Genomic DNA, 110075 nt, shown 5'->3' with positions numbered 1-110075 from the left:
CTCTCTACCCTGATATGATACAGGACCTTACATCAGTGCCTCTGTCAAACACCTTAATAAACAGTTGTTTCACTTTCCTATGATGCAGATCTCCAGGAATCCAGTCTCTAGATTTCTCACACACATGCATTGTCCTGTGAAGTATATCTCACTCTGTTTAAATGATGACTAGTCTGTTCTTGGAAGTCTTATGCCCACTGTGCAGCCGTATTCATCGACCTGGCCAAGGCTTTTGACTCTGTCAATCACCACATTCTTATCGGCAGACTCAACAGCCTTGGTTTCTCAAATGATTCCCTCGCCTGGTTCACCAACTGCTTCTCTGATAGAGTTCAGTGTATCAAATCGGAGGGCCTGTTGTCCGGACCTCTGGCAGTCTCTATGGGGGTACCACAGGGTTCAATTCTCAGGCTGACTATTTTCTCTGTATATATCAATGATGTCGCTCTTGCTGCAGGTGATTCCCTGATCCACCTCTACGCAGACACCATTCTGTATACATCTGGCCCTTCTTCGGACACTGTGTTAACTAACCTCCAGACGGGCTTCAATGCCATACAACTCTCCTTCCGTGGCCTCCAACTGCTCTTGAATGCAAGTAAAACTAAATGCATGCTCTTCAACCGATCGCTGCCCGCACCTGCCCGCCCGGCCAGCAACACTACTCTGGACGGTTCTCATTTAGAATATGTGGACAACTACAAATACCTAGGTGTCTGGTTAGACTGTAAACTCTCCTTCCAGACTCACATTAAGCATCTCCAATCCAAAATTAAATCTAGAATTGGCTTCCTATTTCGCAACAAAGCATCCTTCACTCATGCTGCCAAACATACCCTCGTAAAACTGACCATCCTACCGATCCTCGACTTTGGCGATGTCATCTATAAAATAGCCTCCAACACTCTACTCAACAAATTGGATGCAGTCTACCACAGTGACATCCGTTTTGTCACCTGACGCGCTCGTTGGCTGGCCCTCGCTTCATACTCGTCGCCAAACCCACTGGCTCCAGGTCATCTACAAATCTCCAGACCTTATCTCAGCTCACTGGTCACCATAGCAGCACCCACCCATAGCACGCGCTCCAGCAGGTATATTTCACTGGTCACCCCCAAAGCCAATTATTCCTTTGGCTGCCTTTCCTTCCAGTTCTCTGCTGCTAATGACTGGAACAAACTGCAAAAATCACTGAAGCTGGAGACTCACATCTCCCTCACTAGCTTTATGCACCAGCTGTCAGAGCAGCTCACAGATCACTGCACCTGTACATAACCCATCTGTAAATAGCCCATCCAACTACCTCATCCCCATACCTTATTTATTTATCTTGCTCCTTTACACCCCAGTATCTCTACTTGCACATTTATTTATATATAATATATAGATTCTGCACATCTACCATTCCAGTGTTTAATTGCTATATTGTAATTACTTCGCCACCATGGCCTATTTACTGCCTTATCTCCCTTATCGTACCTCATTTGCACACACAGTATATAGACTTTTTCTACTGTATTATTGACTGTATGTTTGTTTATTTCATGTGTGTTCTGTGTTGTTGTATGTGTCGAACTACTTTGCTTTATCTTGGCAAGGTTGCAGTTGCAAATGAGAACTTGTTCTCAACTAGACTACCTGGTGAAATAAATAAAATAAAAATGTATGAGAGGAGAAGTAGTTTAAATGAGTTCCATGTGAAGTTTAAGGAACTGTCACTGAAATAGTGCTCTACAATCACATCCCATTCCCACAAGCTCTTAACACACGTACACACTCTTTCACAGTCTAAGACGTCCAGGGAACTTGACCACTCCTGATGTAGAGGAGGCTGCAGGGGGAGGGCATGGAGGAACTAGGAAGGAAAATAGGAGCTTTGTCTTCAATACGTCATCATGGCTCATACAGTTAGTCACTATTGTGCAATTTGTTGCATTGAGTCTCTGTTCCATGCCTATTACCAAGAAACATCTGACTTTGTACTCACGCACACACACTCAAGCCAGACCCACCTCCACAGAGCAGCTCTCTCTGCATCTGCTCCCCATCAGTGTGGTATGTGCTAGAGAGCTTTTGATCTCCCTGCTTTGTGTGTGTGTATGTTTGGTGGTGGGGGGGTTATTGAAAGGGAGTCTCATGGTGCTCTTTTAAACAGACAATACCCTCTCTATGAAATGGGGGGACAAAGACTGTCTCACACAAAAGGGCTGTAAATAGTTATTATACCCCAGGCTGTTAAGACTAGCCTGAGAGGAAGAACGTTGGGGTATATAGCACAAGCAGCTAGACAGACTAGAGTTTTATCTGTAGTAACAGTAGTATTAATGGAATGATATGGAGAACCATGAACGTAACCAACAAATGCCATGGTTTAAAGTGGGTTGCTGTATTACTTACAGATGGATAGACAGGATTAGTACATCAAAAATAACATCAAGTTGTCAGAACTCTTTTTGGTGATGCATTACACCGCCGTGGTTTCCCCTCACTACCTTTTTGTTTTTGTGTTAACTGTTATTGCACTTTTAAACTGAACACCACCTCAAACAGGTTGTAATAGCAGAGTGGAGCACACCACTGAAGGGGGGCTCAATGCACTATTTACAATGGAGAGTTAGGAGGAATGGGGCACTTAGCCAAGCAGAGCCTTGTGAAAACAACCGAGACAGCCATGTATTGATGAGGGTGGTAGACAGAAGTGTAGAAGTGGCACATTCATCAGAAAGGTGTGACAACGACTGGACATATAGGATAGGGGAACCGGAGGGACTTCCTAGTTGGAAATGTGAGATTAATTTAACATTGGTTTGGCTGCTGCCACTTTTAGCTCAGTAAGACTGACAGTGAATGGCATTTCACCATTGGGTAACAGCGAATCACATTGAAGTGAGGCTAGATGCTTGCTGGAAGGTGCAAGTCAGAGATATTCACTCCTGGAGGTAACAGGGTACTTTGCCCCAGCTCCCCCCATTATAAATAGCCAACCAATTGCAGCCTTGGACTGGGTGTCTAATGTATATTTTAGTGAGCATGCAGTTTCTGTGTTATTCACTTGAGGCAGAACTGCTGACTTTGTCTTTGACCAGAGAGAGAATGGTCTGATTTGGCCCGTCAGCACTGTGGCCCCCCCATAGTTTGTCACAGCAGACAACAGTATTTACATTTTCATCACTCGCAACACAAAACCGAGAGGATATAATTTGGGTCTGCTCAGTTTCACACTGCATTAAAAATAAGTTGTCATAATATGTTTAGAAAGCCAGTCAGAGGGTTTGCGCTCAGGCTAGAATGAAAAGCGGATGGTGCGTGAGAGAGTGAGAAAAGTACTAGCACTCAAAACCATGAAAAGGAATAACCTAAGGAGGCTTAATTTAATCCATGCTCAAAATAATACAAAAAGTGAAAGCGCAAGGTGCTAATAAAAAAAAAGGAACAGAGCATTTGTTTCAGCCTTACATGCACGCATGTTGATTTTGTCCAACCACACCAGACACGATCAGGACACGCGTGTTGAAATATCAAAATGAACTCTGAACCAACTATATTAATTTGGGGACAGGTCGAAAAGCATTAAACATTCATGGCAATTTAGCCAGCTATCTTGCTGTTGCTAGCTAATTTGTCCTGGGATATAAACACTGAGTTGTTACTTTACCTATTCTGACAATTAATCCACAGATAAAAGGGTAAACCGAGTTAGTTTCTAGTGATCTCTCCTCCTTCAGGCTTCTTCTTCTTCTTTGGACTTTATATGGTGGTTGGCAACCAACTTTAAGGTGCATTACCACCACCAACTGGACTGGAGTGTGGACCTCAGTTCATCTTTCAATCACCCACGTGGGTATATGTTCCAAAAAAACAACGAGGAGATGGCACGTGGGTATATGCTCCAAAAAAACAATGAGGAGATGGGAGAGGCGGGACTTGCAGTTCTTCAAGCATCACAAATAGAACTAAGTTCTATTTTAGCGGCTGGCTACACAGACGTTTGTTGACGCGAGCGAGCAGTGTGGGTGCAATGATTGACATGTATGTGTACATTTATTTTGCAACACCCAAGTGCGCCACGCGAGCGGTGTGGTCAGCATGTTACATCTCTTTCCAATGATATGTGTTCAGAATGTTATGCCTTCATCAGTGCTGTACAAACAACAAACAAATTAAGAAGACTGTGTGCGTAACAGGCCCAACAGGTGCAAGCAGATAGTGGATTACAGACTGGCGAATAGGGAATCAATTAACAAGGAACATGTAGAAGTGCATAAAAAATAGACAATTCATATGTCACATATAATTGAGGAGACACCATAAGGGGACACTGAAGCTGGGGATGTTTGGCTCAGGGCTCTGCTCCCTACTACCTACCTACATTGTACTGTTGTATGAAATGTAATATCTTTATTTTTCTATCTTTTGTATAGTTAAAACAAAAAATAATAATGAGTACTTGTCTACTTGTTCATTGTGTAAGGTTGTTAGTTTACAGCTGTTTGTATTTTTTTATAGTGTAATGCAACTGCATTGAGAACTATCAGTGGGGTGGATGGGTAATAGTAATATTCATTTGCACCAGGACACTTCTGGAGGGATTCTGGCAAAACACCGGCAGTGTCGGCTTAGTTCTGGCTTACTCTGGGCAGTCATTCAATATGATGTCAGTCCGAGCCCGGCATCCGGATTCGGGCCGATTAAATCAGTCCCGGCGCGCCGGAATAGGGTCGCGTCGTCATTGCTAGCTGGGTCCCCTTACAGACACATCCAGGCACGCCTGCGAGCCTAAAAGAATCATACTGCACCCTGAAAGCTATATTAACATAGGAATCCACCTGGACCCCCTGCCTAGAATTGGACAGGTTTCATCTGTCGGTGAGTTTCGAACGTTCTGTTCTTTCAAAATGATGTGGAAAGTGGAAGCTATGATCCCTTTATGAATTTCCAGATTGTACTCTTTGTTTACATAATAGAAGGTGCCGCCTCATATCTAGCCATGCCCATCATGCGATGTAGACAAACAAGGGAAATCTGTTGTCATTTGTAGAATTTCGTTGACAAAAAAAATATGATTGAAATCAAATGATGAACAAAACGATATCAAATCAAGATATCAGTATACATCGATAGTGTTTGATCAATAAATGTTTTTTTTAAAGTGTGGAATGTGTCTAAAGAACCCCACCCCTATATAAAGTAAAGGACAACTGAATGGTATGGTCCACCCTCTGCTCCTGGTTGTTTTTGGATCTGCTTTTAAAGCGGATTGAACCACCGAGTTGCGTTAACCACGACTCCCTTACAAAACAACGTTTTTATTCCATTAATTTAAAAGGGAAAACTGCTCTATATAGTCGTAAAAACGTATGCAACGAGATATACAGTGAAATGGCAGTTGCGTACACTCTTTGTAGGGAATCCCTTGTGTTCTTTTCCCTCTGAATTTGAGAGAGTGCATTGAGACCGAGAGGTGCCTGCTGTCCATTGAAGCAAGAAGCCTCATGTTTTCACCAAGCCAGGAGGAGCAGTGCGCCCCTACAAAAGACCCCATAAAATACGGGGAGTTGGTAGTATTAGGGTAAGTTGAAGAAAAGCTTACGTTTAGTAAGTTACAAAAGTGTTGGTATTTTAGAAAGTCAACAAGTTAGCTAGCTAACAATTTGTAGGCTAGTTGGAGAAGTCGAGGCTATGTTTGACTGATTTAACTTTTTGTTCCAGCACTGAAAACACAGACCGGAGTTGGCTATCTTCGCCGTGAATAAAATTAACGCTTTAGTTACTTCGATTGAGATGGTATAGGAGACGTTTGTTTACATAGGTACACTGCTATCGTTAGAGGCCACAGAGAACTTGACTCGCCCATGTTATCAGAAATGTGTAACGGTATAGTAGCGATCTGTTTTCATCTACTTTTTTGGAAACGGTATAAACGTTCTATTTATTTACAACGTAACCCACAATGCATTTGTAGATTGTGGTGGAAGGAGGATTTGAGATAATAGTACATGAGTAAATCACAGAATTCCGAACCTTGCAACAGTGTTCTTTTAGCGCCTGTGTTGTATATTTTTGTTCCAATAAAAGTTGCTCACAAGTAATGACTGGATTCAGGGCGGATGAGGAATTCGGAAGTGGCGATTTCCCCCATCCCCCAATCCTCACTTTTTTCCTAACATGTTGCTTTGCTTACGTGATAAAGTCATCTCTCATAGCATCAGAGTATGCTAGTGTTTCCACGCGACTTTAATGAAGGCTCAGGCTTAGGCTAATGTAGGCCTGCTTCTACGTCCCCAATTTTAACCCGCTTTTTATTTTTTATTATTGGTAACATTTTTCATGTAAACTGATGAAGCGACAATATAGTCTTTGCAATGTTTTAGTGCTCACAACCTTTTTTTGAACTGACAGGAGCACTACCCACAGAAAAAAAAGTAATCAACTATGTTCTCAATCAATACAAATGCCATTTAGGGAATTTAAGACTCCTTGATTAATCTCTTACTGACATGTTTTCGGAACATCCAAAACACAAGTGGACATGTTTGTTCTGTTTATACATTAAATGCTATACAGTAAGTAGTTTTACCATTCATAGATGCTAAAACTTCCTTTAGCACCTATTGATGATCGCAGGGATGCCACTTTGGGTGTAGAAGTGGGTGGGGGGCCATAAAGTGGCGTGGGTCTGGGGGTCCTCCCCCAGAATGGTTTTGTGCATCCAAAGTTGGTTTCCTGCATTTTACACAATCCAATATGTCGTCTCTATTTAGAACAAAAAGTCAGCAAAAATGCCCACAGTCATTAAGCTAGCTAAGATATAATTATTACATATGTTTGTGATTAACAAGACGGAGCTAAATCAAAGGTAAGTCAATAATAAATACCTTTAACCAATTGCCTAACAAATGAACCTTATATTTTTGTTTGACATGTTTTGTGTCATTGGGAAAAGCCTCTATCAACCCTTGATACAGTTTGGAAATCAACTTTGGAGGTTTGTTGTTTTAAAATAGCAACTGGCTTGTCCAGTGTCTGCTGCACAGAGAGAACAAAGTGTTGTATCTGAATAAAACACCTCACCTCAATCAGACTGGTGTTCCCTGGCTGCCTGACCCTGCTGAGATCCCTGTCACCATCTGATCCTCTTAAAATGAGGCATGACAAAGAATTCCCTTGGTGTACATTTATACATTGATTCTATTATTGGACAATATAATGGTTCCATAATTGAAATTACCATTATTCCCAGATCCCAGACTGTGGATTTAAGCTGCTGTCCTGTTGCTACTGTAGGTCTACCCATCACTTCAAAATAGAATTGTTAATATACAGTGCATTCGGAAAGTATTTAGACCCCTTGACCTTTTCCACATTTTGTTACGTTACAGCCTTATTCTAAAATTGATTAAATACATGTTTTCACTCAATCTACACACAATAGCCCGTAATGACAAAGCAAAAAATGTTTTTAAAAGTTTTTGCACATGTAATAAAAATAACAAATGGCTTCTTTATTTAAGTATTCAGACCCTTTGCTATGAGACTCGAAATTGAGCTACACACAATATCCCATAATGACAACGCAAAAACAGGTTTTTACAAAAACATATATTTTTTTACATTTATTACAAATAAAAAACATACCTTATTTACATAAGTATTCAGACCCTTGCTATGACACACGAAACTGAGCCCAGGTGCATCCTGTTTCCATTGATCATCCTTGAGATATTTCTCCAACTTGATTGGAGTCCACCTGTGGTAAATTGTGGTAAATTAAATTGATTGGACATTATTTGGAAATGCACACACTTGCATGTCAGAGCAAAAACCAAGCCGTGAGGTCGAAGGAATTGTCCGTAGAGCTCCAAGACAGGATTGTGTCAAAGCACAGATCTTGGGAAGGGTACCAAAAAAATTCTGCAGCGTTGAAAGTCCCCAAGAACACCGTGGCCTTCATTCTTAAATGGAAGAAGTTTGGAACCACCAAGGCTCTTCCTAGAGCTGTCTGCCTGGCCAAACTGAGCAATTGGGGGAGAAGGGCCTTGGTCAGAGAGGTCACCAAGAACCCGATTGTCACTCTGACAGAGCTCTAGAGTTTCTCTGTGGAGATGGAACCTTCCAGAAGGACAATCTCTGCAGCACTCCTCCAATCAGGCCTTTATGGTACAGTGACCAGACGGAAGGCTCTCCTCAGTAAAAGGCACATGACAGCCTGCTTGGAGTTTGCCAAAAGGCACCTAAAAGACTCTCTTAGACCATGAAATATAAGATTCTTTGGTCTGATAAAACCAGTGGTGGAAAAAGTACTCAATTGTCATACTTGAGTAAAAGTAAAGATACATTTTTAATAGAAAACTACTCAAAAGTCACCCAGTAAAATTCAACTTGAGTAAAAGTATTTGGTTTAAAATATACTTACAGTGAGGGAAAAAAGTTTTGGATCCCCTGCTGATTTTGTATGTTTGCCCACTGACAAAGAAATTATCAGTCTATAATTTTAATGGTAGGTTTATTTGAACAGTGAGAGAATAACAACAAAAATCCAGAAAAATGCATGTCAAAAATGTTATATATTGATTTGCATTTTAATGAGGGAAATAAGAATTTGACCCCCTCAATCAGAAAGATTTCTGGCTCCCAGGTGTCTTTTATACAGGTAACGAGCTGAGATTAGGAGCACACTCTTAAAGGGAGTGCTCCTAATCTCAGTTTGTTACCTGTATAAAAGACACCTGTCCACAGAATCAATCAATCAGATTCTAAACTCTCCACCATGGCCAACACCAAAGAGCTCTCCAAGGATGTCAGGGACAAGATTGTAGACCTACACAAGGCTGGAATGGGCTACAAGACCATCGCCAAGCAGCTTGGTGAGAAGGTGACAACAGTTGGTGCAATTATTCGCAAATGGAATAAACACAAAAGAACTGTCAATCTCCCTCGGCCTGGGGCTCCATGCAAAATCTCACCTCGTGGAGTTGCAATGATCATGAGAACGGTGAGGAATCAGCCCAGAACTACACGGGAGGATCTTGTCAATGATCTCAAGGCAGCTGGGACCATGGTCACCAAGTAAACAATTGGAAACACACTACGCCATGAAGGACTGAAATCCTGCAGCGCCCACAAGGTCCCCTTGCTCAAGAAAGCACATATACATGCCCGTCTGAAGTTTGCCAATGAACATCTGAATGATTCAGAGGACAACTGGTGAAAGTGTTGTGGTCAGATGAGAGACAAATAGAGCTCTTTGGCATCAACTCAACTCGCTGTGTTTGGAGGAGGAGGAATGGTGCCTATGACCCCAAGAACACCATCCCCACCGTCAAACATGGAGGTGGAAACATTATGCTTTGGGGGTGTTTTTCTGCTAAGGGGACAGGAGAACTTCACCGCATCAAAGGGACGGTGGACGGGGCCATGTACCGTCAAATATTGGGTGAGAACCTCCTTCCCTCAGCCAGGGCAATGAAAATGGGTCGTAGATGGGTATTCCAGCATGACAATGACCCAAAACACACGGCCATGGCAACAAAGGAGTGGCTCAAGAAGAAGCACATTAAGGTCCTGGAGTGGCCTAGCCAGTCTCCAGACCTTAATCCCATAGAAAATCTGTGGAGGGAGCTGAAGGTTCGAGTTGCCAAACGTCTGCCTCAAAACCTTAATGACTTGGAGAAGATCTGCAAAGAGGAGTGGGACAAAACCTATCCTGAGATGTGTGCAAACCTGGTGGCCAACTACAAGAAACGTCTGACCTCTGTGATTGCCAGCAAGGGTTTTGCCACCAAGTACTAAGTCATGTTTTGCAGAGGGGTCAAATACTTATTTCCCTCATTAAAATGCAAATCAATTTATAACATTTTTGACATGCGCTTTTCTGGATTTTGGTTGTTGTTCTCTCACTCACTGTTCAAATAAGCCTACCATTAAAATTATAGACAGATCATTTCTTTGTTAGTGGGCAAATGTACAAAATCAGCAGGGGATCAAATACTTTTTTCCCTCACTGTAAGTATGAAAAGTACATGTAATTACCAAAATTCCTTAAATGAAGCTAACCAGACGGCACCATTTAAAAAATATGTATTTATTTATTTACGGATAACAAGAGGCACATTAAAACATTCCAACATAATTTACAAAGGAAGCATGTGCGTTTTGTGAGTCCACCAGATCTGAGGCAGTAGGGATGACCAGGGATGTTCTGTTTATAAGTGCATGAATTGGACCACTTTCCTGTCCTACTTAGCCTTCAAAATATAACAAATACTTTTGGGTGTCAAGGAAAATGTATGGAGTAAAAAGTACATTATTTTCTTTAGGAATGTAGGAAAGTAAAAGTAGGCAAAAATATAAATGGTAAAGTACAGATACCCCCAAAAACTACTTAAGTAGTACTTTAAAGTATTTTTACTTAAATACTTTACACCACTGGATAAAACCAATATTAAACTCTTTGACCTGAATCCCTACGGTGAAGCATGGTGGTGGCAGCATCATGTTGTGGGAATGTTTTTCAGTGGCAGGGACTGGGAGACTAGTCAGGATTGAGGGAAAGATGAACGGTACAAAGTAGAGCATACAAGACCTGTTTTTTTAATAGCCATTCTCACACGGGTTTGTCTTAAACTGGTGGTGGCATAGATGCTTTGCCTGGCAGCGGGCCGGCTGGGTGAGTGGGTCTTAGGGAATGAAAATAGGGATGGATCAGGATACAGCCTCTGCCTCTCCTCAGTCCCCTCTCTGTCTATTCATTGTGCCTGTGGGACTGAAGCTATTGACTGCATTGTGTGAGTCTCCTAGGAACGGCTCTGTGAGGGAAGCTTGTATTCGACTGGGACTTCTCCGGGTAGGTGGAGCACAGACCTCCAAACCACCAATACGGGAGGGCGGTGACTAACTGTAGATGATGTCTGCTGTTGAGGATGAACCAGAAATGTTGTTGTACATTGTAACAGTTTGGACTGGTTGTGACCTAAAGCCCCCCCCAACTCTGTCACATGGCCACAGTGACTAGGGGACTCTTTCCTGTGAATGTCAAGGCTGGTGGACTGGGATGCTCAGTCTCTAGTCTAATCCCTGCTATTATCCAAAGGCAAAATCCACTATCTGTCTGGCCCAGGTCAAAAGGGAAAAGGATTACAATAGCTACAGCACAGATGCTGTCCCAGCTAATGCAATGATGAAGATGGCTCCAGGTGACATTGCACACTTCACTTCCTGTCCTTAAAGATTGATAATGGGCTTGTATTTATGTACAGTCTTCCCATCTGACCTCAAACGGCTTAACTGGAGTGGGGGAGAGATGTTATGGCCCAGTAGCATCAAGCTAGCGAGAGATCAACTTTTATGTCACATGCTTAGTCTACACCTGTTTACGAACAGTGAAATGCCTATCCCAACAATGTTGAGAAATAGAAGACAACCCAAGGAATACATACACAATAGGTAACGATAACTTGGCTGTATTCATAGGGTACCGAGTCGATGTGGGGTATGAAGTAATTGAGATAGATACATATGTACATATGGGTAAAGTGACTGGGCAACAGTAGCAGCAGCGTATGTGATGAGTCCAAGAATAATTCATGCAAAGGCTGGTCAATGCACATACAGTGAACTCCAAAATTATTGGGACAGTGACAATTTGTACTCTAGCACTTTGGATTTGAAATTCAGCTTTCATTTTAGGGTATTTTTTTTTTATCCATATCAGGTGAAACATTTAGAAATTATAGCACTTGTTGTACATAGTCCAAAAGTAAGACATGCTAACCTCTCACCAATACAATAACCGGGGAGATTAGCATTTTGGGGGTATGATATTTGTGCGTCTAACTTTCTGACTCATCATTATTCACTATTCATTCATGATTATCCCTAATCATGGTAGCACCTAGGCTTTGGTGGTATACCGTATATCAGGGTATTTGAAAATAGCGTCAATACATTTAGAAACTATACATTTTTATATTATTAGCTACTTTTTAAGTAAATACCTGCAGTCAATTTGTATAATATGTTAGGAGTTGAAGATTTCGTTCTTCATTTCACCTGTCATATTATGAAGCTTACTCTAGTTCCCCAGAACCAGTCATTTGTTTGTTTGTAGATAGCACAACTGGAGAAAGTGGGAGTAGGTGAGTCCAGTTGTGTATTGACAGGGGTCACATTTTGTATCGATAGTGATCAGGGTGTGTATCGATAGTGATCAGCAACTATAGTTTTCTTTCACAGATGTGCAACGCTATTTGGCTGGCAGCCACACATGTAGGCTAAGTGAACTTACACTTACATACATTTAAAAAACTATGCATGGCCATCTTATTTCTGTTTATCATAGAACGAATGCATTTCTTAAAGTTAATCTTGCATTTTACTGGAGAACATTTGTATTTTTTATTTGACCCTTTCTTAACTGACTTGCCTAGTTAAATACAAATTCTTATTTTCAATGATGGCCTAGGAACAGTGGGTTGGAACTGCCTTGTTCAGGGGCAGAACGACAGATTTGTACCTTGTCAGCTCGGGGATTCGAACTTGCAACTTTTCGGTTACTAGTCCAACGCTCTAACCACTAGGCTATGCTGGCGTATGTAGTCTGGCTACACATCAGTCAGAGCGCTGTCTGCTGATAGAATACCTGTTCCTGTATTCTCATCCAAGTGGAGAAGTGCAACTGAACCACAAATTGAGTCTGATGCCAAGCAGAAATTACAAAACGCAGCAAGATCTTTCTTATGTGTTGTATATTATTTCCTGTGTGAAAAACACTAATTCTGCTTTAACGTGACCCCGAAGTTTAACTTATTAATTCAGCCACATACTTAGATTAGGTGACAGGGCATCGTATTGTGTTGGCTTTCTGTCGTGTTTGAGAAGTCAAAGCTCTTTGAATGAGTTATCTGTACAGCTGCCACTGCTATCTTTTGATTTCCTTGTTTTTTTTCCCCCCTCTCTGTTCTCGGCCCGTCTGCTCCTCCCCATCTTCTTACTTATTTTCCACCATAATTTGCAAATAAATTCCTTAAAAATCCTACAATGTGATTTGGGTTTTTTTCTCTCTCATTTTCTCTGTCATAGTTGAAGTGTACCTATGATGAAAATTACAGGCCTCATCTTTTTAAGTGGGAGAACTTGCACAATTGTTGGCTGACAAAATACTTTTTTGCCCCACTGTATATGTATAACTTTATGAGCTGGACTGCATGTCTTTGCTATTAAAAAAAGTTTTTTATTTACCTAGCAGCCTCCATGAACATTTGCTATTACTTGTGCAACTTTTGTTAGCATTCTGCTAATAGATGCCCAATGGGCTTTTATGCATTTTGTTGGCGCCCCCTTGTGTACTAAACCGGTAATAACGTAAAACCTGGGATAAGAGGACAGGACGATATGAACATCTGGATACTGCCCAAACCCTACTAGCGTCTACATAATGTAGAAGTGTTTAGAAACATTCTTATTTAAAATAAAAGTGACTCCAAATGACACTACAATATTTAACATTTATTTTTGTGTACAAAATAATCTGAAACGGCAACATGTATGGATGCAAATAACCTCAAAGTAAAGCTGACACTCTGCACTTGAACATCATAGTCCGTTATTTACTTTCAAATCTAAAGTGTTGGAGAACAGAGCCAAAACAACAAAAATGTGTCACTGTCCCAATACATTTTGGATCTCACTGTAGTCTGGGTAGCTACTTAACATTATAGCCATCTTATTGCTTGGGGGTAGAAGCTGTTCAGTGTCCTGTTGGTTCCAGACATGGTGCACCGGTCCTGCTTGCCGTGCGGTAGTAGAGAACCGTCTATGATTTGGGTGGCTGGAATCTTTGGAGTTTTTAGGGCCTTTCTCTGACATCGCCTGGTACAAAGGCAATGGTAAAAACTGGTACCAAGGACAATAACTGCTTTAGAGACAGGTGGCTGCCGAAGGCAAACAGAAGAGTGCAATTGATCCTGCCTGATTGTGGGCTGATCACTGCGGTTGTGACTTGTTTCATATTGATCGTACTCGTGTGCAGTCAGTCAGTGATGGCAGAGATAACATATTCCCCTGTGAGAGGGTTGTGTAGAGCAGACCAGCTCTAACCTGTTCTGACTGAGGCCATGTGGTTGCCTGGCTGTGGGGACAGGTGGCCTGGGCAGGACAGAGGAGTATGGGGGGGTGGTAGTCGCTTGCTGCTGTTGCATCAGTGTTGTATTAAGGGGGCTTTGGGGATTACAGTGTAGTGGTTTGTTGTTTAGCCCATTCACTAATTAAAATAAAGGTGATTGACTTATTTACTTAGTGAACATAATTCATTCTGAAATACTGTGATCTCAGTCTACGTGTCAGTCTGAACTCTCTTATTTGGAAGATCATTGTGGGTGGGTGATAGGCCTGTGTTGGATGGGAGGAGAGCATGGTGTTTCCCAGCTGTAGGGGCCAGCTGGTGGAAGTAATTGTTTTGGAAGGGGCGTCTCCATTCACCAGGCAGACCAGGCTTGTAGTAACAGCAGACTGAGAGAGACTGGGCATCACAAGGGTGCACCAAGATGGAATTGTGAACCACACAATTGTTATGATGAAGCCATTTTTGTCCTGTGTTTTTAAGAGTCAGCCATTTCAGGTTCCAAGTTATTGTGACTAATACGGTAGAGCTATTACGCTGTTGAACCTTCATGTGAGTCAGAGAGCCTCACCAGTCTGGACAGTCCTGTAAAGGGCAGCAGGAGACCTGACGCACATTCAAAGCTCTGCTACAGGCTAGTGTAAATCAACAGCTCGAGCTACATCGTGGCTAGCTTAGACAGTGAAAGCATTTAAAGTGCGTTATGTAATAATCCAAGGTGATGCTTATATCACAAATAAAATGAATGTGATTTCTGGTGGTGGATTAATGAAAGTGGATACAAATGGCCCTTCTCTAAAACCCCAACAACACATTTTATTATTCATCGCACATTCCACATTTCCAGACATGCGTGTTCTGTAACATTTTCTCTTAAGACCTTTTCTCTCCTGGAAGCAAATGTTTACCCACACTTTGTGGACAATTAATTCCCCTTGTCTCAAATGTTGAAAACTCACATCTTTCTCCTCTTCTTTCTGACAGGTACAATGGCTCCCTCCCGAACGGAGACCGGGGCAGAAGGAAAAGCCGCTTTGCCCTGTACAAGAGAAGCAAAGCCAACGGTGTTAAACCCAGCACCGTCCATATCCTCAACACACCACAGGCCAGCAAGGTAAACCAGGAACCTAGCCTACTCATGTAGGCTATTCATGAATGAACTAAGTGATTGGTTGGATTAATACTTCATTAGTTCTCATGAATATGTTATGACCCCACTTATCAAGTTGATAGTCTTTTAAAAAAAAAAAAAAAGTTTTTTTATTTTTACACACAAATAAGATTTTTCATGTGTCTACGTTGGAATCCCAGTCAAGAAAATATTGCTGCTCTATTGATAGATCTGTAACATTTATTACACAAAAGCTGCAGACAGTAAACTGCCCAATTCTGTATATGTCTGCCCTCTTGCAATTGGTCTCCTAGATAAATCAAGCACACATTTCGGAGCACTTCTCCTTTTTGAAGTTTGCGTCTTCTGGCTTCAGGCCCGAGTCTGGGTTGGTCTCCCACCCTGTAGCCTGACTGTGAAGTCTGCTGGCTGGTTGCTCTTACTGGGAGAAGGTGATGCGTTAGCTGATAAAGGCTGTGTAATCTCTGACGGCCTGTTTACTTTACTGTACTGTGCTCTTGTCTGTGCTGTTTCATGAGGGCTGACCCCATTTAGTCGATTGTTTGGTCGATAGGCTGTTGGTCGACCAAGATTTCTTTAGTCGAGCAGTTGCAAAAAAAGAACGGTGTACCAGACACCTGTCTGATTCGTTTCTGTCTGAGTGGACTAATCCATTGTGGAGGCCATGGGGAGGGCACAGTCCATCACTCTTAAGACATGTCCTACTGTATTTGTATATGGTTAAGGACAATGGTGCAACACTAAAAATAATATTATTTTATAACAAATGTGCTTTCTAACGTTTGATAGCGGTCGCTGTCTGCGGTTCAGAAAAATCAGTGCGGTGTTGAATTAGTGCCTTTTACCTGACCATGTTGCAATGTGGATAATAGCAAAGTTAACCGGCATATTGATGTTGAGAACAATGCGGCAGAGGCAGCAGTGGAGTAAGAAAACGAGAAAACAGCCCTTGCCTTAATTGTCTAGGAAAATTGAGGAGAGGAAACCCCAACTTAATTTGGTCTATAATAAATAGTCTTAACTGTTGAATGTGCCTGGCTTTTTAAATTATACATATATATATATATATATATATATATATATACACAGAGTATGTGCACACACCTTCAAATTAGTAGAGTTGCTATTTCAGCAACACTTGTTGCTGACAGTTGTATTAAATGGAGCACACAGCCATGCAATCTCATAGACAAACATTGGCAGTAAAAGGACCTTACAGAAGAGCTCAGTGACTTTCAATGTGGCACTGTCATAGCATGTCAGTTTGTCAAATTTCTGCCCCGCTAGAGATGCCCTTGTCAACTGTAAACATCTAGGGGCAACAACGGCTCAACCGCGAAGTGGTAGGCCACACAAACTCACAGAACGGGACCACTGAAGCAAATTGTCTGTCCTCGGTTGCAACTCTCGCTACCGAGTTCCAAACTGCCTCTGAAAGCAACATCAAAACAAGAACTGTTCGTCGGGAGCTTCATGAAATGGGTTTTCATGCCCCAATGCATAATGCATGCCCCGAATGCCCCAATGCATAATGCCAACTGTGAAGTTTGGTGGAGGAATAATGGTCTGAGACTGTTTTTCATGGTTCAAGCTAGGCCCCTTAGCTCCAGTGAAGGGAAATCTTAAAGCTACAGCATACAATGGCATTCCAGATGATTCTGTGCTTCCAACGTTGTGGCAACAGTTTGGGGATTGCCCTAGCCTGTTTCGGCAGGACAATGTCCCTGTGTACAAAGCATGGTCCAGACAGAAATGGCTTATCGAGATCGGTGTGGAAGAACTAGACTGTCCTGCACAGAGCCCTGACCTCAACCCCATCGAACACCTTTGGGATGAATTGGAACGCCGACTGCGAGCCAGGCCTAATCGCCCAACATCTGTGCCCAAACTCACTAATGCTCTTGTGGCTGAGTGGAAGCAAGTCCCCACAACAATGTTTCAACATCTAGTGGAAAACCTTCCCAGGAGAGTGGAGGCTGTTATAGCAGTAAAGGGGGGAATGAATATGGAGTTGATCCTCATGATTTTGGAATAAGATGATGAGCAAGTGTCCACATACTTTTGGTCATGTAGTGTGTCTACAGAAATAAGACAGATCTTGCTAGTATTGGCAGTTTGAATGTTTGTTTAATAGTCTACTGATTCAGTGAGCATCAAGCCTCACAAAATTGATAACACTTTTTTTTTTATTAAACCAGGCTCTCTGGTGTTATTTATTTGGTGTTTACACTTTCAAATTGTCTAATTCTATTAACAATAATAACCCTCCTTGTTGTTATCATTACTATTATGATCATTATAAGAAGCAATATCATTAGTAGGCTTAGTATAGCAGCCTAGTATAACCACCGCAGGCCTTAGAGCACGTGCTGTTTATTCTTAGTCCCGTAATTTACGTAGGCCTATATTTCAATACTTATTTTTAAATAAAATAAGTAAAACCAAATGCTTGCTTTTCAAATGTCGCTGCCCGCACCCGCCTGCTCGACTAGCATCACTACTCTGGACTGTTCTGGAATATGTGGACAACTACAAATACATAGGTGTCTGGCTAGACTGTAAACTCTCCTTCCAGACTCATATTAAACATCTCCAATCCAAAATCAAATCTAGAATTGACTTTCTATTTCGCAACAAAGCCTCCTTCACTCATCTACACAATAGCTTCCAATACTCTACTCAGCAAATTGGATGCAGTCTTTCAGTGCCATCTGTTTTTTTACCAAAGCCCCTTATACCACCCACCACTGCGACCTGTATGCTCTAGTCGGCTGGCCCTCGCTACATATTTGTCGCCAGACCCACTGGCTCCAGGTCATCTATAAGTCTATGCTAGGTAAAGCCCTGCCTTATCTCAGCTCACTGGTCACGATAACAACACCCACTCGTAGCAATCGCTCCAGCAGGTATATCACACTGGTCATCCCCAAAGCTAACACCTCCTTTGGCCGCCTTTCCTTCCAGTTCTCTGCTGCCAGTGACTGGAATGAATTGCAAAAATCGCTGAAGCTGGAGACTTACATTTCCCTCACTAACTTTAAACATCAGCTAACTGATCGCTGCAGCTGTACACAGTTAATCTGTAAATAGCCCACCCAATCTACCTACCTCGTCCCCACATTGTTTTTATTTACTTGTCTGCTCTTTTGCACACCAGTATCTCTACTTGCACATCATCATCTGCTCATTTATCACTCCAGTGTTAATCTGCTAAATTGTAATTACTTCGCTACAATGGCCTATTTATTGCCTTACCACCTCATGCCATTTGCACACACTGTATATAGACTTTCTTTTTTTCTATTGTGTTATTGACTGTGCGCTTGTTTATCCCATGTGTAACTCTGTTTGTGTCGCACTGCTTTGCTTTATCTTGGCCAGATCACAGTTGTAAATGAGAACTTGTTCTCAACTAGCCTACCTGGTTAAATAAAGAATGCATGAGTCTGTTTTTAGTCTTTGCTGTAATAGTCTTAAACAACAGACTTTCTGGTACGCTTTTAATTTAGTTCGTGTTTACATTGTTCCAAATGGTCAGAAAAAATGATATTGTAATCTATAATATGCATGCAGTGCTTGTTTCTTGCCTTCTTTGTCTTGATCTCCAGTATTTTCCACAACTAGTCAAATTTATTCCACAGAGCAACCAGTGAACGTTCTCCCATTTCGAGTTTATTTGTAACGTCCTCTTCATGTGTTCGGCGTTTGTTATAACCTATTTATTGATATGCTGTAAGTCAGACCTTATTGGTCATGTGCATGTGATGCATACTTGTCATGTGAAGAGAGCAAGGGTTGAGGGAATAGAATGTTTTTCCTAAGCAAATGAGGGATTTCAGTAACAACTTTTCAGTCAAATGGCTGTAATTATGTTGCAGCTTCAGCAACAGCGTGACAAACACTTGATGTTCTGTGGTGGTCGCTGCAGCAGGGAGGAGAGACTGATAACGGGTGCTAGTCACAGTCATTTTTATTTTTTTACTCAGCGCAGCAAGTCTGGGCCTGGCATAATCAAATTAATTACGGTCGGGCTCCCTCTAGTCATTTGTGTGTCATTATTTCATCAAGCATAGCGCTTAAAGAATCAGACGAGCTCAGTGCATATAGTTGATTTTATTAAAACACACAGGATGTGTCTCTGGAAAAATGCATGTTTTAAAATTTCTCATTTGACAAAGTTTTGAGTTGGAGACAGCCCTACATGACACACCACATTAGAACAAGTTAGGCTTATGTAGGAGGTCATGTACTGTCTGTTTTAAATTGATGGGGCTTTATTACCCCCCCCAGCACCTTTACCCCCCCCCCCCCCTTTCCCTCTGCTATCACCCTGGTATCAGGGCCTGTATTAAGCTTGGTTTAGCGAGTGAAGTGAGGAGGAAGTGGTTGCAGTTGGCTGACCTTCCGCTCACAGCTGTAAACAGAGATGAAATGGCTGTTCTTTCTGGCAGGCAAGAAAGGGAACCTTGTTTTGAAATTCTCCTTTTTGTGGCCCTCCGTAGCCTACCACTGGTGTCAGTGAATGAGTTCAACATACCTATCGTCCTTGAGCCAGCACAGAGTTCTATTTGAGAGGGCAACTATTATGGATATCCGTGTGTGTCCCCCGATGCCTCCTCTCACTCAGCAGGAATGTGTTTTTCACTCAAGACACACACGCCATGTGAACATAATGAGAAAGCTGACTGACTGAGTGAGTGGGGCTATGCACACTCTAGTAGATAATGAGGATCTCTGCCATTGCCAGACTCCTATTCAAATCCTGCCCTGCTTTCTAATCTGCCCACTTGATCTCAATTAGAGGGGTCTGTCTGTGTGTGTGTGTGGTGTTCCTTTGGGTGTTCCCTAACATACGGTTTAGGCTACTTCGTTCTCCAGATCTCATTTGGTTGCGTGGGACTTTAGCACTGGATATGCGGAAATCCAAAAGGAGAACCAAATGTTCTGTTGAAAATGTTAACTCTATCATGGTTTCTTACTCCTGCAGACCCCCGTAGCGTGGCTCGTATGTAGACCGTGCCTAGCGTAGTGGGAGGGTTGTGACTGAGAGTATAAACTGTATCTGAGCCCAGACAGACACCGGTGGATGGATGTTAGCAGTGTGCTTTGTGTTAAGACAAGCCCCTGTGTGTCTCGCTACAGGATCTTTTTTTTTTTTTTTTTACTTTAAAAAAATAATAAAAAATTCTGCAGCTGCACAATACAGCAATCGTGAGTGACCCACTTATCTCTCCCTTGCTCACGTGATGGAGCTGTTAGGGGAAATGGAATTTAGATTCCGATTTAGAGTGGATGGGCTGGGTGGCGGCAGGGCTGGGTTGCTTGAAATGAATCCCCCTTCATGAAGCTCAGCTGATAGCCTGGCCTTTGTTGACTGAGCCTAGAGGCCTGTTCATGGTCACTGTAATGGAAGTGTTAAATCACAGGAACACTGATCCCTACTGTTCCGTTCTGAGTATTACTGTCCCGACTCCTATTTGTTTTTGTCTTCTACCCCCTGTTAAGACTAATCAAATGGTTACCTAACCAAATGGCTAATCAAATGGCTACCTGGACTATTTGCATTGACCCTCCCCCCTTTGTTTTTACGCTGCTGCTACTCGCTGTTTATTATCTATGCATAGTCACTTTACCCCTACCTACATGTGCATATTACTTCGACTAACCTGTACCCCCGCACATTGACTTGCTACTGTTACCCCCTGTATATAGCCTTGTTATTTTGTTGCTCTTTTATTGTTTACTTTAGTTAATTTCGTAAATATTTTTCTTAACTGCATTGTTGGTTAAGGGCTTGTAAGTAAGCATTTCATGATAAGGTTTACACCTGTTGTATTTGGCGCATGTGACAAAACATTTGATTTGATCACCTTTTATAGCACTGAAGAAGCCCTTTGTTTCAATAGGTTTGTATGATTTCATTAGTAAGGATCTCATACATTATTGTCATTTGCAAATGACTTAATATCCTATTAAGAATTTCAATGTAAGATAACTGTCGCTATCAGTCCATTATATGCATGTGTAGAATGCATCTTTTGATCTTCTGCTGTTGTTTCAGGCGGTGAACTGCAAAGGGCAGCACAGTATTTCCTACACTCTGTCCAGGAACCAGACAGTAGTGGTGGAATACTGCCATGACAAAGACACAGACATGTTTCAGGTAAGTCCACCTGTTTCAATATTCCAGATCCATTGGTCTAAATTTATCAGATGATGTACACTTCATTGTCCATTTTACTGAAAACCCTCAAACCACAAGTTTATAAGGCAATCTGCTTAGTAATATACATTTCATGTTAATGCATTTTTAACCAAACTCTGGCCTGTTTTATTTAAATGTTTAATGAAGTCTCTGTCTTCCTCATGGAATTGTTTGCTACGAAGCTGGGCAGTGTTTCTATAGCACTGTGGTCTCTCTGTGACCGTCTGTCCCACTTTCTCTTCTCCCCACTCTCCTTCCCTCAAGTGAACACATGTTCTGTTCTGCACGCTGTTCTCCCCCTAGCGTTAATCTAGAGCACAGAGACCGCTCCACTCCCACCAGGGAGACGTTCTACTGCTGCAGACGCGCTTTACATTCTAACCTTTATTGTGTCTGCAAATGGCAGTAAGTTTAAAAAAAAAAAGCCATACCCAGCAGAGAGCTGTTTAAAATCCCCTCAGGGACAAACGTTGGCCTACTAAAACAACGTTTGACACTTCAGACAGTTTGATCTTCAACTCTACAAACTGAAAATCGTATTAGTAAATCGCGATACCAAAATGATGAACATGGAAAGAAATTCGGGATAATGTTAGCACACCAGCTGTGTCAGAGAACCGCGAATCAAACCATACCGGAGATAATTGACAAACTGGGTAAGAGATGTATCGTACATTTAGAGATTAGTTCATGCTTTCTTAACTTTCACTCACAATTATACATTTTGGAATTCGCTGGTAACGCTACCTTATTCAAGACTTTCTTTTAGAACTTAGATATTCCCACAGTTGAACTTGAGATACTGTAGCTGCTGAATTGGAAGAACATTTCTCTGTAGAAGAGATTATGTTGGCAATTAAATCTATGCAGTGTGATAAATCCTCTGGGCCCGGTGGATTTCTTAACAAATTTTCTCAGGTCAACTTTTTCCTCTCTTGCGTTCCATATTTGAGGATTCATTCTCCTCATAATTTTTACCCGGCAGGTAGCCTAGTGGTTAGAGCGTTGGGCCAGTAACTGAGGTTGCAAGGTCGAATCCCCGAGCTGACAAGGCAAATAAAAATCTGTTGATCTGCTCCTGAACAAGGCAGTTCCTAGGCAATCATTGCAAATAAGAATTTGTTCTTAACTGACTTGCCTAGTTACATAATAATTAAAAAACAATGAGACAGGCATGTATTTCAATTTTCTATTATAAAAAATATATTGTATGTTTCCTATAGGCCAATTTCTTTATTAAAATGTGACGTTATAGATGCTTGCCCACCGTTTTGAATCAGTCCTTCCCTCCATTATCTCTACAGATCAAACTCGGGGTGGCAGGTAGCCTAGTGGTTAGAGCGTTGGACTAGTAACCAAAAGGTTGCAAGGTCGAATCCCTGAGCTGACAAGGTAAAAATCTATCGTTCTGCACCTGAGCAAGGCAGTTAACTCACTTTTTTCCTAGGCAGACATTGAAAATAAGAATTTGTTCTTAACTGACTTGCCTATTTAAATAAAGGTGAAATAAAAACTGGCTTCATTTTAAAATCCTCTTTTTTTTTTCAACATTGAACGTCTTTATAATATACTTTATAATCCCGATTCATCTGACGCTCCAGAGATATTTGATTAGGTGGAATGGGCTTATCTTTTTTATACTCTCAAACAATTTGGATTTGATCCAAATGTTTTATCCTGGATCAAAGTCCTTTACTCCTATGGCTGCATTACGCACAAATAATAACCTTTCATCCTATCTTCAACGTGGGACAAGACCGGGTTCGTCAGCTGTTTGCCATCGCAAACAAGCCTTTAGCCATAGCAATACGTTATAACGCCACTATCAAAAGTTTTCCAAGAGGGGGCTTAGAGAATAAACTCTCACTCTGTGGATGACATGCTATTTTATATATATAGATATAATAGCATGTCATCCGCATAGAGTGAGACTTTATTCTCTAAGCCCTCTCTTAGAAAACCTTTGATAAATAGGATAAGTTATAACGCCACTATCTGATAATTTTGCAGGTCTCTTAATTTTTTCCTGGAAAAAATTGAGACCTGCAAAATGATCAGTTTCTCTGGTTTTACTATTTTATAGGTACGTGTTTATTCTATAAACTACTGACATTTCTCCCAAATTCCAAATATAGATATAGTCATTTAGAGCATTTAAAATGCAAATGAATTACTTAAAAATCATACAATGTGATTTTCTGGATTTTTGTTTTAGATTCCGTCTCTCACAGTTGAAGTGTTCCTATGATAAAAATTACAGACCTCCACATGCTTTGTAAGTAGGAAAACCTGCAAAATTGGCAGTGAATCAAATACTTGTTCTCCCCACTGTATCTGTTTGGGCTTCTTGCAGTCAATTTGCAGTTATGCTCTGCATCCCCGACCATCCGCTCCAGAAAAAATTGGCCCGTGGCTGAATCTAGTTGATGATCTATACGTTATTAAACTTGTATACTCTGGAATCCCTGGACTCTCTTAATAACCAAAGGGACGAGGATTTACGTGAACAACTTTCATATGAGTGTGCTTCAAAGAATCCATTCTTCACCTATATGTCTAAGACATGCTGTAATTCAATTTAAAATAGTTAATTGTCTGCATTGGTCAAAGGATATCCTAGATTAGACCAGAAATACATCCCACTTGTGACCGACGTAAGCAGGCTTCTGCTACTTTATTGCCGTGTTTTGGAAATGCCCAAAATCGACAGATTTCTGGATAACAATATGAGACATTTTCTAAGATACTGGAGAGACCTATAGTGCATTCTGCAGCATTGATGGTCCCGAATAACACAGTGGCCTCCATCATTCTTAAATGTAATAAGTTTAGAACCACCAATACTCTTCCTAGAGCTGGCGGCTCAGCCCAACAAGACTCGAGGCTGTAATCGCTGCCAAAGGTGCTTCAACAAAGTGCTGAGTAAAGGGTCTGAATACTTATGTAAATGTGATATTTCAATTAGCAACATTTTCTCAAAGTTGTTTTGCTTCATCATTATGTGGTATTGTGTGTAGATTGATGAAAAGGTAATTATTCGAAGTGGCACCATAGTAGGCCCCCTCTGAACAGTTCTATGGACAACATGCTGGTAATTTACTACTCTTCTAGGTAGACGTCTTATGCTATTTAAGTGGAAGGATCGGTTTCCTCGTACTTTTAACGATTGGATAAAGGAAGGCAAGCAACATCTCAAGCTATAGAAAATGCGCTGCTCCGTTAGGGGATCTGCAATTACATTTTATAATATCTGGCTACCTTACATATCCTTTGAAGAAGACATGGACCAGCTAATTTCACAACTCCATAAACCAACCCTAATTTAAAATTTGTATCACTATTTTTACTCTACTTACTCACTAAAAAAATATTACTGAAATTCTTTATCATGCCTGCTTTAAGTCTGGTTTTAGGGTGGGGCTTTGTTGGAGCATGTGGGGGGGTTGGTTTGGGTTTGATCTGGGAGGAGATCCGTGTGTGTTTTTCCCTCTACTTGTTCTGTCTGTATAATCATCATTAAAAATGCCACAAAAAAAGAAAAGACATTTTTAAACAAGGACAAACGTTGAAACAAAATGAAAGACGTATCTTATTGTATTACAATGCATACAAATTCTATTGGTTTGTGACCTTGTTTGATTAAACATAGCATCCTTAGCTAGCTGATGGAGGACTACATGTTGAGAAATTCACTGTTCATCCTGGCTATGGAGCATTCATTGACATCCTCTCATTCATTATTATTATTTTATTTTATTGTGCGATCTCTGGTGCTGGCAGCATCTGAGCCTACTGTTTTTACTATTTATTAAGGAAATAGAACGCAGGCACTGCCCTAAAAACAAACACTTTCTAAACCACCTTTTACAAATGGATGTTCAGACCCTAATGGTGCAGGTGTCTGTTGTAACCTGGGCTGACTATATTGTCCTGCAGATTGGCCGCTCCACAGAGAGTCCCATAGACTTTGTGGTGACGGACACTGTGTCTGGGGGTCAGGAGGGAGAGGAGACGCCCATCACCCAGAGCACCATCTCGCGCTTCGCCTGTCGTGTCGTCTGTGAGAGGGTCCTGCCCTACACCGCCCGCATCTATGCTGCTGGCTTTGACTCCTCCAAGAACATCTTCCTGGGGGTAAGACTGGGCTCACGGGGGGCTGTCCCAGGGTTAGGAATGTCCCCTGGGTTGATTGGTATTCAGATTTTCTTTATTAGCATTTTATGACAATAATGCACAATGGAACACTTCTAGCATGTTTTTACTTTCTCTTGTTTTCCTCCTAAGAATCTAAGCCTGGTTCGCAAGTGCTTGTCTAGCGTTCCAGACAAAATAAACTAGATTAGCACACAATTTATACTAGCACCAGTGTTATGTAAGCCCACTACTGTTTGACTTTCCCCTTGTCTTATCCTCAGGAAAAAGCCGCCAAGTGGAAGAACCCGGATGGTCACATGGACGGGCTGACAACCAATGGAGTGCTGGTGATGCACCCCAGGGGTGGGTTCACAGAGGAGTCCAAGCCGGGTGTATGGAGGGAGATCTCTGTGTGTGGGGATGTTTACACCCTGAGAGAGACCCGTTCTGCTCAGACCCGCGGCAAACTGGTCAGTAACACGGATGATGCTCCACCATTACCCTAATTTGAAATCTGTTATCAGTCATTTAGATCAAATAAAGAACCATTAAAAAAATATCAGAGCATTCAACATCATACTCTTAAAAACGTAGTTTCCATAGACTTAGTGCTCTAACCCAGCTGTCAGTGTTGAGCCCAGTGTAACCTAATGGAGCTGTGTGTGCTGCGTTGCCCCCTGCAGGTGGAGTGTGAGAGCAACGTGCTGCAGGACGGTTCCCTGGTAGACCTATGTGGCGCCACCCTGCTGTGGCGCACAGCTGATGGCCTCTTCCACACACCCACCCAGAAGCACCTGGAGGCCCTGCGGCAGGAGATCAACGCAGCGCGCCCTCAGTGCCCTGTGGGCCTCAACACCCTGGCTTTCCCCAGCATGCAGCGTAGCCGCGCCCTCTCCTCCCTGGAGGACAAGCAGCCCTGGGTCTACCTGGCCTGTGGCCACGTGCACGGCTACCACAACTGGGGCCACCGCTCGGAACAGGAGCCCACCGCCCAGCGGGAGTGCCCCATGTGCCGGACCGTGGGCCCCTACGTGCCGCTGTGGCTGGGCTGTGAGCCCGCCTTCTACGTGGATGTGGGCGCCCCCACACACGCCTTTGTGCCGTGCGGACACGTGTGCTCAGAGAAGTCGGCAAAGTACTGGGCGGAGATCCCTCTGCCCCATGGCACCCACGCCTTCCACGCCGCCTGCCCATTCTGTGCCACCCAGCTCTGCCTCACCCAGGGCTGTGCCAAGCTCATCTTCCAGGGCCCCATTGACTGAGCTGCAAGGCCCTGGGGTGGGGCCAACATGCTGTGAAACTCTTCAGACTATTTAGTGCTTTGTTTTTTATCACCGATTGTAAAGAGGAGGAACGCTTCACAAGGTTGATGGTGTACTACAACAGTGCGTTCCACGTTTCTGTGGAGATAGGCCTGAAGGCAGTGGTCCATTACACAGTGTTTGGTTTGGGCTTCTGGTCCTCTCGATGGCCGCTGGCGTAGTGTACACACAGCGATGTGGACCTAAGGCACAACCACAGAAACCATCCTACTCTTTAGCTGCCAGCCATCAGCTTTCAACTCAACTGAGCTAACTCTGTGGACTGTGCAAGCTAAAATGGCTGCTCATTTCAAGTAGAAGGGCTACAAAACGTGTTTATCGATCATAAACTCCAAACGGATTACAGAGAGTAGGTTTAGTTAGGGTATGTGGGAGTTGGGTGGGGTTCATGGTGGGCCTGAGGTGCATGATTTTCACAGAGCCAGACAGCTGGACTGTTGGCTGGGAGGAGGACCGAGCGAGCCAGCAAGGTTCATGGGTAACTAGTTAAGTGCTCCCCATTGGCTCCTCAGCTCTTATCTGGTTTTTAATGGTATCCAGAACATTTAGCCTTTCCAGAGGTGAGCTGAACTCTGTTCTGTTCAGAGAACAGGTCCTTAAAAGAAAACAAGTGTTTTTCTCTCCTCTTGTACAGAGATATATTCCAGTGCCTGGGGCTCCCAGTAAAACCCTGGGAATATTTTTACTAAATGAAAAAAGCTATTTTGTTGAGGGAGGAGAGAGTTTTACATAAAGTATAAATAAATTTAACCCACAGAATATTTTCCATCTTTTTTATTCTTTGTTAAGAAGTATTTTACTACACTGAGGTGTACAGTTTTTTTTTTTTTTAATGAAAATGTTAATATATTTTTCTCTTGTGTAACTATCATGTGCATGTAGGTTGGATCCACATGGGTGTGCTTGAATGTGCCAACACCGGCTCATACGGAGACATTAGTCCCTTAACGTAACCACCAAAAGGCAACAACAGGCCACTGGCATCAACCTTGTGGGTCATGACAAAGAATCTATTAAAATACCTATTTTCCTCACCATTGGCACGTTAGCCTAAATTATGCAATTGCTTCGCTGAATAGCTAGGTCTGTTCCTTCTTAATATACTGTAAAACGCGGGTGTCTCGTGATATCAGTAAGGCCTTTGTCAACTCTTGTGAAATAGATTAACTTTTGGAAGTGTAACTCACTCACACATCAACACACACCTGTGAGCTTTCTTTGGTCTTGTCCCATACTCAGTGTGCACTGTTGAATGTGTAGCTTTATCTCATGCTGGGTTTTATCCAATGATTTGTATGCTCCCAAACCTGGGCACAGTCACTGCAGCATTGATGGATTATACCAAATATAAAATAAGTGTTTTCTCTCTGATGCAACAACTGCTTCCTGCAACGCAAAGTGTTACTGTACGCAAATTAAAAACCTAACTGCTATTGTAGAATACAAATCTAGTTCAGGATGACTGTCAAAGCTATTTGTTTGTACTCATTATCACAAGGATAATAAGGATATTATCATGTGCCAACGCCAAATGTATCAAATCCAATTGTGGAGATGGATCAAGTGGGCCAAATGCATATGAATGGATAAGAAATTATGTTGTAGTTGGGCTGTGCGGTGGAAATTAGTTGAAACTAAAGAATTTGAATCTCATCAAATGCACTCTTTGTCGATGCTTGCTAGTTTGACTACCCATGTATGTAGAGTGTAGCTCAACATAGTACCGTTCAAAAGTTTGGACACCTACTCATTCAAAGACATCAAAAAATATTTAAATAACACTTATGGAATCCTGTAGAAACCAAAAAAGTATTAAAGAAATCTAAATATATTTTAGATTCTTCAAAGTAGCCACACTTTGCCTTGATGACAGCTTTGCACACTTTTGGCATTCTTTCAACCAGCTTAACCTGGAATGCTTTTCCAACAGGCTTGAAGGAGTTCCCACATATTCTGAGCACTTGTTGGCTGATTTCCTTCACTCTGCGGTCCAACTCATCCCAAACCATCTCAATTGGGTTGAGGTCGGGGAATTGTGTAGGTCATCTGATGCAGCACTCCATCACTCTCCTTCTTGATCAAATAATAGACCCACTAAGCGCAAACCAGATGGGATGGCGTATCGCTGCAGAATGCTGTGGTAGCCATGTTGGTTAAGTGTGCCTTGAATTCAAAATAAATCAGACAGTGTCACCAGCTAAGCACCATCACACCTCCTCCATGCTTCATGGTGGGAACCACACATGCGGAGATCATCTGTTCACCTACTCTGCGTCTCACAAAGACACGGAGGTTAGAGCCAAAAATCTCATATTTGAACTCGTCAGACCAAAGGACAGATTTCCACCGGTCTAATGTCCATTGCTCGTATTTCTTGGCCCAAGCAAGTCTCTTCTTATTGGTGTCCTTTAGTAGTGGTTTCTTTGCAGCAATTTGACCATGAATGTCTGATTCACGCAGTCTCCTCAACAGTTGATATTGAGATGTGTCTGTTACTTGAACTCTGTGAAGCATTTATTTGGGCTGCAATCTGAGGCTGGTAACTCTAATGGACTTGTCCTCTGCAGCAGAGGTACCTCTGGATCTTTCTTTCTCTGGCGTTTCTCATGAGAGCCAGTTTCATCATAGCGCTTGATGGTTTTTGCGACTGTCCTTGAAGGAAACGTTCAAGGCTCTTAATTTTCTGCATTGACTTACCTTCATGTCTTAAAGTAATGATGGACTGTTGTTTCTCTTTTGCTTATTTGAGCTGTTCTCGCCATAATATGGGGCGGCAGGGTAACCTTGTGGTTGGACTAGTAACCGGAAGGTTGCAAGTTCAAATCCCCGAGCTGACAAGGTACAAATCTGTCGTTCTGCCCCTGAACAGGCAGTTAACCCACTGTTTCTAGGCCGTCATTGAAAATAAGAATTTGTTCTTAATTGACTTGCCTAGTTAAATAAAGGTTAAAACAAGATATACAAAAATAAAAAATATGGACTTGGTCAACTGATTGGCTCAAACTCATTAAGAAGTTAAATAGTGGAATTACTTTCCAAGGCACACATGTTAATTGAAATGCATTCCAGGTAACTACCTCATGAAGCTGGTTGAGAGAATGCTAAGAGTTTGCAAAGCTGTCATCAAGACAAAGGGTGGCTGCTTTGAAGAATCTCAAATAAAAAATAACACTTTTGGTTACATGATTCCATGTGTTCTTTCATAGTTTTGATTTCTTTACTATTCTACCATATAGAAAATACAGTGCCTTGCGAAAGTATTCGGCCCCCTTGAACTTTGCGACCTTTTGCCACATTTCAGGCTTCAAACATAAAGATATAAAACTGTTTTTTTGTGTGAAGAATCAACAACAAGTGGGACACAATCATGAAGTGGAACGACATTTATTGGATATTTCAAACTTTTTTAACAAATCAAAAACTGAAATATTGGGCGTGCAAAATTATTCAGCACCCTTAAGTTAATACTTTGTAGCGCCACCTTTTGCTGCGATTACAGCTGTAAGTCGCTTGGGGTATGTCTCTATCAGTTTTGCACATCGAGAGACTGAATTTTTTTCCCATTCCTCCTTGCAAAACAGCTCGAGCTCAGTGAGGTTGGATGGAGAGCATTTGTGAACAGCAGTTTTCAGTTCTTTCCACAGATTCTCGATTGGATTCAGGTCTGGACTTTGACTTCGCCATTCTAACACCTGGATATGTTTATTTTTGAACCATTCCATTGTAGATTTTGCTTTATGTTTTGGATCATTGTCTTGTTGGAAGACAAATCTCCGTCCCAGTCTCAGGTCCTGTATTTGGCTCCATCCATCTTCCCATCAATTTTAACCATCTTCCCTGTCCCTGCTGAAGAAAAGCAGGCCCAAACCATGATGCTGCCACCACCATGTTTGACAATGGGGATGGTGTGTTCAGCTGTGTTGCTTTTACGCCAAACATAACGTTTTGCATTGTTGCAAAAAAGTTCAATTTTGGTTTCATCTGACCAGAGCACCTTCTTCCACATGTTTGGTGTGTCTCCCAGGTGGCTTGTGGCAAACTTTAAACGACACTTTTTATGGATATCTTTAAGAAATGGCTTTCTTCTTGCCACTATTCCATAAAGGCCAGATTTGTGCAATATACGACTGATTGTTGTCCTATGGACAGTCTCCCACCTCAGCTGTAGATCTCTGCAGTTCATCCAGAGTGATCATGGGCCTCTTGGCAGCATCTCTGATCAGTCTTCTCCTTGTATGAGCTGAAAGTTTAGAGGGACGGCCAGGTCTTGGTAGATTTGCAGTGGTCTGATACTCCTTCCATTTCAATATTATCGCTTGCACAGTGCTCCTTGGGATGTTTAAAGCTTGGGAAATCTTTTTGTATCCAAATCCTGCTTTAAACTTCTTCACAACAGTATCTCGGACCTGCCTGGTGTGTTCCTTGTTCTTCATGATGCTATTCTTTTCAGCTACACTGAGAAGCCAAATAATATAGTGACATGTCACGTGTGTCTCTACAATGCACATGGGCTCAGATACAGTACAGAAGTGGTGTGTCCTCTCCTTTGGTGGACTGCAGCGGTTCCCCCTCCAGAGGGTAAAGACATGACCTTGGTAGTATGAAGCTAACAGTAGGACAGATGTGGTGACATAACAGGTGCTGAGTAGCAGTGTAAAGGAAGGGTATCTTACACTAGTATTCCCCCCACGGTGCCCAGTTAGTGCTGACAGTACGCAGATAAAGACCCTGCTCTGGAACAGCTGTAATGTAGCACAAACATTCCTCCCTGAATACTTGGGAGGCATAGCTGTGGGAAGTAAGGGTGCTGAGGGTGCTGTAGCACCCCCTGAAAAATCAGAATGCAACAAAAAACTAACAAAATGTCTCACTAAAGTAGTGCACTGGGCCTTTACCAGTCCTGTGATAGTGGACCGATGTAGCACCCCATCCCCAAACATCTTCCTGCTGCAATGGTGGAGGGGTCCTGTTGTTCACTCTACGACCTGTTCAGTGCATTTTGTCTCTGAACTCTGTAACCAGGTCATAGCCTGCACTGATGCTCCCAAAGCCTACTTTCAAAAATAAAACATTTGTTTAAAACAATGTTGCTTGTCTTTGTTTGGTTTCAGTTCTGTGTAGGATCTCACTACACTCTAGTCTTTCTGTTCTCCAGGGGAGAGCTCAGCCCCCTTCTAGTCTGGCTGACACCAAACTCAAAAACTTCCTTTGCTGTGTACCACATGAGTTGCATCAGCCAAACTAGACGCAAGCAGTCCCCAACTACCACAAATTATGCAGTCGCGATTCCCACATTTGGGAAATTCGCAGGGGGGCCTGCATTGTAGGAAGGCAATGGCCGAGCCTCATTGGATCTCCCCTGCCAGGTAAGTATACATTAGTATTCCTACAACAGTATGAGCCAACTGATAATCATGTGTAAAGGTTATTAGATGCCCATTGCCTATATCTATGATCAAAATCACTTCAATTGTAAAAGGTAAGGCTCACATTTAGGCTACTAAAGCCTTTTTGAAAGATAATACTCAGGAACACATGTAAGTTAAGACAGGCTTTGCAGAACGGTGACCATGTTAAAACACTGTGGGAAGAAGATTCCAGTCCTGGTTGACAGCAGTCCCAAGCAGGCTGGGATTCTCTGGCTCCCCCACAGGATAACAGGCATTACTGCATCTCACGGAGGCTTTCTTCATAGTTGCTGACATGTTGCATCATTCCCAATCTTCATACAAGCATATGTAAATAAAGTTGGCTCTATAAAATTTACAATTTTAGATAAGATGGAGAAAAGATTGCAGCTTTCTTTGTACATGTCATATCTCATCAGCGACAGCCCACTCTTTATTTTACCATACAGAACACATCAGCAACATTTCTTGATACTATCGTTGTTTCAAAATGGTTATAGCAAGTTAGTGTAGGCCTGAATAATAGGAACATTTCCTGACCCTTTGTTTCCTGTTTGTGCAGGTCACCTTACCAACCACTAGAGGACACTGTTCCCTCAACTATGGACATGGCGCTACCCAGTGTCATGTAAGGAGCGAATTATGTCCAAGGGAACTATTGGACCCACAACTCATTGCAGCAGTGGATGACACAGATAGAAGAGAATAAATACATTACAACAAATGATGAATAATATTTATGACAGACGGCACATCAAGATTGTATATAGATGTCATGCTTTTTCCTAAATTGACGATATTAATATGTGAAAAGTACAGAGTCACATGGGCGGGGAAGATAATGTATAATTCCTTGGCATTCCTCATGTTGCAATTTATAGAAGCTAGCTATACCAGTGCAAATCATGGATCCAAGTCATGTCATTGAGTTTTCTTGACATTGTAGAATAATTGTATTCATGTAGAAACATTGTACAATGACGGTGACATTTTCCCTCAAACACATTTAACTTGCTCCCCTCTAAACTAAGGGCGCATGAAAGGATTTAAATACATAACATGTCATTTAGTCAGTTTGAGGAGGAGGATAGAGCAGTGGGATGCCATGCCTCCTAATTAACATTACTCCTGTGGATGTGAGGGGGTTCGTGTGTTTGCACCCTCGCCTGTTTTTCTGAATGACAGAGGAGACACTGAAGGTGACAGAATGCTAATTTGGGAGATCACTGGTTGGCTTTCCTGCTTTAAGCGGGGCAGGGTTATGCAAATGAACGAGACTTAAACAGTGACAGTTTCTAAATGTGAATGAGCTGTTTTATATAGACTTTATTACACATTTGCTATTGGTAAAATTTTATCAGCCCTTGACATAGGAAAGAAAATATGTCGAAAACGAGCAGTGAATTAGAACTGCCCTTAATTCATATAGTCCATTTTAACAATAACTTCATGAATTCAAGTGCATATTAACATTATAGATTAAAGCAGCACATTGAAGGGATCAGGCATGACTAAAGCATGAAATTAGCTTCCAGTTTTTTTGCCATTTGCCAAGGAAGTATTCCTTTTTTGTGTACACTAAATGTCTCTACCATGTATCCACCTAAACAGTATTGCTTTAGTCTTAAGCTAGTAACACAGCAGAAGTTTGGGTGGGAGTGATGATACAATGTTGAAGCATTAACTATCAAGATGGACATAACCCATTAGTAGACTGACAGCCGCTTTGGTCTCTGGAAGTGTGGAGCTTAGTGCCTCTGTGCTGTAGAGGCTTCGCAGTTTGTGTGGTGTTGCTGAGCGGTACGTCAAGAGTACACCACAAACAGAAAGGTAGACCAATACAATGTGTGTGATTATTTCAGCCCACTGACAGACTCAGTCAGGATGCCTGTCTTCACAAGAGGCCCGTACCTGCAGGATCAAAGACGGAGGCAGGATATGTCACATCCTATCAGCCAGAGATTCAGGCACCCACAAAAGGAGAGATGCAGGCACCCAAGGAAGCAGATTGAAACCAGAACAGACAACCGAGTCTGTGTCCTCTCCCTTCTGATAACCTTGACTACATCACTCCTCCCTTTCATGTTGTACTAAAGCATCTTTTGAAGTGATCAGGTGAACAGTGTTTGATGAGTAGGGATACATGTGTGTTTTAACAGCTGTTAGACAGGTGCTTAGATGGGAAGCTGGCAGTGGGTGAGGATGGTGGGGCAGTTTTAAGAGGAGATCAGAAGATGTCAACCTCTGAATGGTGGATAAATTATATTGGGAAGACAGCCTGGTCTTATGGACTAAACGTAACATTAGTAAATGTAATTCCGAGACACTCAAATTTGCAGGATATGTTACGTTTGGTATGGTTACATTAGACAGAAGGTTACTAAAGGCAAAAATGAAAGTAGGGTGGGATGTCGGGGTGGAGGTGTTGGCGTATAACGTGAACGTGGAACGTCTAGCATAACCAAAGGTTGCTGGTTCAAATCTCATCATGGACAACTTTGCAACTACTTACTACTTTTTAGCTACCTTGCTACTACTTAGCATGTTAGCTAAACGTATGCCTAAACTTAACCTCTAGCCTAGCTAATGTTAGCCACTTAGCTAACGTTGGTGTTAGCTACCTAGCAACCTAGCTAACGTTAGACACAACCAATTGGAATCCATAACAGACGGTACAATTCAAAGGTTTGGACACATACATTGTAGAATAATAGTGAAGACATCAAAACTATGAAATTACACATATGGATTCATGTAGTAACCAAAAAAGTGTTAAACAAATCAAAATATATTTTATATTTGAGATTCTTCAAAGTAGCCACCCTTTGCCTTGATGACAGCTTGTACACTCTTGGCATTATGTCAACCAGCTTCATGAATGCGTTTCAATTAACAGGTGTGCCTGGTTGAAAGTTAATTTGTGGAATTACTTTCCTTCTTAATGTGTTTGACTCAATCAGTTGTTGTGAGGGGTTAGGGTTAGGGGTTAGGGGTGTTATACAGAAGATAGCCCTATTTGGTAAATACCAAGTCTATATTATGGCAAGAATAGCTCAAATAAGCAAAGAGAAACAACAGTCCAACAACTTAAGACATGAAGGTCAGTCAATCTGGAAAATGTCAAGAACTTTGAAAGTTTCTTCAAGTGCCGGCGCAAAAACTATCAAGCACTATGATGAAACTGGCTCTCATGAGGACCGCCACAGGAAAGGAAGACCCAGAGTTACCTCTGCTGCAGAGGATAAGTTCATTAGAGTGAACTGCACCTCAGAGCGCAGCCCAAATAAATGTTTCACATAGTTCAAGTAACAGACACATCTCAACATCAACTGTTCAGAGGAGACTACGTGAATCAGGCCTTCATGGTCGAATTGCTGCAAAAAAACCACTACTAAAGGACACCAATAATAAGAAGAGACTTGCTTGGGCCAAGAAATATGAGCAATGGACATTAGACCGGTGGAAATCTGTCCTTTGGTCTGATGAGTCCAAATTGAATGAGTAGGTTTGTCCAAACTTTTGACTGGTACTGTATATGTTTTGCAAATGTTGTACAAATTGCAAGTCGTAACATACTATTCAAACTGTAATTTGTAACGTATAATAAATGGATGATGGACAGTCACAAATTAATACACACCATATCAAACTTAAATTATCACACTAATTGGGAGTGTCCTGGATTTACATTTACTATGTTACATCTACCCCTGAGTCCAGGTTGGGGAAGAGAGTGTCCTGGATTTACATTTACTATGTTACATCTACCCCTGAGTCCAGGTTGGGGAAGAGAGTGTCCTGGATTTACATTTACTATGTTACATCTACCCCTGAGTCCAGGTTGGGGAAGAGAGTGTCCTGGATTTACATTTACTATGTTACATCTACCCCTGAGTCCAGGTTGGGGAAGAGAGTGGGGATATCATGAATTATCATTTGCAGTCCATTACAAAACCACAAAAATTAAATCATTATACATCTTACAGAAAGTGTGAGTCTAAATAAAATGTCTGTTGATGCCACATAGGCCTACATATTTAGATAAGTAAAAAATATAAAAGAATAAGATGATAATGGTGGATAATAATCAAATAGTAGGGGAGAGTGTTATAAATGCTAGGCCTTAGTCTACTTGAAAACGGTTTAGATTAGATGGCCATGGGGTATGTATGGTGAGCAGCAGAGTATAATGCAATGTCGCCATGCAGCTATGTTGTCTTGTAAACCTTATTATCCTTGCTGGAGACGCCATCTCACTTGCTGTGTCTGAATGGTGTAACCACCCTCATGTCTCTTTGTCTCCTGATCTATTTTCTGTCCAAGACCCGGTGAACTGGCATGCGAAATGCCACAGGTGGCTAGAGGCTGCACGCCAAGCTATCAATAGGACACCTTAGCCAGCGAGTTGGAGGCTGTGATATTTACCTCTCCCAGCATGCTGCCGAGGCAAATGATATGCAGATCATCGTCTGTAAATAAGAGATAGGGTTCTCCCCCCTCGCTTAAAAAAAATGAAGTAACAACACACGCACACCAACTCACGCACAAACACAACAAGACGAACGTTTGTTTCCCTGCTTTTTAATTGAGTAAATTTGGCAGTCGTTTTAATCTCCTGGCAAATTGAACCGGTAGGGGATCGTGGCAAGCGTTGGATGAATGCTATTAATTCTTCGCTATATCCGTGTTGCGCAATTAGTCACTGTTTGCTGCGGAAAACGTCTCATTAATTATCAACACCCGGTATTCAACCAAAGTTATATTTACCTCGAAATACGCACCAGTCAGCAGCCAGTCAGCCCAGCAGCCGTCCACGCTTCCCGGGGCCCCTTGGTTGAGCACCTCTGCAAATAAGAGAGGGGTAGAAAAGGTATTTGAATGTTTTTTTTTTAAATTCCTGAACTCCCAACCTCTATTTTCCTTGATATATGTAACAGTAGGATCCCAGCGTCTCAAAAAAATATGCATAGCCTACTCTAGGTCTAGTTTGAATATTACATATGACATTATTGCTCTAGGATTGTAGTGGTTTTTAATAAACTATATGTTTTTAATACACTATATGTGACCCGTTACTGGGTGATTTTTACTTCTGTCATTTTCTATTAAGGTATCTTTATTCAAGTATGAGAATTTAGTACTTTTTCCAACACTGGATGTGGATGGGGGTTACAGCATTTCTTTCACATAGTGGTCATCAATTTAGACAAGTGTGTCTGGGTAAGAGTCATCAAATATTTTTATCTGGACACTTTCTGTTTACCTGGAATTTTTCCTTATTGTAGACTACTGCCTCTTTTAGTCTTAATCGATACTACATTACTCAGTGTTTAGCACATGACCTCACATGTGAATCCTTAAAGAGATGGGTGGGGCTGGCTTAAGAGGGTGTGAACAATGCCGAATGGGTGTAGACAAATGAGAGCTCTCCAGTGGCTACCAAAACATTCAAAGGCCCTTTTCTCAAAATTAAGTTTACAAGTTGATCAACTTTCAAAGCAGAATTACTTTCCCATTTTTCCTCAAATGCAGTGCATGATATACCATTTTGTAGCTCTGAGTCTCAACCTTCTACCAATTAAAAAAAAAAAAAAGATTTCAAATTGTCCTACATAAGACTGAATCCAGGTGGGGAGTCACATATAAAAAAGTATGTGGACACCCCTTGATATTAGTGGATTCGGCTATTTCAGCCACACCCATGCTGACAGGCATATAAATCGAGCACACAGCCATGCAATCTCCATAGACACACATTGGCAGTAGAATGGGGCTTACTGAAGAGTTCAGTGACTTTCAACGTGGCACTGTCAATAGGATGCCACCTTTCCAACAACTCCATTCATCAAATGTCTGCCCTGCTAGAGCTGCGCTGGTCAACTAAGTGCTGGTATTGTGAAGTGGAAACGTCTAAGAGCAACAACGGCTCAGCCACTAAGTGGTAGGCCACACAAGCACAAAGAACGAGACTGCTGAGTGCTGAAGCGTGTAGCGCGTAAAAATCATCTGTCCTCTGTTGCAACACATAGTCTGGGGCTGTTTTTCATGGTTCGGGCTAGGCCCCTTAGTTCCAGTGAAGAGACATCTTAACACTAGAGCATACAATGTTGGAAGCACAGACTCATATAGAATGTCTATATGATTCTGTGCTTCCAACTTTGTGGCAATAGTTTGGGTAAGGCCCTTTCCTGTTTCAGCATGACAATGCCCGTGTGCACAAAGCAAGATCCATGCAGAAATGGTTTGTTGAGATCAATGTGTAAGAACTTGTCTGTCGTGCACAGAGCCCTGACCTCAACCCCATCGAAGACATTTGGGATGAATTGGAACACCGACTGCGAGCCAGGTCTAATCGGCCAACATCCGTGCCCAACCTCACTAATGCTCTTGTGGCTGAATGGAAGCAAGTCCCCACAGCAATGCTCCAACATCTAGTGGAAAGCCTTCCCGGAAGAGTGGAGGCTATTATAGCAAAGGGTGGACCAATTCTGTATTAATGACCATGATTTTGGAATGAGATGTTTTGGTCATGTAGTGTAGGGCTCCCGAGTGGCACAGCTGTCTAAGGCACTGCATCTCAGTGCTAGAGGTGTCACTACAGACACCCTGGTTTGATTCCAGGCTGTATCACAACCGGCCGTGATTGGGAGTCCCATAGGGCGGAGCACAATTGGCTCAGTGTCGTCCGGGTTTGGCCTGTGTTGTAAATAATAATTTGTTCTCAACTGACTTGCCTCGTTAAATAAATAACATTTGTCATTAAAATTGTCTCCACTCTCCCCTATACAGCATATGCCTATTGGAAGGCAAAACAGACCCAACCTCATTAAAAAGACCTTGACTATGACTGTAACAGCAGTTTGAAGAAGTGGACCAAAGTCAAATCAAATCAAATTTATTTGTCACATACACATGGTTAGCAGATGTTAATGCGAGTGTAGCGAAATGCTTGTGCTTCTAGTTCCGACAATGCAGTAATAACCAACGAGTAATCTAACCGAACAATTCCAAAACTACTACCTTATACACAAGTGTAAAGGGATAAAGAATATGTACATAAAGATATGAATGAATGATGGTACAGAACGGCATAGGCAAGATGCAGTAGATTGTATCGAGTACAGTATATACATATGAGATGAGTAATGTAGGGTATGTAAACATTATATTAAGTAGTATTGTATAAAGGGACTAGTGATATTTTACATCAATTCCCATTATTAAAGTGGCTGGAGTTGAGTCAGTGTGTTGGCAGCAGCCACTCAATGTTAGTGGTGGCTGTGTAACAGTCTGATGGCCTTGAGATAGAAGCTTTTTCAGTCTCTCGGTCCCTGCTTTGATGCACCTGTACTGACCTCGCCTTCTGGATGATAGCGGGGTGAACAGGCAGTGGCTCGGGTGGTTGTTGTCCTTGATGATCTTTATGGCCTTCCTGTGACATCGGGTGGTGTAGGTGTCCTGGAGGGCAGGTAGTTTGCCCCCGGTGATTCGTTGTGCAGACCTCACTACCCTCTGGAGAGCCTTACGGTTGTGGGCGGAGCAGTGGCCGTACCAGGCTGTGATACAGCCCGACAGGATGCTCTCGATTGTACATCTGTAGAAGTTTGTGAATGCTTTTGGTGACAAGCCGAATTTCTTCAGCCTCCAGAGGTTGAAGAGGCGCTGCTGCGCCTTCTTCACGATGCTGTCTGTGTGGGTGGACCAATTCAGTTTGTCTGTGATGTGTACGCCGAGGAACTTAAAACTTACTACCCTCTCCACTACTGTCCCATCGATGTGGATAGGGGGGTGCTCCCTCAGCTGTTTCCTGAAGTCCACAATCATCTCCTTTGTTTTGTTGACGTTGAGTGTGAGGTTATTTTCCTGACACCACACTCCAAGGGCCCTCACCTCCTCCCTGTAGGCCGTCTCGTCGCTGTTGGTAATCAAGCCTACCACTGTAGTGTCGTCCGCAAACTTGATGATTGAGTTGGAGGCGTGCGTGGCCACGCAGTCGTGAGCGAACAGGGAGTACAGGAGAGGGCTCAGAACGCACCCTTGTGGGTCCCCAGTGTTGAGGATCAGCGGGGTGGAGATGTTGTTACCTACCCTCACCACCTGGGGGTGGCCCGTCAGGAAGTCCAGTACCCAGTTGCACAGGGCGGGGTCGAGACCCAGGGTCTCGAGCTTGATGACAAGTTTGGAGGGTACTATGGTGTTAAATGCTGAGCTGTAGTCGATGAACAGCATTCTCACGTAGGTATTCCTCTTGTCCAGATGGGTTAGGGCAGTGTGCAGTGTGGTAAGTGTTCATGATTTATTAATAGAACACTGAATAACAAAGAGAACGAACAAAACCAAAAAAGTTCTGTCTGGTGCAGACACAAAAACAGAAAACTACCCACAAAACACAGGTGGGAAAAGGCTACCTAAGTATGGTTCTCAATCAGAGACAACGATAGACAGCTGCCTCAGATTGAGAACCACACCCGGCAAAACACACAGAAATAGAAAACACAAAACATAGAATGCCCACCCCAACTCACGCCCTGACCAAACCAAAATAGACATAAAAAGGATCTCTAAGGTCAGGGCATAACATTACACCCCCCCTCCCCCCAAAGGTGCGGACTCCGGCCGCAAAACCTAAACCTATAGGGAAGGGTCTGGGTGTGCATCTATCCGCGGTGTCGGCTCTGGTGCGGGACGTGGACCCCGCTCCACCTTAGGCTTGGCCCACTTAGGTGGCGCCTCTGGAGCGGGGACCCTCGCCGCCAACCCCTGACTGGGGACCCTCGCAGCGGGCCCCAGACAGGAGGGAGACTCTGGCAGCTCCGGACAGGAGGGAGACTCTGGCAGCTCCAGACAGGCACAGGACTCACCAGGCTGGGGAGACATACAGGCGGCCTCCTCCTTGGCCGAGACACCGGACACACTGGGCCGTGGAGGCGCACTGGCGGTCTCAAGCGCAGAGCCGGCCCCACCCGTTCTGGCTAGATGCCAGCTTCCACCCGGCAAATGCGGGACGCTGGCACCGAGAACACCGGCCTGTGAATGCTCGGCCGAGACAGTGCGCATCACCCCATAGCACAGGGTCTGACCAGTCACATGTTCGCCCTGGTAAGCACAGGGAGTGGGCTCAGGTCTCCAACCTGACTCCGCCACACTCCCCGTGTGCCCCCTCCCAAAAAAACATTTTTGGGGCTACCTCTCTGGCTTCCTTGTCAGCCGTGTTCCCTCATACCGCTGGTTCCTTTCTCCTGGCTGCCTCCACCTGTTCCCATGGGAGGCGATCCCTTCCAGCCAGGATCTCCTCCCATGTGTAGGATCTCTTGCCGTCCAGAATGTCCTCCCATGTCCAGTCCTCTCTTCCACGCTGCTTGGTCCTTTGGTTGTGGGTAGTTCTGTAACGGCTGTTTGAAGAAGTGGACCAAAGCGCAGCGTGGTAATTGTTCATGATTTATTAATAGAACTGAACACTGAATAACAAAGAGAACGAACAAAAAACGAAACAGTTCTGTCTGGTGCAGACACAAAAACAGAAAACAACTACCCACAAAACACAGGTGGGAAAAGGCTACCTAAGTATGGTTCTCAATCAGAGACAACGATAGACAGTTGCTACTGATTTGAGAACCACACCCGGCCAAACACACAGAAATAGAAAACATAGAACACAAAACATAGAATGCCCACCCCAACTCACGCCCTGACCAAACCAAAATAGACATAAACATAAAAAGGATCTCTAAGGTCAGGGCGTGACAATTACCTTTTCGCTGTTATTTTGCATAGGCCTACTCTGAATGTGCATTTTTGTCATCAACTCAATTTGTTTGGGGGCAGATGGCCTTTATTCTTCTGATTTCACCCCCCCACACCCCCCACCCCCACCCTTCTTTCTTTTCTCTGTCACTCCCACCTTCTTCAATTTCCTATTTTGTGGCAGCTGTGGCACATAGTCTACTCATCCCAACAAGGGGACAAATTACTTTAATTACATAGCAATTGCAGAGTTGTGTGTTAATTAAATCTTTATCAGTTTAAGTAAGTGGATTGCTCCCACATGGAAGTCATGCTGTGACGTTCAGTCTCTCTCTCCCTCCTGTTATTTCTAAATTCTCCACACCACAGTCCTAGACTATCTTATTTCCTTTATTCTCATACTCTCAGCCCTGTTCTCTCTCTCTCTCTCTCTCCTCACCCTTCTCTCCCTCTCCCTGTCTAAATGCATTGTGTAGTAGGATTAGTGCCATTTTGGAGGGGTAGTTTGGACCAACTCTGTCAGTAGCCAGCTGCTTTTCTGAAATGCCACAACAAACATGATAGAAACCAAAGTAAGGGAGTGGCCTTCACTGCAAACTGAGATACAAGATTTATCTTCAGGTTCCTGTTGTTTTGCAAAATTGAATCCTCACATTTTAATTGGTCTCCATTAAGTGTACTGCTTTGGGCGATTGGAACAAGGGCTCACTTTGTTGTCCTCTGTTCTCCCAACCCCATTGTGTTCCATTGTGCAAAATGATGATTATCATTTGTCTAATCCTTTCCATCTTGCGGTCTAGTTTAGAAACATTTTGTAAACCACATGGTGCAAAGGTAAAACAGCTAGCTTTAGTTTACAACATCCTTGTCATTCAGTTGATACACAAGGATGTTGGAACCCGTGTGTATTTGTGACCCCTGTCAACAGACTTAGATTGAGAGTGGTACCTAATTTGCCTTTTGGAATCACAACAGGATCTGTGAGAATACTTACATCTGAAATGGCTTTGCCACCTGCAGTGTTTAGACCACCTACCAGAACGCACAAAGACCACCTACCAGAACGCACAAAGAAAGACTCAGTATACAGTAGACCTGGGCCTAACTATCACCTCTGGACATAGAAGATGAGTTTCTCTGGTGTAGCGATACATCCCTGTGCAGCTTTTGTATGAGGCCGACTTTCTGCTTGTTTGCATTTGATCTCCATGGATAAACACCGTGTCTGAATCCTGGCAGTATATGAATCTCTGGATCTCTATGGATATACACCTTGTCTGAATCCTGGCAGTATATGAATCTCTGGATCTATATGGATAAACACCGTGTCTGAATCCTGGCAGTATATGAATCTCTGGATCTCTATGGATATACACCGTGTCTGAATCCTGGCAGTATATGAATCTCTGGATCTCTATGGATATACACTGTGTCTGAATCCTGGCAGCATATGGATCTCTATGGATATACACTGTGTCTGAATCCTGGCAGTATATGAATCTCTGGATCTCTATGGATATACACCGTGTCTGAATCCTGGCAGTATATGAATCTCTGGACCTCTATGGATATACACCGTGTCTGAATCCTGGCAGTATATGAATCTCTGGATCTCTATGGATATACACCGTGCCTGAATCCTGGCAGTATATGAATCTCTGGATCTATATGGATAAACACCGTGTCTGAATCCTGGCAGTATATGAATCTCTGGATCTCTATGGATATACACCGTGTCTGAATCCTGGCAGTATATGAATCTCTGGATCTCTATGGATATACACTGTGTCTGAATCCTGGCAGCATATGGATCTCTATGGATATACACTGTGTCTGAATCCTGGCAGCATATGGATCTATATGGATATACACTGTGTCTGAATCCTGGCAGTATATGAATCTCTGGATCTCTATGGATATACACTGTGACTGAATCCTGGTAGCATATGGATCTCTATGGATATACACTGTGTCTGAATCCTGGTAGCATATGGATCTCTATGGATATACACTGTGTCTGAATCCTGGCAGTATATGAATCTCTGGATCTCTATGGATATACACTGTGACTGAATCCTGGTAGCATATGGATCTCTATGGATATACACTGTGTCTGAATCCTGGCAGTATATGAATCTCTGGATCTCTGTGGATATACACTGTGTCTGAATCCTGGCAGCATATGGATCTCTATGGATATACACTGTGTCTGAATCCTGGCAGTATATGAATCTCTGGATCTATATGGATATACACTGTGTCTGAATCCTGGCAGTAAATGAATCTCTGGATCTCTATGGATATACACCGTGTCTGAATCCTGGCAGTATATGAATCTCTGGATCTATATGGATATACACTGTGTCTGAATCCTGGCAGTATATGAATCTCTGGATCTCTATGGATATACACCGTGTCTGAATCCTGGCAGTATATGAATCTCTGGATCTCTATGGATATACACTGTGTCTGAATCCTGGCAGTATATGAATCTCTGGATCTATATGGATATACACTGTGTCTGAATCCTGGCAGTATATGAATCTCTGGATCTCTATGGATATACACCGTGTCTGAATCCTGGCAGTATATGAATCTCTGGATCTCTATGGATATACACTGTGACTGAATCCTGGCAGTATATGAATCTCTGGATCTCTATGGATATACACCGTGTCTGAATCCTGGCAGTATATGAATCTCTGGATCTCTATGGATATACACTGTGTCTGAATCCTGGCAGCATATGGATCTCTATGGATATACACTGTGTCTGAATCCTGGCAGTATATGAATCTCTGGATCTCTATGGATATACACCGTGTCTGAATCCTGGCAGTATATGAATCTCTGGACCTCTATGGATATACACCGTGTCTGAATCCTGGCAGTATATGAATCTCTGGATCTCTATGGATATACACCGTGCCTGAATCCTGGCAGTATATGAATCTCTGGATCTATATGGATAAACACCGTGTCTGAATCCTGGCAGTATATGAATCTCTGGATCTCTATGGATATACACCGTGTCTGAATCCTGGCAGTATATGAATCTCTGGATCTCTATGGATATACACTGTGTCTGAATCCTGGCAGCATATGGATCTCTATGGATATACACTGTGTCTGAATCCTGGCAGCATATGGATCTATATGGATATACACTGTGTCTGAATCCTGGCAGTATATGAATCTCTGGATCTCTATGGATATACACTGTGACTGAATCCTGGTAGCATATGGATCTCTATGGATATACACTGTGTCTGAATCCTGGCAGTATATGAATCTCTGGATCTCTATGGATATACACTGTGTCTGAATCCTGGCAGCATATGGATCTCTATGGATATACACTGTGTCTGAATCCTGTCAGTATATGAATCTCTGGATCTATATGGATATACACTGTGTCTGAATCCTGGCAGTAAATGAATCTCTGGATCTCTATGGATATACACCGTGTCTGAATCCTGGCAGTATATGAATCTCTGGATCTATATGGATATACACTGTGTCTGAATCCTGGCAGTATATGAATCTCTGGATCTCTATGGATATACACCGTGTCTGAATCCTGGCAGTATATGAATCTCTGGATCTCTATGGATATACACTGTGTCTGAATCCTGGCAGTATATGAATCTCTGGATCTATATGGATATACACTGTGTCTGAATCCTGGCAGTATATGAATCTCTGGATCTCTATGGATATACACCGTGTCTGAATCCTGGCAGTATATGAATCTCTGGATCTCTATGGATATACACTGTGACTGAATCCTGGCAGTATATGAATCTCTGGATCTCTATGGATATACACCGTGTCTGAATCCTGGCAGTATATGAATCTCTGGATCTATATGGATATACACTGTGTCTGAATCCTGGTAGCATATGAATCTCTGGATCTCTATGGATATACACTGTGACTGAATCCTGGTAGCATATGAATCTCTGGATCTCTATGGATATACACTATGTCTGAATCCTGGCAGTAGGCGAGTACTTGTAGACAGTATCACTTAGTCTGTGTGTGCAACTGTTTGGTGGGAGGATGAACAATTTTATTAGGACTGTGAAGCATATTTCACAGAGGCTTTAGTGGATTACACAGGGTTTGCAGGATGCTTAAGGTAAGATTAAAACAGATGTATAGTAAATCACAGTAAGAGGAGGGAAGTCTGATCAAATAGATCTCTTTGAGTAGCCATTTGTCTGCATTGGTGTGTAGTATATAAGCTCTGTATGGGTATTTGACAATGTAAGACATATACACTACCGTTCAAAAGTTTGGGGTCACTTAGAAATGTCCTTGTTTTTAAAAGAAAAGCTTTTTTGGTCCATTAAAATAACATAAAATTGATCATAAATGCAGTGTAGTGTCCCGATCATCTGAATGAATGGACCAAGGCGCAGTGTACTCCACATGTTTAATAAATATAAAACTCACCAAAAACAATACAGAAGAAAACGAAATGTGACGTTCTGGGCTGCTCACAGGCAGCTACACAAAAACAAGATCACACAAAAAAACAGTGGGAAAAGGCTGCCAAATATGATCCCCAATCAGAGACAACGATAGAGAGCTGCCTCTGATTGGGAACCATACCAGGCCAACATAGAAATTGAAAAAACTAGACTACCCACACTAGTCACACCCTGACCTAACCAAAATAGAGAATTAAAAAGGATCTCTAAGGTCAGGGCGTGACATGTAGACATTGTAAATGTTGTAAATGACTATTGTAGCTGGAAACGGCATATATTTTATGGAATATCTACATAGGCGTACAGAGGCCCATTATCAGCAACCATCACTCCTGTGTTCCAATGGCACGTTGTGTTTAGCTAATCCAAGTTTATCATTTTAAAGGCTAATTTGATCATTAGAAAACCCTTTGCAATTATGTTAGCACAGCTGAAAACTGTGCCTTCTTTAGACTAGTTTAGTATCTGGAGCATCAGCATTGGTGGGTTCGATTATAGGCTCAAAATGGCCGGAAACAAAGAACTCTCTTTTGAAACTTGTCAGTCTATTCTTGTTCTGGGAAATGAAGGCTATTCCATGCGAGAAATTTCCAAGAAACTGAAGATCTCGTACAATGCTGTGTACTACTCCCTTCACAGAACAGCAGAAACGGTCCCTAACCAGAATAGAAAGAGGAGTGGGAGGCCCCGTTGCACAACTGAGCAAGAGGACAAGTACATTAGAGTGTCTAACTTGAGAAACAGACTCCTCAAGTCCTCAACTGGCAGCTTCATTAAATAGTACCTGCAAAACACCAGTCTCAATGTCAACAGTGAAGAGGCGACTCCGGGATGCTGGCTTTATAGGAAGAGTTGCAAAGAAAAAGCCATATCTCAGACTGGCCAATAAAAAGAAAAAACTAAGATGGGCAAAAGAACACAGACACTGGACAGAGGAACTCTGCCTAGAAGGCCAGCATCCTGGAGTCGCCTCTTCGGTGTTGACGTTGAGACTGATGTTTTGCGGGTACTATTTAATGAAGCTGCCTTTTGAGGACTTGTGAGGCGTCTGTTTCTCAAACAAGACACTCTGATATACTTTTCTTTCAAAAACAAGGACATTTCTAAGTGACCCCAAACTTTTGAACAGTAGTGTACATTGTGGATATTAATGATGGGCTGCACTCTGACAAGGGCGGGGAGAGCACCAGTGTCATCAGATTGTCCTGAATGCTTACCTTTGCATAGAAAATATTCCTCCAAGAATTGGAAAAACAACATGACCAAGTACTCATGCAATACTATCGAGTGCTCTTTCCCATTTTCAACATATGGGTCTTTGTCACATAGAGGTCATTGATTATTCCTTCCTAGTGAGACTTTAGCGCAGCTTACAATGTGCCCAATGAACATACTGTACAGGAGAACAGTGCTATAACAAGTTAGACAAAAAAAAACAGAATTATAGTTCAGATGCCAGGCACTAACCCACAAGCGCTAGCCTACTCTATCTAGGACCCGTAACCACCACTACCATTTAAAGTGGATGCCCTTACCCTATCACTGCACTTGACAAATTCCCCTTGCTAACACATGAACTCTCTCTACACCCACATACAACAATAATGAATGTAATACCACAGCCATTACAGAGTAGCAATATTTTGCTAATATGGAACCAGGGCATCTTTGGACAAGCTGTCAATAAAAATGTATTGTATTTTCAGCAAGTGTTGGGGATGCGGGGGAGTTCTCTATGTCACTAATGTGGCCTGCCAGCCTGCCACATACTGTACAGACATGCCTCTGTACTTTGTACACACAGTCGAATTTGTAGCTACACTAACAGCCTAGCATGGTCTGTATACAAAATATCATAAATGCAACATGAGACAAATAGAGGTGAATAGTTGTGGTGTGGTGGGCAAATTTGGATTTCCTAGCCAAGAGAGACATTTCAAATAACGAATGAAACATGTTTCAAGCTAGAAATTGGGAAAATACAGAGTAGCAGCAGTTCTGTATTGTCCAACGATCCCCTTGGAGAATTCCTCTGTTGACAACCCTGTTGTTTGGAAGATCACTGGAATCTGTGTGTATTTTAATTACACCACCATTCATCTGTGCATCTATACAGTCTGCCGTAAATCCCCCTTTTCTATGTGCTGGGATTTGTGAGGGTAATGAAACGGGGAGTTTAGAAGGAATGCTTCCTGGTGTGCCTGAACGAAGCCCCCCCCCCACCCTCTCTCATATCCCTCTGCCAGCGCTGCAGCCCAGCGGATAACCAAGCGTGGATTAAGAGTGACATCACATTGAAGAGATAGCTGAGCTGAGAGTGAAGAAGTGTGTGTGTGTGTGTGTGTGTGTGTGTGTGTGTGTGTGTAAGACTGATTAGACAGAACCATCTCTGAGTTCTTTAGGTGCTGACACCACTCCACCTCGCCAAGGGCTCAATTTACTGAGGGATCAGACTCATTTATGATAGTCATGGGATTATTAGCAGTTCAATAGGGCAATTTATTTATTAGGGTAACCCTTCAGCTTTGGAAGGCGGACACTTGTGAGACATTTAAGGATGCATGGACACCTAATTCCAGAATCATTGAAAGGTACAGTATATTATTGCGCAGTAGCCCACATTTGAACCTATACATAGATGTAGCTGGACATATAGAACAAGGGATCTAGCTATAAAATATTGGGAAAGTACAGTATGTAATTTACTCCCTAGAATTATGTGGCTACACTTCCCTCACAACCATGTTTTAATGCCATTAAATACTTGACTATTTTAGTCAATTTTATGAACAGATTTGTAGAACTGTTCAAATGAATCTGCACCATCTACATTCTACACAAATGAACATATGATTTGATCTGAGAAGATGCTGACCAATTATCATCGGCTGTATGTTACACTGTGCATATATTAGTGGAGATGCTAATCTCTTCTCTCTCCGCCTTTTTCAGCTTGATTGACTGTATCAACAACCCCGTTAGGGAAACCAAGACAAATAAAGCTTAGTTCAGTCATTCTTTAAACACCTCACCAGGTTTAAAGGGGGCTCGGATGACCGTGGCGTATAGCTTCTTTCAAAAGGCTCTAAATCCGATAAGGCGGTCGGCTATGTTTGACTTTAGGTTTACCTGGTTTGTCAACATTCTTAAGCTGGCCCGGTGTATGGGCTCCCTTGTAATGCATTGTGCTTCCTCCTCTGACTTGCACAGAGTAGTCCATCATTGATTACAAGCTCAAAATCAGGTTAGAAGATACAAAAAAAGACAGGGAGTAATGGTCCCCATTCTCAGCATGTTGAGCAAACTACAGGACAACCTCGTCTTGCTCTACCCTTTCTAACTCAATTTCCCTAAACACCTCTGTTATAAACATCTTCCATCTTCACATTTTATGGATCCTTATGATTATCACAAGGAAAATTACTTTGACCACACAGAAAGAACATACCTAAATGTAGGTTAAAATAACTTCTTACCTTCAGTCATACATGGCAACCAAAGTGGCTTTATCCAAATACGAAAGCCACTAATCACTCTGCAGGGACTGAGGGTGGTAACTAAGGGTGGTGGTGGGTGATTGGTGTCTGTATTTTTAGTAAAGAGTATCTATGCTATAAATGGATGTGGTTTGGTGGATATGGTTTGTTTGTTTCACATAAAGACAATAAATAAATGTTTTGCTCTAGGCTACTTTTGGTTTGTTTCCTATGATCAATAAAATGTTGATTCCACATGAGGCTTGCCTGGACTCGATCATCAACAGGTGACAACGACCAACTGACTGACTGTATGTGGTTTCCTTAACGGTGGCAAATTACGATCATCAACAGCTGATTGTGCGTAACGACAGAGACAAAGACGCGATAGAAATCTGCTTTGACGTTTGATGAAGCGCTAACAGACTGACATGCCTGTCTAATTAGCCAGTTTATCCTATTGATGCTTTTAAAGGTTGGGCCTTTACACATGTAGATCAGCAACGGCAACAGCCAAAAACAACGCCCCTGCACTCAAGGCTAGTGGTCAGTCAATGAAACTTCTCTTTTGCCCAAATATACGGTTGAATTCGGATGTTTACATACACCTTAGCCAAATACATTTAAACTCAGTTTCTCACAATTTCTAAAATGTAATCCTCGTAAAAATTCCCTGTCTTAGGTCAGTTAGGATCACCACTTTATTTTAAGAATGTGAAATATCAGAATAATAGTAGAGAGAATTATTTATTTATTTCAGCTTTTATTTCTTTCATCACATTCCCAGTGGGTCAGAAGTTTACCTACACTCAATTAGTACATACTTTTCCTCCCTCATGATGTAATTTATTTAATGAAGTCCCTCCTGCAGCAAAGCACCCCCACAACATGATGCTGCCATCCCGTGCTTCACGGTTGGGATGGTGTTCTTCAGCTTGCAAGCATCCCCCTTTCCCTCCAAACATAACAATGGTCATTATGGCCAAACAGTTTTATTTTTGTTTCATCAGATCAGAGGACATTTCTCCAAAAAGTACAATCTTTGTCCCCATGTGCAGCTGCAAACTGTAGTCTAGCTTTTTTTTATGGCGGTTTTGGAGCAGTGGCTTCTTCCTTGCTGAGCAGCCTTTCAGGTTATGTCGGTACAGGACTCGTTTTTACTGTGGATATAGATACTTTTGTACCTGTTTCCTCCAGCATCTTCACAAGGTCCTTTGCTGTTGTTCTGGGATTGATTTTCACTTTTCGCACCAAAGTACGTTCATCTCTAGGAGACAGAACGCGTCTCCTTCCTGAGCAGTATGATGGCTGCATGGTTCCATGGTGTTTATACTTGCATACTATTATTTGTACAGATGAACGTGGTACCTTCAGGCATTTTGAAATTGCTCACAAGGATGAACCAGACTTGTGGAGGTCTTGGCTGATTTCTTTTGATATTCCCATGATGTCAAGCAAAGAGGCACTGAGTTTGAAGGTAGGCCTTGAAATACATCCACAGGTACACCTCCAATTGACTCAAATTATGTCAATTAGCCTATCAGAAGCTTCTAAAGCCATGACATCATTTTCTGGAATTTTTCAAGCTGTTTACAGGCACAGTCAACTTAGTGCATGTAAACTTCTGACCCACTGGAATTGTGATACAGTGAAATAATCTGTTTGGAAACAATTGTTGGAAAAATGACTTGCGTCATGCACAAAGTAGATGTCCTAACCGACTTGCCAAAACTATGTATTGTTAAGAAATGTGTGGAGTGGTTGTAAAACAAGTTTTATTGACTTCAGCCTAAGTGTATGTAAACTTCAGACTTCCAACTGTAAATATAATTTGTTACCTCAGGTAAATGGGGCAATGGGCTCCCATCTGTGTGACTCAGTTCGGTGATTCAATAGGCGATAGGCCTCATTGATGTATCAGGTAGGCCTATCCCAGAGATGGGAAACTTTGATGGTGGTGGGGGTCACAAAAAATCTGAACTCCTCATGAGGGGCAGCAGTTATGAGCAGATCTGCACACACAAATCCATACCCACACCTAGCCTTTTGGGGGCCCTAACTGAAATTATGTTGCTTACCTTGTGAGCAAAACATTCTAACGGCCACCCTCTTGACAGCAGAGATTTTTTGTTGTTTTAAGGTTAATTTCCTGCAATTTTGCCTTGGGGCGTAGAGGAAATGTTGCAGTTTTAAAGCAGGTTTGATGCAATTCTACACATTTTGCCAAGGGCGGACTGAAGATTTGGGGATTTTATAGCTTATTTCATGCAATTCTACTAATTTAGCCATAGTGTGGGGAGAAATATTTGACGTTTTGAATATGTTATCTGAATGATAGTGACTAACGAAATCAGTGTTGGCCACCCGGCAGTGATGTAAAGTACTTAAGTAGTACTTTAAATAATTTTTACTTACAGTGCATTCGGAAAGATTTCAGACCCCTTGACTTTTTCCACATTTTGTTACCTTACAGCCTTATTTTAAAATGGATGAAATCGTTTTTTTCCCCTCATCAATCTACACACTGTACTCCATAATGACAAAGAAAAAAATGGTTTTTAGACATTTTTGCAAATGTATCAGGTATTTCAGTTTTTTATTTTTAATACATTTGCAAAACATTTCTAAAACCCTGGTTTTGCTTTGTCATTATGGGGTAGTTTAAAAAAATATATATATATATATGTGCATTTTAGAATAAGGCTGTAACGTAACAAAATTTGGAAAAAGTCAAGGGGTCTGAATTCTTTCCGAATGCACTGTAAATAATGTTTTGGAGGTATCTATCTGTACGTTACTTTATTATTTATTATTTTTGACAACTTTTACTTAACTATATAACTGAAGAAAATAATATAGTTTTTACTCCGTCCATTTTCCCTGACACCCAAAAGGACTCATTACATTTTGAATGCTAAACAGGAAAGAAAATGGTCCAATTCACGTACGCACTTCTCAAGAGAACATCCCTGGGCCTCTATGTCACAGAGTGCTTGTGTTAGCAGAGACTGCTACAACTCAGCAATGTTCGTGTGTGCTCGCCAAATGTTTACATTTTAGCCGGATTGCCGAGTTGCAGCAGTCTCTGGAAACACGTTAGTGATCACGCAAGCACTCTTATCTCCTCTTGGATGTGACATAGGCTAACCCTGACCCACTTTTTATCCCAAAATCTCTATCCGTCAAACTGCAGTGCTACTCCAATTTCCTCTGGTTGTCCCAATGTCCATTGGAGAATGCTGCTGATAGGGCAGACCAGGAAGGGAAATCAGCAGTGTGACTATTATGAGGAATAACCTGTCGTGGACCGTGCAAGTACTTTTTGGAAGCTAGCTGTTTATGTTTTTCTTACAGTAAGACATTTGATCAAAAATACTTAATAAGCACGCGTAGGTCTGGGGTACAGGTATGTCAATGAATAGGCTAGCTAGCTCACATAGTTGGCTGGGCAACGTTAGCTAGGCTGTGTTTTAAAGATTAAAATAGCTACTTTGGCAACAAAAAATATATATTTGTAAATAGAGTTCTGGGTGTTAGCATTGACCTAAAGCTAGCTAGCGATCTACTAATTGTTTCAGTGATAGCCAGCTAGCTTAGCTTTCCGGTTAATTGTGCAAGCTAGTTAACAATTCGTGTTTGTTTTCGCTATCTGACTAGCCATGGTGGTGGAGCGGAGAACCTGGCGCCTGTGTCGCGGCTCTTTACTTTACCTGCCCTGCAAGCAAAAGGCTGTCCCCGGAGGAGACTCAGGTTAAGCTTATGCAGCCATGGTTTATCAAATCAAATTTTATTGGTCACATACACATGGTTAGCAGATGTTATTACGAGTGTAGCGAAATGCTTATGCTTCTATATCTGACAGTGCAGCAGTATCTAACAATTCCACAACAAACCTAATGTCTAACAAATTCCCCAACAAAACTAAATACACACAATCTAGTAAAGGAAAACCTAATATCTAATAAATTCCTCAACAGAACCTAATACACACAATCTAGTAAAGGAATGGGATGAGAATATATAAGTATAAAATATATGGATGAGCAGTGACCGATAGCAATAGATAGTGATGGATACAGTATATACATATGAGATGAGTAATTTGAGATATGTAAACGTTCTTAAAGTGGCATTATTAAAGTGACTAGTGTTCCATTTATTAAAGTGGCCAATGATATCAAGTCTGTAGGTAGGCAGTTGCCTCTCTGTGCTAGTGGTGGCTGTTTAACAATCTGATGGCCTTGAGATAGAAGCTGCTTTTTAAATTTCTCTGTCCCAGCGCCGATGCACATGCACTGACCTCGCCCTCTGGATGGAAGTGGGGTGAACAGGTAGTGGCTCGGGTGGTTATTGTCCTTCTTGATGATCCGTTTTGCCTTCCTTATCAGTGACTGATGGTGACCTATCATCTACTCGTGATCTGACAAATTCTACAGGTACATTAGTACTGCCATGGTTAAGGATAACGCCATGGACATTAAAGGGATAATAAGTATTCATGGTGTGTGAGCGAATAACTTTTGCATCAACTTTTTCAGTGTGCCTGCAGAAGTATTGTACAGTAGCTAATGTGAGTTGAGTCCCCTACTCTTTGCATTCAAATGTTCTCCACGTATCTATATAGGCTACTCTGATACATCCAGAAAGTTTTCTATTATATTAAGTGTACACCTTTTTGGTGGTGACATCCCAGTGCGTTGAATCTTCTCTTGATATGAGCTGCCTGCGTGCAGCGCTGTTCAGTGGTCGTGGTGCTGAATTGGCGATCAAGTCCTTTGGTGCTATACTGTCCATGGTGCTGAATTTTTTTCATGCGTCCATGCAAACATACTGTAAACATCTATGCCGTTTTATAGGCCTACTTGATCAAATGTGCAAGTGAAATTCAATGCAATTTACTACTTTTACCAAATCTGCTATTTATGGTCTCTTGGGCTCCCTCTGTCTCTTTAGGTGCTTACTTTAAAAACGTTCCTATCAGAGGGGATTATTTTAGCATAAAGTGAAGGTTGGCAGTGCATATTAATTTGGTGATAAAGTATATTTTTCATTCTAATTATGACAATGAAGCGACAAGGAGCTGTGTCTAAAGTTGTTCAGTAATGTATTCCGCAAGCAGAGGTGTCTCTCTGCTTGCCTGCTGGCTGAGACAGGGAATTACTTCAGTGTCAGGATTACTGACGCATAGATGATCATGGATGGGGGACTGTGACATCTATTATTCTACCACAGTATTTTTGTCAGGCTTTAGTGTCAAAAGCCTCCTCTCTTCCACCATTTGCATTGTTAATAACATAGTGAGGGTTTATTTCCTTAGAGAAACTGCAAGATCCAAACATTTCTCTCTGTAAGAAAAATGGTTTTGTGTTGTTAAACTTCTGAACGTAAGACATTTAAACTCGATGTACAGTAGCTACTAAAATGCCTAATTATATGCACTGTTACAGAGATAAATCAATGGTTATTTAGTGTAGGTAGACTGTGTGTATATATATATATATATATATATGTATATATTATATGTTGTTGCAGGGATAATTGCAGGTACTCTTGATGCATGGTAACAAATGTCAATACTAAATCCTCTTGATTATGATTTCATGCCCAGTGTAAGTATGCTCCAGACTGTACAAGTAGGCTCCAGACTGTACAAGTATGCTCCAGACTGTACAAGTAGGCTCCAGACTGTACAAGTAGGCTCCAGACTGTACAAGTAGGCTCCAGACTGTACAAGTAGGCTACAGACTGTACAAGTAGGCTCCAGACTGTACAAGTAGGCTACAGACTGTGCTCAGAAAGAACATACCTGTAGGTTCAGAGAGAGTGAAAGTGGACTTGGGGACATGAATGCTTTGCTCAGTAGGTTTGTGTAGTCCTGGAATACATTTTGCAAAGGGGAAGTACATTGAAACTGCATTTTGCAAGATGGAACCATTTTGAAAAGCCTGGGCCAGATATGGGGGGCAGGGGTGAGCGCATGAGAAAAACCCTGATTAGCCCTGCTGGTCGTGCTGCTGCCGAGCGGCCCGGGCTTTAGAAAAAATGTCCAGCCCCTTCACAGCATTTAGGGATGGTGCAGGATGCCCGCTCTGATAGTGCCAGCTGGACACCCTTCCCAATTCTCCAGGTCTCCGTGTCCTAATCTCTTTAGGTGTGATGCGCCCCAGAGAGGCTTGAGCGCAGCCCCGCAGGAATGCTGTTGTCTAGGAATGTGGAGTGTGGAAATGACCGGGATTATGGGAAGACTGGTGTGGGTGCCCATGCTCTGCTATCACAAAGACTCTTGGCGTCCATGCTGCTACCCTGTCGACTGATATATTTTCCCATTTTAGTAATGGGGCCGTAGCAGTGACTCTCTGTGCATCTGCCACTCTGATGTTCTGCCCTTATATTTGTTAGAATTTGATGTTGGTGTGTAAAAGTGTACAATATGGAATATGTCGTTTTGTGTGAAATTGATGGAGGATGAGAGAGTGATGAATAATTTGGGCAGGAAGTTCTCATGCCAGGTGAAATGGACCAATGGAAATATTTGAGCTGTGCAGTTGAATAGGGTTGTGGTTTCATGGCCTATTAAACTGATAAGACTTCATGCTCCAGAAACTCAAATGTGATGATGCAGTGTATCACAGAGGTTAAATGCAAATTAAATTATACTGCAATGTTCTGTAATTTTGGTATTGCATCAAAACCCCAGTTCTTGCAATTCAATCATTTCTGGTAAATATAGCATAGAACTGGAATAACTGACTATTTACAACTATATAGCCTACCGGTTTTTATTGCAAATTGACCACATTCAATACCATCAATACAATTACATATAGACATTTTCAACAATATTTGGAAAGAATCTTATCCACAGTAATGCATCGGTCAAGTTATATTTCATGCAAAACCGTAATGCAAAAATGACAATTCTCATTTTTTAAATATAGGAAAATTTGACTTTAGCCCCCCCCAAAAAGAAAACATAATATGTATAGATACAAGTGCATTCGGAAAGTATTCAGACCCCTTGACTTTTTCTACATTTTGTTGCGTTACAGTCTTATTCTAAAATGGATTAAATAGTTATTGCCCCCTCAATCTAAGCACAATACCCCATAATGACAAGGCAAAAACAGGTTTAAATGTATAAAAAATAAAACCCTGAAATATCACATTTACATAAGTATTCAGACCCTTTACTCAGTACTTTGGCAGTGATTGCAGCCTAGAGTCTTCTTGGGTATGACACTACAAGCTTGGCACACCTGTTTTTGTGCTATTTCTCCCATTCTTCTCTGCAGATCCTTTCAAGCTCTGTCAGGTTGGATGGGGAGCATCGCTGCACAGCTATTTTCAGGTCTCTCCAGAGATGCTTGATCGGGTTCAAGTCCAGCTTCTGGCTGGGCTCTCAAGAACATTCAGAGAAGCCACTCCTGCATTGTCTTGGCTGTGTGCTTAGGGTCATTGTCCTGTTGGAAGGTGAACCTTCGCCCCAGTCTGAGGTCCTGAGTTCTCTGGAGCAGGTTTTCATCAAGGATCTCTCTGTACTTTGCTCCTTTCATCTTTCCCTCAATCCTGACTAGTCTCCCAGTCATTGCAGCTGAAAAACATTTCCACGGCATGATGCTGCCACCACCATGCTTCACCGTTGGGATGGTGCCAGGTTTCCTCCAGACGCGGCGCTTGGCATTCAGGCCAAAGAGTTCAATCTTGATTTCGTCAGAGAGTCTTGTTTCTCATGATCTGAGAGTCCTTTAGGTGCCTTATGGCGAACTCCAAGTGGGCTGTCGTGCCTTTTACCAATGAGTGGCTTCTGTCTGATCACTCTACCATAAAGGCCTGATCGGTGGAGCGCTGCAGAGATGGTTGTCCTTCTGGAAGGTTTTCCCAGCTCCACAGATGAACTCTGGAGCACCTCCCTGACCAAGGCCTTTCTCCCTCGATTTCTCAGTTTGGCCGGGCGGCCAGCTCTAGGAAGAGTCTTGGTAGTTCCAAACTTCTTCTATTTAAGAATGATCGAGGCCACTGTGTTCTTGGGGACCTTTAATGCTGCAGAAATGTTTTTGTACCCTTCCCCAGATCTGTGCCTTTGACATAATCCTGTCTCAGAGCTCTACGGACAATTCCTTTGATCTCATGGCTTGGTTTTTTCTCTGACATGCACTGTCAGCTGTGGGACCTTATATAAACAGGTGTGTGCCTTTCCAAATCATGTCCAATCAATTGCATTTACCACAGATCGACTCAATCAAGTTATAGAAACATCTCAAATATGATCAATGGAAACAGGATGCACCTGGGCTCAGTTTCGAGTGTCATAAGCAAAGGGTCTGAATACTTATGTAAATAAAGTATCTTTTTTATTTGCAATAAAAGTTTTTTTTTAAATGTAAAAACCTGTTTTTGCATTGTCATTATGGGATATTGTGTGTAGATTGATGATATTATAATATTTTTTTCAAGAGGTCTGAATGCTTTCCCGAATGCACTCTATGTATTTGTATATGTGTGTGTGTGTGTGTGTGTGTGTAGAGCGCCTTGCGAAAGTATTCGGCCCCCTTGAACTTTGCGACCTTTTGCCACATTTCAGGATTCAAACATAAAGATATAAAACTGTATTTTTTTGTGAAGAATCAACAATAAGTGGGACACAATCATGAAGTGGAACGACATTTATTGGATATTTCAAACTTTTTTAACAAATCAAAAACTGAAATATTGGGCGTGCAAAATTATTCAGCCCCCTTAAGTTAATACTTTGTAGCGCCACCATTTGCTGCAATTACAGCTGGAAGTCGCTTGGGGTATGTCTCTATCAGTTTTGCACATCGAGAGACTGACATTTTTTCCCATTCCTCCTTGCAAAACAGCTCGAGCTCAGTGAGGTTGGATGGAGAGCATTTGAACAGCAGTTTTCAGTTCTTTCCACAGATTCTCGATTGGATTCAGGTCTGGACTTTGACTTGGCCATTCTAACACCGGGATATGTTTATTTTTGAACCATTCCATTGTAGATTTTGCTTTATGTTTTGGATCATTGTCTTGTTGGAAGACAAATCTCCGTCCCAGTCTCAGGTCTTTTGCAGACTCCATCAGGTTTTCTTCCAGAATGGTCCTGTATTTGGCTCCATCCATCTTCCCATCAATTTTAACCATCTTCCCTGTCCCTGCTGAAGAAAAGCAGGCCCAAAACATGATGCTGCCACCACCATGTTTGACAGTGGGGATGGTGTGTGCAGCTGTGTTGCTTTTACGCCAAACATAACGTTTTGCATTGTTGCCAAAAGTTCAATTTTGGTTTCATCTGACCAGAGCACCTTCTTCCACATGTTTGGTGTGTCTCCCAGGTGGCTTGTGGCAAACTTTAAACAACACTTTTTATGGATATCTTTAAGAAATGACTTTCTTCTTGCCACTCTTCCATAAAGGCCTGATTTGTGCAATATACGACTGATTGTTGTCCTATGGACAGAGTCTCCCACCTCAGCTGTAGATCTCTGCAGTTCATCCAGAGTGATCATGGGCCTCTTGGCTGCATCTCTGATCAGTCTTCTCCTTGTATGAGCTGAAAGTTTAGAAGGCCGGCCAGGTCTTGGTAGATTTGCAGTGGTCTGATACTCCTTCCATTTCAATATTATCGCTTGCACAGTGCTCCTTGGGATGTTTAAAGCTTGGGAAATCTTTTTGTATCCAAATCCGGCTTTAAACTTCTTCACAACAGTATCTCGGACCTGCCTGGTGTGTTCCTTGTTCTTCATGACTATCATAGTGCAGGTGCATTTATACGGAGACTTGATTACACACAGGTGGATTGTATTTATCATCATTAGTCATTTAGGTCAACATTGGATCATTCAGAGATCCTCACTGAACTTCTGGAGAGTTTGCTGCACTGAAAGTAAAGGGGCTGAATAATTTTGCACACCCAATTTTTCAGTTTTTGATTTGTTAAAAAAGTTTGAAATATCCAATAAATGTCGTTCCACTTCATGATTGTGTCCCACTTGTTGTTGATTCTTCACAAAAAAAATACAGTTTTATATATTTATGTTTGAAGCCTGAAATGTGGCAAAAGGTCGCAAAGTTCAAGGGGGCCGGATACTTTCGCAAGGCACTGTATATATATATATATATATATATATATATATATACATATATATATACATATATATATATATATATATATATATATATATATATATATATATATATATATATTTATATATATATATATATATATATAAATATAATATATATTATATATATATATATATAATATATATTATATAATATATATTATATAATATATATAAAATATATATAATATAATATATATATAATATATATATATATATATATTATATATATTATATATATTATATATATTATATATATTATATATATTATATATATTATATATATTATATATATATTATATAATATATATTATATATTGCACCAGCAGAGGGTGCTATGTAAGACTCACACATTTATCAATTTAATCTGAATAGAATTTCAATTTTCATGAGTGGGAGATGCAAACATTGGGTGAAAAATCTGTTTAATTGAATGCGCTTTGGGTGTATTCTGGCACATGGGTTTGTGCCCCAAATGATCTTAAATAGCGTTGTGTTGTATGCAGTTTCCGCTGCACCCCACACAGAGGTAGAGACAGTTAGAAACTTTGCAACCAGCTCTTGTGTCCTTAAGCTTACCTCATCATGCTTTCATTGTCACCAATACTGTCTCTGTTTCTGTGTCCTCTCTGGACCAAAGGAGAGGCTGGGAGTGTGGGAACAGAGAAAGAGAAAGGAATAGAAAAAGAGGAAGAGAAGGGACCTGGTGCATGGGGAGGACTGGGAGCAATACTCTCAGATCAGCCTACTTGTATGCCTGTGTGGCGGAGCATTGGGGAGGGAGTGTTATGGTGCGTGTAAGTGTGTGTGGCGGAGAAGGGAGTAGCGGTGTGTGTGTGTGAGTGAGGGGGGAGTCAGGGGAGAAGCAAGAGATGAAGAGAATGAGCATGCCGCTTAGGAAATGTCACACTGGGAAGATTTGCAGGTTTTGATCCAGGCAAATTAATGCAAAACCCCAGTGCAAGTATTTGATTTGGGAAAAACTTTGGAGCAGACTCGTCTCTTAATAATAATGATTGGGTTTACATTCATTTCCTCCCCTATTCACTTCCACAGGAGAGCTGATCACCGCTGCTTGTGAGCTGGGGGTAAGAATTAGCCTTATTGTTTAATCAATTCACTCATTAACTCTTAGAAGCATTAAGGGAGTTTAATTAAGCATGGGCAGAAAGCAGATTAATTTACTTTAAGTCCACATTTTTTCCCATTCTTTTCAATACACTTATTTTACCAAGTTAGAAGTGGAGAATGCTATAATTTGCATCCCGTTTTTTAAATCCAATTAAAGTCGATGGTAAGGCGATGGCTTTTGTAGGCTTTGCCTTATGTAGGGTATAAGGCTTATTATATCCACCCCTCTTTTTGTGTGTGTATGTGTGTGTAAGCCGCGAAGAATGAACTAAATCGGGTTAACAGTTATAATAAATTGTATTATTTAATAAAGTTTATTACGCTGCTGTGATCCTTTTAGGGAGGCTGTGTCAGTGTCACTATGCCAGTAATCCTGTCGTTAGTGCCGCAGTCCGTGTGGCCTTCCCGTCTGTCTCAGGTCTCCCCAGGGTTCGGAGGGCCGCCGGCCCTTCCCTCCAATCCCCAGAGCTCTGGAGCTCTCTCTGCCCACAGCTTCCCGTGGCCTTGGTGCCCCTCCGCTGTCCTTTCATTCTTTAACTATGAGCCTGTCCGTCTAAATCTGCTCCAACATCCCCTCTTTCCTACCTCCACCTCATGTTCACCTGCCTGCCTGTCTGATACAACCATCTGTTTACCAAACTGGAATTTTTGAATGTCTTCCCTTATTTTCTTTCTTTCTTTGCTGTCTGTCCACTTTCCTCTCTCGTTGCTCGCTCTCGGGCTCCTCGCCTTTCACTCTTCCTTTTTACCACCCACTCATCCTCTCCTTGTCTCTTTCCCTTTGACCATTAATTTACCTCCCTAGCTTTAAAAGCTCCTCCAGTCTCTCCTCAGACCTGCCTGGTTGTTGTGGACCTGGCCAGGTGTCATTGAGCCTCGGCAGTGTCTGTGATGATTGGCGGGGTAATCACACTCTCACCTCTCAGTGGCGGCTCCATTTGAAGGGCTGCCCCTGCTCTTCGGCTGGCCCAGCCTTATCAGTGCCAGGGAATGAGTCTGTGTTTAATGACTGAGCCCTTATCGGCCTGGAGGAGACTTAGCGGCTAATTGCAGTGATTTCCGGGATCCCCAGGGCGGGAGTGGCTGCGGCACCGAGGTAGTTTGGGTCCAGGGCTGTCGAGCACTACGTGCCTTGTCCTTGGGAAGTGATGAGGGGAGGAAGAGGAGGAGGAATGGGTTGTGTAGAGAGAAAGAAGAAAGAGGGTTGCGAGGCCCTCTCATTGCGGAGTCAGTCAGCGGTCAGGTCACACAGTAACACTATGGCTCTCTAGGCCAGGCCTGCCACTCCATCCATCCCTTCACCTCTACCCCCGCTCCCCCAGGGTCATACACTCACTGCAGACAAAGATGCAGCTCACGTACAGCGCTGGTGGCAGTGGGGCTCATTAAAATGACAGGCTTTCATTACCCTTCTACCCTCTCTCCCTTTCATCCTGCCTCAGCCCCATGCCCCCTCCCCTTCCCTCACTGTATTCTTCCACCACACTTCATTTTGCACTCCTCAAACTCTTTAGCCTGATATCCAGGGCCAAGAGTATTTCCTCCATTGACCAGGAAAAACATCTACCTATACCCCGATGTTCTCAGTCTGGGACGGATAGCTGGCTTTCTCCGGTCTCTCTCTTCATAATCCCTCCCCTGGTTACTGACGTGTCCTCTCTCTGTGTTGGTCGGGGCAGGTGGCTACCCACTACCCAGTCTTCAGCCTGCTGGCCCTCCTTGCTCTGTCCCTGCTGCCCTGCCTCTCCATGTCTCCGGCCCACAGTGTCAACCTACTGAGCAGCCTGCCGGGGCCAGCCGGGCCCTCTGCTTCACTGTCTGCAGGTAGGACTACAACTTAACGCCAAGGTCAGGAGTTCTCCTGGTCAGGCCACCTAGTCAGTGAAAACTCCTGGTCCTTCTCATCTACTCATTATAGTCAACATGATTAGTCTGCTGCATCCAATAGTGCTGTAACTCTGCAGTTACACGTCTGTTAATGGACCGCCACGACAACAGTAGGCTTGAAGGTCAATGTTACATTCAAATCTCTAAGCCATTATGATGCCAATGTCGATGAAAATTCACAAATCACCTTGTTTGGAGGTACACAATAACCTCCCTCCTCTCGTCATGAGTTGTCAGGCCATTACCGAGAACCACATACCGGATTCGTTAACATTAGGAATAAGGCAATTTTTTGCCCCATCTTAGCGCAATATCTAGGCCTCGGATAAGAAGGAGACTACAGCATCCACAAAGTGACCATTAGACCGGCCACCTTTCAGACTGAATACGTTTGTAGGGGCAACAGTTTTGATTTAAATGGATCATTTATCGCTCTCACCTGCCAATAGAAAACCAGCTATGTGCTACATTTTTGTAGCGTTTCTGACAAAGCTCATATCTTTTTCAGCCAAAGCTCAGAGTTCTAACACCAGGTCAAGCAACTCGGTTGCTCGGAAACTCACAGGTGCTGCTTCACCAGGCTGCCAATCATAAGAAGTGTATGATAACAAACCTAGGCTACTGTAGATAGCTAGCTATATGGTGGTTTTTAAGCTGAGGTTTATCAATAAATGCAAACAGATCATTTGATTAGCTAGGTAGCTATCTAGCTAATGTTAGTGAGTGCAGCAGTTAGGCTCTGTAGCTAGCTAACACCAGTCAGCTGAAAGCTAATTAGCTAGAAAGGCAAAGAAAGGTAGCTAGCTATATTTGGTTATTTAACAGCTGACCTCAACACAGGTTAGCTCACGTCCAAATTCCAGTGATATATTTTTCCACAAAACATAGCTAGCTAGTCTGCCTGACACATTTCACTGTCAGAAAGGACACAACTCAAACTGAGAATTGCTAGCTAACTCCACATGTAAACAGTGCCTTAGCTGTAGACTACTGCAGTGTGCAAATGCATGCTTTTTAGCATCAGAAAAACTCACCAGTTTCTAGCATCCATAATAAATTCCAGTACGCTCCTTCACTTGTCTTCTTGAAATTTTTATCCAAATGTGTGCCAAACTAGCAAATCTGCCATGTGTTGGATCTTTGTCAACAACTCTGCCGTGCACAGCTCTAGGGGAGGGGACTTTGATTATATAAATGTATAGGATGCATAACTGCAACGCTGTAGGCTAGAAACAAGCTGTAAAAGGCTGAACATTTTCCAACTGACGTTTGCATCTTGCTGCTTAGAGAAGGGGTTGGTGATATTTGTGGGTTGTCTCTTTCAGCTAGTAGTGTTTCTGATCCCCTGTTCTGTATTCAGAACAGAGTCCCACCACACTTCTCACCCACAAACACACCCAGCCTGTTTACCCATTGCCCTCCCATTGTCACTGTGTGTGTGTGTTTGTGTGTGACACAGTCACGCCCCCTCCAAGTGCCTGACCCCCCTCTCATCGCCCAGCATGCTCCCAATCCTGACATGGCATGATTTCTAATCTCTCCCCTTCTGCCCTCCTGGGTCTAAGACGGACAGGATCACCACTCCTCCCTCGCTATCACTACTCCTCCCTCGCTGTCCCTCCCTCCCTCAATCATAAGCTCAGAATGTGTTATGCTACTGTGTCTCTGCACATTCCCATGCCAACCCGCCTGTGGTGGTCCTCCTACAGCTCAGCCTGCCTGCTGACCCCATCATGAAAGGAATCTTTTCCACTCTCCCTCTTTGTGTGCGTTTATCTCACACTGTCGGCTGGCATACCTTGCATAACCGTTTTCTGATTGAGGTAGTTTCCTACTTGTGTGCGCTGTGCACCATTGGTGGCAGTTTACTGTTAGAATGTTTTCCCTTTGACATAGTTTTACATTTTACAAGGCCCATTTATGCATGCAGTGCTATATTAAATATATATCATACGCTGTGTTTGATTTACCGTTCCCACATATTAGTTGTGGCATATGTTAAAAACTGTTTTAGCACAGATACAGTACCTATCAGCAAGTTGTTTTGGGCCAGAGAAAGCAGGTGATACAGGGCTGTGAGTGTCACTGCTCCCATGTGCGCTGCAGTGGGCTGGGTCCATTTCCTGTGTGCTTGGCCGGTGGTGGGCTAGGTGGCAGGTGTGCTGGAGGGGTTAGCCCTGCTGGAGGCTGGAGCAGGACAGGGGCTGAGGAGGAAGTGCTCTCCCCATGTGGACTTTCCCTCAGCCCGGACTGACTGACTGCAGCCTTAGCCTCTGCCCTGCCTCTCCCTTTCCTTTCCACTCTTACTCACTGCTCTGGAGCTGTTCTGTTGTGGTTTGGGCTCTGTGGATCTCTGAGTCTCTGTCTCTCTGATATGGACTCAACTCCATTTTGGAATTTGTTTCATAAACGATCAATAGCACCATTTCACTAAGCTCTGGCTAGCCACTTCCATACTGTGATTTCTGGAGCCAGCAGCTATGCATGCTGTCTGAAGATATTTGGACCACAGCACATGCAAAGTGCAGCCCTGTTTGTAATCTCTAAGGATTTAGATCCAATTTTGGATTATAGTTAGACTAAGTGAAAAGTCATTATGTAGACCCCCCCACCCCCCCACTGGGCTGATGGGCACTGAGGACTTCAGCCAGAGCACCAACCCACACTCTGTAAGCTCTTAAGTATGTATAATCTAGCTTTTCAATTTGAAAAATAGGCATAAAAGGTTTTAGTCATTATCTGTTTGGGGCTTGGTTTGGGTTTAGCCCGTGGCTGGAGTTCAGCTGGCAGACTTGGTGTGGTACTGGTAGGGTTTGAGGGGGCAAGGGGGTAGATGGTTTCCAGAATGGTTGTCTGGGGGCCTTGGGTGCTTTGCCCGTGCCCGGTAGGGTGGCAGAGATGGCATGCTACGCCCCTGTGGGAGTCCCTCCGGCCAGACCGGTCCTTCAGACTATATGCCAAACCTGACCAGTCTGCACTTCCTACCTGCCTAGCCCTCTCAGGGACATTTAGGTTAAGCTCTATAAGTGGAATTCTAGTAATACCTATAATATGGCTGTGATTGGCATTTCCCCTGGTTTCCCCTGGTTTGTGTATCCAATTTGCGTAAGTTTTGTTTGTACCCCAGCAGAATTTTGAGAGTGGTTATGGAAGTGGGTGCACCAGAGGAATAGTCACAGTTTTAAATGCATAGGGACTTAGTATCAATTGTCTGCAGACCTATTGCATTGAAGTTATTACATGTTATGCACTTTTATTTTTTTTAGACTTGAAATGTTAGTTTCTCACGAACAGTAAATTGCAAGACCTTGAAATTTGTCTGGAATATTGCCAACATAGCAAGCCTTTGATGTATCAATTTAAATTAGTTGGACAGATTGCCGTGTTTAATGTGGTGGAATGTAAATTGATAGGCTTGGAAGCCATTTCTCCCTAAACTGCCAGTTGCGTAAGTTTAAAATGTAGCACTTAGCTTCCCTTTGATTTGTCAATTACAGCACACTTGGCTTGATCACATGGTTTGATGGCCAAATTGCACATCTCGTTATGTTTTCACACCAGGACTTGATAGGCCTTTGAAGATGGTGACCATAATGATAATAATTAGTATCGATTGCACTTGAAACTTCATAGGAATAATATGTGGCCCTATCAGACTTAGATGACAATCCAGAGAGCTCAGTATTTGGTGCTCCCTCATTTCACAGTTTATCTGCTAAAGCTCCTCTGAAACTGTGCTACCTGGGAGGAATCTCTCTCACTTCATAGAGAGACAGAGCACACAGACACAACCAGAGGAGCGCTAAAACAACAACAACATTGTCTGTTACAACCACTAACATCCAACAATCAGCACTTTTGAGACGTTGGGTAATAGTAAGATTACAAAACAACAGGATTCGTGAGGCTCACCAAATGGGCCCCATACCCCTCCCTTGTCCCAAAGGTACACCTGCGAGACACTCAACTGCCAAGAGCAGGCCTCTGTGGACCAGCTGATAACTCAGTGGACTGGCAGGGGCAGGCGGTGTGCCAGACCCCTTAAACGGGCCTCCACCACATGGTCCTGATGGTGCATCCCCTTCCTTGTTGCTGCTCCCTCAGATGGGTTGTTTTTCCACAGGGCTGGGGCTGCTGGAGGGACGTGTGTGGCGGGGTCATCACTGAATCAGTCTGTGTATGTGTCTTTTTGGGTGCTTATGTGTGTTTTTGTCCGGAGTTCTATAGGGGTTAAAAGCTGAACATCCCCCTCTATCCCCATCCGCAACCCCCCCTTTCACATCAGACCCTCCCTTTCACATCTGTTGTGGTCAGGCGCTCAGTGTTCAAGGCGCTCAGTGTTCAGAGCCATAGCTTCTCTCAACCATAATTGAAGAGGGTAGTTGTATGGTTTGATAACCTATTTAAAAGCTATGTTTGGACCTTTGCCCTGTCTGTATGATATCCTACTGTCTCCTAAGACATGAGGCCTCCTGCTCCTCTCACCCCCATCCTCAGCATGACCAATGGTTCCCCCCAGGACTCATTCTGTAATGCAGTTAAACAGATGTTTAATGAAGATGTTATTTCCTCATTACTGGCAGTGGGATGGGGTAGGAGGGGGGTAGAGTGGGGTAGATAGACAGCATAACAAAGTACCAGTTTTAATATTCCTCTCGCCCGTGGGCCTGAGATTGTGTCGGCCTCGGACGTCAATATTACATCCCTCACCCGCCACAGGCAGTCTTAATAAGGCACCAGGCTAGGAGATGGATCAGACTCGGCAATTACAATTCTTCCAGAATTAGTTAATGGAATCTGTAGAGCAACATTTATATATCAGTGGTGGCTGCCTAATGACTTTGTTAAAATAGCTGCAGCAGCTGTATAAAAATGGCTTTCTATGAATTGCATAAACATAGGATTTCTGTCATTTGTTTTTTTCTGTTTTATGTCATTTTTGTGTGTTGGTCTGGAGATTAAGATGGCATTCTGGGACAAATTGTCATATCATAGGCTGCATTGTTTGAGCAGGATTGTGGTGATTAATTTTGCACGCGCGTTCGGGCGGGCACTCTCCTGGAGGAGGGGTGTCTGAGCCTCATTCCGCTCTCAGGTCCTTTTTACCTCTTCTCCTCTCTTTGCTGCTGTTGCTGCCTCTGCTTGATTGGAGAGTTTAAACAGAAATGGGTGCACATTGAGGAAGGTTAGTTTACTAGCTGTTGGAAGGCACATACTAGGCATTATGAATACATTTATGTTTTAATAATTATATACAGTACCAGTCAAAAGTTTGGACACCTACTCATTCTAGGGTATTTCTTTATTTTTACTTTTTTCTACATTGTAGAAAAGCAGTGAAGACATCAACACTGAAATTACACCAATGGAATCATGTAGTAACCAAACAAATGTTAAACAAATCAAAATATATTTTATATTTCAGATTCTTCAAAGTAGCCACCCTTTGCTTTGATAACAGCTTTGCTCACTCTTGGCATTCTCTCAACCAGCTTCATGAGGTAGTCACCTGGAATGGTTTTCAATTAACAGGTGTGCCTTGTTAAAAGTTAATTTGTGGAATTTCTTTCCTCAATGCGTTTGATCCAATCAGTTGTGTTGTGACAAAGTAGTGGTGGTATATAGAAGACAGCCCTATTATGGCAATAACAGCTCAAATAAACAAAGAGAAACGACAGTCCGTCATTACTTTAAATCCGGTCAATCCGGATAATGTCAAGAACTTTTTTGCAGTCACAAAAACCATCAAATACTTTGATGAAAGGGAAAGGGGTTGAGACCTCGTCAGTTGTACAACTGAAGGCCTTCAACTGAAATGTGTCTTCCGCATTTAACCCAAAGAAACCCTCTAAATCAGAAAGGTGTGGGGGGCTGCCTTAATCGACATCCGTGTCTTCAACCAAACTGGCTCTCATGAGGACTGCCACAGGAAAGAAAGATCCAGAGTTACCTCTGCTGCAGAGGACAAGTTCATTAGAGTTACCAGCCTTAGATTGCAGCCCAAATAAATACTACAGAGTTCAAGGAACACACATCTCAACAGCAACTGTTCAGATGAGACTGTGTGAATCAGGCCTTCACGGTCAAATTGCTGCAAAGAAACCACCACTAAAGGACACCAATAAGAAGAAGAGACTTGCTTGGGCCAAGAAAATTTGATTAGTGGAAATCCGTCCTTTGGTCTGATAAGTCCAAATGTGAGATTTTTGCTTCCAACCATTGTGTCCTTACGCAGAGTAGGTGAACGGATGATCTTCGCATGTGTCATTCCCATCGTGAAGCATGGAGGCAGTTTGGTTTGCTGGTGACACTGTCAGTGATTTATTTAGAATTCAAGGCACACTTAACCAGCATGGCTACCACAGCATTCTGCAGCAATACGCCATCCCATCTGGTTTGCGCTTAGTGGGACTATTATTTGTTTTTCAACAGGACAATGACCCAACACACCTTCAGCGTGTGTAAGGACTATTTGACCAAGAGAGTGATGGTGCTGCATCAGGTGACCTGGCCTCCACAATCACCCGACCTCAACCCAATTGAGATGGTTTGGGATGAGTTGGACCGCAGAGTCAAGAAAAGTCAGCCAACAAGTGCTCAGCATATGTGGGAACTCCTTCAAGACTGTTGGGAAAGCATTCCTCATGAAGCTGGATGAGAGAATGCCAAGAAGGCCAAGGCAGAGGGTGAATACTTTGAAGGATCTAAAATATATTTGATTTGTTTTAACACTTTTTTTGGTTACTACATGGTTCCATATGTGTTATTTCATAGTTTTGATGTCTTCACTATTATTCTACAATGTAGAAAATAATAAAAATAAAGAAAAACCCTGGAATGTGTAGGTGTTTCCAAAAATGTGACTGGTCCTGTATGTAGCAGCCATACAATCATGTTCATGAGCTACTATACATGTGTAATGTACTTTATCCCTTTACACTTGTGTGTATATAAGGTAATAGTTGTGGAATTGTTAGGTTAGATTACTCGTTGGTTATTACTGCATTGTCGGAACTAGAAGCACAAGCATTTCGCTACACCCGCATTAACATCTGCTAACCATGTGAATGTGACAAATACAATTGATTTGATTTGGTATGCTTTATATGACATAGTTTTTTTACCCCTATTTTTCCTAGCTTGGCCCAAAAACAGGGTTGCGTGTCTGTTTTCCAAATGTGATACAACAGAGCACTAAGCCACAAACACTGTCATATTATCTAAAGATCCTCAGTGTTCAGCCCACTGTCCTGTCCTGGCCACAGCTAAGCCCTGGGGTGTCAGTGTTACTGAGCCAAGGCCAGATGGAACCCTCTGTCACACCAGACCAGGCCGGGACACCACTTCATGGGCTTCATCCTAGCCTCTTCAGGAATGTGTGATTCTTTTCCAGCTATGTCTCTCTCAAAGCGCCACTCTCTGGGTGAGGGAACAGTGGTGGGCCGATCTGCGATGACACAGCTGTGGCATTGTGTGGTCCCTGGGGTGTTGTGTGACAGTCCATCCCCTGGTCTGGCTCTTTGTGTTGTCTCATTCACTACACATTCACTACAGACGGCTGCTTCCGCTGGTGGTGGCGCTTTGTGTGGTATTATTGTGGCCAGCCCAGGCAGGCATTTGGTGCTGGGCTGCAGTGTAGTGCTGGCAAGCCTCTGGCCCATGTTTAGGAACTGAGGGGGTAAATGAGGCATTTTCTGCTTTGACTCTTCAACGTGACAGTGGCAAGCTATTAGTGTCCTACTGTCTTTCCTTGTGGAAGACACTGGTAACTACAGTGCATTCAGAAAGTATTCAGACCCATTTAGTTTTTCCACATTTTGTTACCTTACAGCCTTATTCTAAAATTGATAAAATTATTATAGTTTCATTTTTTTTCTCATCAATACCCCATAACGACGAAGTGAAAATGGGTTTTTAGACATTTTTGCAATTGTATTAAACATAAAAAACAGAAATACCTTATTTAGGGTAAGTTCATCAGAGTTAACTGCACTTCAGATTGCAGCTCAAATAAATGCTTCACAGAGTTCAAGTAAACAACACTCAGTAAACGATCTCAACATCAACTGTTCAGAGGAGACTGCGTGAATCATGCCTTCATGGTCGAATTGCTATAAAGAAACCACTACTAAAGGACACCAATAAGAAGAGACTTGCTTGGGCCAAGAAACATGAGAAATTGACATTAGACCGGTGGAAATCTGTCCTTTGGTCTGATGAGTCCAAATTTGCTTTGTGAGATGCAGAGTAAGTGAACGGATGACCTCCACTTGTGTGGTTCCCAACTTGAAGCATGGAGGAGGAGGTGTGATGGTGTGTGGGCTTGCTTTGCTGGTGACACTGTCGATGATTGATTGATTGATTGATTGATTGATTTAGAATTCAAGGCACACAACCAGCATGGTTACCACCGCATTTTGCAGCGATACGCCATCCCCTCTAAGTTGAGGTTAGTGAGACTATTTGTTTTTTAACAGACAATGACCCAACACACCTCCAGCGTGTGTAAGGGCTATTTGACCAAGAAGGAGAGTGATAGAATGCTGCATCTGATGACCTGGCCTCCACAATCACCCTACCTCAACCCAACTGAGATGGTTTGAGAGGAGTTGGACCGCAGAGTGAAGGAAAAGCATCCAACAAGTGCTCAGCATATGTGGGAACTCCTTTAAGACTGTTGGAAAAACATTCCTTAACAAGCTGGTTGAAAGAATTCCAAGAGTGGGCGGCAAAGCTGTCATCAAGGCAAAGGGTGGGTACTTTGAAGAATTTCAAATATAAAATATATTTTGATTTAACACTTTTTGGTTAATACATGATTCCATGTGTTATTTCATAGTTTTGATGTCTTCACTATTATTCTACAATGTAGAAAAGTAAAAAATAAAGAAAAACCCTAGAATGAGTAGGTGTGTCCAAACTGTTGACTGGTCCTCTATGTAAATGTGATATTTAGCTTCTTTTTTTTTTTTTCATTTGCAAAAAAATCTAAAGACCTGTTTTTGCTTTGTCATTTTGGAAATTTGTGTGTAGATTGAGGGGAAAAATATTTTATACATTTTAGATTAAAGCTGTAAGGTAAAAAAATGTGAATGGGTCTGAATACTTTCCGAATGCACTGTATGTCTGTTGGTTTGAGGACAATGTCTACAGGGTTTGTGGTTTGGAGTATTTATGGGTATTTGTGTTTCCTTGAAGGTATTTGTTCTTGTTCTGGTTACTGACTTATATACTTTCTTTTAGGATATTTTATTTTACAAAGTGAATTATTATATGATTTCGGTAGATTTATTTTACTTCAATAAGAGCTTGATGGTTATGGTTCAAATTCCCAGGATTTAAAAAAATATTTTAATGAAATTAATTTCCATTATTTGTTTTTTTTAGCAGAGCTAAGATCTCCCAATTCATGAAATACAATTTATTTACAGAATTTCTGTATAGAATTCTTTGTCATCCAGTTAGTTACCCCAGTGATGAGACTGAGACATTCTGGCAAGCTGGATCAGTTCAGGGTAAAATACCCATATGTTATTCTCCAGCCATGTCTCAACATTACAGCTATTGTCACTGAGCCACAACATTACAGAACAGCAGCACCCTGCACCACATTGAGCTTTGATAACAGGAAACATGGCCGCAATGGTATCATATTCTCTCCCTCTTCATCTCCCTACCATGGGAGTAGCTAGCCCCAACCCCAGCCCAGAGAATGAGCCATGGAGACGCTGACTGGGACCCAGGTGGTCCTCTGCAGACAGACAGGTAATTTAAACCTAAGTGTACACACATCACTGGGTTTTGACACACTGACAGGCCCTGAGAGAGAGAGATGTTAGCCTCTCAGAAAGAGAGGACAGGAGTGTGTTTGTGTCTGTCTCGACAGGTCTTGTCCGTAGAAGCCATAGCGAGCCTGGTGTAATAGCCACATTACTTCCAAGGACCCCCACTACTGCTCAGCACCCTGCTTTACCCCAAAACCAGCACCCCTGCTAAGTGTGTGGGCGGGGTGTTAATTGCCACACAGGGGGGTAGAATTGAGGGCGAGGGGCGTCCCTGCACCTCAAGAAAAGTCCCTATCCGCCCCCACCCCCTTCTCCTACCGTTCAAGTTGCAGCTAATTCCTGGAGCGATGCAGTGAGAAAGACGCTGCTATCTCTTACTAAGACTGACCCCCACTCCCACCACTAGACACCCCCCCACCCCAGTCCTGCATCACATAGAACACAGAGCAAAAATACTGGCAGAAAGGAGAGGGAAAAATGAAGGAAAAAAGTCATCAGCAAGCAATACTTTTTTTACTCTCCTCCCTCTCCTTTTTTTTCTGATTTACGGCGCTTTCCTCAGAAAGCTCCATTGTTCCCCTAGCCTAAGTCTCATCAGGCCTTTTGTGGCTGACTATCACAGCGGCAGGCAGAGAGCTGGAAATGTATAAATGGTATCATGCCTTGTGATTAATGGCGGTACTTATGAGTCAGGTCTGATAACGGGCCTGCTCTCTACTCAATTTCAGATACCGTTAATGGAATCTGTCTTCTGCGATTGTAATGTGAGAGCGCCTAATTTGCTATGGAGCTTGAAGCTGTCACCGGCAAGGGATTGTGGGGTCATAAGGGACCTGGCAGCCGTTTGGCCTGCAGCTTGTATCTGCCGTGCTGAATAGAGCAGCTCTCTGCCTGTCAGTTAGCTGATAGGCTGATGAGGACTCTAAGCCACTCTACACAATGGCGGAAACGGCCATACTGCCTGACTTCCTTAATTGTGGAGCCTGTTCATATTTCAGAGCCAGCGTGCCGGGGACTGGGCTGATTTTTTTTATTCCTCTTCCCCCCCCCCCCTCTCTCCTCCTCAACTTTTTTTTTCTATGTTTTCTTCATTTCATCCTCACTTACTCTGACCCCCCCCCCCCCCCCCCCCCCCACACACACATCTCTGTACTATTTGAGTTGTCTTCCCCTTCTCCTCCTCATCATTTGTCATCCTTCTCCCTCTGTGTCTCTTTTTAGTAAGTGGTGGGTCTTGCATATGACATATTTATCCCAAGTTTGCTTCAGTTACCACTAAAGAGATAGAAGAGAGGAAGAAGGGGAGGGAGGACTTTTGAAGTAAAGGAGTACATCTCCCATAGTGGTTATCTATGTCAGGCTGGCGGATGAATTTGCTTCTGGAGAGAGAGGCCTGAAGGATGTGGTATGGGAATGGTCAGAGCTTTAGATAGTTCCTATGGCTACGAAAATAGAATTGTTTCAATGACCGGTACTTGGACATTTTCAAAAACATGTCAATGATTTTGTTTTGCATTCGTGGTCAACCATATCCGTCTATCATCATTATGACTTTTCTCACTTTGGATAGCCACGAACCATACGCTTACCCATACCTGGGGTTGGACATGTGGTCACCCCTGTACCTGACCCTCTGCCACTCCTCCAGACTGGCAGACCCGGGGCCAGGTGCGGTGCTGGCTGGGGGGTGTTTGCTGTGTCCAGGCCCAGCTGGCAGTGGTCGGTGGTGGCCGAGGTCTTCTCCCTCAACCTCTTCGTTGGGCTCTTCTCCCTGACTGCCAGCTTCCACTGTGCAAATAGTGCCCCCCAGAGGAGTCGGGTAACTACACCATCCTTCTATACCGTCCACCCTCACACAGGACAAGACATGCATATCAGTCACCTGAAACCAGATAGACCGTTCCATTGTGATATCACAACTGTGTGCCCGAGGAAACTATATGGTACAATTTATAGAAATATGGTATGTTAATATACAGACTGTTTATTTTTTCAATGACAAATGCCATATGTTGATACATTTAAGCAGTTGTTCACGATTTTACAACTTGATGTTAGATGGTTACACTGAAAGTAGTCTATCGGCCAAGAGAAACTAATCCAGGTTTCACTTTTCTTTAAACAGCCCACTACAAACGTCTGCTAACCTTAGCCACCATAAGCTAACAATCAATGGATGTGATGGGGGCATGTGAGCATGTTTTTTACACAAATGATGTCCAAATCACCTGAAATCAAATCAACTCCATATTTGGTTTGCTGTTACTTAAAGGTGAATTGTCCATAAACATTTTATTAACATGCTCACATCACTTCCATTAATTGTTAGCTTGTGGTGGCCAAAGTTAACTGGAGTTTGTACTGGCTGTTTAAAGAGAACTGAACCATGGGTTACAGTTAATACTGGCCCATAGACTACTTTCAGGGTGAGGAACCATCTAACTACTCCTTTAAGTCTCGTCTTGTTGTTGTCAGGTTGCCCATTGGGGGGCGCTGTGCTGTGGCCCGGGCCCGTGTAACCAGCACACTCTGGTGTTGTACGTGGTGGTCATCATTCCCAGGGTCCTGCTCCACCTCTGCTCTCACAAAGTAAGTTTAACAACACACCGCTCTTTTCCATCTGAGTGGCCATAGAGACGTAGGCAGAAAAACTGCAACTATCTGTTGCTGGGGAGACCAGACTTCCCTCTCAGGCCTCCTCACTCACCTACAGAGGACTGAGTACGGCACCTTTAGCCTGGTACACACTTATATACATTTACATTTACTGTACCAACATACATTACAGTATATTGGAGCTGTGGGAGGTATGGTAGTGAGTGTTGATGTGTTTCTTTCTTTAATAATTGACCCTAGGCCAAGACAGACGGAACCTCACCATGATGCTAAAGTGAGTATTATTCACTTTATTTTACAGATGAAGTCATTGCTATAGCATGAATCTTAATTCAACAGTTTGTTTACACATTGTTTCCATTTATTTGAGCTTTTAGGGTATTTTATTTCGAAATAGTTTTCTGGAATATTACATTAAATGTTGAATATTGAAGGTTATTTATTGGATCATGTGATCTGTAGAAGTGAAAGAGTTGTTTTCTAATGCTTTTGACTCTAGACAGACCGGTTTAAACATCAGACAAAAACCCATCAGTTCTGTTCTGAAGGAGGGAAAGCATCCATCGCCAGTACTGGAGCCCGTCTCTCCCTCTCTTTCTCCTCTCTCCCCAGCTTTTGTTCTTCCCGCTCCCCTCTCTACCATCAAAGCAGAACTGAACCTGCTTAGAGGACCACATCTCTGTGTTCTGTTTCTCCAGCAGTTTGAAATGATCACTCAGCTCTGGTGTTTAAGCATGACAAGCTGTGATGACAGACACTGCAATATAGCTGGAGAGATTGTGTTTTCCTCCAACAACCCCCTCTATCCCCCCCTGTCATCCAACTTCTGGTATTTTTCTACGGCTGACGCTTCTTAAGACCCCCCACCACCAACCCCCTCAGCCCGGCCCCACCCACTTCCATCACCCCCGCTGGTTGATGGACAAACATACCTTCAAGATGAGGGAGAGAGGCAAACATGACAAGCATGTCACATTGGGGACGTAAACCTCCCTAGAGAAGCTGACACAGTCTTACACACATATGCACATAACACACACACACACATCGGCCTACACTCAATGATATGGGGACTCAATACGCTGTCAAAAAGAGATGGTATTAAAGAAGAGGCAGGGAGCTATCTCTGCTCCGGGGAAGTGTCTGTGACTGACAGGCTCTCTGACAGGGGTTGGATGGAGGCCACATTCTTTGGTGTCTGTCAATCGGATGGAAGGGTGCATACAGTCATTAAAGTTAGTCTGTTTGATTGGGGAGGGGTCAGTTATTTGTGTCTTCCAGTCACAAGAAAGGGAAGTGGGAGGTTATTCAATAATTGCTGTTCTTCAGTTTGATGAAGGTTAGAGGGATGCAGTCATGGAGACATTGGTGTCTGCTAATCAGAGGTTTTGTGTGTGTGTGTGTGTGTGTGTGTGTGTCAGGGCTCAGCTGACCCACTGTATGGCTGACCTGTCCCTCCCTGTGCTGATCCTGGCTGGACTGGGCTTGTTCCTCTCCTCCTGTGACAGGTAAGGAAACACACCAGACAGACAGAAATCACTCTCTCAGACAGGCACAATCCAAGTCCATATACACTCACTTCATTCCTTAATGAGAAATTAAACCATTGCCAAGTGCTTTTAACATGAAAATAAACTATTCGACCTGTCGTGCTGCCATGGCACTGCACAATTAAAAGAAGAAAGGGAGATTTTGATGTGTGTTTGTCTACTAGTTGTAATGATGTGAATGCATGTATCTGTATGTAGCAGTGCTCTCTGATGCAGTAATTCATTACAGTAGTGCCTATGCTGAGGTCGGTTGGGTGCCACTGATAAGGCAGAGCAGAGCCAGGCAGTCCCCAGGGCACAGCCAACCCCCTGCCTCCCCCTGCCTTCCCTGGGGGGCACCCAGACACACTTGGCTTTACAGACACAAGCATGAACGTGCGCAAACATACGTGGGTCATTCCATTGAAATTCCATGAAAATGTCAGCAAAGTTTTCTGAAATACAGCACAAATAAATATGTACTTTTATTTCCACTTTTTATTTTCAATTTCCATATGTGTTTAGATTACCACTAGGGGATAGTGTTTTGTCGTTCTTTTATATAACCATTTACAACTGTCCTCTGCGTTGTAATGGTGATGTGAGGCAGAGTGGTAGGCCCCGTCACACAGTGACTCACACTCTGTCATCCAGACCCAGCATTAGGAAAGCAATCATGCTGTGGGCTACAGAACATGTTAGCTGTGATAGTGTGTCTGTCTACGGGTGGAGTGACGTTATCTCTCCTGTACCTCAATACATTTGGCAGGGAATTGCACTGCAAGTACTGTATTTTCATGTACTTATTAGGAGATTGAAAAGAAATGTGATTTGTAAAATGAACAGGTACCCTTGCACATGTATTGTTGTTTTGGTTCTGTACTCCAGCACTTCAGATTTGAAATGAGACAATGACTGAGATTGAAGTGCAGACTCTCAGCTTTCATTTCAAGGTATTTTTGATCCAAATCGTGTGAACCGTTTAGAAATTACAGCACTTTTTATACATAGTCCCTTCATTTTATGGGACCAAAAGTAATGGTACAAATTCACTTATTTGATTACATCAAGCTTGTGACTCTGCAAGCTTTTTGGATGCATTTCCTGTTTGTATTGGTTGTGTTTCAGGAATGAATGGTAAATAATGTATTTTATCAAAACAAACAGCAAATGCATCCAACAAGTTTGTAGAGTCACAAGCTTGATGTAATCATTGTGTGCTAAGAATATGGGACCAAATACTACACTTTTGACTACTTTAATACACATATAAGTGAATTAGTCCATATACTTTGAGGGGACTATGTACAAAATTGCTGTAATTTCTATACGTTTCACCCGATATGGATGAAATTACCCTAAAATTAAAGCTGACAGTCTGCACTTTAATCTCAATCATTGTATCATTTCAAATCCAAAGTTCTGGAGGTAAAAGAGGTAAAACAGAAATGTGTTACTGTCCCAATAATTACGCAAAGAACTGTATATGGTATTTCTGTCTATATACAGTAACTATGTGTAAGGTCAGTGGTCTTACGGTGATGAATGCCTGTCTTTTCCCTTCAGGACGCAGGGTGTTGTTCCCTGGCTTCTGACGGCCATGCTGCTACTCTACTCCTTGTTCTTCATCTGGAGATTCAACCTGGACACCAGCAGACAGCGGACCCCTACTGCTGGGAGTGGTGAGCGATGGGGCTTAGTTAGGGCAGAGAGATGACTGGATGGGCCTGAGTTGGGCTGGGAGTGGTGAGCGATGGGGCTTAGTTAGGGCAGAGAGATGACTGGATGGGCCTGAGTTGGGCTGCCACAGTCTCCTCGGCCCCAGGTAAAGGCTGTGTTGTGTGTTTAGTCTCTCTGGTGGAGCAGTTCTGGCTTCAGAGTGATGCTGTGGTGTGTGTGCTGGCTGGGCTGGGCTGGGCCTGAGTTGGACACACACAGGCCTGGGGAGGAGGCTAGGACATGGGGGTCTGTGGAGGGCCGGAGGCTCTTCACTATAGGTCTCCTGGAACACATGGTGCACTCCAACCATCGGTAAAAATCATATCCAGTAAAATCAACTGACTTTGGCTTGATGTCACCATCCTGTGTGTGGTGTTATAACACTGTTTAATCTTTACCTGCACCAACTGATTTCAGGATGACCGACAAACTGGAAAATAAATGTTGTCTTGTAGCTAAAGCTCGTGTCAAACTCAATAATATTTTTTTTTGCGGGAAATAACGATCTCGGGGGACATTGAAATGACTTAAACTAAATCAAAACTGTGTAGAAATGATATTGACTTACATTTATAGTCTCCTCACTCTGTCCAGCTCACTAACAGTCATCAAACGGAGGCTTGGCCGTCAGGGAGCATCGAACCATTTTAAAGCGATGGATAGAGGACAATTATTTTGCCGATTTAGACGGCAAGGAAATATAATCCATTTTAAGTGCGGTCCTCTGGACCTCGATGGAAACAGTTTGCCCCTCGGGCTGCATTCTGAGTTTGATACCCCTGGGCTAGAGGGTCACACACAAAACATCTTGAGAATTTTACTGACAAAAATCTCTGCACTTGTTTCATCTGAGCTAACCCAATCATTTTCTCTGTAGCTCAAACTGGGGCCCTGCACTCCACATGCCAGGTATTTTATTCTCCCGTCTCTCCTCATCCCATGGTGGGGGCTAAAGAGAGGCACGGTTAGCACATAGATTCCACTGTGAATGCTGAGTGTGAGATGTTAGCCGTGAGAGGTAGCAGATTACACCAGTGTGGTGCTGCGCTCTGCCAGGCAGACTGAGGGAGCATCACACAGCTGCTTTGATCAGGGGGAGGGCATACGCTGTCAGACCCATCACACCTGTCTACCCGCGATTAGATAGACAGAGCTGGGGTGGGGGCACTGACAACTTACCACAGAGGCACTTGAAAGCATACATAGAGTACACACACACACACACACACACACGGAGACCATCCTCAGTAGTGGAGATGGACAAACATAACTCCACTCAAAAAAAAGTACACAGACACACAGTTGTAAGAGAATATATAACTCCTGTTGACTTGTAGAGGTTTGTGTTGCGTCCCTCCCAGGGAGTGTGATCAGAGCAGTAACAGTGTGGTGGAGCAGTTTGGGCGGGAGCTTCTGGTCTCTGTCCCTCCAGACTCTATCATCCTGACCCGGGGAGACCTCCCAGGGAACTCCCTGCGCTACTGCCAGAGACGTACGCCTCGTTGACCAGGAGGTTACTACTTTGCCACTTAATGTAATTTGCATTGGTTTTAAGTCCAGGTCAGGACTTCTATTCATTCAGCATCATGATAACAGCATTGTTAGAAGCATTTTGGTAGAAGATCCTAGTAAGACTCCTGTCTGTTGACCTCTCTGCTCCTCCAGATGATGACGTACAGCTGGTACGTGGCCAAGCTGGGCCAGCATCACCCTGGGGTTCACTTCCCAGGGCGCTGGTGGGACCCGGTCCACACGGAGGAGAAAGACACCTTCAGTCTGGAGCAGTTCCTCTCTCACTACACACAGTGAGTCACTGGGAGAGAAGGGAGGGAGAGAATACCATAGAGATACATACAGTGTTTTTCTTTATTGAGAATGTATGGACTGTCCCTGGTTCGAGCCCAGGTAGGGGTGAGGAGAGGGACGGAAGCTATACTGTTACATGAGGAATGGTGAGATTGTTGGAGAGCACTGAGTGGTTGAAACAATAAGGAGGAGATGAAACATAAAACCTACAGCATTAAGGACTATAACACCAGGCTACTGCCCCGTGAGGAGTCACAATACCATGTCTGAAAGACTGCAGAGAACGACTGAACAGATATATTCGGTGTATTTATGTTTTATCCATCTGACTATGGTACTCGAAGGATACAGAGAACAAGTGGGTTGGACAGGACTCCTGCAAATCCCCAGCCCACCAGGGGGCAGTGTTTGCTTGGCCAACAGGGGGGCAACGCTGACCAGTGGGATCAACCCTCTGGGTACAACACTGGAGAGGAGAGTGGATCAGTAGGAATGGGAGAGAGCTGAATGGTGGGTGTGTGTGCATGCTTGTGCTTGTTGGGTATGAGGTGGATGCACATGTGCTTCCCATGTATGCCTACTCAGTTCTATCAGAAGTCACCTGGGGTGAGAGTGAGTAGTGTTTGAGGGGAGATAGATAGCTGAGGGTAGTTCCCTTTAGGGGCTCCAACACTGTGGTTCTGCTCTGTCCACCTCAGCAGCATGGTCACGGTGCCTGCCTGGTTGTGTGTGTGTCTGCAGGGGGGCTGTGCTGGCCTGCATCGGGCTGCCTGACCGGGACCCCAGCTGGGAGAGGAGCTTTTCTCACTGGCTCCTGGGTGTGTGTGACCACCTGGTGCCTGCCCAGGAGCCCTTCCACCCGGAGGAGTGGACCCGCCACACCCTCTACATCTGGACCGAGCCACACAACAGGTACACAGTATACATACAGCCCAGAGGGCCCTCTGGAGAGGTGGGGGGCCTGCTCAGCAGGAGAGGCCTACAGTTCATGGGGAGTCTATGGTGTTCTGCTAGCTGCCATGGAAATGGTCATACTGTATGCCATAGCATGACGAACATGCTAGGCCTGTTAGTTAGGAATCCTGTGATCATACATTTCTATAGCAGAGTAAGAATCTTCTGTTCAGTGAAACTCTTTGGTGTTGACTATTTCTTCTCTGTGGTCTTTCACAATACCGGCAGAGACTTAACGGATGTTCCTACAGCAAGGTTTCCTCTGTTCTCCGTGCTCTGATCCAGCAGCTATACGCGTTATACCAAAGCAAGACATTAGGCCTCCAGCCATTTGAAATGAGGCTAAAGATGAAACATAATTAGTTTCTTATTGCGTTTTGTCAATAAGTGTGTCAAAAGTGGAATTAGTCAAAGCTCCATTTTCTGTTGCCGTTGCCAGCCGTCCCTCATTCACTGCGATAATCATGGCTGAATACTGTGACATCATTTCCTTTGCCCTCACTACAAGCGTGTCCGTCGATGCCCACAAGCCAAATATTAGCTCGGAACCCTGCTAAAATATTATTTTGAAGAAGAGGTCAAGTGTTTATACGCAACAACATGAAAAAGGATATGTGGTTCCTTCCATGTCTAATGTGCTGGTAATGTTGCTCTACAGTACTGTACTGTATATTCACATTGGGTTTGTGAAAACCTAAACCAGCACACTTTGAACAATGTGTATTAACATCCATAGTGATACATGAATGAATATGATTGTGTGGAAGGAATGATGCATGAGAAAAGCCCAGGAGGTGTTGAGATGTAGAGCTGTGTCTTGTTCCATTTACCACCCAGGGTCCTGGGCAAGGGGGTCTAGGAGATGTGGCCGGCCAGGTAAAGTAAAGAGTAAACACTGAAGACACTGACTCTCTTTTCTCTTGCAGTCACTGTATATATGTATAGTTTACAGATAGAGCCTCTCTGACAGATCAGCCTAGTCTGCCAGCTAAAACATCTACGTAACCCACTCTGGTGTGGTAGAGCACCAGCTATTCTACATGAAATGCTGTTGTGTAGCTAGCATCTACATAAATCACTATATTCTCCTAGTGCATCTCTGCGGATAAATCTCCACGGTTCATCCATCCAGAACTTAGCTCTGAGCCTGTGATATGTTCTCTTTGTTTCAGGATGAAGACTGCTTTCTTTCTGTTTGACCTGGCTGAGAGGATCCAGGGAGAGGAGAAAGTTGGCCTGTTTGACCTGGCTGAGAGGATCCAGGGAGAGGAGAAAGTTGGCCTGTTTGACCTGGCTGAGAGGATCCAGGGAGAGGAGAAAGCTGGCCTGTTTGACCTGGCTGAGAGGATCCAGGGAGAGGAGAAAGCTGGCCTGTTTGACCTGGCTGAGAGGATCCAGGGAGAGGATAAAGCTCGCCTGTTTGAGCTCTCCTACACAGAGAGTCAGTCCTCCCATAGCAAACAAATAGGAGTATGAGCATTAACCATAATCACATACAGTATATGGTCAAGATTTGTACAGTGGTGCTTGTTATGGTCATTGTATACAAGTTGTGTTCTTTGTGATTGACAGCTATGTAAGGAAATCGTGGAGAGGCACACGGGCTACCCTCCCAACTGGGATAAGAACCTGTCCCTGGCCAGCGAGAGGCTCCTGCAGCATCCAGCACTTCAGCCTGTACCTGGACAAGGAGCCCACGGACTCCCAGGCCCCCGGGGTGGTGTTGTCCAGACAAACAGGACCCTGACTGCACCTCACACTGCGGGAATGTTTTCCACAGGGGACGTTACATGACTTTTGCAACCTGGACTGAACCCAATCAAGCTGTTCATCTCTCACACACACTCTTTTATTTACTATTTCCCTGTCTCTCTCTGTATCTCTTTCTCTGCCTCTCTCGCGGCTTTTAACGTTGTGATTATGTGGCCTCCAGCTTTAGTTCTTTAGTTCTCCCATTAGGACGGTCAGGCTGAGATTGAGGGAAACCCAATTTGTGCGCAGAAATGGAGGATTAGAGCAGGCTCTTAATCTAGGACAGACTTGTGCCATGCCACGCTTTCCTCTGGACTCTTAGCATGACCCAGGCTCCAAATCACCACCGCTGCCCACCGACTATCCATCCGGCTGAGATGGTCCTTTAAAAAACAAATGGATTCAAGGAGCTTTTTTTTTCTCCTTTTGACACCAGAGCTATAATCCCTCACGGATTTAAATGACATATTAAATGTTACAATGCCAGGGACGCATTTAGAGGTGTGTGCTCCTCCTGTGATACACAGACACGAGGACACAAACACACACACACACACACACACACACACTGAACAGTGGAGCGCTTTCATCTCCGCAGAGACATTTTGTTGCGCAGACATTGAGAGTCACAACTACGCTAACACAGACAGAGACATTGCACACAGACATGCAAGGGTCCTCAGCAGGGACTCATTCCTCTGTTCTAGGAGAGACCTACCTCACTCACCTTCCATTCCCTTGTTCCTCTGTTCTCAGAGAGACCTTCTACCTCGCTGACCTTCCATTCCCTCGTTCCTCTGTTCTCGGAGAGACCTTCTACCTCACTCACTTTCCATTCCCTCGTTCCTCTGTCCTCGGAGAGACCTTCTACCTCACTCACCTTCCATTCCCTCGTTCCTCTGTCCTCGGAGAGACCTTCTACCTCGCTCACTTTCCATTCCCTCGTTCCTCTGTTCTCGGAGAGACCTTCTACCTCGCTCACCTTCCATTCCCTCTTTCCTCTGTCCTCGGAGAGACCTTCTACCTCGCTCACCTTCCATTCCCTCGTTCCTCTGTCCTCGGAGAGACCTTCTACCTCGCTCACCTTCCATTCCCTCGTTCCGCTGTCCTCGGAGAGACCTTCTACCTCACTCACCTTCCATTCCCTCGTTCCTGTGTTCTCGGAGAGACCTTCTACCTTGCTCACTTTCCACATTCTGACTGAACATGCTATTTTTTCTGCTGTCCACAGATTAAAATACTCTAACAAAGATTCATTTTTCCACTTAAAATGTTCTCAGAGCTATACTTTTTTTCTACTGTGTTTATTTTTTCTATGAGACATTTTATTTCTGGTGTAAGTATTTATTGATGTATACAAATATGACAAATTAGTATTAGAAGGAGATGCAAAAAAATCTATGAATCTATAGTACAATGTACAGCTGTTTAATATATTTTGTGTTTTTTGCTCTGTCACCTTACTTTATCATTTACCTTTTCTTGTGTCCTCTCTTCTGCTTGAATCTCCCTCTATCTGTCTCCCTCTCCTGTCTCCCTCACTCTCTCTCATCCCTCTCTTATGTCCCTCTCTTCCACTGTCTCTCCCCCGCCCCCTGTCTCTGAGAGTCGGTTGCCCACCCCAAATCAGCAAGCTGCTGAAGGATTGTAGGAACCCATGGAATCGCCGTGACCACGGATGCAGGCAGGCAGCCACGGCAACACTGGAATGTGGGGCGTCTGAGGAGATAAGAGCTGTGAGCCCAGCCAGGGAGAGAGGGAGAGGGAAGGGATGGAGGGAGAGGGGGAAAGAGACAGAGAGAGGGTGAGAGAGAGGCAAGCCTGTGAATGGGAGACAGAGAGACAACACTATAAACAGCCGGAAGAAGAGAATAGCGACAGAGCAGAAAAGAGAGGGGGGGGGGGACATGGAGGCACACACTGGAGATGGGAAGCCAGTCTTATTCCTCTTTGCATTTCATTTACATCCCTGGCCGTATCGACCATCCGGATTGGGAGCAAAGCCCAGGGCTTAGGAGCGGAATAAAAAGACAAAATGCCTTTGCTGCTCTCATCCCTCCCTGATAATACCCCTTCTGTTTTTCTTTTCTCTTTTTCTCCATCTATAAGTAGATACTGTCCGAAATGCCAGCGGAAAAGCGACACCTCCGCTTGCTGTGCATCTCAGATAGACCGAACGGGAGTAGGGGCTGAAAAGACGGCTTTAGAGGCTGGGCCTATCTCCTCTCTGGCTGGATGGAGAAGGTTGGGTTGTGGTAGGGGGTGGAATAGGCATAATGTACTGAGCTGGCCACAGATTTTGCATCATCTTACACTCTGGAAAAACTTCCCTGCAGATCAGTTTCCTAAGCAGGGAAACCTGTTTCAAGGGTGTTTAATCTACGCCACCCATTTCTGTGATCATGGCCAATGGCCGCGACTGAACTTGACATATTTTTAGCACAGGTTTGTTCTTGTTATTCGTCCATACTTGTAGGTTTGTTGCGGCTGTTGAGCGGCTGTTGATGGTTGGTTTTGCACCGTAGGTCTTATAGCTGGGCTCCCGAGTGGCACAGCGGTCTAAGGCACTGCATGTCAGTGCAAGAGGCGTTCCTACAGTCCATGGTTCAAATCCAGGCTGTATCACATCAGGCCATTATTGGGAGTCCAGGTTTGGCCGGGGTAGGCCATCATTGTAAATAAGAATGTCTTCTTAACTGACTTGCCTAGTTAAATAAAGTTTTTTTTTTTAAATGACAAAATATAGATGACAGTGTGCAGTGTCCCCATTGTAGTGCTGGGGCTCCAGAGTGCCTCAGCACCAGCAGACTAGCTGGGACATCCAAGGTGTTTTTCTAGTGTATGCTCAACAAGCCAAAAGTCTAACAGAACACGTATGGGACCAAAGCGTTCCTTTGTGTTATGCGCTGTAGGTTATTTTCCTCTTGGAGAATGACTTTGTTCACATGTTGTAATGTGTGAATTGGCATGCTTGCAGGTTGAGTTGGTTATTGCCTTAATGAGTGTGTGTCTCAGTGTGTGACAGCCATTGTGTAAGACCCTGCAGGTACCGTGTGTTTGTGGCTTTACAGAGAGTCTGTTTGTACAGGTGCTAGCAGCTCTCTCCATTGTCTTTACTGTATATGTCTTTATGTTGGTTTGTTTGTCTCCTGTTGTGCAGAAAGTCTAAATGTGTATTCTCCGCCTGTAAGTGTCCCTGCCTGTTTTAAAATGGACTAAGTCATTGTGTTGACGAGAACATTGTCCAGGTCTTTGTGTAGGAATACCATGTATATAGTGCTGTCATAGGACCTTGTGTTGCTGCTGCTGAGCTTATTGAAAGTGCTCGTTGTTGAACAGATGAGTATCCACAACAGGGACCTAAAACAAAGCCTGTAGACAGTGTTAGGAAGAGCGTGTTACCTGCCTCCACCAGACGCCTGGGGGTGATGGTCACCTCACAACCCCCTACCACACATCCACAGCATCCTCCTCCTCATCTCTTTAATAAAGCCCTCAACAATAGGTACAGCTATAGGAGGGGTTGGGGGATTTGGCCATCTACATTTTCAGGATCAATCTTGAACCCTTGCTAATATCTGTCCCCAGCCCCCACATACCTCCAATGGGTTGCCTGGGCCTAGCCTGGGAGATGCCTGGCCCTGCCTGGCTGTGTTGCTCCTTTAGCAGGACATGGAGGGCTGGTGGTGCCTGGCTGATAGGAAAGGAGCCATGTTCCTCTGTCCAGGTTGGAGAGGTAGTTGAGGGATAAGGGCTTTACCCAGGCAGACAGGTGCATGGAGGACCACAGGGGATGTCTGGACAAAGGGTTTTTAACGCTGTCTCCATAGTACACCGCCGCCCTACATCTCAACTGACAGCTTTGTGTCTGTTTTTTTTTTCAATATGTATTTTAGTATTACGGTATAGTAAATGTGAAATAACCTCTTGGAGTTATACTTGGCTAATTGAATTCCCATTGTTATTTCCCTAAATTCCCATTGTTATCTTGTGTACATACATTTGTTTATTTGATATAGCACCACTGCACTTTCGTATATCAAAGACAGCAGTGCAGAGCATAATTGAAGATAGCTACTGTGGAGAAAGGTCTCTCTCCGCATTACTACGGAAAGGCAGAAAAAGCCCCTTTCTCCGTTCCCTTCTTAGACCTATTTAAATAATTGAGGAGTAAACTGACAAATTAGGCACCTTTATGGACGCCCCTGGACTCTCTCAGGGGTCTCTCCGTTTCCCCTATACAACAGAGCGCCACTGGCCATGAGATAATATCTCTGTTTGCTTTGAGAGGGGCTGAGGAAGGGGGGTTGGCGGGGAGTTGGAGGGGCTGAGGGAGGGGAGTTGGAGGGGCTGAGGGAGGGGGGTTGGAGGGGCTGAGGGAGGGGAGTTGGAGGGGGGTTGGCCAGAACGAGAAGCAGGCCACACTTCCTCCCCCAGGTTCTAATTTTGTGCGACATTAAAGAGCTTGGCTTCCATTTAGGACACAGAGGCTTTTTCATAATTTGCAGCGTCTCAGCTCGCTTGGGGTGCCTCTGTCTCTTTCTCTCTTTCTCTCTCTCTCTCTCTCTGTCTCTGTCTCTGTCTCTGTCTCTCTGTCTCACTCCGTATCTGAATGGGAGGCCTGGGGATGAAGAGTGATTCACACCCTTGGTTTCTGTCGGCTGACTATGTTCCTGCGTAAGGCAGTTGGTAGTAGGTGAGGATACAGTAAAAGTATAAAACAATCTCTGTTTAGACCTGAATTACCTGTTTGCCTGGTAAAGTTTATTTTGTATATTTTTTGCTCGACACCACCACTCATTCATGCACAGCACCAGCATGCGTAAGCATTTATTCACGGGATTGGTCACCTCATTCACTGTCTCATTGGGGCATTTCACAGCTGACATACATACAAGCTAATCTAAAATCACCCAATTTACAAATGGAAATCCCATCATCCAATTGAGCTAATAGAGGGACTTGAATGGGGTAATAAGATGTGGCGTAATACTGTGTAAAAAGCCTGTAATGTTGTGTTGGTGTTTGAGACTGCGTGACTGGGTGTTTGACTGTGTACAGTGATTAACGAGGCCTGCGGGGCTGACGGCAGCTCCGTGGCTGGGAAAGGGTGTCCCTCTCTGGGCTAGCAGACATGCCTGTCTACCCCTAGTGGTGGAGCCCTCGGTACCAGGACCAGAGGTGCAGGAGTGAAAGTACTCCCTGTGCGCTCAGTTCTATCTTTCTCTCTCACTCACTCACTCTGTTTCTCTCTCTCTTCCTCTCTCTCTCAATGCTGCTGCATTGCTTGCAGATGTGCACAAACAAGGGAGGATTAAAGCAAAACGAATCTAAACAGACAAATGGAATTAGAGTGATGGGTGTCGGTGGGCTGGTTTTGGAGTGATAAACATAATGATTGTGTGTGTGTGTGTGTGTGTGTGTGTGTGTGTGTGTGTGTGTGTGTGTTCCAGTGTCAAGGGGATTATCTGTAGTTAGGTGTGTTTGGCTTTGTGACTGCTTCTGGGTGTCTTTGTGTATTTGCCTCTCCGTCTGTTTTTGTAATTATGTGTGTATATATTTACTCAGTCTTTACTTGTGTATGTGACAAATGTGTTACTACAACTTGCCTCTCAAATATCAGTCTGTGTCCTCTGCTTGTGACGATGTGAATGTCTCTCCTCTTCCTGTCGGCGTTTGTTGCGATCATATTTGATTTTTGTTTATCACATTACGTCTGTGTACAGCTGTTAATCCCAGACAGACAGGACTGGTTTAGTCTACTGGATATACCCTGTTCAAATCTTTAAGAACACCTGCTCTTTCCGTGACATGGACCGACCAGGTGAATCCAGGTGAAAGCTATGATCCCTTATTGATGTCACTTGTTAAATCCACTTCAATCCGTGTAGATGAAGGGGAGGAGACAGGTTAAAGAAGGATTTTTAAGCCTTGAGACATGTATTCTGTGTGTGTGTGTGCCATTCAGAGGGTAAATGGGCAAGACAAAAATACTTAAGTGCCTTTGAACAGGGTATGGTAGAAGGTGCCAAGCGCAGCAGTTTGTGTGTGTCAAGAACTGCAACGCTACCGGGTTTTTTCACACTCAACAGTTTCCCGTGTGTATCAAGAATGGTCCAACGCCCAAAGGACATGCAGCAAACCTGACACAACTGTGGGAAGCATTGGAGTGAACATGGGCCAGCATCCCTGTGGAATGCTTTTGACACCTTGTAGAATCCAAGCCCCGACAAATTGAGGCTGTTCTGAGGGCAAAAGGGGGTGCAACTCAATGTTTTGCACACTCAGTGTATTATGTGTGTCGGCTAAGATGAAGTTTCCTGTGTCAATTAAAATATTAACAGTGTACAATATCAATTGTAATGTCTCTGATGTGTTCTTGTCAATGTCCAGCAGTTGAAGACTTCTTGTTTTTCTCTGATTTCTTCAGCAGGCTACGTGTCTGCTGAGGAGTAGGAGAGGAATGAATAGGGACCAATGGGGGGTTCTGATCAGCAGCCTGGGGCTCCCCTGCCTAGGAGCTCTGGGATTAGGGCTAAATCCTGCCCTGCCAGATGGGCACCAGCACCACATCAATCCCACCCACCACCACCAACCTTAGACCTCAGGGCCTTGCTCCCCCTGTTCTGCACTGGGCTCTGTGAACCGTACAATAGGGAGATGGAACCGCTTCGTGAGCTCAGAGGGTATGGTTCTCCTCAACACATGGAGGTAATGTTGATAATAAATTATTATGTTGATTATGATTAAATAACATTTCAAATATGTATTTTCCCTCAATAACTGTTTCCTTAAGCCCTGGAACTGTCCTACACTGCTAGTTTACAATACTCCTACTGTACTTGCAAATAACTTTGGATGGAAATCTGTTAAGTTTGTGTGTGTTGTTTGAACAGTCTGGCTGAGGTGTCGAGTGCCCTCTGCACCTGCTTGGAAGTAGCAAAATAAATAATGTATTATTAAAGTGGTGTTAAATAAGACTAATTGGAAGTATTATTAAGGTACAATAGGAAACATTAAGACTTCAAAGTCATCCCTGACAAGCAGACAGCTCTAAAATATCTACACTGTAGTATTTCCCTACCTGGATCAGTTATCCACAGCCTCTCCAGCAGCATCACTTACAAAATATTCTCTGAATTACTAGAAAGCAAATTACATGAAAGAAGTGTACAAACAAATAAAAGATTACAGGCTGTGAACATGTTCAGTCTAATGCCCTTTCAACAAGTAATGCACCACACAATGCCTTTCTCTCCCCAAGCTAAATGTGGATTTCTCCCTAAATACTATCCCCTGCTGGTCAGCCATGTTCTCCTCCAGGAGCTGTGAACAGTGAATCAGCGGCACCCAGGTAATGACAGTGTTCCATGCCACTGCCCTGTCTCCTTAACTGGTATTAGTTAGGCTTTGGAGTTCAAGTGGCTACAGGGTTTAGATGCAGATTTTCAAAAAGGGAAGAAAGAGAGTCTGGCTGTTGTTCTTGAAAAGCTGTGTTTATCCAGGATTAGAGACAGCAACATGTTAATAATTGTTTCTCACAGAACTGCAAAGAAGTACTTTCCTGTAATCCCCTAATCAGGCATTACACCTCTGAGCGAAGCCACAACGCAGGCGCATGCTGGCTGTGACGCAGCACACCCGCACTGTATTAAACACCACATCACACCCACACTGTGTAAAACACCACATCACACCCGCACTGTGTAAAACACCACATCACACCCGCACTGTATAAAACAACACATCACACCCGCACTGTATGAAACACCACAACACACCCGCACTGTGTAAAACACCACATCACACCCGCACTGTGTAAAACACCACATCACACCCACACTGTATGAAACACCACAACACACCCACACTGTGTAAAACACCACATCACACCCGCACTGTGTAAAACACCACATCACACCCGCACTGTGTAAAACACCACATCACACCCGCACTGTGTAAAACACCACATCACACCCGCACTGTATTAAACACCACATCACACCCGCACTGTATAAAACACCACATCACACCCGCACTGTGTAAAACACCACATCACACCCGCACTGTGTAAAACACCACATCACACCCGCACTGTGTAAAACACCACATCACACCCGCACTGTGTAAAACACCACATCACACCCGCACTGTATAAAACAACACATCACACCTGCACTGTATAAAACAACACATCACACCCGCACTGTATGAAACACCACAACACACCCGCACTGTATAAAACACCAAATTTTCTCTAACTCATCACATCCACAGAAAACAGGAAGTTGCCATGGAAGCCAAGAGACGGGGATCACGTCCTGACCATAGAGAGACTTTATTTTCTATGGTGGAGTTGGTCAGGGTGTGACTGGGGGGTTAGTCTAGTTTATATTTTCTATGTGGGGTTCAGGCGACAGTCCCCAGTCCAGAGCTTCCGGGCGACGGTCCCCAGTCCAGAGCTTCCGGGCGACGGTCCCCGGTCCAGAGCTTCCGGGCGACGGTCCCCGGTCCAGAGCTTCCGGGCGACGGTCCCCGGTCCAGAGCTTCCGGGCGACGGTCCCCGGTCCAGAGCTTCCGGGCAACGGTCCCCGGTCCAGAGCTTCCGGGCGACGGTCCCCGGAACCTCCGGCGACGGTCCACAGTCCCGGAACCTCCGGCGACGGTCCCCAGTCCCGGAACCTCCGGCGACGGTCCCCAGTCCCGGAATCTCCAGCTCCATGGCCGGAGCCTTCCCCTGCGCCGATGCCCAGTCTGAGCACGCCGTCCAGTCCCGCTCCTTGGCAGGAGCCTTCCTCTGCGCCGATGTCCAGGCACGGCATCCAGTCCTGCTCCAAGGCCGGAGTCTTCCTCTGCACAGGTGCCCAGTCCAGGCACGGCGTCCAGTCCAGCTACATGGCCGGAGCCTTCCCCTGCGCCGATGCCCAGTCCGAGCACAGCGTCCAGTCCAACTCCATGGCAGGAGCCCTTCTCTGCCCCGATGCCCAGTCTAGACAAGGTGTCTAGTCCCGTTCCATGGCAGGAGTCTTATTCTGCACCTAGGTCCAGTCCAGGCACAGTGTTCAGCCTGGGTCCATGGCTGGATCTGCGGGATGAGTGGGTTCTTCGTCCCGCACCAGAGCCGCCCCCGATGCTGGCGGAACCGCGGGATGAGCGGGTACTTCGCCCCGCACCAGAGCCGACACTAGACACCCCCCCTAACCCTCCCTTTTGGTTTCGGGGGGGGGGGGGGGGGTTACTGTCAGGTCCTCACCATAGAGAGCCTTTATTTTCTATGGTAGTGTAGGTCAGGGCGTGACTGGGTGATTAGTCTAGTTTATATTCTCTATGAGGGGTTCTAGGTTGTTTTTTCTATGTTGGGGTTTTGGTATGATTCCCAATTAGAGGCAGCTGGCTATCGTTGTCTCTAATTGGGGATCATACTTAAGTAAAAAAAATTCCACCTGTGAGTTATGGGATATTGTTTTTGTTTGGACTTAGTGCACATAGCACCTCAGTAGTCACGGTTTGTTCATTTATTGTTTTGTTTTGTTAAATTTCACTAATAATAAAGTATGTGGAACTCAAATCGCGCTGAGTCTTGGTCCGACCATTATTACAAAAATCGTGACCGTGTGTGTGTCACCCATTCATGTATGGGTTATTTTTGACCGGGAACACCACAGATGTACACAAATTAAATAAAACACCCAAAATATTATGAATATCATCCAAATGTATTTTGTGTGTTCAGATGCCCTGTGTGGACAAAGTCATGGATCCTCATGACAATCAGATTAAATTAACTACATTTTTCAGAGAGAAAACTTGTAAATCGGTCCAATTCGACTGGAACACAGCAGGAGGGTAAAACAGTACAACATGTGAATTTAATCTTAAGTACAATATACTGAAAATAGGATTTTGTGCATTTTGATGGGTGTGGTGAAGGTGATAGACTCACTGAGTACTCATTCCATCGCCCTGCTGCCCCACTATTGGTCACAGGAGTAAGACGGGTCTACAGGACGTCCCGTAGACATGCTGACATGAAGAGGCCTGAGCGGTGTGGTCTGTCTGTAGACTGGCTGTTCTGACAGCCCAGCTCCTGGTCGTCAGAGGGTGGTCTACAGTAAGTAACCACAGAGGTCAGGCCCTCTGCTCTGGGACTGGAGATTATTGCTCTGATTGACTGACACTTGATAGTTCGGTCCTTAACAAATCAAATCAAATGTTATTTGTCACATGCCCCGAATACAACAGGGGTACAGGTACAACAGGTGTTCACCTTACAGTGAAATGCTTACTTACAAGCCCTTAACCAACAATGCTTTAAGAAGTTAAGAAAAAAATAGAAATAAGTGTTAGGTAAAAAAATGGGAGTAGGGGAGAGGACTGAGCATGCACCCCTGAGGGGCCCCTGTGTTGAGGATCAGCGTGGCGGATATGTTGTTACCTACCCTTACCACCTGGGGCTGGTCCAGGATCCAGTTGCAGAGGGGGGTGTTTAGTCCCAGGGTCCTTAGCTTATTGATGAGCTTTGAGGGCACTGTGGTGTTGAACGATGAGCTGTAGTCAATGAATAGCATTCTCACATATGTGTTCCTTATGTCCAGGTGTGAAAGGGCAGTGTTGAGTACAAAAGAGATCGCATCATCTGTGAATCTGTTGGGGCGGTATTAAAAATGTAGTGGGTCTAGGGTTTCTGGGATAATAGTGTTGATGTGCCCTCAGACTCTGGTTAATAAAACACAATTGTGTCCGTTGTTAATTGTGCTATGATCTTATATGATAGCCACCATATTCAGCGTCCGTGGAAGAGATGTCACCACCCAGCCCAAATCTACCCCCCCTCCCCTCAATAGCTTAGTTGGCCTCCACCCAGTACCCTGCCCTGAACTTAATCACGGTCACTAGCCGGCTACCACCCAGTTACTCAACCCTGCACCTTACAGGCTGCTGACCTATGTACACTAATGTTCAAAAGTTTGGGGTCACTTAGAAGTGTCCTTGTTTTTCAAAGAAAAGCAAAAAATGTTATCCATTAAAATAATGTCAAATTGATCAGAAATACAGTGGACATTGTTAATGTTGTAAATGACTATTGTAGCTGGAAACGGCTGATAAAAAAAAAAGGAATATCTACACAGGTGTACAGAGGCCCATTATCAGCAACCATCACTCATGTGTTCCAATGGCACATTGTGTTCGCTAATCCAAGTTTATAATTTTAAAAGGTTAATTGATCATTAGAAAACGCTTTTGCAATTATGTTAGCACAGCTGAAAACTGTTGTTCTGTTTTAAAGAAGCAATAAAACTGGCCTTCTTTAGACTAGTTGAGTATCTGGAGCATCAGCATTTGTGGGTTTCGATTACAGGCTCAAAATGGCTAGAAACAAATAACTTTCTTCTGAAACTCGTCAGTCTATTCTTATTCTGAGAAATGAAGGCTATTCCATGCGAGAAATTGCCAAGAAACTGCAGATCTCGTACAACGCTGTGTACTACTCCCTTCACAGAACAGTGCAGAATGGCTCTAACCAGAATAGAAAGAGGAATGGGAGGCCCCGGGCAACAACTGAGCAAGAGGACTAGTACATTAGAGTGTCTAATGATCAATTAGCCTAAAATGATAAACCTGGATTAGCTAACACAACGTGCTATTGGACCACAGGAGTGATGGCTGCTGATAATGGGCCTCTGTACGCCTATGTAGATATTCCATTAAAATGTTGTTTCCAGCTACAATAGTAATTTACAACATTAACAATGTCTACACTGTATTTCTGGTAAATTTGATGTTATTTTAATGGAAAGAAAATGTGCTCTTCTTTCAAAAACAAGGACATTTCTAAGTGACCTCAAACTTGTGAACGGTAGTGTACATGGAACACTGGTCACGTCTAATAATGGAACACTGGTCACTTCTAATAATGGAACACTGGTCACTTCTAATAATGGAACACTGGTCACTTCTTAAGAATGTTTACATATTGTTTTACCCATTTCATATGTGTATATACTGTATTCTAGTGAAGGCCATCCGATATCCTAACTATTGCTGTACATGTACTGTTCTATCCTACGTATACTTCAGATATACTAATCTCAGCAAAAAAAGAAACGTCCTCTCACTGTCAACTGAGTTTATTTTCAGCAACCTTAACATGTGTAAATATTTGTATGAACATAACAAGATTCAATAACTGAGACAATAACTAAACCAGTTCCACAGACATGTGACTAACAGAAATTGAATAATGTGTCCATGAACAAAGGGGGGGGTCAAAAGTAACAGTCAGTATCTGGTGTGGCCACCAGCTGCATTAAATACTGCAGTGCATCTCCTCCTCATGGACTGCACCAGATTTGCCTGTTCTTGCTGTGAGATATTACCCCACTCTTCGACCAAGGCACCTGCAAGTTCCCAGACATTTCTCGGGGGGAATGGCCCTAGCACTCACCCTCCGATCCAACAGGTCCCAGATGTGCTCAATGGGATTGAGATCTGGGCTCTTCGCTGGCCATGTCAGAACACTGACATTCCTGTCTTGCAGGAAATCACGCACAGAACGAGCAGTATGGCTGGTGGCATTGTCATGCTGAAGGGTCATGTCAGGATGAGCCTGCAGGAAGGGTACCACATGAGGGAGGAGGATGTCTTCCCTGTAACGCACAGCGTTGAGATTGCCTGCAATGACAACAAGCTCAGTCCGATGATGCTGTGACACACCGCCCCAGACCATGACGGACCCTCCACCTCCAAATTGATCCCGCTCCAGAGCACAGGCCTCGGTGTAACGCTCATTCCTTCTACGATAAACGCAAATCCGACCATCACCCCTGGTGAGAAAAAAACGCTACTCGTCAGTGAAGAGCACTTTTTGCCAGTCAGGTCCAACGGTGGGTTTGGGCCCATAGGGGACGTTGTTGCCGGTGTTGTCTGGTGAGGACCTGCCTTACAACAGGCCTACAAGCCCTCAGTCCAGCCTCTCTCAGCCTATTGCGGACAGTCTGAGCACTGATGGAGGGACTGTGTGTTCCTGGTGTAACTCGGGCAGTTGTTGCCATCCTGTACCTGTCCCGCAGGTGTGATGTTCGGATGTACCGATCCTGTACAGGTGTTGTTACACATGGTTTGCCACTGCGAGGACGATCAGCTGTCCATCCTGTCTCCCTGTAGCACAGTACGGACATTGCAATTTAATGCCATGGCCACATCTGCAGTCCTCATGCTTCCTTGTAGCATGCCTAAGGCACGTTCACGCAGATGAGCGGGGATCCTGGGCATCTTTCTTTTGGTGTTTTTCCGAGTCAGTAAAAAGGCCTCTTTTTATAACTGTGACCTTAATTGCCTACCGTCTGTAACTGTTAGTGTCTTAACGACCGTTCAACAGGTGCATGTTCATTAATTGTTTATGGTTCATTGAACAAGCATGGGAAACAGTCATTTAAACCCTTTACAATGAAGATCTGTGAAGTTTATTTGGATTTTTACGAATAATCTTTGAAAGACAGGGATCTGAAAAAGGTTTCTTTTTTTGCTTGAGTTTACTTATTCTATACACATACTGTCCATAATGTCTATACATCCCATCCCATCATATATGTATTCAATTTGGGCTGCGACATTGCTCATCCTGATATTTAAATATTTCTTAATTACATTAGTTAACTTTTTGGCTTGTGTGTATTGTTTGAATTGTCAGATATTACTGCACTGTTGGAGCTAGGAACACAAGCAGTTTGTTACACCCGCAATAACATCTGCTAAATATGTGTATGCGACAGAAGCATTTTATTTTATCATATTTGAAACAAAGATGCTCATTTCTCACCTCTTATGAGAGGTGATGGGGTTACCGAAAACACCTTCCTCAGTATGTCTATTCCCCCCTGTGTTGGGAGGCATAGGGTCAGCCCCGAAGCTAGCCCTGAGCCAGGCGCATCTCCCGGCGAACAAACATAATTACCACAACTACAATACTTCTTTCGCCATCTGGCTCGGTCCCTTCGTCGACACGGCGCCCCGCCGTACCACCACAACTGGTCCGCAGACGTAATTCCATCAGCTGTGTCTTCAACCGGCCTTTGCCGGACGACGGAGCAGACGCTTCTACTTACCCCGGACTGCTAACTTTAAACGCTGTGTCTCCTGCGTGCTAGCGTAGTAACGAATACCTAGCGGCTTCCCTGTTTCATCTATTGCTGTACACTGGACCCTATGAACACTTGGCTACATAGCTGATGCGGCGCTTTGTTTACCTTTGTTTATCTATCGGCCCTAGCCCCGAACTCAGGCCCTGTGTGTAGTTAACCAACCCTCTCTGCCCATTCATCGCCATTTTATCTGTTGTTGATGACGTAGCTGATTAGCAGGTGTTGTCTTATCTGTTGCTGACTTAGCTAGCTCTCCCAATCTACACCTGTGATTGCTTTATGCCTCGCTTTATATGTCTCTCAAATGTCAATATGCCTAGTATACTGTTGTTTAGGATAATTATCATTGTTTTAGTTTACTGCGGAGCCCCTAGTCCCACTGTACATGTCTTAGGTACCTCCTTTGTCCCACACATGCGGTGACCTCACCCAGTATAACCAGCATGTCCAGAGATGCAACCTCTCTTGTCATCACTCAGTGCCTGGGCTTACCTCCACTGTACCCGCACCCCACCATACCCCTGTCTGCACATTATGCCCTAAATCTATTCTACCACGCCCAGAAATCTGCTCCTTTTATTCTCTGTCCCCAACGCACTAGAAGACCAGTTTTGCTAGCCTTTAGCCATACCCTCATCCTACTCCTCCTCTGTTCCTCGGGTGATGTGGAGGCTAACCCAGGCCCTGCGTGTCCCCAGGCACTCTCATTTGTTGACTTCTGTAATCGAAAAAGCCTTGGTTTCATGCATGTTAACATCAGTTTGTTTTAAGTTTGTTTTACTCACTGCTTTAGCACACTCCGCCAACCCTGATGTCCTTTCCGTGCCTGAATCCTGGTTTAGGAAGGCCACCAAAATTTTTGAGATTTCCATACCCAACTACAACATTTTCCATCAAGATAGAACTGCCAAAGGGGGAGGAGTTGCAATCTACTGCAGAGATAGCTTGCAAAGTTCTGTTATACTTTCCAGGTCTATGCCCAAACAGTTCGAGCTTCTAATTTTAAAAATTAATCTCTCCAGGAATAAGTCTCTCACTGTTGCCGCCTGTTATAGACCTCCCTCAGCTCCCAGCTGTGCCCTGGACACCATATGTGAATTGATTGCCCCGCATCTACCTTCAGAGTTCGTTCTGTTAGGTGACCTAAACTGGGATATGCTTAACACCCCAGCAGTCCTACAATCTAAGCTAGATGCCCTCAATCTCACTCAAATTATCAAGGAAACCACCAGGTACAACCCTAAATCCGTAAACGTGGGCACCCTCATAGATATTATCCTGACTAACTTGCCCTCCAAATACACCTCTGCTGTTTTCAATCAGGAGCTCAGCGATCACTGCCTCATTGCCGCGGTCAAACGACCACCACTCATCACTGTCAAAAGCTCCCTAAAACACTTCTGTGAGCAGGCCTTTCTAATCGACCTGGCCCAGGTATCCTGGAAGGATATTGACCTCATCCCGTCAGTCGAGGATGCCTGGTCGTTCTTTAACCTGTCTGGGATATTCCCTGGCCAAAAGCCAGGGAAAATGCAGAGTGCCAAATTCAAATAAATTACTATAAAAATCTAACTTTCATTAAATCACACATGCAAATTAAAGCTACACTTGTTGTGAATCCAGCCAACATGTCAGACTTCAAAATGGCTTTTCAGCGAAAGCAAACGATGCTATTATCTGAGGATAGCACCTCCGTAAAACAAAGAGAGAAAAGCATATTTCAACCCTGCAGGCGCAACACAAAACGCAGAAATATATAAATCATGCCTTACCTTTGACGAGCTCCTTTTGTTGGCACTCCAATATGTCCCATAAACATCACAAATGGTCCTTTTGTTCAATTAATTCCGTCGATATTTATCCAAAATGTCCATTTATTTGGCGCGTTTGATCCAGAAAAACACCGGTTCCAACTTGCGCAACGTGACTACAAAATATCTCAAAAGTTACCTGTAAACTTTGCCAAAACATTTCAAACTACTTTTGTAATACAACTTTAGGTAATTTTTTACGTAAATAATCGATAAAATTGAAGACGGGATGATCTGTGTTCAATACAGGAGGAAAACAAACTGTAGCTAGCTTTCTTGTCACGCGCCTCTATCTAACAGTGCACTTCAAGTGACCCTTGTTCAAGATGGCGTACTTCTTCATTACACAAAGGAAAAACCTCAACCAATTTCTAAAGACTGTTGACATCCAGTGGAGGCGATAGGAACTGCAAGAAGGTACCTTAGAAATCTGGATTCCAAATGAAAGCCCATTGAAATGAGTGACCTCAAAATAAAATCGGAATGGTTTGTCCTCGGGGTTTCGCCTGCTAAATAAGTTCTGTTATACTCACAGACATGATTCAAACAGTTTTAGAAACTTCAGAGTCCAAATCTACTAATAGTATGCATATCTTATCTTCTGGGGATGAGTAGCAGGCAGTTGAATTTGGGCATGCATTTCATCCGGACGTGAAAATACTGTCACCAAGAAGTTAAAAGTAATTTCCTTACCGTCTTAAATAAGCATACCCCTTTAAAAAAATCTAGAAATAAGAACAGATATAGCCCTTGGTTCACTCCAGGCCTGACTGCCCTTGACCAGCACAAAAACATCCTGTGGCGGACTGCAATAGCATCGAATAGTCCCCGTGATAAGCAACTGTTCAGGGAAGTCAGGAACCAATACACACAGTCAGTCAGGAAAGCATAGGCTAGCTTTTTCAAACAGAAATTTTCATCCAGTAGCTCTAACTCCAAAATGTTTTGGGACACTGTAAATTCCATGGAGAACAAGAGTACCTCCTCCCAGCTGCCCAGTGCACTGAGGCTAGGCGACACGGTCACCACCGATAAATCCATGCTAATTGAACATGTCAATAAGCATTTCTCTACGGCTGGCCATGCTTTCCTCCTGGCTACCCCAACCCCGGCCAAAAGCTCCGCACCCCTTGCAGCTACTTGCCCGAGCCTCCCCAGCTTCTCCTTCACCCAAATCCAGATCACAGATGTTCTGAAAGAACTGCAAAACCTGGACCTGTACAAATCAACTGGGCTAGACGATCTGGACCCTCTCTTTCTAAAATGATCTGCCACCATTGTTGCAACCCCTATTACCAGTCTGTTCAACCTCTCTTTCGTCCAAGATCCCTAAAGATTGGAAAGCTGCCACGGTTGTCCCCCTCTTCAAAGGGGGTGACACTCTAGACCCAAACGGTTACAGACCTATATCTATCCTGCCCTGCCTTTCAAAAGTCTTTGAAAGTCAAGTTAATAAACAGATCACGGACCATTTCGAATCCCACCGTACCTTCTCCGCTGTGCAATCCGGTTTCCGAGCTGGTCACGGGTGCACCTCAGCCACGCTCAAGGTACTAAACGATATCATAACCGCCATTGATAAAAGACAGTACCGTGCAGCTGTCTTCATCGACCTGGTCAAGGCTTTCGACTCTGTCAATCACCGTATTCTTATCGGCAGACTCAATAGCCTTGGTTTCTCAAATGACTGCCTCGCCTGGTTCACCAACTACTTCGCAGACAGAGTTCAGTGTGTAAAATCGGAGGGCCTGCTAGGGCCTCTAGCAGTCTCTATGGGGGTACCACAGGGTTCAATTCTTGGGCCGTCTCTTTTCTCTGTATACATCAAATCAAATGTATTTATATAGCCCTTCGTACATCAGCTGATATCTCAAAGTGCTGTACAGAAACCCAGCCTAAAACCCCAAACAGCAAGCAATGCAGGTGTAGAAGCACGGTGGCTAGGAAAAACTCCCTAGAAAGGCCAAAACCTAGGAAGAAACCTAGAGAGGAACCAGGCTATGTGGGGTGGCCAGTCCTCTTCTGGCTGTGCCGGGTGGAGATTATAACAGAACATGGCCAAGATGTTCAAATGCTCATAAATAACCAGCATGGTCGAATAATAATAAGGCAGAACAGTTGAAACTGGAGCAGCAGCACGGCCAGGTGGACTGGGGACAGCAAGGAGTCATCATGTCAGGTAGTCCTGGGGCATGGTCCTAGGGCTCAGGTCCTCCGAGAGAAAGAAAGAGAGAAAGAAAGAATTAGAGAGAGCACATGTGGGGTGGCCAGTCCTCTTCTGGCAACGATGTCGCTCTTGCTGCGGGTGATTCCCTGATCAACCTCTACGCAGACGACACCATTCTGTATACATCTGGCCCTTCTTTGGACACTGCGTTAACTAACCTCCAAACAAGCTTCAATGCCATACAACACTCTTTCTGTGGCCTCCAGCTGCTCTTAAACGCTAGTAAAACCAAATGCATGCTTTTCAACCGTTCGCTGCCCGCACCCGCCCGTCCGACTAGCATCACTACTCTGGACGGTTCTGACCTAGAATACGCCGCCATTGTTGCCACCCCTATTACCAGTCTGTTCAACCTCTCTTTCGTCCAAGATCCCTAAAGATTGGAAAGCTGCCACGGTCGTCCCCCTCTTCAAATACCTAGGTGTCTGGCTAGACTGTTAACTCTCCTTCCAGACTTATATTAAACATCTCCAATCCAAAATCATATCTAGAATCGGCTTTCTATTTCGCAATAAAGCCTCCTTCACTCATGCCACCAAACTTACCCTAGTAATACTGACTATCCTACCGATCCTCGACTTCGGCGATGTCATCTGCACAATAACTTCCAATACTCTACTCAGCAAATTGGATACAGTCTATCAAGCGCCTTATACGACCCACCACTGCGACCTGTATGCTCTAGTCGGCTGGCCCTCGCTACATATTCTCGCCAGACCCACTGGCTCCAGGTCATCTATAAGTCTATGCTAGGTAAAGCTCCGCCTTATCTCAGCTCACTGGTCACGATAACAACACCCACCCGTAGCACGCACTCCAGCAGGTATATCTCACTGGTCATCCCCAAAGCCAACACCTCCTTTTGGCCGCCTTTCCTTACAGTTCTCTGCTGCCAGTGACTGGAACGAATTGCAAAAATCGCTGAAGCTGGAGACTTACATTTCCCTCATTAACTTTAAACATCAGCTATCTGAGCAGCTAACTGATCGCTGCAGCTGTACATGGTCCATCTGTAAATAGCCCACCCAATCTACCTACCTCATCCTCATATTGTTTTTATTTTTTGTTTGCTGCTCTTTTGGCACACCTGTATCACTACTTACACACCATCATCTGCTGATCATCATCTGCTCATTTATCACTCCAGTGTTAACCTGCTAAATTGTAATTTCTTTGCTACTATGGCCTATTTATTGCCTTACCTCCTCATGCCATATGCACACACTGTTTATAGACTTTTTTTCTATTGTGTTATTGACTTACACTTGTTTATTCCATGTGTAACTCTGTGTTGTTGTTTGTGTTGCACTACTTTGTTTTTATCTTGGCCAGGTCGCAGTTGTAAATGAGAACTTGTTCTCAACTAGCCTACCTGGTTAAATAAAGGTGAAATAAAAAATAAACACTTATGAGTAATGAATGCTGGGAGAATGAGGGGGCCAAGGCCCATCTCAGTGGGCAGGGTGCAGGGCCACACACTCCTGGCTGGGACCAGGTCAGACAGACATGGCAGGTTAGGAATAACAATTATTCCACATAGCTAGCTATAACATACAGTAAAATGTGTTGGACCAAAGGCAATGGTTGGTAAATGAACTATTTACTTCGCTGGGAGAGTATCTTTTTTGGGATGTATAAAGGACATCCTTTAGATTATGTCTGTATTGAATGTATAGCTCTGTGCATTTTATTACATAGGATGCAATGATGGGTGATGGCTATTGTTCAGGATATTTAGCATGCGCAGGTTAACAGTTTGGTCATATTAACATATCTGTCAATAGTGGCAAATGTTTGTTTCTGTTTTACGTGTTTTGTTTAAGTGCTTGTTTATAAAAAGGCTTTTCATGAAACATGCGTGCAATACAATAGGCCTGCGCTGTTCCAACCGCACTCATCCTCCCATCTATTGTTTCCTTATTTCACTCTGCTTTTCCCCCTCCTTTTGGTTTTCATTTTGTTTGTGTTCCCCTGGCTTCCCTCTCTCCTTGCAGGGACTGGCCGGAAAGTGTGATGAAGGGATTGGCAGGGATTAACCTGGGAAATGTAATTAGTGGAGCTGTCGTCCCTGCCCTTAACATTTCAATCTCCCTCTCTCTCCCTGCCTGCCTGGCTGGCTGGAGCTGGGGCTTGGCCTATGGCGGCCAGGCTCCGTTGGATGGGGCTCGAGGGGCAGGCGTACAGAGGCAGAACACACGTTTCACAAACAGATTAGTCCCCCAGCCCTGAGTGTCTCTGATGGAGGAACGTGATGGAGAAGGGGGATGGAGTGATGATGGAGAGATACAAGTGTTGTTTTTCCTGTTGTAGAGGATGGGTGGTTGACTGACTGTGTGCCTGGACTCTCAGTGACCAGTGGCCTGGCCACACCCATCCCCAGGGAGGGGGGGTGTTGTTGAACTTGGAGAGGAGAGGGAGTGGGTGTAGACAGTGTGAGCTTGGGCTAATCGCCACTCAATCCAAAGCCGGCACTGTTGCATTGTAATCCTGATGCTAAACTCCTCATTAACCCATCTGGGACCCCCATCCCAGTCCCACCCCCTACAACACAAACACACACTCACCAGGGCTGTGGTGGTTGTGTGCTAGAAGTGTGCCTTGCTATCCACAGAGCACCTGTTGGGAGGCTGTCCAGACAGATCATATTAAAGACCTGCTGGAGGAATGTTCCCAACTCCCCCAGCCCCTCAGGAACTACCTTCCCACCCCTCTACCAGCCCTGCCCCCTGACCCACTGGTCACTGATGATCCCCTGTTAATATTCCACACACGTCTGACTCTGGGGACGGGTCCATCTGAACCCCTGTGGGACCGCTGATAATTCAAGTCAAATATGATGCCTCTGCTTGTTTAAGTGTGCCAAAGTGTTTCATTCAGTCAGGGTGGGCAGAGGCAATGTCCTAACCTTGACACAATATCAATATCACACCATGTTTATAGGAAAATCAATTTAGTTTGAAGGAGTTCCCCCTGTCATTTTACAAATATTCGACAGAGATAAAGGGAATGAATTTAGTGTATCCAAGTAAGTATGATGGACTCCTATTTGGTTGAGTATTGGGGGTGTACTAGATCGATTTGATGGAGTGTTAGGAGGTAAGGTCTGCACTGTATCTTTGTGCCCCCTCCCGCTTAGCTGGCCTGCACTGTGTCAGTGTGTCCCACCCCCCCTTGCTGGGCTGCGTTGTGTCAGTGTGCCCCTCCTTGCTGGTCTGCTCTGTGTCAGTGTGCCACTAATTAAGGACTCTATGGCCTGCTCTCATTAGTAAACTGTAGCATCCTTACTGTCCAGGGAGAGAAGTGGGGGGGGGGGGCAAGCTTTACATCTTATTCAGTTTGAGGACCTGCTGTCTCCTGTGGAAAACACTTCTGTTGGTGTCCATAAGGTCACGAAGAACAACTATTGGGTTAAATATACAATGTGTATATATAGATTTTTGTCATTCAGTTTTTCACTGTAATTGTCATGGTCTTCTTCCATCAATTTTAGTAGCATGCACTATCATTGATGTTGCTGATATGAACTGTTCTCTTCAAAGGAAATACTGTACCAATACTGGAGCAATTTGTTGAGCTCTGTTTGTTTTATTTCATTGTCCTGTTATCTTTTGTTCAGTATTCACTGGCTATTAGTATACTTTACAATTGACTAAGTTAGCGTTAGAATAGCATTTTGATGTTTGATTCATGTGAGCACTGTTTGTCCGCTCTTTTAGGTGTGGCCATTGTTGTCGTTTTTGTTGTTAAACTCCATCACGACTTCCCCCTCCCCCCCCAACGATTCAGCTGCCGCTCCACTTTTTTCTTCCTTTTTCATGGAAATGAAAAACGAAAAGGTTGTGTTGTTGTTTATGAAAGTAGGCCAAACAACTGCTGACAAACAAGAGGGTTAGTTGTAGGTCAGGACAGCACAAGCCATGCGTTACTGGGTCAGAGAGGACAGGCTGTCGTTGGTCGTCCACAATAGCACGAGAAAAACATACATGCACCCCCTCTGAGATGATGTAGCACAGTCTAGACTGGGTGCTACAGCACACACACCACGTTATCAACATAATTATTATCACAAAGTCCAAACATAACTCAGAATACGAGAGACTGTAACCACTCCGAATCCACAAATATACCTTGTAAAAAAACACCCATACTGACTACTTTAGATTATATTATGGCAGATTGAATGGAACAATAAAGAACCAAGAACATGGAACGATACACAGAAACAATACTGCCTGGGGAATGAACCTAAGGGAGTGCCAGATAAAGGGGAGGTAATGAGTGAGGTAATGGAGTCCGAGTGTGCCTCATAATGAAGCCACTGGCGTGTAATGATTGATGTCAGGTGCTCGTAATGATGGTTGCCAGGACTGGTGGTTAGTAAACCGGCGACGTCGAACGCCAGAGGGGAGGAGCGGGAGTAGACGTGACATCGTCTCCGACCGTGGTCCCCAATTCACATCATGGGTATGGAGAGCCTTTATGGACGCGGCTTCAGCCGCAGGACGACGCCGGCCCCGAGGATGAGGTGCGGGCCAGTCTGGGCGACGAAGATGGAATTCACGGATGATGTTGGGATCCAGAATGTCCTCCAGTGGAACCCAACACCGCTCCCTGAGCCGTACCCCTCCCAGTCCACCAGGTAGTGGAGCCGACCCCCACGACGTCGGGAGTCCAGTAGGGATCTGACAGCATAGACGGGACCTCCCTCGACATCCATGGGGGACGGCGGGGTGTCTTGGGGGACAGCATCAGCCAGGGGACCAGGAACCACCGGCCTGACATGAAAAGAAGGTGAGATACGGTAGTCACTGGGAAGCTGTAACCTATACGTCATCTCGTTGACCCTCTGGAAAACCTTGAACGGCCTCACAAACCGGGGGCTCAGCTTCTTGCAGGGCAGGCAGATTGGGAGGTTCCTGGTAGAGAGCCAGACACGATTCCCAGGATGGAACACAGGAGTCTATCTGCGGTGGCGGTCTGCCTGCTCATTCTGGCGGTGGACGGCGTGCTGGAGTCTCACGTGAGCGTTGCGCCATACCTCTTCTGCACACCTGTACCCCTCATCCACCGCATGAGCTTCGGTCTGGCCCGGGGTCCATGGAGCCAGTGCCGGCTGAAAACCCAGAACACACTGGAAGGGAGTCAGCCCGGTGGAGGAGTGACGTAAGGAATTCTGGGCGAACTCCACCATGGAAGGAATCTCCCTGCCGGTCCTGGCAGTGACTCCTCAGGAACCTCCCCAGCTCCTGGTTCATCCTCTCCACCTGCCCGTTAGACTGGGGCCTATACCCGGAAGTGAGGCTGACCGTGACCCTGAGTTTCTCCATAAAGGCTCTCCATACCCGTGATGTGAATTGGGGGCCACGGTTGGAGACGATGTCCTCCCGGAAGGCCAAAATGCCGTGAGACCTGCTGGAATAGTGCCTCAGCGACCTCGACAGCAGTAGGGAGACGAGAGAGAGGGATGAGACGACAGGATTTTGAAAATCTATCCACAACCACCAAAATGGTGGTGTAACCGTCAGAGGAGGGGAGATCAGTGACAAAGTCAATGGACAGATGAGACCACAGGACACTGAGGCACGGGAAGGGGAAGGAGTTTCCCTGCTGGAGCATGCCGAGGGGATTTGGTTTGAGCACATACAGAACAAGAGTTGACGTAGTCCTTGGCACCCTCCAGCCAGTGAATCCACTCCTCTAATGCCAACTTCACCGCCAGGAGCTCTCGATCACCGATGTCGTAATTCCTCTCTGCAGGGGACAGTTTCTTAGAGTAATACACACACGGATACAATTTGTGGATTACCCTGTCGTTGAGACAGAACTGCCCCCACACCCACCGCTGAAGCGTCCACCTTCACTAACGAGGGTGTCGTGGGATCTGGGTGTTTGAGCAATGGGGCGAAGGTGAAACGTCCCTTCAGTAGGCAGAAGGCCTCGACTCCACACCAACCTACGGGTACCACCCTTGAGGAGAGAGGAATGGTAATGGAGCTAAAGTTCCAAACCCCAAAAAACATTGTAACCCCTTTATGGTGGTTGGGACTGGCCATGACAAGAAACACCATGTTAAGCTCACAGCTATACTAACGGTTTCTACTTAACCAAGTTACAATTTATTTTTAAAGGTTGTGTTGATAATTGGCATGTTCCATGGCTCAGTATCTGACATGTTGTCCGTTTAATATTTCAGTTGACCTGTAGGTTAGGATCCTCATCATCACAACCAAGAGGGACTTGACCTCAGTGACCCCTAGATGCTTCTGGCACGACCCCAATAACCTGTCAAAGCTAGTTTGCTCCACTCACCAAGGAGTTATTAAATCAAAGACCAACACAGCCTCTGGTGGATCTGCCCAATCTGAAGTGAGTAGCTAATCAATTTTCCATTTCAATTAGTTTTATTCTTCTGTGAAACAAGTATTTCCTATGAGTGATTAAAGCATTATCCCTACTGCCCTGCAGCAGCAGCCAATGGCTGAAGTACACAGAGACTCCATGGTTTGGTTAAAATCTCTGGGGGATCAGCCATCAGTAGGCTATAGAGGCCCAGTTCCAACAGATCTGAATACCCCAGGCAATTGACTGAGGGGAACAGACTGTAAACAGGTTCAACTAGGTGGTGCTGGAGGACTGTGTGAGGGCTCCCAAATGCCTATTTATTGAACTTCATTGATTGGTTGTCTTTCAGCATAGGTGGCACCTCACACTGATGCTGTATCAGGAAATGGATTACCATAGTTGTCTACTACTCTATACTTTAATGAATAAATAACAATCAGTAAAGAAAATACAAGGATAAATATATATATATATATATATATATATATATATATTGTGACTGCACTAGTAAACAGCAGTAATTGACAGCGGTGTGTATGTCAACAGCAGTGGATACTGACCGGTTATGAGTGTGTAACGCTGGAGCCCACAATGCATTTCTGTCTAGATCTCATTTAATCATAATGAATACAATTTTTTTTTTTTTTATAAAAAACAACCCCATCCATTTCCTCTGTGCCTCTCCTCCTTGGCATAATACCTCGGGTGACACACATAACAGATGCCCCCTGACACTCACACACACAAGCGGGCACGTGATTCAGGAGCCTGTGGCCACAGGCCTGCCAGCCTCATGGCATTGTGTTCCCCCGGGCAGGCAGGCTGCCCCCGGCCACCCTAAATACCCCTTTGTCTGCGGTGTGATAATAATCAGTTTCCAAGCCGCTGATATGGCACGCGTGCGGCCGCTCAGCTCTCGTCTGTGGCCCAAACAGGTGGGTAGGAGAGTAGGGGAGGGGAAAGGGAGAGAGGGGAAATAATGAGAGGGAAGGGCTGCATCTGTCCCTATACCCAACAACTCCCTTACGTTTTTCAGCCTAGACCCCGACCAGCCCCAGCTACCATCCCATATGGTCTCAGGAGAGAGGGAGGCAAACCAGGGACAAAAAGGTGGAGGGGGTTAGGGGGATTAGAAGAGGTAGACATCAGAGGGATAGAAGACATTGGATAAAATTAAAATAAGCTTTATAAGTAAGATTTCACTTGGATCAGACCCCTACCCCTAAGCCATATTAAATGCTTGGCCTTCAGTAAGAGATGCCCTGTTGTCTTGTCTGGGCTCAGTGGCCTGCCAAACTAGACCCAGAGAACATCACCCCTCCAACATGAGACAGATACTATGCACGACATGTCAATGTGTTTGTTGGCTACACTTCCAAGCAAAAACACTGGCATATTTATATAATGGGAATAGGGTCGACTGGAATGGAGAACTAATTGAGAAAACAAAAGCCAAATATGGCTGGAGCTTGATGAGCTGATGAGTACATATTAATTTATGAAGTGATGTGAAGTGGAATGGGACTCAGCTTTTTGGATGATTATTACATTTTTATTTGACCTATTACTTATTGACTGTGTTCTTTCTGTGTAATAAAATCCATATATATAGTCATATTTTTGTAGGTGCCTTTATCAACAATATGTCCATCAGTTAGTTATATGAATATCTAGGCCTGGTTTAGTCAAACATAACTAGGCCTGGTTTAGTCAAACATAACTAGGCCTGGTTTAGTCAAACATAACTAGGCCTGGTTTAGTCAAACATAACTAGACCTGGTTTAGTCAAACATAACTAGACCTGGTTTAGACTACCATAACTAGGCCTGGTTTAGCCTACCATAACTAGACCTGGCTGAGCCTCTGCAAGCATTATGCCAGTGGCTGGTTATGGTCTGCTGTGGTGTGGGCAGTGCAGTAGGCAGGCTCAGCAGGAGATGGGGTCTGGTTCCAGTAGTAGTGTTGGATGGGTCAAGGAGGGTAAGAGGAGAGGAGGGCAGAGCAGTAAGATGATTGGGAGCAGAGCAGAGTGGAGCAGGGCATGCAGACTGGGCTCTCCTCATTCTGTCTAATCCTCTTTTAGCTCAGCAGCACTGGGCCTGCCTGGGTGACAGCTGACAGTATTATGACAGCTGTAGCATCTTCCCTTGACCCTGCATAGTAAAATAATAATATAAAAATGTAATTAAATTAGTCAAGGTCCCTCGGAGGTGGG

General features: G+C 43.9%; 2 protein-coding genes across 5 annotated transcripts; both read left to right on the top strand.

The window, feature by feature from the left end:
- The first annotated feature begins 4654 nt into the window (after positions 1-4654).
- peli2 (pellino E3 ubiquitin protein ligase family member 2) lies at positions 4655-31994 on the top strand. Of its 4 annotated transcripts, none has more exons than XM_090220811.1 (7): positions 4723-4866; positions 15101-15230; positions 21310-21411; positions 22758-22845; positions 25390-25587; positions 25869-26057; positions 26271-31994. In XM_090220811.1, exons 6-7 carry the CDS (start codon positions 25905-25907, stop codon positions 26847-26849), a joined length of 732 nt encoding a protein of 243 aa, XP_090076937.1. In that variant the 5' UTR covers positions 4723-4866; positions 15101-15230; positions 21310-21411; positions 22758-22845; positions 25390-25587; positions 25869-25904; the 3' UTR covers positions 26850-31994. The 4 variants fall into 4 exon arrangements, with proteins under 4 accessions (XP_090076934.1, XP_090076937.1, XP_090076933.1 ...); XM_090220810.1 differs by lacking the exon at positions 4723-4866 and adding an exon at positions 5244-5569; XM_090220808.1 differs by lacking the exon at positions 22758-22845 and having other exon boundaries at positions 4655-4866.
- Positions 31995-55648: 23654 nt separating this feature from the next.
- Positions 55649-85305, top strand: tmem260 (transmembrane protein 260). Its single transcript, XM_090219313.1, is given in 24 exon segments — positions 55649-55706; positions 56201-56281; positions 61217-61248; positions 62971-63115; positions 73120-73315; positions 74612-74649; positions 74652-74782; positions 75439-75556; positions 75600-75703; positions 75820-75835; positions 75838-75853; positions 77001-77087; positions 78675-78787; positions 78958-79013; positions 79016-79091; positions 79094-79139; positions 80189-80314; positions 80316-80340; positions 80493-80632; positions 81375-81585; positions 82450-82463; positions 82760-82817; positions 82992-83023; positions 83159-85305. Coding segments are annotated over 24 exon segments (2142 nt in total). The 3' UTR covers positions 83382-85305.
- The last annotated feature ends 24770 nt before the right edge of the window (positions 85306-110075 follow it).

The sequence above is a fragment of the Oncorhynchus mykiss genome, chromosome 25, assembly GCF_057628025.1.
Source record: "Oncorhynchus mykiss isolate SJ-2025 chromosome 25, ASM5762802v1, whole genome shotgun sequence".
NCBI classification, from domain to species: Eukaryota; Metazoa; Chordata; class Actinopteri; order Salmoniformes; family Salmonidae; genus Oncorhynchus; species Oncorhynchus mykiss.
Note: the sequence above shows the minus strand (reverse complement) of the source record. Positions and strands in the feature narration are given on the sequence as shown.

What these genes read in the sequence shown, in the direction of transcription:
- peli2 (XM_090220807.1), top strand. Translation starts at nt 5,493, where the DNA reads ATGTTTTCACCAAGCCAGGAGGAGCAGTGCGCCCCTACAAAAGACCCC. An exon ending in AAGACACAGACATGTTTCAG is followed by an intron (nt 21,412 to 25,389) that starts GTAAGTCCACCT and finishes ATTGTCCTGCAG; the next exon opens with ATTGGCCGCTCCACAGAGAG. An exon ending in CCAAGAACATCTTCCTGGGG is followed by an intron (nt 25,588 to 25,868) that starts GTAAGACTGGGC and finishes TCTTATCCTCAG; the next exon opens with GAAAAAGCCGCCAAGTGGAA.